The 121,896-nt window shown below is 37.0% G+C and overlaps 12 protein-coding genes across 18 annotated transcripts; 7 read left to right on the top strand and 5 right to left on the bottom strand.

Moving 5' to 3' along the window:
• Positions 1–403: 403 nt before the first annotated feature.
• Positions 404–2,027, bottom strand: eIF3i (eukaryotic translation initiation factor 3 subunit I). Its single transcript, XM_014355062.2, has 5 exons — positions 1,890–2,027; positions 1,434–1,680; positions 1,042–1,322; positions 768–968; positions 404–691 (listed from the first exon to the last, which is right to left on the bottom strand). Exons 1-5 carry the CDS (start codon positions 1,890–1,892, stop codon positions 443–445), a joined length of 981 nt encoding a protein of 326 aa, XP_014210548.2. The 5' UTR covers positions 1,893–2,027; the 3' UTR covers positions 404–442.
• Positions 2,028–2,649: 622 nt separating this feature from the next.
• Positions 2,650–24,413, top strand: LOC111643466 (uncharacterized). Its single transcript, XM_089598824.1, has 16 exons — positions 2,650–2,671; positions 3,040–3,071; positions 12,339–12,716; positions 12,806–13,148; positions 13,220–13,485; positions 13,560–15,246; positions 15,329–16,195; positions 16,333–16,505; positions 16,606–16,796; positions 16,871–17,081; positions 17,182–20,680; positions 22,527–22,578; positions 22,639–22,703; positions 22,779–24,062; positions 24,148–24,199; positions 24,266–24,413. Exons 2-16 carry the CDS (start codon positions 3,042–3,044, stop codon positions 24,411–24,413), a joined length of 9,246 nt encoding a protein of 3,081 aa, XP_089454950.1. The 5' UTR covers positions 2,650–2,671; positions 3,040–3,041.
• A 1,030-nt stretch (positions 24,414–25,443) lies between these two features.
• Positions 25,444–29,559, bottom strand: LOC149375608 (uncharacterized). The gene is made up of 9 exons (XM_089598422.1): positions 29,409–29,559; positions 29,120–29,238; positions 27,656–27,787; positions 26,847–27,017; positions 26,478–26,740; positions 26,165–26,387; positions 25,928–26,051; positions 25,708–25,851; positions 25,444–25,556 (listed from the first exon to the last, which is right to left on the bottom strand). The coding sequence occupies exons 2-9, from the start codon at positions 29,220–29,222 to the stop codon at positions 25,460–25,462; spliced, it is 1,257 nt and encodes a 418-aa protein (XP_089454548.1). The 5' UTR covers positions 29,223–29,238; positions 29,409–29,559; the 3' UTR covers positions 25,444–25,459.
• Positions 29,560–32,734: 3,175 nt separating this feature from the next.
• LOC106640279 (Poly(A) binding protein interacting protein 1) lies at positions 32,735–35,883 on the bottom strand. The gene is made up of 9 exons (XM_014354259.2): positions 35,563–35,883; positions 35,077–35,473; positions 34,702–34,778; positions 34,342–34,617; positions 34,075–34,251; positions 33,881–33,996; positions 33,578–33,806; positions 33,190–33,503; positions 32,735–33,109 (listed from the first exon to the last, which is right to left on the bottom strand). The coding sequence occupies exons 2-9, from the start codon at positions 35,216–35,218 to the stop codon at positions 32,992–32,994; spliced, it is 1,449 nt and encodes a 482-aa protein (XP_014209745.2). The 5' UTR covers positions 35,219–35,473; positions 35,563–35,883; the 3' UTR covers positions 32,735–32,991.
• A 7,727-nt stretch (positions 35,884–43,610) lies between these two features.
• On the top strand, positions 43,611–49,524 carry LOC106640270 (b(0,+)-type amino acid transporter 1). Its single transcript, XM_014354245.2, has 6 exons — positions 43,611–44,012; positions 46,985–47,334; positions 47,421–47,677; positions 47,765–48,040; positions 48,202–48,617; positions 48,966–49,524. The coding sequence occupies exons 1-6, from the start codon at positions 43,910–43,912 to the stop codon at positions 49,070–49,072; spliced, it is 1,509 nt and encodes a 502-aa protein (XP_014209731.2). The 5' UTR covers positions 43,611–43,909; the 3' UTR covers positions 49,073–49,524.
• Positions 49,525–49,532: 8 nt separating this feature from the next.
• Snx16 (sorting nexin 16) lies at positions 49,533–51,545 on the bottom strand. The gene is made up of 4 exons (XM_014354266.2): positions 50,850–51,545; positions 50,456–50,764; positions 50,213–50,340; positions 49,533–50,139 (listed from the first exon to the last, which is right to left on the bottom strand). Exons 1-4 carry the CDS (start codon positions 51,168–51,170, stop codon positions 50,043–50,045), a joined length of 855 nt encoding a protein of 284 aa, XP_014209752.2. The 5' UTR covers positions 51,171–51,545; the 3' UTR covers positions 49,533–50,042.
• A 2-nt stretch (positions 51,546–51,547) lies between these two features.
• ida (anaphase promoting complex subunit 5 ida) lies at positions 51,548–55,092 on the top strand. Its single transcript, XM_014354263.2, has 10 exons — positions 51,548–52,107; positions 52,195–52,244; positions 52,322–52,701; positions 52,778–52,928; positions 53,016–53,197; positions 53,263–53,379; positions 53,466–53,595; positions 53,679–54,103; positions 54,173–54,440; positions 54,522–55,092. The coding sequence occupies exons 1-10, from the start codon at positions 51,984–51,986 to the stop codon at positions 54,891–54,893; spliced, it is 2,199 nt and encodes a 732-aa protein (XP_014209749.2). The 5' UTR covers positions 51,548–51,983; the 3' UTR covers positions 54,894–55,092.
• A 920-nt stretch (positions 55,093–56,012) lies between these two features.
• roq (RING finger and CCCH-type zinc finger domain-containing protein roquin) lies at positions 56,013–62,677 on the top strand. 5 transcript variants are annotated; one of them, XM_014354229.2, is made up of 14 exons: positions 56,013–56,086; positions 57,425–57,587; positions 57,713–57,926; positions 57,999–58,217; positions 58,289–58,464; positions 58,543–58,876; positions 58,967–59,377; positions 59,455–59,843; positions 59,961–60,175; positions 60,249–60,367; positions 60,445–60,577; positions 60,658–60,727; positions 60,811–61,002; positions 61,089–62,677. In XM_014354229.2, exons 1-14 carry the CDS (start codon positions 56,082–56,084, stop codon positions 61,206–61,208), a joined length of 2,760 nt encoding a protein of 919 aa, XP_014209715.2. In that variant the 5' UTR covers positions 56,013–56,081; the 3' UTR covers positions 61,209–62,677. The 5 variants fall into 5 exon arrangements, with proteins under 5 accessions (XP_014209715.2, XP_014209712.2, XP_014209711.2 ...); XM_014354226.2 differs by having other exon boundaries at positions 59,455–59,876; positions 60,252–60,367; XM_014354225.2 differs by having other exon boundaries at positions 59,455–59,876.
• A 4,215-nt stretch (positions 62,678–66,892) lies between these two features.
• Positions 66,893–88,150, top strand: SCaMC (Short Calcium-binding Mitochondrial Carrier). 3 transcript variants are annotated; one of them, XM_089598142.1, is made up of 10 exons: positions 66,893–67,339; positions 69,220–69,650; positions 70,288–70,414; positions 70,537–70,624; positions 70,712–70,823; positions 85,246–85,404; positions 85,482–85,739; positions 85,814–85,981; positions 86,254–86,508; positions 86,601–88,150. In XM_089598142.1, exons 2-10 carry the CDS (start codon positions 69,420–69,422, stop codon positions 86,673–86,675), a joined length of 1,473 nt encoding a protein of 490 aa, XP_089454268.1. In that variant the 5' UTR covers positions 66,893–67,339; positions 69,220–69,419; the 3' UTR covers positions 86,676–88,150. The 3 variants fall into 3 exon arrangements, with proteins under 3 accessions (XP_089454268.1, XP_014209801.1, XP_089454269.1); XM_014354315.3 differs by having other exon boundaries at positions 69,215–69,650; XM_089598143.1 differs by lacking the exons at positions 66,893–67,339; positions 69,220–69,650; positions 70,288–70,414; positions 70,537–70,624; positions 70,712–70,823 and adding an exon at positions 76,870–77,535.
• A 148-nt stretch (positions 88,151–88,298) lies between these two features.
• On the bottom strand, positions 88,299–90,748 carry Pgls (6-phosphogluconolactonase). Its single transcript, XM_014354241.2, has 4 exons — positions 90,303–90,748; positions 89,830–90,030; positions 89,424–89,707; positions 88,299–89,241 (listed from the first exon to the last, which is right to left on the bottom strand). Exons 1-4 carry the CDS (start codon positions 90,436–90,438, stop codon positions 89,137–89,139), a joined length of 726 nt encoding a protein of 241 aa, XP_014209727.2. The 5' UTR covers positions 90,439–90,748; the 3' UTR covers positions 88,299–89,136.
• A 623-nt stretch (positions 90,749–91,371) lies between these two features.
• Positions 91,372–96,045, top strand: LOC149375606 (uncharacterized). Its single transcript, XM_089598295.1, has 4 exons — positions 91,372–91,439; positions 93,965–94,192; positions 94,353–94,495; positions 94,562–96,045. Exons 2-4 carry the CDS (start codon positions 94,002–94,004, stop codon positions 95,608–95,610), a joined length of 1,383 nt encoding a protein of 460 aa, XP_089454421.1. The 5' UTR covers positions 91,372–91,439; positions 93,965–94,001; the 3' UTR covers positions 95,611–96,045.
• LOC149375607 (uncharacterized) lies at positions 91,548–92,388 on the top strand. Its single transcript, XM_089598823.1, has 3 exons — positions 91,548–91,738; positions 91,899–92,041; positions 92,108–92,388. The coding sequence occupies exons 1-3, from the start codon at positions 91,548–91,550 to the stop codon at positions 92,386–92,388; spliced, it is 615 nt and encodes a 204-aa protein (XP_089454949.1).
• Positions 96,046–121,896: the final 25,851 nt, after the last annotated feature.

The following is a 121,896-nucleotide window of genomic DNA, read 5'->3' as shown; positions in this document are numbered from 1 at the left end:
CTTGATTAAAAACCACAACAAACCAACGTATTTCACGCTAAAAATTGAGTCAGTTATTTGTGTACTTATTTCAAAGTAACATATGGCTACACCAAATTGTTCAGATTCAATTTTTTAGCCAATCAACAATCATGTTGGTAATTCATGGACACGAAAAAATATAAAAATTACAGGTATATACTTGACTGTAATGATTTGTACATTATATGATAATTAGATAATGCAAAAATAAAGTACACCAACATTGTACAAGAAATTTTTTCCTACAGCCTGCCAATAACCAAAGTCTAGTGGTATGGATTACAAAGTAATTTAGAATTTTACGTCACAAACTTAATGTAGGAAATACTGAAAATTTGTAAAAACAAAACTACTTGAAAAGAAAGGAATAAAGAGGACATCATTGAAGATGTTAAAAATAGTGTTTATTTTTATAAAATTTTCAACATTCGAAATTGAAATCGAAATAAACTTGATCAAATGTGTTAATACGAATATAACCATCCTCTCCTCCAGAAGAGAAACTTCGTCCATTTGGATGGAATGCTAAGGAGTTGATAGGACCAAAATGACCCTTTAAGCGTGCAAATTCTTCTTCAAAGACAAGATGGAAGAAACGAGCGTCGAATTTTCCTTGCTTAGTGGATGTCGTTGTGACATCCATAGCATCTTGACCACCTCCCAGCACAACCTTTCAATAAAATCAGTATACCGCTGAAGTAAAAATATTCAAGACTATTTTATTTTCTTAGAAGGTGCCAACTTACATGATCAAAAATGGGAGAAATCGTAGCTGAGTTCACATGTCTTTCAGTTTTGTAGCACTTGAGAGGCATCAAAGTATCGCTGTCAAACAATTTAGCCGTATTATCTTTAGAAGCTGTTACAAACATTGTGCTATCTTTGTTGAATTGCATGTCATTGATTTGAAGATTATGACCTTGAGCATCCATCGATTTTTTTCCAGTCTAGAAACATTTTTATTGATAGAGTAAAATAAAATAAATAGATGAATCATGTAAAAAGTTGACAAATATTTACTCTGCAATCCCAAATATTCAATTCACCATTTTCATGACCAGTAATAATTGTCTCATCTAAAGCTCCCCACAGTAGAGATGAGATCCTGCTAACAGCAGATGAGATTTTGCAAATATTATCATTTTGAGAAATGATGGCCTCAGGACTTCTAATGTCAATGATATTCATCTCGCACACATTACCCAGAGTTTTATCTGTGGCATAAACAGCAAGATCACCAGAATAACTGAAAGCACAAGTTCTCACAGAACTTTTTGTTTCCAACTTGCTAATTTCTTTTCCTGAAAATCAATCAATTATTACAAATTTGTAGTTATTCACACTTAACCAATAAATATACAATATGTACATCATACTATAATGTGAAAAACGCGACTCAAAAAAGTACAAACCTGTTTGACAATCCCATATTCTCAGAGAGTTGTCACCACTACCAGACATAAAGCGTGTAGTATTCCAATTGACGTCGATGCACCAAACTGAACCATTATGACCATTAAAGGTACCCAATCTTTCTCCGTTCAAGGCATACCACACATTTGGTTGCTTATCCTTACTCGCTGAAAAAAGTAAGTCTCCTTCTCTGTTGTACTTGATTTGTGTGATGGCACGCTCATGCCCATGCAACATAAGCGGTTTCTGTAATAAACATTAAGAATAATGCTAGTAAGCTTATATTCTGAGTAAAAGCGTATACGGTCATCAAGATAAAATACGCACTTAGTAGTAAAATGAAAACAAAGTAAAAAATAGGTTATGTTCACCATGTGCTTTAAATAAAATTACTGGTACAAGTTTACGTTAAAAAAAACAAGTCTTACGTGAAAGCTTATTAAAGATGTACTTACCATCTTTTCACTTTGTTTTTTCCAAGATAATTACTATCCCGGCTGTGCAGCTCGATTTCGAACCTATAACTAAATTTTGAAGACTTCTCTGCTCTCCTCTAATTAGCAGAACAACTATATATAGGAGATAACGGAATAGAGCTATAGGCTATACAGAGCGCCAGTAAATTAAAGGTATATATAGTTGACTTTCCGATCTGACGGTAATGTAGAGCGCAACTTACCGAAAATTACTTGCTCTGGTAACGATTGCGGAAAACACCTCATCACACGCATGATGCACGTAGTATATTATACCACGTGTGATTGTCTTCCCCTGTGTGATAATGATTTGACAACAAATAGATAGACGGACAGCTCAACATACCGCTATCTCTTTTGCACTTGGTATAACGCTCGCCGCTCTCGCCGCCCTCGCTGGTGAAGTATTTAAAAACAATAAAACATATTTAATAAAGTAATGCATTGGAAATACCTAACTGGAAAAATGTTGAAGAAAAGCTATGATTGAATGCATTTTATTTTTTTTTTTACTAAAAAAATATTATTCAGTAGTGTGCGCAAATATCACGTTGTATACTAAAATAATAAAGGTATTGGATACATATACTTTTCGTCTTTACCGCCACTAATATGGTAGTCGAGCGTTGTGTAACAAATCCAGCTATTTGTTGTCACATCATTATCAACACATTATCAGGATAAGCTTTAATGATGTGACAGCAAATAGATGAACGACAACTTGCACACTTGTTGTCAAGTCATTATCACACATTGTCAGAGTAAGCACAAGCACACATAATATAATAGTATATCGCGTGAAGTTGTGAAGAAAGTTATAGCATTCAGTTTTCATCAGCTTAAGTATAACGTTCGTTAGCAGTGTGATTCTACGTGGCAGTAAATCGTAATTGTTGAGTCGTGATCAAAGTTTAGAACTGTTTTTTTATCAACTAGTAAATTTGCCTTTTTTTTATTAACACTCGTAAAATTTTTCAATAACATTTTCAAAACACGTTTGTGTAACTGTATTTCCGTCGCTTATTTCAAATTAGCCCTATTTCATTTTCGCGGGAAGCAACGTTTGTACCCTCGAAACTTGTTTAAAAATATTGACATTGACAAGTTATAAGGTTTTTTTGTGGTATAGAAATGAATCAACTTACAGAAACCAGCTGCGAGGTAAGTCGACTTCCATTCAAATGTTCGAGCATATTCCGGAAAAAACCGGCCGCATGATTTTTAACTTGAGAAGTAAAAGAAAGAAGCATTTTCTATCAGTTTTGAGGTAAAGAAATATTTACATATTGCAAAATAGATTAATTTTCGAACGCAACTTTATGTAGCTGTAGCTACTAGCTAATACCATGATGTAAAAATACGCGGTGCGGCGTTCCGACGTCTCATTTTCGTGCCGTTTTGCGCCTTCCATTGCGACGCCATATTTGAGGGAGACGTGGCTATATACTACTGCGGCGAAGAGCTTGTACAATGAAACGAAGCCGCTTAAGTTGAAACTAAAACTTATCCCATGCACGCATCTCACCTCGAATTGAGATATATATATTTATATATTTGTGCATATATACGTAAACTGATCATCGTTTACCTGTTTGTTCAGTTTTTTATGTGCACATATTGCCGAATTGGGTGTTTGGTCACTATAATAACTGGAATGAAAGTATTGAAGCAAAAAATATACATTGTTTCACGAGTTTCTTGATGCTAATATATGTTTTATATTTTAAAAACTTTTGAAATCCGCAGACAGACATGGCGGCGCGGTGGAAGCCATGATGTAAGAAATATAATGTGTGGCGTTGCACATCCATTTTGATTGACCAATCAGGAACGCTTCCATCGCACCGCCATGTCTGTCTGCGAATTTCAATAGCTTTTAAAATATAAAGCGTATTAACATCAAGAAACTCGTGAAACAATGTATATTTTTTACTTCAATATTTTCATTTAAGTTATTTTAGTGACCAAACGCCCAATTTGGCAATATTTGCACAGAAAAAACTGAATAAACAGGTAAACGATCATCAGTTTACGTATATATACACAAATATATAAATATATATATATCTCAATTCGCGGTGAGATGCGTGCATGGGATAAGTTTTAGTTTCAACTTTAGCGGCTTCGTTTCATTGTACAAACTCTTCGCCGCTGTAGTAGTCACATCTCCCTCCAATATGGCGTCGTGTTGAAAGGCGCAGAACGGCACGAAAATGAGACTTTGGAACGCCACACCTTATATTCTTACATCATGGTGGAAGCATTGATCAATCAAAATGGATGCGCAACGCCGCGCGGGCCGCGCCTTGTATTTTTACATCGTGGCTAATACCATGTGTTTTTATATATATACATGTGCTTACACTGACATCGAATAGAAAGATGTTAAAGGAAATGGATGATTGTGTTCGCAATTTTGGATCCATAATGGGTCCATTTGGTATAAAGTACTGGATGATGACATCACATGAATACGTGAAACGCATATACCCGTTACATCTATATATGTGTTTATAGTAACATCGAATAGAAAGATGTTAAAGGAAATGGATGATTGTGTTCTCAGTTTTGGATACATATTGGATCCATTTGGTATAAAGCACTGCTGCACTGGACAGTGGTAGGTTTCCGACGCAACTCGGAGGTTAATGACACATACCTGTCAGAAATGTCAGAAACGTCAGTAATTAAAATACGCACTTAAATCTGAACCTAGTTATTTTGTTTACATTTTTATTCAGGATATAGTCTTTGCACAAAAGGTTTATTTCGTAAAATTAAATATTTTTCCACTTTTACTTTTTTAACGACGTAAACTACGAGTTGGTTGTAAGCTTAAGGAGCTACGAATTACTAAAATGGTTAGAATACCCGGATTTTCGCCCGAAAACTACTGTAATTGAAAAATTTTAAATAACAGAAACATCTTGAGGTATCTGAGATACCTGAGGTAACATACCTTAGGTAAGATACCTACCCACCACTGGTACTGGATGATGGCATCACGTGAATACGTGATACGCATACACACACTATATCTATATCTACATGTGTGTTTAAACTGACATCGAATAGAAAGATGTTAAAGGGAATGGATGATTGAATCCAGACTTGATTCATTGTATTTATCAAGCCTGGATCCATTGTATTCGCAGTTTTGAATACATAATGGGTCCATTTGGTATAAAGTACTAGATGATGACATCACGTGAATACGTGATACGCATCACACACTGACACACACTACATAGGCTCCGTGCACAAAGACACCAGCGCCAACTTGTGGCTGGATGGAGAGTCCACGTGGTTACAAGAAAAAATAAAATCACTAAGTAGCATGGTTGCCTAAAGTCAATAATTTTTTTCATTAATATCAAGATCTTTTCTTACAATCCGATTATCTCAATTAGAATCTTTAACTCCTCAACTTTGCGATATTTTTTACAGCATGAGATTTTGCTTTAATAAGTTGTAAAAAATATTTATATCCCTTTGTTGCTTTTGCATGTGAGCTACATTGCGTGATTAGTAACTTAGTACTATTAAGTATGCTCTATATCTCTCACACACTTAACTGACACAGGCTGTTCAGCAAGCTGCAAACCAACTTTCAAAAATTTTGAAACGCTTTTCCTCCATTCGGAAATCAGCTGATTAATCAGCCTAATTTAATAAATTGGAATTTCTTGTAATTGTATTATTTGTTTGTACTTCGTATGTACCTAAATGTAAAAAGTTTTAGTATCTAGTAAAAATAATTTAAGAAAAAATTCAGTAATAGAACGTCGTACACTTGTACTAAATAAAAACAAAGAATATGTGAAAGACAGTTATTTACATTTTTCTTTATCACTGATGACCAATATCAATAGGTAAATTTACGTGCTTAAAGGCAGTCCAGAGAAAATTGAAGTTTCCTACCGTATCGATAAGATTGACTTAATTTTTTAGCTTTATATTATTTATTAAATAACTAGCTATTTCATGAAAAAAAGTGAGATTGACGCACATGTTTGGCATCCTTAAGAATAATTCTGACTCAGACTTGTTAAGATTGATTTAAAATTAGATGAGAAAGATTTGTAATCAGATGTTAAACGAACGACGAATAGTTGTCTTTTATTTCGAAGTCATGATTAATCTCACTTAAGTCAGGCCTCATATTTATTTAAAAAAAAAAAATGCATGATACTTCTTCTTTCGTCAATTAATTGCATTGATAAAAGTTGATTATACAAATATCACCACATATCGCTTTAATATTTCCGATTAGTTTACAATAGTTTTACTCGTTTAACCATACCGTTCTATGGATAACTTATTGCACTTACAATAAATAATTTATCCTACTAATTTTTTTAGGAACGAAAGGATTGACAGACAGTCGACAAGGAAAGAACTTAAATTTTTTCCGGACTGTCCTTAAACACTTGTATACACTAAATTATTTTCTAGTTGAAATTTACTTGTTTGTTTGTTTTATTTATATCTGAACGATAATTATATCAATAGAACTATCTTGTAGACACACACTCACCTATGAATATATCTGTACTTGGTTTGGTTCTCAACTTCGAATTCAAAATCTTGTGATAGGATTCAAATTTATTATTGGTTCTATCTACCATATTAAATATTCTAAATACTTCAGGAGTAACTTTAACCATCCATTCATTTTGAAAGTAAACATCCCAAAATCTTTTCCATTTGGCTAATTTCTTCTGATCATTTTTAAAACTTTTTTTTATAAGTTTTCTTATTATTTTAAATGCTTTTTCAGCTTTATCAGCTGGAAAAAGTGGTATTAACAAAATTTTCTTCATAATTTCATAGCCAATAATATTGTTCTCCTTATTATTTTGTCTCAAATATATCCTATATTTTTTTTACTTAGCTTTTCGTATTACAGCCTAAAATAAAAATATGCTAAATTTCAATAGTTTAACTTGCATATATGTAAAATTCATGAAAAATAGTGATCAGGAATTAAAAAATTTAAAATTATATAAGACGTAATCGATTTTTTTTTACAATATTTATTACACTGGACATGATTGGTAGGTTAAAACTTATTTATAATAATATATTACTTGGCAGTTTAAACATTAAAGAGTTAAAAACTTATTAATAATTAAAAATTAATTACGAATATTAAAAAGATTTAGGAATTTAATGTATCTATGCAATTTAACACTTAAAACTGTAAAAATGATAAGTTATGAGTTTTGTCAATTTTTTATTTGCTTACAACTTCTACTACCGATCTAGTTATGAATGGTTAAAAACAGCATCAACAAGTTTCGAATGGCTTAGAGCTTTTTTCCAACCAATTATAACATTTGTTAATGCGTGAGTGCAAGAGAAATGGTATACATTCAAAACATAAATAATGTATATAAATTATTTAATTATGATTGATGATTAAAATTTTTTTTTTTTTTTTTTTATGTGTGAGGATATCGTTGTTACACGGATGCTATTAGGCATTGTATGATTATTTTTTAATTTCTTTTTTAACTTGGCATTTTTCAATGTTTTTTGATATTATAAATCTAATTATTTTTCACAAGGCTCATGATGTCGTTAGTCAGAATGCGTGATTTTTCCAAAAATCGAACGAAATATATACTACATTTTTGCGATTTATAAATGTATCGTCCTAACTAAGTTTTTTAACCTACTAAGTTTCTTTCTCTATGTTAGCAAGCCTGTAATGGGGCACTTTCCAAAGATATTTGCCGAGAAAGACGTAAAAATTGGCTTCATGGTTATAAATGACAGACGGTATCAGAATACCAACGCTGATGTACGTAAATGGGTCATTCTTTTAAAAACCGAGCACTTTTTGACCAACACATCTCAGAATTGGCTGAATTTTTTTTTACAGACTCTACTTTTAGCAAAAAACATAAAAGTTCGAGGTATCTTTCAATACAAATATATACATACGATTTGCGAACGCGTCCATAGATAATTATATAGATTTAAGGTGGCTCATCATGCTTGTCCTATCCATTTGTGTGACATTATAGACTATCACACTTGAAAATATTGAGTAGCAGGCTCAATATATATACCTATATAGATACGAATCCGCTTGTTTACGTACTGAGGTTAGCCCCGAGTTTCGGACTTTCTTAGAAAAAAGATTAATCAAACAACCTGCTCCTAGTTTTTTTTGTAACATATGGCTCGACTTTTAGCCAAAAAAAGCTAAAAATTTGGGTGAAATAATCAAAATGCCTTATAAGACTAACTCTAGAATTTAAAATTTGAATGCATTTTTTCGACTTTGGTCGGCAACATGCTTTGAAATTCAAATAGTAGATCCGTTGAGTAATACTTTACCATGAATTTTAATTTAGGTGCAATAGCTGCTCAACTTTCATAAAGGTAATAATTCACCTCAAGAATTAACACAATAAAATATGGTGATAAAAAATAGCTTCTTTACCGAATTATATTTCTTGCTCATAATGGTTAAAATTTGGTGCACTCCATTAATATTTGGACTCGTCTTAAATGTAGCGTCTACAAATATACTATTTTCTTCATTAAACTTATTCAGAAAATCCTTGTCATAGAGAATAACGTGGTATCCATGAGATAAAGAGTTTAACAACTCTGCAGAGAGGGAAGTTTTATTGCCTTTTTTATCAATAAACTTTAAGAGCGATGGATTTTCCTGCATCTGCTTGCCGAATTCTTTAATTGAATCGTAGCGATTGCAAATAGATGTATGTTTCACTTTATGTTGGGCTCGCTGCATAGTTATATGAACATTTTCATAAGCAAAGTATTTGTCTAATCCATCGAGCCTATGAAGTATTAGATTTATAAATAATTAAACAAATAAATCAATATGTGTCTGTGTGTCTGTCTATGCAAATGTATATGGGTCATTAAAAAAAAATTGATAAATACGAATTGATAGATGCGATACTTTCACGCCCTAGTTGAGATTTTTTAACTTAAACATTAAGAATTTTAAATTATTTTTTTCAAGTTGTTTGTCATAACAACGGATAAACATGTGTGTATACTAATGTACATGGGACTTTTTGCGTAAAATATCATATGCTATATAGTTTTAATGTTCAATAAACTAAACATTATTTAAATTAAATACTTTAGATAATGACAGTTTTTTTCAAACATCATATGATATGATACAGTATTGCAAATACCATGATATCTCATTTGCTGCTCTTATTTTAATACCATGATTTACAAAATAAATGCATACCTCCATTTTCTTTATAATTCTCATACCAAACGATCTAGCTAAGGAACTAAAAAGAAAAAATTAAAAAAGCTTTCATTTTGTTTTGTAAACATCTAAAAAGTTCAGCATTAAAATTTATGACTTCTCGAGTATAGTTAGCTTGATACATTTATCGACTGATAACGGTATTTTGTACTTGGAAATATTGGCGGTAATTCTGTCTGTGAAAATTTTTTCCATGACCCAATACTTATTCTATAAAGTATATATACTCACCCCGATAGCATTGTGATAGCACGACCGCGACTGTGGAGCACGGCCTGGAGCACACGTGAAAGAACCGTGATGTCCACCTGTCGTAATTTCTGAGCGCACACTGCAAGCATGGTGTGGAAAGTGCATGTCATGCTATCAGACTGCATGCATTGTGTGTATACCAGGGCTGTTGCATACGCTCATGCAAGGTGGTATGCATGCAGTGCCCATTACCCCTAACCTCTTCTATATACTTTTATCATTATTTTAATTTATAATAATAAGAATGTTATTACAAACAATTTATTTATTTTTATTTTAATGATTTTAAATTTATTTTAAGTGCCCCTCGATAATGGATACTTGGATAAGGTTTGTGTTTGGAGATAAAAAGTCGACGTTATTCTCTATGGGTAGTAAGACGTCATTGGCAGTGATACCGCAGAAGTTTGCCATTTGTAGAGGAGTTTTTGTGAGCTAAAGTCGAGCTGTGATGCTGTGTATTAGGAGTGAGGTTTTAGGTGGGAAATGTTGTGGACGTGAATTTTGATTGTCCATTTGGGCAAATAAGGGCGTCTTTATGTTGTTGTTTTAATTGGGTTAGCTTTCGAGAAGTTGTAAAAGGAGGCCTGGTGGGTGAGCTGCTTTTCTTTGGGCGTGTTAATATCTTTTTAGGAGTATTCGAAGCGTTGGAGCACTTTTGCTGTGAAGTTCATCAGTTGCTTTGATAAGATCTTGCATATTGTCTCCCCCTCCTCTAGTCCAGGGAAATCGGAGAATCTTGGTCTCTTGTTTCTGCTATTTAGGTCATTGTAATCATGTCAGGCTTCTTCGACTGTAACAGATTTTTTAATTACGTATGTTAATAGTATGCCTTGCTTGTAATTCTGTTAGTGTTTTTTCTTCTCTTAGTTTTTTCGGTAGGATCGTGATAGTTTTACCTTCTAAAAGTAACACTGGTGCAAAACCGGTAACTGTATGTTCTGTTTAATTGCATTTCTTTACGCATTCATGTGCTATGGTTGTCCATGGCCGCTTTCCTTGTTTTTCATTTATCTTACACCTTATTTTATTTTTTTTTACCCAGTTTACCTCGATAGTTCTTAGGCCAAGTCGCCGGGGCTACCCGCTCACCACCTATGTGTAGGGATGTATTGCCGCACCCATTTTCCAACCCTTTTACTGATGTTACACCTAATCCATGGGCACAGTGTGAGTATCTTCGGTGAGACACCTTGCCAGTTAATCTGACACTCTTTGCACCAACGTTGCATCGGGTCTACTCGCCACTGTGTAGCCTTTCCCCGGGGAGGACTCCATATTTCAGGACGTTCACTCCTCACCAGTGAAGCCGGCGAACTCTGCCGAAGCATCGGATCCAGGTTATTTAGCATTCCCGGAGAAGTCTCATGTTTCAGGAACCACTCCTCGTCGGTTAGGCCGGCGATCCCTGCCTGGTGCATCGGATCCGCTAATCCCCAGCAAGCCAGGGAAAACTCTAGAGGGAATCTAACGTGGAGAAACATTTGCAGTCTCTTGTTTTTATTATTAGATCTTGAATCAATGGGAATGCTTGTGATTGAGGTATAACTATTTTATTTAGTTCTCGAAAGTCCATACATAATCTAGATTTTTTTCCATCGTCTGTTTAAATGCTAAAGTTACTGAGGCAGCAAAAGGATTAAGATTCTCCTATTAACTAGTATTTTAATAACATTGAGATTTGTTTTTTTATTTCCTTTTTATCTTCAATCGTGCACCTATATAAGGACTTTTACTGCAATATTTATCTACAGTAATAACTCTATGCGAGCTTCGTGTTCTTTAACTGAGCCAACATCATATTTATCTTTTGCAAAAATTGATTTATATTTATCTTGTGAATTCATAAATTTTAGTTTTTTGATGGAAGTTTAGAGCATGTAGTAAGATTTCAAACTTATTTGTGTCTATGTTTTTATTAAAATTTATTTTTTTAGTATAAATACATTCAGAATTTTTTTCTTTTTCCTTCTTTCATAATATTTGTAAATTTTCATTTTGGATTAATTTAAATTCTTTCATCATATTTAATCCGATTAAGAAATCAAACTTGATTTCCTCACTTTCTACTACGAACATATCAAATTGACTTTTCTATATAATAAATTTTTACTCTTATATTTATCATTCCATTCGCTTTCGTTGCACCATTAATCGCCATCAAACTAGCTTTTTCTGTTTTAAGTTTATCATTTTCGTTTTTTAATTTTATCAATTTATAATTTATTAAGGATACATTTGATCCTGAATCATAAATCCCGATTACTTCTACTGAATTGTTTATAAGTAATTTGATGTTAATCAATGGTGGAACTACAAGTTTTTTTGAGCTGCGCATCATTTAATTCGACTTCTAACTGAGAGTTGTTTATTAAATTAATTTTATTCTTTTCCTCTTTATCATCGTCAGCTGAAATTTCTTTTGATTTAAACCAACAATTTGATTCGAGAGTGAAATCGAGTGCCTTTATTTAATTTTTCGCATATTTTATATGTACTGTAAAATTTCTTTTTTTCTGAAGTTTTCTTTCTAACTAAATATTAATTTTTATGGATTTCTCTGTAAAGGTCCTCGACTTCTTTTAAACTTTCTTTATTGTTTTGTTGTTACCATACGCATCAAACCAAAACCCCATAAGCAATTCTAAGTGGAATTCCAAATGTATTATAAGTGTGTTTATAGGTGGAGTTACAAATACACAAAATATGTGTATACGAAAATAGATTAACTAATTTATTTATTTTGCAATTATGTAAATATTTCCTCACTTCAAGCCTTATAGGGAATGCTGATACAACACAACTTCTCTCTTTTACTTGAAACCTTTATAAAGTTAAAAATCGTACGGCCAGATAGTAAACCTGAGCCCGAGTAGGTCCTTAATATCATTCAACCTTTCTCGTAGATTCGCAAAACTATAAGCCTTAAGCTACCTTTATGGGAGTCGTCGGATTTTCAAGTTCCGGATGAGACTGTACAAAACAACTCCTGGAATGAGCCACGCTCCGAACAAAGATCAGGTGGCTTTTTAAACAGCGACTGCAGCTATGCCTGGATAAGCTGCGACAAAAGTTTATTTGTAGTGAATGTCACGTCTGGTGAGTACGTAACATCATGGACCTTCACATATAAGATAACCACTGTGTCAGCCTTTCCTGCTCGTCCAGGATGTTTGCCCTTACTGCTTGTTGGGCTTGATAGCAATGCTATTAGAATTCAAGATTCCGTTGGGCAATTGTGTGTTTTTGATTGTTGCATTTCCAAAATTTTATGTACTATTCTAGTGAGTATTATTTGTTTTTAGTGCCATGTACTAGTTTTATCTCATAGTAGATGGTTTTAGCTTTAATGAGATACTAATTATTTTTAAAGGTACCAGCTGGTGTTGAACAGGCGTGTGTGATGTACGGTGGGGCCGACTGGGAAAATTTTAATGAAGAAAATCGAGACTTAGTTTTACCAGAAAATAGTGGATTAATCTTTGTATCACTCAGAAACTTCCAGCACTTGATAGTTGATCTTAATAGAGATTTATGGTCTAAGTCATCTTACAGTGATAAGCCTATTGTAGCCTGTTTAGAATTTGTTAATTCTTCACCTGCAGTACAACCTCCAAAAAGTAATGAAGTAGAACCTTCAGAAAGTAATGAGCTAGAACCTTCAACAAGTAATGAAGTAGAATTATTCTTTTCAGCATACAATTTGATAAGTGAAGGTAAATTTGTAACTATTTTTCTCGCATATAACTGTATTGGTGATTGACAAAATGAAATGTTGTGATTTTAGAAACTGAACATTATATGAAGTTCAATAGAAAAGAATTTGAGGCTACTGCACTGTTCAACGAAAAACTATGCACTGTCTTGCAGTGCTCTTCCAAAATTGGCTGTTTGATCAGTGGTTGCTTAGGTCGTATTATGATCTGGGAGTTTAATGGATTTCTCACATGGGTGAGTCCAATTTTGGATAAGTACGCATTTATCACTCATGCAGTACTTCTTGAACCCACCGACGACCCCAAGCCCTTTTGTTTTTTATGGGCCGCTTATCAGGTAAACATCTTTTTTTTCTCCTTCAATTATGTAACTCGATATTCACAAATCAATTTTAAAATACATGTTTTTAGGGTAGTACACCAGATTCAGTAACAGTGCTACGCATGTACATGTTAATTTTTAAAAACAAGATACACGATGAATTTGGTGAAAACCCCACTTTATATTTTAATTTGAAGCCAGACCCAAGTCTTAGATTCGAGATCGAATTAGAAAATAATGAAAAAGTCCACAGTCTCGTTATAATTGAACGAGTCAATCGCGACGCGTCGGATTTACGGTCCCGCCGAGGCGAGGAGTCTCTATTACTCATCGGGACTCGAAAGAGATCTCTACTTTTTGATTTGAATCGATGGTACGAAGAACAAATGCCATCTACAGTTGCTGGATGCCGAAACCCCAACAACATTTTGGCTTGTTACAACACACGACAAGAGGAACATTCACGAGACGAAATATTATGTTGTTCTTACAAGCCTAAGACGTTGCAAGAGTTTGCAAAAAAATTTCCACACTCCCCAGAGGAAATTTTTTGCCCTAGTTCTTTGAGGTTGGAGTGGATCGATTTATCGGAGAAAAATTTAGTGTTCTGGCTCACCCGAGGGGTGCAGTCAGAGCTACTACGAGAGATCACCACAGCTGGACCCATTGTACTAATCATGCCTAATGAAATCTACCGCAGGTGTCTCCTTGCAGGCCTTATACCTTTTGATTATGTCATCCCAGATTATAGTGTAAAAGTAGAACAAAAAGTAGCTCGAGAAATGCTGCTGTCGTTATGCCTAGATCAACGGTGTGCCAATTTCTTACTGCGCTGTGCCATAGAGTGGTCAGATGGCAGTGCAGAGTATCTATACTTAAAGTTTCTGAGGTGGAGTATCCAACGTGGATCTGAAATCAAGTTGATGGCCGATAGTTTGTGCAAGCCGTTGTTTGATCAGTCGGGTGTCAATATGGACGAGTCTGAGTTGAAAACGTTACATAACTGTGTTCAGCAACTCGAATGTTTGAAGACCGTTATATCAAAATTACCCAATACTGAAATTGATTTAACTAAACATAAAAGGGCCCTTAAAAAAATAGCAGCCTATTTTCAAGTTGTGTTGTGGTTTTATGATGTCGGTCTGTTGCCGGAAATGCAAAACATCGACGAAAGTGATGACGTGCAAATTTTAGCGCTTACGAAAATTCAGTATCCAAGAAATAAGCTTGTAGAGTCTTACAAGAAAAAAAGACGAGACGCTTGTACGAAGGACAATAAGGAAAATGATGTTTTATTCATTGATCAATTGATTGCCAGAAATTGTTCACCACTCAAAGTGCAATGGAAAGAAGAGTCAGACAGTGAGTGTCCTAATCAAGATGGTCTTTATCCTCCTCCATCGCTGCAATCTTTGCTTAGGAGTTTTTTAACTGACTGCTATTGCGAAGAAAAAAGTGACGAAGAGGAGGATAAAGATGGTCAATTACCTGAAACGTACACTAAACACTGCATCATCTTCTACTTGCTCATGGACCTGTGCATGATTCTCAAAGACTCAAATTCAGCAGTCGATCAACTTATGAAGTATCCCGCAGCTTTTAAGTTGAGTCCTAGTATTATTGAACTCATCCGAGCTTTTTGGCTTCTCGATCACGAGGATTACGATGGCTTTTTCAACATCATGACAAGCCAAATTGTTTCCAGCAATGACATCGAAGACTGGCAGCATGAACTCGCTATAAATTCACTTTTAAAAAACAATCAACACAAATTAGGTACGTTTTCAAATTTTAAAAATATGTAACATACATTCGCAAACTGTCAATTAATTTTTTTTCATCATTTCTTTTTTAACAGCTCTAAATTATCTGCTCATTATTAAACCACCAGTGATATCGTCCGATCATCGGCGCATAATGATCGATCTGGCGGTGGAACAGGGTCATCTACTGTTAGCATTCCATGCACGACCGCCATCGGATTGCGGACCGTTACTCACGAGTTTCTTCCGCTCATGTGAAAAACATGGAAAGCTCAGAAAAATTTTGCAACTTCCCTTAAACCCGGAAGAAGAGAAAGCCTTTGACAATTATCTCAAAGAAAATTATAATGACAAAACTAGATTGATCCACTACTTGCTGACGAACCGCCACGTAGAAGCCAGCCACATTTTTTCTGTAAAAAAAAACTTTAACCCACATCAATCAATTGATGAGGAAATAAACTTTAACTCAACCGCTTGGAATTTACTAAATTTGGTTCACAAAAATGTACCCGAAATCTCAAAACGTTTTGCAAACAGCTGGAGAAAAAATACCTCGAAATCGGCCAAGGGACGACGATTTTCACCATATCCCATTATAAGTAACAACAATGAGTCACGTAGATTTCACCATAAACCAATGTCTCAATCTTGGGACATTGATGGTGATGTTTACAACTTGGCAGTAGAAAAGACACTTGAGACGTGTCGCAAGCCCGATCGAGATGGGCTTGGACCATTAAATTATACGCCTTTTCTAACTGCGCCATGCGCAACAATAAATGCTCAACCAAAATTTGTTACTCAAATAAATAACAAGAGTGATACACATTATGTTGTATACCCAAAACGGAAGATCTTCATGAGAAAGACGGCTTTAAAAATGGTAATTGAGCCTGTTGATGAAATAGTCAAAAAGCGGCGAAAACTTAACAACCAATCCAGGGACTCAACATTGAATGGTTGTATACTTTATCTACACACACACATACACACACACATATATATATATATATATATATATATATATATATATATATATATTTGTGAACCTCGTTTTATTATAATTTTAATGTATTCGTTCAATTTCTTGTTTTAGATTTGGATCAATCGGGATCATCTGACTGTAGGCTTAGCATGACTAAAATATGTAGCACACCACTTGTGCAACGGAAAAAGAATGAAAAAATAAACAACTTGGATACTCAAACGCCGCAATCAATCCTCAGAATTCAGTGCAAGTCTCGTGCGCCTAGTTACGATTTTACTGAGGTGAGCTAAATGTATAAGGTCAAAAAATATGTAAAAGGATTTATAAGGCCGCATATGTATATAAAATGATTTAATAAATTAACTTATAAATTAATTAAAGGATAATGTGAACGATGAAGCAGATACCCCAAAAAAACATTTGGTAGCTAGTGGTTTTAAGTCATTACGACGAATCCATTTTAACGTGGACAGATTGAGCGAAAGTGATGATTCGAACTCATTTGCTAATGATGAAAATTGTAACAAAGAGGAAACTATGGGTGATATTCAAGATGTTAGTGAAGAATCCAAGTAAGTTATTAACAACTATATAAACATCTATATAAAATAAACTCATTTTTACGGAGTATATAAAAAATTTTCAGGCTAGAAGAAACTTGCTGTATTCCAAGGTTGACTAAAAAGTCATTTAGAGACAAAACAATTTTAACGGACTCGAGTATGGTCGACTTCGCTGAATCTCGGCCGGGACCAAGTTTACAAATGAGTAATAGTAATCACTCTCGTGAATGTAGTGAAGAATCGTCCAACAAAAGTGATTTGTGTAGCGAATCAACCACAAACGTGTGTGAACAGGTACTTTAACATACTTGCAATCTCAATCCAGACAATAACTTTCAATTACTAATTTTTTTTTTTTTTTTTTTTTTTTTTTTTTTTTTTTTTTTTTTTGTAGGAAACTTCTAAAGTGGATATAAAAATGTCGCCCGCTTCACTAACTCGTAAATCCAAATCTTTTTATATATCTTCAATTCTTTCTTCTGATACGAGCATGGAAACTTCACAATTAAAAGTACTATCTACGTTGCACAATGTTGAACATGATAAAAGTGAAAGTGAAAAATCAGTAGAACAGTCTGAAGAAGATACACAAGTTAACACGAAGTTTACTGAAAATGAGTTTGATGAAGAATGTTTTTTAGATATGGATCAAGAAGAAGAAGAAAAATATCAAGAAGATTATAATGTAGAGGGTGGTCTACAGGAGGACTATGAAAAACTGAGTTCTTCAAATACATTCTTCAATACGGATGCACACCAAGACAATCAGCAGCTAGAAAATTTGGAAAAAGAGCTGGATGACAGCGAAGAGAATTTCGATGAAGAATCGTTTTACAGTTTTTCAAGTTCCTTCACTGAGAAAGATGAAAATAAAGACAATCGCGCTCAGCTGAGAGATAGCCTGGTGATAATCCACAGCGAAGAACAACAAACAGATCATTCTTTTAATGAAAAGTGCTTAACTGAAAATTTGAGTCCAGTTAAAGTGAACGACAGTATTGGTTTTAGTCACACAAAACTAACTTTTATTAATAGCCAGGGTATCGCTGGCTTTCAAGAATACGAAATAACCGACGATGAGTCGAAAGATGGGCAAGAAAGTGAGTCCCAGTTTATTGTAGAAGTGATGCCAGAAACTGGAGTAGCACGAAAAAATGATCTTGTCCTGAGTTTTTTGAATTCTAATACTTCTGGCGAAGGAACGATACAAGCCGAAAACGTACGATCGAGATCAAGGATAGAAGAATCCGGACAGCACCAAAGCATTGAAGTAGAATATGCAAATCCATTAAGAAATTACTTATATAAATTCGTATCGGAGGAACTAGAGATGTCACCCGAATCTAATGTAAGTAGAACTCATCAGGCCATTTTGGAACCACCGAAAAAAGCGTCTCCTCGACCTCCAATTAGGAGCATCTCAACAAGCTTTGATTCTAAGGCTTGGGAGGAAAAGTCCGAAAATATTACAGACAGAAAAAAACAAAGTACATCATTGCCAGAGGAAATGGAAAAAATATTGGAACATGCAAAAAAAACATCCGTTCCACTTAAAATGAACGACAGTATTGGTTATAGTCACCCAAAACCAACTTTTATTAATAGCCAGGGTATCGCTGGCTTTCAAGAATACGAAATAACCGACGATGAGTCGAAAGATGGGCAAGAAAGTGAGTCCCAGTTTATTGTAGAAATGATGCCAGAAACTGGAGTAGCACGAAAAGATGATCTTGTCCTGAGTTTTTTGAATTCTAATACTTCTGGCGAAGGAACAATACAAGCCGAAAACGTACGATCGAGATCAAGGATAGAAGAATCCGGACAGCACCTAAGCATTGAAGAAGAATATGCAAACCCATTAAGAAATTACTTATATAAATTCGTATCGGAGGAACTAGAGATGTCACCCGAATCTAATGTAAGTAGAACACATCAGGCCATTTTGGAACCACCGAAAAAAGCGTCTCCTCGACCTCCAATTAGGAGCATCTCAACAAGCTTTGATTCTAAGGCTTGGGAGGAAAAGTCCGAAAGTATTACAGACCGAAAAAAACAAAGTACATCATTGCCAGAGGAAATGGAAAAAATGTTGGAACATGCAAAAAAAACATCCGTTCCAGTTAAAATGAACGACAGTATTGGTTATAGTCACCCAAAACCAACTTTTATTAATAGCCAGGGTATCGCTGGCTTCCAAGAATACGAAATAACCGACGATGAGTCGAAAGATGGGCAAGAAAGTGAGTCCCAGTTTATTGTAGAAATGATGCCAGAAACTGGAGTAGCACGAAAAGATGATCTTGTCCTGAGTTTTTTGAATTCTAATACTTCTGGCGAAGGAACGATACAAGCCGAAAACGTACGATCGAGATCAAGGATAGAAGAATCCGGACAGCACCAAAGCATTGAAGAAAAATATGCAAACCCATTAAGAAATAACTTATATAAATTCGTATCGGAGGAACTAGAGATGTTACCCGAATCTAATGTAAGTAGAACACATCAGGCCATTTTGGAACCACCGAAAAAAGCGTCTCCTCGACCTCCAATTAGGAGCATCTCAACAAGCTTTGATTCTAAGGCTTGGGAGGAAAAGTCCGAAAATATTACAGACCGAAAAAAACAAAGTACGTCATTGCCAGAGGAAATGGAAAAAATATCGGAACATGTAAAAAAAACATCTGATGTTCCAAACGTATTCATCGAAAAAGTCTCATCATCGTCTGATGTTGAACCTGAGGAAGATAGCAACATGTTGACTTTACCAAACAACCCACTTATAGAGCCGACGGATGATTGTGAGGAAGAGTATTTTAGCAAATCCACTCTTACAAAACGAACTCGAGGACGACCCAAAAAAGTAATTAAATTATCAGAGTCATCAAAATCAACTACAACAATACGCACGAGGAGAGCTGGATCTTCTACCAAGGATGTAGCCCCTACAGTGAAACCCACTAGGAAAACTAGAGCTGCATCTGTTGCTAAAGAAAATGTTGATTTGAAAACTGACGAAATGGCTGAAGAACAACAAGTATCTACAGTGCGGTCGTCGAGAGCATCTAAATTAAAAAAAAATACTTCGATAGTTGCTGACAAACGCTCAAAGGCCGGATGGATATCCAAGGATGACGAACAAATCACATCTACTGAATTGGTACCTGCCAACGATGATCTGCCAATGTCTCACACTCGAAGTAGAATAGCTGAGTCCGTAGACAATGATAAAAAAGGATTGTCAAAAATAAGACCAACCAGAGCCAGGACCGTATCGAAAAATGAACAACAATCAACCACCACTAGAAAAAAAAGAGCAGGTGCGGTAGTCCAGGAAAATGATCAGGCTACACCCATAGCGAAAGAAGATAATAAACGATGTTTGAGGAAGACGCGAGCCTCGTCACTGGCAAAGGAAACCAGTAACAATATCATCAATTTGAGTAACCCACCAGCCAGGGCAGAAATTATACGAGCAATCCAGACTACGAGACCTTCCAGTTCAGAGCCCACAATTCGCAGGCGTAAGTGCTCTGTCCAGTCAGAACCGGGAGACATCGAAAAAATTTTAATTGACACAAGAACTGTAAAGTCAAAGAGTAAAGCGGAAAAAAGGAATACGACAGGTCGAGGTCGCAGAGCGACTAGCGTCGATTCAATCGTGAGTGTGCCTGAAGGTAGGCGTGTAATACGCAGTTTACTCACTAAAACGATCATCAAGGAAGTCATCCCCGAAGAGCCAATATCCATGAAACAAACAAGAAAGAGAAAATATGATTCTTCTGTTACTGGTAATGAAGCTAAGAAAGTACGTGATAAACTCGAGTATACTGATAGTAAAGACTATAGATTTTTGTTACCTAAAACAGTTGAAGATGTTCCGGTTATCTCTGAAGGTTTGTGATCAAAAAAGACATATTTACCGTAACATTTAAGGTAGTTGTTTCCCAATGTATAGGTTAATCGTATGTTTAAATATACAATAATAAGGTTATGTTCAACTATCATCCCGTATTTGTTTTCGTTATGTTAACCCACAAATGGCGCATCTAGCGCATTTTTGGTAGATCTAAAACATGACAGGTATCAGTTTAAATGTAGCTCGGTAAAATAATACACATTACTTATTTAATTGGTTTTATTGATATGGGAGGCTTGTTCGTTACCCCCTATGAACTTGATATCGCCATAACTCAGAGGAAAAATGATAAACGATTGGATTGTACATGTATGGATTGGATTGTAGTTGTAAGGCTGAGCAAGTGTAAGTATATGTAATAGGTGAACTTGTATATTCAACAAAGTACATTTAGAGGTTATTAAAATGAAAGCAAACAATAAGAAAAATTTCTTATGACATCTTTACCAACATAGGCACGAGAAGTTATCGATTGATAATGCAATTTCCACTGACATAGCACCAAAATGGGGGAAAAAAAGCTAAACATAATGTGAAACATGTATACGAGCAATTCGGTATTCGGTACACTGCAATAAAAATATTGCTTCTTCGGTGTAAATTTACTGATTGTTTATTTTCTGCATGTCGTCTGCTTGGCACGATTGTGATTACGATTTCCCTGGCACCACTTAATTCTAAACTTCAAAATAGTGTCAGGTTTTAGTTCTACTGAAATATGCTAAATGCGGCCCTTATGGGTTAACATGACGAATTTAAAATATCAGAGAGAAATGTGAATACCTCTCCGTACGTAGGTACATAAACATATGCATCTACCTTTTTGTAACTTGTGCTCATGTGACAATGTGGTGTTGCTCCTTACGTGATACTCTTGGTTATACTGTAAAAACTATCAATATTATAAATACTGCGACGGACATTGAAAATAAAAAGACCTACTCTGGACTTGATATATTAACAATAAGAATAGTAAATTTACTACAGTAATTATAATGCCTGCCATGATGGAGTATTTTACTTTTGCAAGATACTTAATACTCAAACAACAAATAGTGTGAACATGACTGTTATTTCTATTAATGAAGTTTTAGACTAATATAAAGAAATAATTTATGCATGTTTATTTTCTGTATTGAAGTTGTAAATAATCGTTTCGTAAATATAAAATCCTACATAAACTTTACAATCAACATGGTAATGTTACTACGAGATTTATAAAACTGAACAATACAAGTAGTAAATTTATTATGATAAACTTAGTAAAGTTACTATGACGGGCGTTGGAAATAAAAAGACCTACGTACAACGTAGTACAATTGCATTGGTTGGTATCTACTACTCTTTAGTTGGTATTTTGACTATTTCGACTGTAATTTTATGAACAATGTGGTACATATACACAAGACTTTTTTTACAGTGTATCTTCCAAAATCAAACGAAGAGCACTATTTTGATTACTATTACTTTAAAACTATGTGGTAAAAAATTCTCAAAAAAATGTATGTGTTTCTTTACTGCCTAAGATAGTTTTCAGTAGTTTTCAATAATTTATAAATAGGCGGTAAGTTACAATTTTTTAAATAATGAGACTATGTAGTGTTTGTACCATTGCTCTAATATTAAAAGAGTGATTTTTTGACGAGGATATTGTAATAACGACGTGGTTAATCGGTCTCAAATTTTTTATACATATTTCTCGACGCTTAGATTAGTTTTGCTGAAAATTTCGTACCTTTTTAAATACTTTTGATTTAGGAAACAACTAGCTTAAGTAACTGAAAATCGAATTTTGAGAGAATGAACGCAAATTTTATTTTCAGATGTTTGTCAAACGACCACTTTCAAATTTGCACATCCAACTGGATTACAGAAGTAAGTTCCTTCAAGTAAAAAAAAAAATTTCAATGTATTAAATTTGTATGAATTTTTCAGATTTCTTACGCCAATTCGCTTCGATGGGGATGAGATAATGAGTGTCTTGGAACTAGATCATACTGGTAATGTAGAAAACCCCGTGGGAACAACTTCACGGCAACCTCAAACCTATTTTATAATGCCTTCAATATTTACAGACCGAATAAACCAAAGTACGTCATTGCCAGAGGAAATGGAAAAAATATCGGAACATGTAAAAAAAACATCTGATGTTCCAAACGTATTCATCGAAAAAGTCTCATCATCGTCTGATGTTGAAGAACCTGAGGAAGATAGCAACATGTTGACTTTACCAAACAACCCACTTATAGAGCCGACGGATGATTGTGAGGAAGAGTATTTTAGCAAATCCACTCTTACAAAACGAACTCGAGGACGACCCAAAAAAGTAATTAAATTATCAGAGTCATCAAAATCAACTACAACAATACGCACGAGGAGAGCTGGATCTTCTACCAAGGATGTAGCCCCTACAGTGAAACCCACTAGGAAAACTAGAGCTGCATCTGTTGCTAAAGAAAATGTTGATTTGAAAACTGACGAAATGGCTGAAGAACAACAAGTATCTACAGTGCGGTCGTCGAGAGCATCTAAATTAAAAAAAAATACTTCGATAGTTGCTGACAAACGCTCAAAGGCCGGATGGATATCCAAGGATGACGAACAAATCACATCTACTGAATTGGTACCTGCCAACGATGATCTGCCAATGTCTCACACTCGAAGTAGAATAGCTGAGTCCGTAGACAATGATAAAAAAGGATTGTCAAAAATAAGACCAACCAGAGCCAGGACCGTATCGAAAAATGAACAACAATCAACCACCACTAGAAAAAAAAGAGCAGGTGCGGTAGTCCAGGAAAATGATCAGGCTACACCCATAGCGAAAGAAGATAATAAACGATGTTTGAGGAAGACGCGAGCCTCGTCACTGGCAAAGGAAACCAGTAACAATATCATCAATTTGAGTAACCCACCAGCCAGGGCAGAAATTATACGAGCAATCCAGACTACGAGACCTTCCAGTTCAGAGCCCACAATTCGCAGGCGTAAGTGCTCTGTCCAGTCAGAACCGGGAGACATCGAAAAAATTTTAATTGACACAAGAACTGTAAAGTCAAAGAGTAAAGCGGAAAAAAGGAATACGACAGGTCGAGGTCGCAGAGCGACTAGCGTCGATTCAATCGTGAGTGTGCCTGAAGGTAGGCGTGTAATACGCAGTTTACTCACTAAAACGATCATCAAGGAAGTCATCCCCGAAGAGCCAATATCCATGAAACAAACAAGAAAGAGAAAATATGATTCTTCTGTTACTGGTAATGAAGCTAAGAAAGTACGTGATAAACTCGAGTATACTGATAGTAAAGACTATAGATTTTCGTTACCTAAAACAGTTGAAGATGTTCCGGTTATCTCTGAAGGTTTGTGATCAAAAAAGATATATTTACCGCAACATTTAAAGTGAATAAGAATCGAATTTTGAGAAAATGAAACTTTTATTTTCAGATGTTTGTCAAACGACCACTTTCAAATTTGCACATCCGACTGGATTACAGAAGTAAGTTCCTTCAAAAAAAAAAAAAAAAAGAATGTTCGATGTGTAAAATTCATATGAATTTTACAGATTTCTAACGCCCATTCACATCGATGGGGTTGAAACAACGAGTATCTTAGAGGTAGTTGATACTGGCAATGTAAAAAAACCTTGGGCCAAAATTCAACCGCGAAGCTGTTTTATAATGCCTAAAAAAGCGAAAAACAAAGAACAATGATGTGTCAATTAAATGTTTTTCATTTAATCTGTTGATATTTTGTCGTTTTTAGTTTTTTTTTTTTATTTTTTTCCAAACGAGAAAGCAGATTGTAATATACTTTTGTAAATAATTGATTAATACATCATCATAGTTTTATAAAGGTTTGAGTCTAGTAATTTTTAAGCAAGTCCTAAATTCCCTTTCATACATACCTCATAGATCATATCAAGCAAACAAAACATGTTAAGATCATGGAATTTAATACATATCAATCAATTGTCGTCACATGTTAAATAAATTTTTTTGACACTCAACATTCAAAGCCACTGATAATACCAGTACTCTACTTTTTTCAGGCTACAAAATACGATATTTAGTATTATTGGAATTAAGCATTCCTTGAACGCTACTTTTCAAATTCGGTATAAGAAAATAAAAATAACGTCAGCATTTCAGATCTTATCAATTAGTTCATGTAGAAATTTACCATACAATTTTATCAAAAAAGGCATATGCTACAGATTCTTTTGTCTCTTTCGTTGTTTTTTTGAACATGAAGTCTATGAAATCCGAAATAGTCATCCCATGTAATATAAATAGACAGTCACAAGAAAATAAAACAATAGCTATTGTATTAAAATTTCTCGTACTTATCGTTTTATTTTTCATCTACAATTTATGTGATAAATTAGGCAAATTCGTTATACATATCAGTTGGCGTGCAAAATAAATAACGTTTAATCGTCGATTCGACATTTCGACTAGAATGGCACAAATGTTAAACGCTCAATACATACGTGTGTATATGTATATATCAAACAATGAGAATAGTTATAAAAGCGGTTGTATACAAAAAAAAGGTCAATTACCTCCATAAGCTGAGAGAAATAACTTAAAAATACTGCAACAGGTGGAAAACAGGGAGGAATCGAACACGTTATTTATGTACAACATAAGTAGATAGTGGGAACTACCCTAATATCAAAATTAAAAATTAAAAAAAAAAAAAAAAAAAAAAAAAAAAAAAAAAAAAAAAAAACAGTTGCTCGGAATAAAAATAAGAATCAGTAGCGCGCGTAGCGACCGTAGTAGTTGGCTGCACGGCCACCCTCGATGGGATTGCAGGAGAAGAGTGCGTCCCCTCGGTAACTCTCGGCGCACCTGAAAAATAAGTGATAATTTTTTGTTTTATCGATTCATCGATACCCACGTATTGAATAATTTACATAAATTTTATCACTCTTAATGTATTTTTTTTATACCTCCTTGATACTTGGCGTGTATTTCTTTTAGTATGATTAATAATACTTACTGGCACACTGCAATGTGTCTTCTAGGTGTACAATTGGCATTTAAACCGCACTCACGGCCCGTGCACGGGTTCTGACAGGCAAAGTTGATGCACGCCTGATTGTCCGGGCACTCGTTGTTGGACAAGCACTCGCCCCTCTTACAACTGATAACATAATATGTCATACATCACTTAAATCAGATCAAATTGCATACAATGCAATATATATACACGCGTGTACCTGATTAGCGCGTTTCCAACATAGCCGTGGGGACACCTGCACACCGGGCGCTTCTTACCCGTGTTGTCATGGCCCGGTCGGCACTCGGCGTTGGCACCGCACGGATTCCTGCTGCACAGGTCCTCTGCAAGTCAATGAACATTGTAGCCCCAAAGAGTTATTGTTGTTATCGGGGGCATTTTGCATAATGTACGCGCTAATATTAATTTAATACACGTATGTATGTATATATTATACCATCGGTGAAGGGCCGACAGAAAACGAAGGGGTCACCAGTTTTGTCCTTGGGACAACTGCAGACGGGCGTTACGTCGCGGAGCTCGCAATTGGCGTTGGTGCCGCAGGTGCCCTCGCAAGGATCAACGCATTTCTGATAGAGGCAGGCAGGCTTGCCGGCAGGACAGTCGGAGTGCTGGGTGCACTCGGGCTGGCAGGATATGAGCGGGTTACCCAGCCAATTCTGCAAGAATGAGAAAAAAAAATTTAATGGTTATGTATTTTACGTATGTAATGTATATGTGGTTTAAAAGATGTGTATGATGATGATGACCTTGGGACAGGCGCAGTTGGCTCGGTGGTTGATGACGTTGCACTCGGCGCTCTCGGCGCATACGGAGGCGCACGGGCTCTCGCAGCGAAAGTCCTTCGAGCAGTGCTGGTGCTGGGGACAGTCAAAGTCGGACTCGCACTCGTGACGGCAGCCCTCGAGAGGACGCCCTCGGTATCCCGACAAACAAGAGCACACCGCCACGCCGTTCTTGACTTCGCACTTGGTGTTGGCCCCACAAGGATTTGGGCTCTTGCACGGTGCCTCTGTTTGGGATATCATCATGAAATTTACTTTTACGCCAGGGAGTAAATGTATGTAGTTGTTCATAACATTGAGAAAAAAAGAAAAAAAAAGAAAAAATGTACTTGCCAGGGTCGTAGACGCAATTGTGCAGAGGATTGCCCGTGTGACCTGGAGGACAGTTGCACACCGGTATGTGGTTGACCGTCTGGCAGAGCGCGTTTGTGCCGCAGGCGTAGGTACACGGATCGATGCATCGGTTCCCGCTGCAGGTGCGGCTTCCAATGCAATCCTCGTTTACTGCAATTTCGGGGACAAAACAGATATATTATTTCTTTTATTTGCAGGATTTTTCATCCCCATTGATTCCCGTTAAAAATTTTAAAATTATATTTTAGTATTGGTAATTTAAAAAACATATACGCGCTCGGTTAATGATTGTTGATCAAAGTGACCATGCACACCTTTTATTAAATTGCACTATTTTTCTTTTTAACTCGCATTTATTTTATTTTCAGAAAAGAAACGAGTTAATCGGTATAGTAGTTGTTCGAATTGTAATAGAAGAAGATAAAAAAAATAAAATATATTGTGAGAACTAGTCAATAACGCGATCCAGAAATGTGTGATGAAAAGATTACGAAATAAGGCTCGATGAGAAACCAAAAAAGGGGCTACGTGACCTTGCGCGTTCACCGCGCGTGATAATATAATCGTTTGCCATGCAATTATGGTATATACAAGTGAGCTTGATACTCCACTTGTATGTACTATATTTCCGTAAATATATATACACGCGCACACCTTTTTATGGTGACGTAAGTGCTCGATGATAGATTAGGCATTGCCAATTAAGTATGTTGCAAGTATACGAAACGTAAAAACTGACATTGTGGCTGATGATGATGATGATGATTATAATAATAATAAATACTTACTGATGCATTCGACACGCTCGCACCTCGTAAGAGGATCGCCATCGTACAGATTCAAGCACGAACAAACCGGCCGGCCCTCGCTCATCGTACACCTGGCGTTATGGCCGCAAGTGTGGCTATCACAACTGGTTGCTGTGTGTTTGTTGAAAAACATGTATGTTCATTTTTTTTTCTTTGCAATTTTTGTTCCCAACCCACGACATATTTCGCTTCAATTACAGAAAAAAATTTCACTTTCGTAAAAATGGTAAAAAATGGTAAAAAACGTCTTTCCCCACCTTATGATCAATAGAAAATGGCTCGAAACCATAAAAAAATTTAAAGATCCAAATTGGGGTGGAGCACCACTTCTGCGTAATTACCGCATTTTCTAATTTTAAAATAGCAACAATTTTTTAAATTTATTTTAAGAGAAAAATATTTTTTCCTTATAACCGGCCAAGAGATTTCAAACCATTTCTATGATCCTCGAAAAAAAATTCCCCTTTTTCCGGGATTAGCGCAACGAAATACTTAGTGTGTCCCAAGTCTTGTAAAATTGTTTCTCATCGATTCAAGGTTGATAAATAAATCGGAGGTATAACAAAGGTGCACTTCATAAAAAAATTTAAGTCATCGAGTAAAAACCTGTATTAAATGTATACCTCCACGTGCAAAAAATGAACCTTGTATGGGTATACACAAGTATAGTTTGAAACCAGTTGACCTTCGCCATAGAATGATGATACGTCAGAGGCCCATATATTTATACAAATAATATTACTTTGTCCTTGAAATATCTCAAAAACGAATCGGCTTGCGGGTTTTTTTTTTTATTTTCGATCTTTAAATATAATCTTCGCTCTTCTACGCGTGTAGGGATACACTTTACTCGTAAGATTGTTTTTATTTTATTAGTTAATGCTATAGTATACATCAAAGAAAATTTTTTAACGACTGTTCCAATGAACAGATGTAAAAAATAAAATAAAATAAAATTCAGAGTTGCCGGAAAAACACAAGGTATAATGATAAAATCGATTTAAAGCTTCTCCCACTAGTGTTTCTGAATTGCTACGTGTAAGAAAAACCTCCAGTCTTCGTTCGCATACGCGGCGAATAATCGTTTCCTATAACTGTGAGACTTACTCTGCCAAGTACGCGATTGAATAAGGGGTATCATAAAAATTCTTCGCTCCACTTGCTTATATATACAGTGCACACCTATTATTGCGTAATAATTAAAATGATGGACAATTACCTCGAGCACCCGATTGGTTGGGTCTTTTGCGCATCAACAGAACATCAAAAATAATAACCGCGAAAAATAAGTAATTATTTAACCGATCTATATCAATTATCGTTTGAGCGAAGATTTCAATCGCACGAGTTTCAATAGCTGAATTTTCGTGAAAAAAAATTAATTTCCTTATTAGTTGAATGTATAGTGTTGGGGAAAATAAAAACAACAACAAGGGCACTTACCTCCACTGAGTACCATCGAGCCGTAAAATACGTTGGGCAGCATCGCCACCGCCGAAGTGGCACACAGCGCGACCAGCAGAACTGTAGTCTGCATTGGCTTCATTTTGCTAGCTGTAGACCTTTTCAAAAAGCGGAGAAAATAAAGTTGTATCGTTTATCGGTTTATAAAATCGGTTTAAAATATCGGTTTTGAAAATTGAGAGATCAATAATTTATATTTTGAAGGCTCGCAATGGAAAAAGCGAATTATCGTTTTCCGCGAGGCAAACAAGATTGATCAAGTATGTACCCAGGAAAAAAAAGGCTTGGAAGCTCACTTGAAGCCGACGACTGATTTGAATGAAAAATCGGCAAGGTAAGTGTATACACAGATGTAACGATCGAAGAGCGGAGAGTACGTATAAAAGAGTATACGCGACGGTTAAACGATCCGCGCTTGGCTGGACCGCGAGGCGAACTGACTCTGAAATCGTCAAAAGCAAGTCACTATATAATCCCATGGCTATAACGTTTAAGTTAAAAGCGATGTGTGTATATATATATATATATATGCACATGTGAGTACACCGATGGATATCGCGATTTTCGCTCATTGACTATATATACACAAGAGCGCGCGGTGGCTCGGTCGGCTAGGTCGTGGATTGGCACGCGGGAGACCGTGGTTCAATTCCCGGCCAGTGCGACTTTTATGGGCAAAGTACCTCTGTGTCTTTCACATGTGCTTTTTCACCACGCAATGCTCCTCGAGGAGGGTTTAGGCGACCTTCTCGCAGCAAATTTGCCTAATTCCCCCTACCCCCCTCCCAGTGATGGGGAGGCCTCCCATCCCTTTCCTTGTCCCTTTCCCAAGTGCTAAGTGCCCATAGTATTGCCCTTATTAAAAAGGAGCCGGACGTAGAGCACCATAATATAAAAAAAAAAAAAAAGACTATATATACACCGCTGCCGCGTGTGACACAAAAACAGCATTTAACACGTATACAGAGCGCCGTGGGCCTTTCCCCGCTTCGCTGATCCTTTTTTTTTTTTTTTTTTTTTTTTTTTTTTTTTTTTTTTTTTCTTACTTTTGTTATTCGTCACTTCCCATTTTACCTATCACGTTACACTTTGAGCTCGTTATACTTTTGCTATTTTTTTTTTGTTCTTTTCAGACGTTGTCGTGATGGATATGCTAATAATGTCTTTCGGCGTACACGTACGTGCTGCTTACGCCCACGCGCCATTGTTCGGATGCGTGTGCAGTCTGATGGCTCTTGGGTTTTGTTTTTCCATTTGGCACCTCCGATGATATACTTGGATATTACGTAAGCAAAATATTTATTCGTTGGGTTCTGCGTTCGGGAGCTGTCGGAAAAACAGCAGAGATCCTATAACGCTGTATAATTATTATCATTACCATTATTGCTGTTCGTTGTGTTTTGGTAACTGTTTGGGACTCTTTGTACGTATATACCTATGTACAGTTTTACATTTTGGTCGGATGATGGGAAAAAAAAGAATACACTTTTTATAGCGAGTTAAATCAATGCAGTTTATGAATAAACGTGATATATATATTTTTATCACGATATACCTGTACATTATTATTATTATGAGTCGTCGCTCGTGAGGAATCGTATGTATTTCTCAGACACATTTTGTAGTACTGGGGCCATTCTACAACAGCAAGTCATTTACATATTATTAATGTTATTATTATCATTATTACTGTTAACTTTTTGTGTGCGTGTGTGTGTTGCCAGAAATCTTTCCGTATTTACTACCACGCTTATATAGACACATAACAGAGTCTCGAAAGAAGTACGAAAAAGAAATCCGTTATACTGATCGCAGTCGCTATATTTTTGGTACGACCCTATTATTATTATTATTATTTTCCAATAAATGATCAAATACATTCATAAAAAAAATCTCAGAAGTAATTATTCATTGAGCTCCTGCACTATATAAATAATTCCTAAAATTATTGGCCACAATTGAAAACTAATTGTTTTATTAATTTTCACAGTGATGTATAATTTCTATCTGGGATATTTATTATTATTAGTATCGCTTAAACAAAATTGAATAACATTTTCATAAAGAACTCGTACATAATATTTATACGCAGCCTTTAAAAATCTATTTCCGTATACTAATCTTCAATTAAAACGTGGTCTTTTCAAAGTACGCGAATATAAATTTATGTTCATATGCAAACACCCATCGATCTTACTTTTAATATAAAAAAAGGTACCTTACGTTCTTAAAGCTCGAAAAAAATTTATTTTTCTTAACATATGGTGTATTTTCTTTTTTCTCAGCTTTTACGGTACTTATAGTAGACATTTGAAATTCAGAAGAGAGTTATACCCAAAAGTAATTATATATACCGATCTCTTGACCATGAAACGATTTATCCCTTTCCATGGTGTACACACAGATACATGTATATTTAACACGTGTGTCATTATTATATATACGCGATGAGAGTTTCTTGGCTTGCGACAGAATGTTATTTTCTGCCACGCACTTAAAGGTCGGAGTTGAGGTCGGCCGTGTAATGTCATTCCCATGTACGGAGACTCGCTCGCTGATAGGTACAGTCCGAATATTCGAGACAAACATTTTTATGTAAGAATCCCGAGAGATAAGCCGACGCTGTCGCGATGCCGCAGATTTACCATTTGTGATGAATCCGTCCACTTCACGACATACAGTAATACTTCTTGTAAAGGCTTAATCTCGATGTTTTTCGATTTTCAATCAAACTATAATTACGAAAATAAACTTTTAAATTAAAATACGAAATATCAATGAATTTTGTTAATATTATCGACTGGTATTTTTAATCGTCCGAGGATGTTTAGTGCGATATGGGTATTTGCATGACAATTCCAGTAGGTATTGAATTTAAGCGACCACGCAAATCCTTGATCGCTAAAAGTACTTTACGATACCGGACAGCCTTATTCGCGTTTGTCCCTGGGGAATATGACGTAATGCGATGCGATTTTTCGTAGTTCAAGTGTTAGTGTGCATTGGAAGGAAAAAAAAATTCAACGCATTTTTTTCGTCTTTAGTACTATCATATGTGTATGTATATATATAAAAAAGCATCTATGTTTTTTCTTTCTTTTTTTTTTTTATAAAATCATAACTTTTACAAAATTAAGATTAAACTAATGTTGTGTTTGAGTGATGTACATACGAGAAGATCCTTTTTTTTTCATTTTCGAAAATATACATAAGTGATGATTATTAATGGGTATACAAATACACGGAGAAATAAGTTTTTAAATAAAAATGCATTTAATATAGCAAAAGCAAATCAAATAAAAAAAAAAAAAAAAAAAATTTTCATTTTAATCTTTACGATTGTCTACAACTCTGTAATTAAACAAAATCACTTCAATTATTTTGGCAAGTTATTTTTTACTTTCGACCAAAATTTAAAATAAATACATGGTTATCCCTTACAGTCTTCTTTATATAAAAAGAAAAAAAAATCGCAGAAAATATTTCATCTATAAAATAACTCTTGAGTTAAAACGCGTTAAAACTATAATTGCAAAAAGTTACGTATTTACATTACTTATATTTCCATGCATATCAAGTACTTGCACTCATAAATATACTTTATTCTCCGTGTTTTATATAGATAACTTTAAATCTTACTCTAAGATAAAATTATATTACGTGATTTATCTATAATATTTCAATCGTAGTTTTTCTGTACACATTAGATTTCATTGATCTTGATTTACATAAAAATAAGGTAGAAATAATCTAACACAAGTAAAGCAAATTTGGTTTAGATACAAAGTAGTTCAATTCTATTATAAGCGATCGAGAAAAATTTCTTCAATCATGTAATTTTCAAACTCCTTTTAGTGGTTTGTCTGTACATTTTTCTGATTCTGTTTGTTATTGTTGAAAGACATTCTCAAAAATTCTTCATAAGCCTCTGCTACCTTATCTGCCTCTTCGTCATTTTCCCAAGGGCCTCTGCAATAGATTTGAAAATTAACAATAGGACTTTTGAAATTGCTAATTATTTTAATACCTAACTAAAATTGAATACTTACGCGAGCTCTTCTTCCAAATTTCCTTCTTCAAGAAACCTGCTTTCTTCTTCCGTTATTTCTTGGCCATCAGGACCATAAAATACTGGCTCGTCACTTACTTGTGAGCTAGACGGTTGCTTAGTTTCAATATCCCGCGATGTATGAGACAAACTTACACCCCAATTTCCACTCCTTAATTCACTCACGCTCGTTACCATTCGCCCAACGTGTGAATCTACCCTCCCTTGTATGACTAGATCCGATAATGTGCGCATCACTTGTTCCATTTCGTTTCGATTTCCACTGTTATCTCTTTCCAAAGTTTGGCCAGCCAACTAAAATTATTTTTCATTACATCATGAGTAGAGCTCGATATATTAGGATACTGATGCTATGAACATTTCTTTACCTTTAGAGCTTGACAAATATTTTTAGCTGATGTAGGAGCTGGATTTAGTAAGACAGTATTAATCAATCGAATAAGGAGTTTTCCTAATTCTGAAGCTGGAGTAGGTTCCATTTGTGTAACCAATTCAGCTAAAAAGAATATTAATCCATGACATTTTTTTTCAACGTCGTCAGTGTGTTTTGTTATTTGTTTCCAAGTCTCAGCCTGCTCTTCTGTTTTTTGTTTACACCTGTGAGTGATTGAGAATTTTATAAATACATAAATCTGAAATTGCTGAAATTTTGTTTAAAGTAAAATGCTTACTGGTTAAGTAATGTTTCTCTGAATGTTGACGTGGACTTATCTCCTGCTAGTGCTACTGTATCAAGGTGAGTGCAAAGCCGTGCTCCACTGTATCGAAAGTTACCTTCATTGAGCGACTGGAATAAAAAAAAATTATTTTTAAAAATTATCAAATTTTAATAAAATTATTATTTTACAATAATAAAGTACGCTACCTGCTGAATGATCATCTGAAAAATTTGTTCGCATTGGTTTGGTTGATCAAGAAAAGGATTGACAGTATCTACCAAATGGGCCACCAAGGAGTCGAATTTTCCAGGACTCAGTGTCAAAGTTCTCATTGCACTTTCCAATTGCATCAAACATGTAGGTAGATCAACAGGTCCAGTGTCCTGTCAAATTTTTCAATTATTAACACAAATATTACATCCAAACACCAAACTTTGATTCTATATAATATATGTTTTAACACTACACCATACCAAACGTTTGTCTATGTAGTCTCCAGAACCTCCATCATATTGACCATAATCTTGATTATTAGAATACTGGTTGTAGTGCTGTTGATAGGACTGTCCCCGATACCCCGCATCTGAATATTGATGGTGATGGTAGTTTTGAGAAGAACCAGATTGCTGCCAGTGGCTCTGGTTTCTTTGCATGTTCATAGTTTGATGAACGTTTTGATCCTGGCGCGCTAGTTGGATACGATTTTGCACAGAAGATATAGGCCCGAATCCAGTACTCATCTGGGATGGCTAGGGTATTTTCATGCAAAGAATTAAAATTTTCTCTAGATACCAGATACATAAAGGCAAGTGAGAAATTGTTTAGTCACTTACAGGGGTGAATGCTTTTGGAACAAATTCAGCAGCATCAGCAGAGAGAACAGAGTTTCTGACGATGTCGCTCAAATTTCCTAAAATATTTCAATTCAGTCAAATAAAAAATTAGTTCAGAGTAATCAACCACCCTACACTCGGCATCAATCTGGTCTCAAATAAACAACATTTCAACATGTGAAATCGCACATGTATGCATCTACATGCGAGCGTATGCATGTTATACGTGCATTGTGATATTAAAAAAAAGGACCTATCAATAGAGTCAATGACTTTGGGAGCTGGTTGGCCAGCCCGCGAGGGGGTAAGTAGGTACAAGTAACACCCATACCATTAAGGTGACCAAGATGGAAAGCACACTTAATGATATCGTACCTTGAGGCTGCTGAACTTGGGGTCGGAAGGATTGCTCGTTGGAGGCTGGCCGGGCACCACGACCGCGTCCCCGGCCCACGCACCGTTCGAGCTCGGCGTCTCCTGGGCCACCTCCGTCTGGGTTGCCGTGCTGATGCTGCATGGCCGCGGAGCGTACTGCTGGGCCTCAGACGTATGTTTTCCCACAAAGACTATATATATATAACGCTCCGGGATATGCGACCCTAATATATAGTCACCCTAGGACCGAGGCTGTCGCACAACGAAGATGAGGTTAGTTGTCGATGCGAATCTGCATCTGCACAGAGCGCTCCGAAATTGACGGCACATGCACATGCACACTCTATGCTGGCTGTGTACCTGTGTATATTTAGGTATACCTGTATCTGCTGCCCTGCTGCAGGGAAATAAAATATTGTGGTTTTTAAAGGTTAAGTACTTACTTTTATAATAACAAAGTAAAAACACTAGCGAGCTACCACCTACCAGGTCAGACATCAACCGAGGATGCTGGGCCAGACTGGGCTGAAGTGCCAGACTCGAAAAATTTAATCGAAGCGCTTTTACGTGGACATGATGTAAGTAAGTCTAAACACCTATAAAAATATGTATCCCCCAAATCCTAATCCCCATCAGAAGGTAATAATAGGTACAACTTAAGGGAGCCTGATGGTAACCCTACATTGTTATAAAAACACAAAACTTTGAAAGCTAGCGATTTAAAAAGATAATTTTGCTAATTAAGTATGTGCTCCTAAATGTATTAATGTATAATAATGAAAATAATTGTGAAAGTACAAATATACTTATTAGTTATCATTTGACGTTTTCATTTTTTAATTTTATTTATATGTCCTCTACTATTATTTTAACAACAAAATATCGTTTAATTGTATACCGTTTTTTGTGAATGAGGGAAAAACACCTATTTTTATACAGAGGTGTGCATCGTTGAAAAAAAATTTTAAAGTACGTGTCTATAAGTGGTGTGTTTTTTCATTTTAATTGAACCTTTATACCTTTTTATTCTTTTTATTTTTTAATTTTAGTCCCGTTAAATGGCGCTGATGCTGGTCTCAAACAAACAAAGCAGACGACCGTAGTGTCACACTACTACCAATGTACATACACTGTAGTGTGTAGGTGTGTACTACCACCACCACCATAGCCATGGCTTATATATCTCTATGATCTATGACCACCACAGTGTAGTAGTGTACTGTTTTCGACATAGAGGTATAAGTTATACCTCTATGGTTTTCGAAATAAACAAAACATATATTATATAAATTGCGTGGTGAAAAAGCACATATATATATCCATATATATCCACGTATATATAGATATACACTCACAGCAGTTTTTTTTTTTTTTTTTTTTTTTTTTATATTATAGTGCTCTACGTCCGGCTCCTTTTTTAATAAGGGCACTACTATGGGCACTTAGCACTTGGGAAAGGGACAAGGAAAGGGATGGGAGGCCTCCCATCACTGGGAGGGGGGTAGGGGGAATTAGGCAAATTTGCTGCGAGAAGGTCGCCTAAACCCTCCTCGAGGAGCATTGCGTGGTGAAAAAGCACATGTGAAAGACACAGAGGTACTTTGCCCGTAAAAAGTCGCACTGGCCGGGAATTGAACCACGGTCTCCCGCGTGTCAATCCACGACCTAGCCGACCGAGCCACCGCGCGCTCACTCACAGCAGTGATACCAACTAACCGAATAGTTTTCGGGTTGGTACCAGTTACCAGTGCTCGCTTTTCCCCTCTATTCTTATACCTCTATATAGGAGGCCTGGAGCCAGCGATGGGATATAGTTCCGGCCAGATTTGGGAATTCTCTAGGACCCAACCTCTCTGACGTGGGAAATCACTAGATCAAAAAAAAAATAGTACCGAAGGTGACGCGCGAGATTCAAATAAGGTCCAATAACACAAGCATCCATCACCTGATGACCCGGGGCGCTTACTGGCAACTCTGTTACATAAATAATTATTAATAACACAAGCGCCTATCACCCAATAACCCGGGGCGCTTACTGGCCACTCTGTTAAATAAATAATTATTAATAAATTACACAAGCGCCTATCACCTGATGACCCACGGCGCTTACTGGCCACTCTTTTAAATAAATAATTATTAATAACACAAGCGCCTATCACCTGATGACCCGGGGCGCTTACTGGCCACTCTGTTAAATAAATAATTATTAATAACACAAGCGCCTATCACCTATTGACCCGGGGCGCTTACTGGCAACTCTGTTAAATAAATAATTATTAGTAAATTACACAAGCGCCTATCACCTGATGACCCACGGCGCTTACTGGCCACTCTTTTAAATAAATAATTATTAATAACACAAGCGCCTATCACCTGATGACCCGGGGCGCTTACTGGCCACTCTGTTAAATAAATAATTATTAATAACACAAGCGCCTATCACCTAATAACCCGGGGCGCTTACTGGCCACTGTTTAAATAAACAATTATTAATAAATAACACAAGCGCCTATCACCTGATGACCCGGGGCGCTTACTGGCCACTCTGTTCAATAAATAATTATTAATAAATAACACAAGCGCCTATCACCTAATGACCCGGGGCGCTTACTGGCCACTCTTTTAAATAAATAATTATTAATAACACAAGCGCCTATCACCTAATGACCCGGGGTACTTACTGGCTACTATTAAATAATAAGTTATCAAGTAATTACAAGAGCGCCAATTAAAAAGATCTTTGTTGTACTAGATAGGCAATCAAAATAAATTGTGATATGTTTAATATGTTATCGATCAACTTTTTATCATTTAATAGTGTTGCAAACAAGTGTCCTGGATCATCAGGAAGAAGGTGCTTGACATACTTATGAATAGTTATTTATTCACTAGATTTGCAATTAGCGCCCCAGGTAATACGGTGATAGGCGCTTGTGTTATTTATTAATAATTATTTATTTAAAAGAGTGGCCAGTAAGCGCCCGGGGTCATCAGGTGATAGGCGCTTGTGTTATTTATTAATAATTATTTATTTAAAAGAGTGGCCAGTAAGCGCCGTGGGTCATCAGGTGATAGGCGCTTGTGTTATTATTAATTGATTATTTAACAGAGTGGCCAGTAGGTGCCCCGGGTCAATAGGTGATAAGCGCTTGTGTTATAAATAATTATTTATTTAAAAGAGTGGCCAGTAAGCGCCCCGGGTCATCAGGTGATAGGCGCTTGTGTTATTTATTAATAATTGTTTATTTAAAAGAGTGGCCAGTAAGCGCCCCGGGTCATTAGGTGATAGGCGCTTGTGTTATTATTAATTGATTATTTAACAGAGTGGCCAGTAGGTGCCCCGGGTCATTAGGTGATAGGCGCTTGTGTTATTTATTAATAATTGTTTATTTAAAAGAGTGGCCAGTAAGCGCCCCGGGTCATTAGGTGATAGGCGCTTGTGTTATTATTAATTGATTATTTAACAGAGTGGCCAGTAGGTGCCCCGGGTCAATAGGTGATAAGCGCTTGTGTTATAAATAATTATTTATTTAAAAGAGTGGCCAGTAAGCGCCCCGGGTCATCAGGTGATAGGCGCTTGTGTTATTTATTAATAATTGTTTATTTAAAAGAGTGGCCAGTAAGCGCCCCGGGTCATTAGGTGATAGGCGCTTGTGTTATTATTAATTGATTATTTAACAGAGTGGCCAGTAGGTGCCCCGGGTCAATAGGTGATAAGCGCTTGTGTTATAAATAATTATTTATTTAAAAGAGTGGCCAGTAAGCGCCCGGGGTCATCAGGTGATAGGCGCTTGTGTTATTTATTAATAATTATTTATTTAAAAGAGTGGCCAGTAAGCGCCGTGGGTCATCAGGTGATAGGCGCTTGTGTTATTATTAATTGATTATTTAACAGAGTGGCCAGTAGGTGCCCCGGGTCAATAGGTGATAAGCGCTTGTGTTATAAATAATTATTTATTTAAAAGAGTGGCCAGTAAGCGCCCCGGGTCATCAGGTGATAGGCGCTTGTGTTATTTATTAATAATTGTTTATTTAAAAGAGTGGCCAGTAAGCGCCCCGGGTCATTAGGTGATAGGCGCTTGTGTTATTATTAATTGATTATTTAACAGAGTGGCCAGTAGGTGCCCCGGGTCAATAGGTGATAGGCGCTTGTGTTATTTATTAATAATTATTTATTTAAAAGAGTGGCCAGTAAGCGCCCCGGGTCATCAGGTGATGGATGCTTGTGTTATTGGACCTTATTTGAATCTCGCGCGTCACCTTTGGTACTAATTTTTTTTTGATCTAGTGATTTCCCACGTCAGAGAGGTTGGGTCCTAGAGAATTCCCAAATCTGGCCGGAACTATATCCCATCGCTGCCTGGAGCCCCCTTAAGATAAAGATATGTGCACTGCGCATGCTCAGCTAGCTCTCAACTCCTCTGGCGACCGACAGAGGGCCAGAGACGTGAAATCATGAAGCGGGAAATTTTAAATAAAATCGTCTGAGTAATATAACTTTATGCACTTCTACTGTCTGACTTTGTAAAAATATTTTGTATAAATTTACCTTACTTGCCTCGAAAAATCGTTTATACGTAGACACATAGTAAAGACTCAGGTAATACACTGATATCCCTGCTATTAAAATATGAAAAATTAATTTCACAGTGAACATGACACACGGGTGTCTCAGTTTAGAGACTATCGAGCATTACTTGCCTGTATACCTCTTATATCTACCCGCAAATAGTTTTTAATTTTTTGTACAATACTGAGACATGTGAAGTTTTAATCATTCACATAAGAACACGTTGCCCAGTATTTTTTTTCAATGCATAATAAGGTTGGTATTTTGTGGACTGACTTCAGATAGCGTAAAATAATATTTAATTTTGCATCTTTTTGAATTTACTTAACACTTAAATGAGTGATGGATTTTCTTGGTGTATAATATTTTTTGACGAATTAAATATAATATCGATTTTGTCAAATCGAGTGATGTACAATGGACAAAGCTAAATATATAAAATATTATTATCATAGAAAAAAAAGCAACATACACTTTTCAAAGGTAACACAAACTTTCTTTGCCACACGTATTTTATGTTTTAAGTTTGAATAAAAATTGTAACTTTGAATTCTTATTTTGTCAAGAGACTTTGTAGATTGAAATAATAATCAGTGCCAATAAACGTCTATAATGATGATAGAAATGAGATTGATTAATTTGATTGGTTGATTTGTTTATTAAAATTTTAGGGGCTACGGGGCAGAATCTCTCAACTGTCCAGTTACACAGAAGAGCTACAAAATAAAAATAAAATAAATTAAATAAGTATGAAATAAAACAAAATATAAAGTAAAGTAAACAAAAATTAAAGAAATATCGTGATAAAAAGTAAGGTAAACAAGTAAGGGAGAAAATTAAACCAATACAAAAACAACAACAACGAGCAATTAAAGGCATAAGAATAGAAACACTGATAATGTGGTGCATAATAAGATAGAGACATTACTTACTCATGATTATCCGTAGGAAAACATTTTTGAAACCATAATTTTGTTGAAGGCAAAGATAATTCTCAGTTAAAAAAATTTTTTCAAGGTATCACAAAATATTTCGGTCTTCCCGACATAATTTTTCCGAAAATCAAGATAAGAAAAAATTGTTTGTCTCGCGCACACGAACCTACAGCTTTTATATGAAACATTATGTAACAAAAAATTGTTGGGAACGAAAAACTAAATGTACACGACAAAAATTCGCCGTATAGGTATTTACATACGTACATCATACATATTTATACATAAGTATGTATTATGTGTGCAAGTGCAACAACAATTTAGCAATAAGCGTTTCTAATCACCTTAGCCCTAATTTTCTTTGAAATAGCGAGTGTGTGTGGAGTAAACAAGCCATACTGCATCGCCTAACTTACGAAGGAAGAAAAGAAAAAAAGAAAGAAACCGGCGTTGTTCCATTTGGCCGTCGAGAAAAAACCGGTACGTCGGAATACATGACAGAGTCCAAAAGAGATCGGATAGGCACATAATTAGATTACGCGGAGTAATAGCCGCTCCAGTCCATTATCTACTCGGGACTGCGATAATTCGATTTTGCGAAACTGCTTGTTGAATCATCATTTTCATTCATCATTCTTTTCGTTTCGTAATTCACAATTTTTTACTTTCTCTCTTCGTTGATTATCGTACATGATTTCCAAATTTTTTAAATGTAATTTTTTGCTAATAACATAATGCATTATTTATTATTAAAAAGAAAACTTATTTGTTATTAAAAAAAAAAGAAGAAATTACTAAAAGTATTAAAATATTTTAATTTAATTCCTATTAAATGAACTTGATATATCTGAATGCGAAAATTTTTTTTCTCAATACTGTATTGCAAACAGTAACAAATATAATAAATAAGTATTTACCAAAAAACGCACTTTATTGAGAAAAAAAAAAAAAAATTCTTTCAAAATGTTCAAAAATCTCTAAAATAATTGTACTCAGGTCTGATTTTACAAAAAATTCACAATGTAGGTTTTTAAATTTAAAAATCAGTATCCTAAATATTACAAAATTATACTTTTTCAATAAACCAAGTGAATATTAAATCACGTATGCATCAAAGTTACTAGGAATTTTTTAATAGAGCTACTGTGGGCTTTCATGGATAATTGGAATGTGCTTGTATTCATATCCATTCGAATCGAGTAAACCCATTGTCTGGAAAATTTATTGCAGTAAAATGTTGTCAATGGAAATGGTTTTTTTTCTTCTTTTACCTCATAAGTATCGCGTCTAATACAATAGGCTCAATTGTTATTTATCGCAAACGCGACTGCGTACATAGCAATTATCACGTTGTAACCCGTGATGCAAGAGATTTTGCATTTTTAAAATATACATCTATACTTGAACGGTATACCACTGATGTGCGTAAATCGCGAATAAATCCAATAAAATCGATTTGAACACACACATACTGTAATATATATATCAAACGTTTCAGGATTTCAGATCATCGTCGCGACTATCATGGTCGATCTTGTATACGAACCATGAAACGTTTGATTGTGAATAAACGTTTAGGTCGCTGCAAGTAACAAATTCAATTGAATCGTATGAACCCTGCCTGTACACATATTTTTCATTATTAAAAATATTTCCATCATCGCACACACGTTATACAATAACCTGCGCGTGCTAAATGACATTATGAAACTTTGATTATAATCTTTAATTAAATACGTAAAAAAAAAAAACAAGTTGACATTTTATTGATTTGGACACGGATTGGATTTTTTTTTTTTTTTGAATGTTTAATTACTTAGTATTTATAACAAATTTTTTTTCAAGCAAAAATAATGCGTTTCGCAACTTGAAAGAAAAATAATTCATATTTAGAAAAAAATAGTCAGAGCATTTAAATATTTTATTTCAAATACCGTACAACTAAATTTCAATACATAAAATTGATCATCTTTTATCAATGGGGAAAGAAAAAAATCTTTTTTAGCATTTTATTCTAAATAGTAACGAGTAAAAAATTTTGTCACCAAAAATAACGACTTACTTCTTTCAAAGTGAGGTGTAAAAATCCATGAAAAAAATCATGCCCAAGTCTGTGTGTACCTTGTACGTAAACGATATCAAAACCATCAATCCAAAATCTTACATGCAGAGCTGTAGCGAAACAATGCATGTATCATAATATACACTGTACATGTTTGCAGTGTACACGCACTGATCTCTCGATACATCGTATATAATTGTAAGGATCGTGTGCAACGCGATAAGTATTAAAACAGAAAATCGTACAGCATTCGTCGCTCATCACATCAACACTTTCGATATCGTACGTGATATGTGATTGTGATACGCGAAGCTCGGCCGGTTGTTTGAAATTACTTTTGTATCTGCGCGATAGTCAAAATTTGGCCTGGAAACAAAATGACTCGGTGGTGAAACAAAAATACATGTTCTTCGTTTGTTGCATAACGGTAAAAATAATAATTTAACCGGTGTCGACTAAGCACGACGCGGCACTCGGCCGTTTATGGAAAACAACTTTCACCAAACGTTTCACGATATGCACTCAGCGTTAACATTTAATCGTCATATGGTTTATTAAAGTCGCAACGACTGCGCGATGCAATTTGCTCCAAGAGGAAGTGCAAAAGTATACGCGCATAAAATTTTCTCCATTTCGATACATTTTCGACAAAATTTTCCAAATGTGACGACACATTGTTATCCCTTGGAAGAAAAAAAAAAAAAAAAAAAAAAAAAAAAAAAAAAAAAAAAAAAAAAGAATTGCGACAATACAGCGCATACAAATCGACGCGTATGAAAAAAAAAAAAAAAAAAAAAAAAAAACCTTAAAATTGATCCCCAATTTGTAGACGAATAGCGGCAAAGTTGGACACACATGCACGTGCGCGGGACGAACGACGCTAGCCGGCTGGCGTCTTTATCAATCGGCCACAAGCGAGCGGCTGTACATGCCTTATACCCGCTCGATCATTATCCCAACAGTCAGAGCCGAGCGCGCGAGCGGAGAGTGCAGTGCAACAACTGTTACACCGGTAATATATATCACACCTGCATACACACGCGTGTCTTCGTGAACGTTCTTAATTATTTATACCCGGTGATAAGGGAGTGAGTGAAAAAAAAAAAAAAAAAAAAAAAAAATGCCGATGGTGAGGAACGGCGGTTAGTTTGTAACCGGCAACCAGTGCCCCGAGACCCGAGTGATCAATAATATACAGTGCGCGTCGCAAGTTATCGCCCTGTGTGCCTTTTTGGAGCGAAGGGTTTTTGTAGTTTGGTTGAAACGATGACGGAGAGGATGGACAAGGAGGGCGGCTCACCGGCCCAGGGCTTGAAAAGGGAGCTCGGGCTTTTCAGCGCCATCAGCATGATCGTAGCCGTCATGATCGGTAATCCTATATGTACCTTCCGTTTTAGTGCCTTTTTTTTTTTTTTTTTTTTACTTTTCAAAAGAACAATCGAGCGATAAATGCTCCCGTGGCGTGTATTTATAACTCAAGGGGCGCACGCACGAATTTCTGTTGCTATCTGCGGGCCAACGCACAATCGTTGCACGAGCTTTCGTGTGTTACGTATGTGTATACGTACAGTTACATTTTTTATTGCGATTAAATTTTGTTTGACCGAAAGTGCGATAATACACCCGAGGCGCACTTTATCTGGTCGGGGTATTTTGACGTGTCGAGTGACAGAGGCTCTTTTCCATATAAAATATCACCTACATTGTACTACGTCACCGATTGTACAAAGTCATGCCATGGGTTGGGTATAGTAACGATAACGATGAAAAACTTATTTTCACGCTTGTGCATGTACATGCGTGGGATTCCGTTTCAAAATGATTGATATTTTTTTTTTATAGATACAGTGATTTTATATTCTTTCGATAACAAAAAGTAGGGCACGCAGCTGCTCTCGCCCCCAAGCTGCGCGATTATGAAAGATGATTTGCGCGTGAATTCAGAATTTTCAGCACGTGTCTAAAATATTTGCCTAAAAATCTATAAATGATTTGGGGAGACTACCTCCCTCCCGATGATCGGTATCAAATAAATGAGGGGGGAGAAAAGAAGAATATTTAATTAAAGAGTACATTTCCCGGAACGTTGCATACATGCTCACGTTGCGTGTGTTGCCCAATGCGACACTCAATTACTTACGTAATTTTGTAGACGAGCAGTAGCCAATTGAATAATCCCGAGTAATAAAAAAGACAAATGATGCAGTACATGTACTTTTAAAGACGTACGAGCTTGTGCGGGTAATCGGTGTAAGTTTCCGACGATTCAATGAGCGAATTGCTTTTATCATCGCCAGATTTGCCGGTCGTTCGAACACGTACTATTTTAACCGGGACGTTTATCATCACTCGAAACGATACAACGCATCGTTCGTTTCAATAAAAACAGAATTTCCATTCTTTTTTCTTTCTTTTAGATCAATTTATTTTTTGTTTCCTATGGCGTGCAGTAATGTCTAAACCTATTACTGATAATATATATATATTATTGCATAATTGGCTGTGGGTCTCTCGGAGAAATTTTAACGAGGTGTATGTACGTATAGCCTCACAGTGCGCTTGGAAAGTCAACATCGTAATTTGGGCGTCGTTCGGCTACTACATACTCCAACATCATTAGGCTCAATTGACGAACGGTCGGTTAACTTTTATTTGGCCTTGTCATATTTATTTCCCCGAAAAACATCACCACGTGACACGAAACATCCACTATGTATAATACCCATCGAAATTTTCTGATGGATGATCGGTTGCGTCGCGTGTGGATCGAAAAACAAATTTTATCGTGCAACGAATTCGTGATTCCTTCAATTTTTCCTCGAAATCCAAACTGAGCCTCGTCTATGCTCAATTTTTTATATTTATTTCATCGCTTACGAATTATCATACATTTACATTTTGCCATTTCATGCTATAAATGCGTATGACGTGTAATTTTATATTAAATAAGTACACACATTTTGCCACAGTACACAATAAAAAAGGGGATAAGAAATTCTAGATAATTAAGCATCTTGGCGATTAAATTTAATTAAAAATATCTGTACAGGCGCGTATGTATATATTTTTTCTTATGAAAGCAAAAGTGTTATATATTCACGTACTTGATGGTTTTCGTTTGATATACATTTTTTTTTCGCTCGACTACTGATATAATTGTAGCCTCTGGCAAGAAGTTTCAAAACTAGCACTATAAAACTCCTTGTCTACATATATGTTTCGAGAAATACTTGGGAATTTAATCTAAATGACTAATGCTTTTTTTTTTTTTTTAACACTTTCAAGAGTGTATACGTAAAGTAAATATTTCGCCAAATATAGAGTGGTGGTATTTAATCATCTTGAACCACAAAATAAATCAAAGAGACATCAGATTCTAAGTGAGTTGAATGTTCTCTAGATGATAAAAAAAAAAAAAAAGGAAAGCTCGATCTTTATCTTGAAAAAATGGGTGAGTAGAGTATAAGAGTAATCTTTGTTAGTAAGCCACGAAAGTGTGCGTACACAAAGATAAACTAACGAATTTACGCAGCTCTCGATCGAGATGCAGCTATATATACTTTACGTAATTGGGAAAGAAAAGAAGGAGTGGCGTCGTGGGATTGTTATAATTCATTCAGAAAAGTCGCTTAGAATATCGGGACACGCATATCATAAAGAATTATACGGTACCAGCCTTTCCAAACCATAAATTATTAAGAATTTCTTTATCGAATAATACCATCGAAAGGACAAATAAATTTACGAGCTCAATGTATAGACCTCTGTTCGCCAGCAATTAATTTTCATTTTACTCGTACGCGTTTAATAATTCTTTTCTTTTTGTTCGACAAAGAAAAAATACAACGAAAATTTACGTTCAATTCATTCAGATGTCAAGTTGATATGGGCTGCGATTTAATACCATTTCGCTATATGTATCTGAGCCGAATGACCGTTTTGTTGAGCGACGTGTATAAATTTTCCCTCAATGTTGTATCTTAAAGTCGTATCTCTTGTAAAATGCACGATAAACGTATTAAACAAGAAAAACGACATCATTGCGAATAACAACAGTGGCTGATGAAATCAACAAGTGGCGATAATCCGTTCGATTGATCAGCCTATATTATGTTTAGATATAGACGGAGAAAAGTACCATTTGCATGAAAGTTGTTTTTTACCCGCACAATTGAAAAAAAAAAAAAAAAAAATGGCACAAGCGCTCTTAACTGATTGCAAAACGCTCCCGTATCGGTACTACGCTCGTGATGTGAATTATATATTTTTCTGGGGGGAAAAAAAAACGTTATATATACAAAACCAACTAAAAAAAAAAAAAAAACAATCTGATCCTCGCAGGCTCCGGCATCTTCGTGTCACCCTCGAGTGCCTTGGAGCACTCGGGCTCGATCGGCCTGAGCCTGATAGTATGGATGGTATGTGGCATTCTGTCCCTACTGGGCGCCTTGGCGTTCGCGGAACTGAGCGCGGTTGTGCCAAAATCGGGCGCCGAGTACGCTTACTTTCTCGACGCCTTCGGCCCCCTCCACCGCTACTTTGGCGAACTACCGGCCTTCCTTTACTCCTGGGTCTTCGTGTTCGTGCTCAGGCCCGCCGAGGTCGCCGTCATCGTCCTCACGTTCGCCGAGTACTTTGTCCAACCCCTCGTTCCTCTCGTCGGTGAACTAGACGCCCACAACTGGACTCTGGTACGTAACAATCCCTGCACCCGCACCCTTATCAAAGTCAAGACAAAAATTAAAAAAAAAAAAAACTCTGCATCCACCCAACGCAGTTGAAGAAGCTTGTAGGAAGCCTGGCTCTTGGTCTGATGGTCTACATCAACATAACGAGCGTGAAGCTCTACGTGAAGGTGCAAAACACCTTCGGGGTGTTCAAGATCCTCGCCTGCATCCTCGTGATCGCGGGTGGCTGCTGGTGGCTCGCCACCGGACACACCGACCTCCTGAGCGAGCCGTTCAAAGGCACGACCAGCTCCCCCGGCCAGATAGCCTTGGCGTTCTACAGCGGACTCTGGGCCTACGACGGCTGGTACTGTTTGGAAATCCACATATTTGTATTGTAACGTGTATTTTAATTTTAATTTTTTTTTTTTTTCCAACTCGTGGTGTTTGCCAGGACGGCCGCTGCGATAGTCACCGAGGAGGTCAAGAGGCCCGAGGTCAACATACTCCGGTCCATATTGGTCGCGGTGCCCGTTGTCACTGTGCTCTACGTCTCCATGAATCTCATGTACATGTCCGCCCTGACGACGACCGAGATGATAGGGGCGCCCGCGGTCGCCGTACTCTGGGCCGAGAGGATTCTTCCCTCCTGGATGGGCTTTGCCATACCCCTCGGCGTCGCCCTCTCCACATTCGGCTGTGGACTCAGCGTGCAATTCGGCGTCACGAGGTAACCATTATTTTTTTTCTTCCCTCGGCCGAATATCGCGTTAATCGTCTTGAAAGTTCATTGTTGAGCCAAGGACTTGAGGAAAAAAAAACCATTAGTGCCATTTTTGACATTTACAAATTCCTCGATCGGAAAGTAATGGGTTGTTGTTTTCTTTGCAGGCTGTGTTACGTAGCTGGTAGGGAGGGTCACGTGCCGCGTTTCTTTAGCTGGGTGCACCACGAGCGCCTGACCCCGGCCGCCGCGGTGGCGTTGCAGGGCGCCCTGACGCTGCTCTACATGATGCTGGGCAACATCGTCGAGCTCATCGAGTTCGCCAGCTTCCTCATATGGGTGTCCTACGGTCTGGCCATGCTCGCCCTGATCGTCATGCGGTACACCAAGCCCGACGTCCAGCGGCCGTATCGCGTACCGACCTTCGTGCCCTGGCTCGTCCTCTTGATATCCGTCTACCTGTCGCTCATGCCCATTTACGAGGATCCCTCGCTCAAGTACATGTTCGTTCTCGTCTTTGTCCTCCTTGGCTGGGCCGTCTACCACTTTTACGTCCATCAGAAGAAAAAGAGCGACTTCACCAGTGAGTATAATCATATATTTGGGTCTAATAATATGTTAATTGGTGGCTTTTTCAAAGCCAACGAGGATCAATCGACATTATCGACTGGTTTTAATTTTTCGTAAGGATTAACGAGGCTTGAAAAATATCGAGTGATGTAGTTTTACGAAACATTTTTTATATGTACTTGTATACATTTTCAAGTGGATCGTCAAATTAAGGCCAACGGTTATACAAATGAATTGACGATTACCGTTTTAAACATAAAAAAATGCTAAAACATCCTAAAGTAATTTAGTACGATGTCGTTAATATTTTTATTTATATAATAACAACAACAACAAAAAATGGTTCTTTGTAACGTTTCAGGAAAGCTCACGTATTTAGTCCAAATGTTGTTCATGGTCGTCGCACCCGATGAGGTTGAGGACAAGAGCGACGAGGCTTTGAACGATAAATCGAACCAAGTCAAGTAGGTGAGCCATCTGACACACAAGTGAGAGGCTATATCATCGTATAAGTATATATCCTCCTGCAGCGAAGATGGAGATAAACATACAAGTTACAAAAGACTCACAGTCGACGATTTTCCGCGACTCAAACGCATCAGGCTGTGAAATGAGAAATGTGCCAGGCGCAAATAGTGTGCAAGACGTTATGCATAAGCTTAAGTGGTTGACACTGTGATTCGAATAGACGAACTAACGCCATCTATTTCACTAAGTTTATGCCTTTTTTTATACTCTTATAAATAATTGTCGATAGATTTGACACAAATGAGATTTTTACAATAAAAAATATACATATATTTTTGTCTCTTTTTTCATAAATACATACACAAGTTATACTTTTTATAAATCTAATGGAAGATGAGTGAAAAGATGCTAAATGTTTGTGAACGTGTTTCTTTTTTTTTTTTTTTTTTTTTTTTTGAGAACTCGCGTAATCGAGTCGTAATATTATTACAATTTTGGAAAACATGACTTTCTTTGTTCACCATCTTTCCTTATTTGAGGCTCCATATTATAATTTCTGGTAAACATTTTACTAAAATACACTTGTATAAAAATATACAATCGCTAGTTTTAATGTTATCATTTAAAAGTAACAATCACCATATGAAAAATAGGTAACAGAATGGTAAATTATTTATGCAGTTCTAAACAGAACTTAAAATGTCTCTTACACAACCTTTTTCTAATATCTTGCACTTTATACTTATAATAAGAATATTTTACAATAATAACATTGTAATTTTAAATAAATTGGTGCATTATACTTAACTAATATCAACGCAGCTTGACGCACTACATGTGCTAATACATTTCAAGAGGTACCTCACGAGTTTTAAGGCACATTGTTAAGGTCCCAAGTCCACAGGCAGTATTTATAACAGTTACATCAACAGTTTCTTGAGTGAAATTTCTTTGACAAACAATTCAGTCTTTAATTAATTAACCTTTCATTACCTAAACTACAGTTTTCATCACCTAAATTAGAGTAATTGTTGTTTGCACCACATTTTGCACACTTTTGAGATTCACTAAAATTAAAATTAAAAAATTTATTGCATGTTGGTAATTATAAAAAATTTAACATTAGTATAAAGTACTTACGTTAAGACTGTATGGAGTTTTTTCCTTAATTCATTGCAAAGGTTTGCTTCAACAGAAAGAGCTGCTTCTTTTTCTCTCAACTGCTGTCTTAATTGATAAATTGTGTCTTCAAGAGCTTCAAATATAGCCTGAAAAATGGGAAAATATATATAGATATTTGATTAGTCATTCAGTATACTTTGAAAAATCAAGTTGTGAGAAAGTACTTATTAATGAAAAAAAATCGCACATTCAACTACTTACTCTCGACTCTTCTACAGTATCTGATAGTGCAGGTGGTTCATCAAGGCAAAAAAATTCTCGGACACAAGGCAAAGTTATCAAAGTTGGACTGTTCAACAATCCATTGACAAATGCTTGAAGGCCCCGTATTCGCTCTTCTAAAAAACTTGGAGCAAAGTTATCACCCAGCCATTTTTTTCTAGGCAGTGATAAGTGTGAGATAGAAGCTTTCTGCCTCTTTAATTGAGTATACAAGCGTACAAAATCTGTATATCTTCGGAAGACAAACCAGCAGTCTCCATTTTGAAACTCGACTCTCAACTTGTAAACCTGTAAAATAAAAAATAAAGATAATAGTATTACTAAAAAAATAAAAAATAAAAAAAGAGTACTATAATGAACAAAATAAACTTACTGTAAATCTGGCTCTCTCCTCCATGACTTCATAGCCAATGATGGGTATTCTGAGATCTGAGTTAAGTGGCTCCTGGAACTCTGTATTCCCATTCTGGCTGTCATCGTCCGTTGACTCAAAAGGTTGAACAGTAAACGAATTCGAGTTCCCTGAGCCTATAGAATCTGGACTATCAAGATCTCTCTCCTCGGTACTGCTGCACACCTGCTGTTGCTGCTGATTTTGTTGTGATCTTGCTCTAGCCCTACCGATCGCCAGGGTAACTTCACTGACACAACCACTAACAATACCAACGACACTGCTGGTCTCGGAACTTGACATTGTTGCGCTCCAGATCGGAACTGATCGACTGCTCGTTGAATTTTAAGTTTTTCTTTGAAACCTTCGAGAGCTTTTTCTTCAGCGTATGTATATACATAACCTAATCCTCATATATTATGCTGCTGATGATGATGATCTCATTAAATTATTAATAACCGTTGGCCCATGTAATTGGCTTGAATCACATTTGCCCAAGGATTTTATGAGCCTGTATAATCACTTAATCGCATTTAAATTGAGTTCACGGGACGGTTTCTGTGCAAATTTTTCCACTCCACTAAGTATACCTATTGATGAAACATTTGATTCTTTGTTGCGCTTCTGAAAAGTAAAAATAAAAACTGTTGTTTACATTTTTAACACTAAAAACACACGTATGCATGCATGTACGCTGCCTGCAGTCACAATTATGCATGTGGTGCGTATATATATATGATGGAGTGATTGGACTAGGAAATTGGAGCAGAAAGTTTTGTAGATAAGGAGAAATTCTGTATTAACAGTTTGATTTAAAGGAGAGGTTAGGTTCGATTTCTACACAGATTTTCAAGTGACACTCACAAACGTGCCGGTTTATTTTTGTAAATAAATAGTATAATACGAGATGTGGGTGTAAAATGTTTTTAGCAATGCAAAATACAATTTGTTGTGATAAGCGATAAAATAAAAGTATGAACTATGCAGTATGTTTCATATGCCAGTGCATAAAAGTTACCAGTGCGGATGTAAATAATTGTTTTTAATTATGGATACTACGTCAAGAAGAAGTTAACGTAAATAATAATTAACTACTAATAAGTAGAAAGTGTAAAAATGAATAAAGATTTCCCAAGCCTTGATGGGCAAGTTAAAAAACATCAACGGGAGACTGTAACTCCTTACAAAGTTGCTGTTGTGATGTTTATCAAAATTTATTGTTCAGATACAACAAATAAAGGTAAAAATTATTGAATTATTTTTTTCTTATCTTAACGTGTCTTTTAGGAAATAAATAATGATATTATTGTTATTTTTTTTTGTTCAGCTGTTGTTGAGAAGAGGGATTTTTGTATAGCAGCTTTGAAATTAATCCAGGTAATTTCGTTTGAATTAAAATTTTTTGTTTATACATGCCTAAGCTCTATGTGATTCGTATTTTTTTCTTATTTCAGTCACCAGATTTAGACAAAAGAGATATATTATACCTAATAAATTCAAATGAATTTGAGTTGGCTCGTTTGAGTTCACAACTTAATGATGACTTGGAAAAGTTATGCTCAGGAGGCATTACAGAATTATTAGATCTATTTGACAGTCTTGGGAACTTGATGAAACCTATTATAGATAATCCACTTGTTGCCTTACTGAACAAACATTCTGTGCTTGGCCTTTATGTGAGAAGAACCATTATGTTATTTGAAAAATTATCATTTTCTAGAGTTGTTACACTTTATGAAGATTTAAAGGCTTACATGAAGGAAGATGATGATGATGATATATTAAATATGTTTATGGCAGCTGGTTTTAGAAGTGAACAAACGTTTCCTAAAAGGTTTAGTAACAATATTTACTATAAAAATTGTGAAACTTTTGTTAAAATATATAAACTTTATTTTGAAACTATTCAGCCATAATGTTTGGGGTGGAAGGCAAGCCGAGCTACTTGTTGCTCAACAAGCCCGTGCACTACTTACAGATGAGCACAAAGCTTTACCTCCGGCAGAACTTCAAGCTCTTGTCAAAGATCTCTTAAGATGTAGTCCCTATTACGCAGAAGCAGTGAGTAATTTATGCTGAATCTCATTACAAGAATAACGTACTCTCATTGGCTCAAATTAAGTTGAATAAAAAAAAATTTCTTTTTAGCATTATTTGAGTTATCTCAATTACTTGCGAGTAAGAGAATTCTGTGGGGCAATGGACAGTTTATATCATTGTTTTGATAGACTGACGCCTTTGGAAAGTCGACCTACATCAGATGATAAACTGAGAACTTTTAGATATGCAGCTCTAAATCTTTCTGCATTTTATGCACAATTTGGTTACAAGTAAATTCAATACAAATTTTGGTCATTATTTTGTATTAATTTCACTTTTTCCTTGCTTTTCATAGAACAATGGCCCATTCAGCTCTTAAAGAAGCTATAATGCTGGCCCAGGAAGCTGGTGATAATGTTTGTCTACAGTTAGCTCATTCATGGATGTATTATTTGACGGATGATGACAATAAGTATACTATATTTATAAGCATAGTGTATTTTCTGGAAAAAAAATCATTACTTAAACATTTTAATTTTCTTATAACTTTTTTTATAGGGGACCATTAATCGAAAGATCTGTTACCAAGGCAACTTCATTAAATATGCATCACACAGCTAGTTTGGCACTCATTGCATCTGCTCATAATTCCGCAATGGAGGGTAATAATCCTCAAGTAGTGTTTGAGGTGATTTCGTTTATATTTGAAGTAAAAAAAGAAACAAAGCAAAGGTAGCCATGAATGAGACCATCATTTTTTTTGCTCTACAGACCCTCACAAAATCAGACATGTTGAATAGCCAACATGCAATGGTTGACTTGATGTCAATGATTTACGCGGAAAAGACCGCTATTTGGGCGTACTATGGTAAAACGGAAATGGCATCTGTATGCGCGCAATTACTGTTGCTCTTCAACTCGGGTGAAAAGAAACAGTTGATGTTTAATGGCCCATCTACTTGTCAGGCCGTTGCTACAGTTGCCAATATCCTTCACGATATGGGCGAGTATAATTTAGCAACTACTGTTATCGAACACGCCAAAGAACGGTTTCCCAATCAGCCGAGCAGCAGAGTATGGGCTCTGAGCGAACAACTGCACGAATTCTTCAAGCTTATGAGAAACGAAAAATGGTCTGCTGCCGAGCAGATTGCTTGGGACATTTACGGTTTGGATCCTATCGAGAGCAAATTTAGGTGAGATAATCTATATTTTATTCTCACTTTAGATTAACAATACCAAGACCTGCAATTGTTTTTCAACAGACTGATGGAAGTCCTATTTGCGATGCACGACTTTCCGGGTGCCATGAAAATAGCTTACGAACTTGACGAAAATGAGAGCATCACGGCTCAGCAGAAGGTCAGAGCAAAGCTTTGGATGAGCCAAATAAAGTGTGGTTCCGTTCATGCCGGCACTCCTGTATCGGCTTCAGATTCAGTATTACTGTTAAGTTCCGCCTTGGACATAGCTAAGAGTAATCATTTGTCGTACTACGAAGCGCTTGTCAATATGCACATGGTCACTTGTCAGGTAAACATTTTATTCCAAAGTTCAGGTTTCGATTAGGTAAAAAAAAAAAAAAAAAAAAAAATTATCGATTTGCATTTACAGTTACTGTTACAAATGCCCTTTCAAGCGCTGCGTAACGTTAAAGACGCTATGATACACATCTTAGCTCACGGCGGATTGTACGACCAGGCTCGAGCTTACGTCACGTACGCCAAGGTGCTATCGGCCAACACGCAAAATCAGACTGCCGACACGAAAAAGTACATGATGATGGAGGCCATAAAACATTTGCAAAAGGCCAAAAAAATACTAGAAAAGCTAGAAGCTAACGACAGATTAAAGAGCACACTGTATCTCTTGAGTGTTTTTTATAACGAGATCGGTATGCACGACGAGCGCAACAAGTGTGCCTTTGAATTCAAACAGCTAGACCAGCAGTTCCCTATGGATAGAAATCATGTTATTTTGTTTTGAATATGGACTCTTTTACTTACAGAGATGAAATCAATTTTCTCATCATAATTTAAGTGGTGAGGTGCGAAAAATAGTTTTTGCATTTTTCTTTTTTTTTCCTTCTTTAATTGATCAAAAAGGGAAAGGCTATAAATAAAAATGTTTTCTTCGCAAAATGTACATAGTTAAAATCAAAATGCCAACTTTTTCGTAACTATACTTGTGGAATTTTTTTTTTATCTATTGAACAGATAAGAATAAATTTTACGTTATGGCGTTGTAAAATATCACAGAACCATAGAGATTTTCATTATTTACGTCCTAATCCGCATCCATTTTTTGCAATCAATAAAAGTGAAAAGATACGTCACTGTCAAACACTAATTTTTTTAAATTACAAACTTCTAATCTAGATATTTTGTTAATAAGATATTAAAATGTTTGAAAACCTGAAAAACAAAGGTGAATTTCGGCGAAAAAGTACATCAGATAAATCAAGTTGAGGATTATCATTATCAAGTAGAGAAATTTATTTATCTATTACTTATAATACAACAGTTTAAAAGCACCACGTAGCTAGAGACAATGACAATATTTCATCAAGGACGGCGATAACTGACAAATTGCTCCCAAAATTAAAGACCCTTTCATGAGAATTGAAACTAAAGTTGTAAATAGTTTTTGTATTTCTAACTAATAACATATTTTCAGGGATTTTAATTGTTCGCGTTTTGCAGTTAAGTATCTTGTCGGTTGAAAGATACATAATTTCAAAAAGAATTATACCTGTCGCACGCTTCTTTAAATGTTTACTTATTCATAAAATAAGGAAAATTTGTTTTTTAGATTTTTACGCAAAGTAAAGAGGTATAGGTAATAAATATATGGGATTGTCGAGTTGACTACATTGCAGTTGACTGAGGGAGAGACAGTCTTGCTCTAGTAAACTAAGCAAACTTCCCCACATTCTGACAGTCCTGACTCAAACAACAACCTCCTAACTCATCCTTCCACCTCCAACGTCAGCAGCTAACGTCGCAATAAATGTGTATATATTATATATATACATATTACATGCTCACACTAAAGCTCGCAGCCCGCACGGTCGCAGTGACAACGACAACTCGCGATTCTCGCGAATCAGTTACGTGCGAACCACGACACAGAGCGATTTACTTAATTCATGTGTAATGTTTTCAGTGGGCATAAATGAGGTAAGCTCTGTCGCAATTCTTACGTATTTTTTTACGATTCGTGTGTCCAATTAATAATATCACAGGGCTGCCAATCCACATAATAAGTACAATATTGTACTCGACAAAAATATGCATGGTAATGGTTGTACAACGTTAGATTGGCCAGCTTCGAGCTCTTCCACAGTACCTATACAAGTGAACTTAATTGTCTTGCTTCGATCTCGCGATTCGCAAGAATCATGGGTTTGTGAAGTTATGTGTTCCCCCGGATGATTCCAAGCTAGTGTTCCCAGTGCTGTGTGTGTGTGGCGTTTCGACTCCGACTACTCCGAGGCTTGGTCTTGATTACTTATTGTTAAGTCGATTTGTGTTCGTACCTTACATAAACATCATTTCAGGGCTATATTGTTGTATTTTTTTTTACTTCAAGACTTGGTGGAAAGGTAGAAGGGGGGGGGGTATCAACGAGGAAAATGCTTTTGATATTCTTCGGTATTACCTTAAAATCCATCTGTATAAGTACCCGATGTAGAGAGAAAAATCGAGAGCGCTGATGATGTGTATAGATGTACGTCTATATATAGCTGTAGGAGCTCTCCTTTCTCGGCAATCTCGGTGCACCTACAGTTGTCATGTTGCAAGTAATCCGTTGACGGTGATGATGATGATGATGGTGCTCGACGTCGAAAACTAGGTAGTCCAGGCCATCGTACGCGTTATTAAGTTATTTTACGTTTGTCCCTAAGGTTCCTGCTTTTACGATTTTCCGAAGGAAAACTACGTTTTCCCAGGGTAAGGGTGGTCTGATAGATTGTTCCAGATGTGCAATGTGCGTATTTTTGTTGAAAAAAGAGGAGCTGGGAGCTGGAGGAGGATGAATAGCATTTGATTGGGCGTACTACGCGTTTTGGAGAAAAATTTATATATACACACACACCCACATTCATCTTTTGACGTATGTCGTATACACCAACTGCAAATCGCAACGATAAACAACGTTTTGATTTTTCGGGCGGTTCTCAAATGACAACTTTTTTTGCGGTGATGTGCGCGCTTACCCTTGTTTTTTTGTCGACGTGGGGATTGTAAATTGTCATCAATGTTTTGTTGTAGGAGTACTCAATAACTTTTTAATCGTAAAATAGTTTTTTCATTTCGTTGACACGCAATTTAGTTTCGTAATGGATGGGAGTCTGTTATTATTCAACATTTTTGTTTAAAAGTAGGTTTTTCTCAGTAATACTTTCATCAACTGTATGTTGTTTCTAAATGAATCTGCTATATCTATAAAGTTGGACATATTTTTTTTTGTATTTTGTATAATGGTTATAAAAAAAAAATGTATTGTTTCTACAGAATGCCAATTCAGGCACCACAGTGGACTGAATTTCTTTCTTGTCCTGTATGCTGCCATGACTTTGATGTGGCTATTCGTGGACCCATATCTTTAGGATGTGGACACACGATATGCCGCACCTGCTTGGCCAATCTCCATCGAAAACAGTGCCCTTTTGATCAGGTAGATTGAATTATTGTCACATTATTTTTGTCTCGATTAAATTATGAATACTCCTTGTTTTCAATTTATCGACTTTATTTTTTCTTAATCATTGTATCAATAAAAACCTTATTTTCAATCTTTAGAGCACCATAAACACAGATATTGAAAAGTTACCAGTAAATGAAGCGTTATTGCAGCTTGTGGGAAACTCAGTGCCAAGTAACAATGCAGTTGCAAAGACATTTCAATCATACTTATCTCCTGAAGACTTTAACAACTATCTGGTGGCCAAGAGTTGTATTGAGGAACTTGCTCTCTACCTCAAACCATGTCAAGCCACAATTAATAATACAGCTGGTGTGTACATCTTTTAACATGATTGTTATAAAATCGTTAACATTACAATATGCCATTTAATTTTACAACTAGGTATTGGATTAGTATCTAGACCAATGCAAAGGAAATTAGTAACGCTAGTAGGATGTCAGCTTATGGAACCAGAAGGAAGAGCAAGAGCTGTGAGGGCGGCAAGGAGTCTCGGAGAAAGATCAGTGACAGAATTAATTTTGCAACACCAAAATCCTCAACAACTCAGTGCCAATCTTTGGGCTGCTGTAAGAGCCAGAGGCTGTCAGTTTCTTGGACCTGGTACGTTTACGTTTTTAAGGCAATCCGTTTTTTTAATGATAATTTAATCATAACAATACGTTTATTTTAAGGAATGCAAGAAGAAGTTTTAAAACTTGTTCTGCTTGCACTTGAAGATGGTTCGGCTTTATCTCGGAAAGTATTAGTAATGTTTGTAGTACAACGCCTAGAACCTCATTTTCCTCAAGCCTCTAAAACGAGTATTGGACACGTTGTGCAACTCCTCTACAGAGCTAGTTGTTTTAAGGTAAAAAAATTTAAACAGCGAATCGTTTGTAGTTTGAAACGTATTTTAAGACGTTATTGAACAAAATAAATGTTTCAGGTATCCAAACGTGAAGGTGATTCGTCTTTGATGCAGCTTAAGGAAGAGTTTCGGACATACGAAGCGTTGCGCCGTGAACACGATGCACAGATCGTCCAGATAGCCACTGAAGCGGGTCTTCGTATTGCACCAGACCAGTGGTCAGCACTACTTTACGGTGACACCAGTCACAAATCGCACATGCAAAGTATCATCGATAAGCTGCAGACACCTCAATCGTTTGCCCAAAGTGTCCAAGAACTCGTCATTGCCTTGCAGCGCACTCCAGATCCTGGACATCTTAGCAGTTTGCGACTACACCTCGAGCTACTTGCTTCTATTGACCCCAGTCCAGGTAAACGTGATTGAATATTCAACTGGAGACGTAAAAAAAAAAAAAACTTGTAAGGAAGCCATTTTCAACTTTGTTTATTTACTTTTTTAGAATCAGAACCACCAAAGTGGGCTGAATGTCGCGCAGCACTCGAATCTATTAAGATCGTCGTGAGTGCTTTAGTTGAGTTTATACAGCATCATGGCAATCGTAAATCTCAAGATGGTGCCTTCAACACGGGCCAGTCCAAGTATAAAGTGAGCATGTGTCGTGACTTGGCGCTTCGCGGCTCCTGCCCTCGTGCGACAAGCTGCACCTTTGCTCACAGCGATCACGAACTCGACCTTTATCGATCGAAAAACCGGAAACTTGCGGTGCGACCAAATTTGGGTGTAAACGTCGATTCAAAGAATGAGAAGACCCTTATTGTGTCGCCTAATAGTGCAAACAAGAGTTTCAAGCAATGCAAGGACATGACTAATCACTACAACAAAAATCATGACAAGCATCCGCACAGAGACAGTGAGTACTGTAAAACTACATAATGGTAAATCTACAGTGTTGGAAGAGAGCCAATGTTCATAGGTGAATTTTTTCAGACCTCAACCATTTTAGCAAAAACAACTCGGCATCGCAACCAATGCTAAACAACGAGAATAACTTGATTGGTACCCTTGCGAATTACGTGATGCCGGGAACGCAGAATGTTACTCGTATTATTCCCCAAAAAGAGTTGCAGTGCGGCCCATACATCATGCCTGCTGGTACTGCAACTTTCGACTACAACCTTGCGAATCTCCACCTCTGGGATCCAGGGCAGATTACTCCAGCTATGCAAAATGGTTTTTCAAACAATATAAACAACAACAACAACAATAATAATAACAACAACAACACCAACAATAACAAAAAACAAAGGACTGCAGCCAAGACTCTTGCAGCTCTGCTACAGCGAAGGCTCGAAATCATCAATCAGCTGGAAAACATTGTCAGTAAACAAACCCCCCCTCCAATGAAAGCGGTTGGTTTTCATTTCTAACAAATGACCCATAAACTTATCAGGTGGCAAAAATCTTTCAATTTTTACGAAAATTACATTTTTCAGAACTATTACGAAATTCAAAATGATTCTTTGTATCCAAACTACTCAATTTGGACGAATGCTCCTGCAAATCAGTCGACTTCAACTGCAAATATCAATTTCACGAACAATTTCATTTGTGGCGATTCTATACTGTTTGATGATGAGTTTATACCTTTTGATGCATCGTCGGCAAATAAATACGGTCCCATATCACGATTGTCAAAAACGATTTTAGGGTAAGAAAACAACGCAAGGAATAAATTTTAGTTTGTGTTAGAAAAATTCTTACCAAAGCATTCGTATTTTTAGTAGACCAACGAACGGTGTACAGCAAAATGTTCTTTACAATGATGGAATCGCTAATTCGTTTTCTACTCTCCGACCCGTACCTACATCTAGTCCTGTTGCTACTCGATTTTATAATCAACGTAAGTAATTATTTTCAACTTTATTTGCACGTATCTTGAAAAATGAATTTTTTCTATAAAAATGAATTTAATTTCAGCTTACCCTACAAACGGAGGAATCCAACAGATCCTAAACTCAAATTTTAACGACTCTTACATTACTCTCAGTCGCAATGTAGCAGATACAGCCTCTCAAATGCAAATTTCCCGACAAGATCATACACCTAAAGAGTACATATAAAAATTTACTTTTTAAAGTTTTTTATTTTTTGAGCTGAGATATATAATACTAAAAAATTCTCGTTTCACAGCTTTATCATTGAATCCCAAAAAGTTAAGCAACAGTTGAAGAACTTGGAAAAAAAAATCAATGATTTAAAGGTAAATTTATTAATCTTACAAACGTTTTAAAAAGTGTATAATTACCGTTGAGTTTAATGCTTCCATTTATTTTAACTCACTAGCTAGCTACTCAAGAAGCGTCTTTTACCGAAGGTGAGAGATTGGCGCAAGAATTACAGATGATCGAGGCAGGGATCAGAGAAAAAGAAAAAGATGTGTGCAATTGGAGCCCATACAGCAACACGGCTTGGATTCAACCTTCTGCTAACCTGATGTCTAATCCAAATACAAATAAGGATTTCAAACCTCAAGACGTAAGTTTAAAATGCTTCAAAAATAAGAGTTGTTACAGTGAGATTCAGATAATTAAACATCGCGCAAATGTTATTTTTAATTAAAGGAGGATTCGTATGAAACTGATATCGCGAACGACATGCGGGAATTTGAGTTACGATGGGAGTCAGAGTTGCAGGAACAGGAGAAACATTGGTCTCGTGAGGATGAGGTCAATAAGTGTTGAAATAATCCATCATTTCACTGTGAAACCACTTGCTAACCCTTAAGCGAGTCTAAGTCAACCATAATGCTGTTGTAATCTGTGTTGCTATTGTTATTTTCGGCAAAATTTTTTAATTATTCTCTAAGGGTGGGCTTAAGAAGTTTTAAACATCTTTTAGGTCAAATTTTTTTATCAACTTCGTTTGTACATAATGTTGAAAAATCCCGTAGAATTTTTACATAATGCTATGCATATAAGTTTTGATTTGCTTCAATTCTCTATTTGATTTCTTTTCAAAAAATGTCTCCATGTCGCTTTTACATTGGAGTATGAATTTTGTGAAGTTTCAATGCAACCTCAATGAGGTTAAATAATAGTAATTTCCGGAAATTCGTACTTGCAAGCCTCGATTCGAGATAAAACTCTGTGGTAGATGTGGCAATCAGGAATTTTGATAATTATTACATTCTCAAAAGGATACTTATCTATAGTCATTCAAAAAGTGATAGTTTATAGAGTTCGAACGAGGAATTCAGATGCTTTACTAAAAAACTAAAATCTGCACGAGAATGGTATAAAAAAATATGTAAGATTTGTTAAAATTTAACAGAAATTAATCGTCAATGTTTTATAAACATGACAAGAGTGTAGTATATTTATTTATATATCTTTATGTATATATCTATGCAAAGTTTAGCAAAATTTACTGAATATCGTTAAGATGTTGGTAATCAGGATGATTAAAAAATATGCAATGACCAACCGAATCAAAAGGGTTGCATTGAAGTAAAGATTATGTTTTAGTAAGTAGAAGAGACTTATTGGTAAAAATATTAATGCTCAAAGTAAAGATCTTGAAATTTAAGATGAGTTAAGAATTGTTTCGTACTTGTAGGCGGACAAATCTATTTTAAGCCCAATTTTAAATTATGAAAATTTCGTAAAATTTCGTATTTCCTTAATTATTTGTTTATTTCATTATTTTACAAACCAAAATTTATATTACGTTTTTATGCTCCAGCTAAATATTTATCTGGCATAGTACATTTATATCATGAATTTCAAGGTCCCAATTGCATTAATTCTATATTACTTCAACTACAATACAATTTCTTATGGACAGATTTGCATACTTGACGTAGTTTATAAAAACAAAACGTTTTAAATAATGTAATTTTCTACATGCATTAGTTATAATAATGCTCGTGCACTCGCGATATCCTTCAAATGCATAGTTTTAAAAATCTTGCTACAAAAATTCGTAATTTAAGTTGTACAATTATGAAGTAAACATTTCCTCCAAAATTATTTTTCAGTTCTATGGCGTTACAAAAATATGTCCACGTCAAATTAAATTTCATATTATTGTATGCAATTATAATAATCAATTAAGTGCAATACTAGTTTAACATCGGCATGTTAAAATTGTGTATTTTCTAGTTTTCGTGGACAGATTACATACATTTCCAATATGTTATCACAAGACTCTTTTTACTCAGAATAAAATCTTTTCTTAATTCTTAATTAATAATAATAAAAAAAAAATAAAATAATAAAAAATAAAAACAGCATAGCTGACAAAAAAAACATTTTATCGTTATAAAAACGTATAAACTAAAGAAAGAACATTGCTTATTGTGCCTAGAAAGGAGCAAAGCATTTCTCTGTATATTAGAAAGAAAAAAAAAATTTTTTAAATTATACATCTAAAGTTGGTGAAATATTAAGACTGGTAATCACTATATTTCTAAAAGAAAAAAATAATTACAATTGTCTGTATTAACCACAAGAAAGATCCAACACGTAAGTTTTTACAGATTTTCCAGGGTTTTTTTTTTTTTTTTTTTTTTTATATTTAAAACGAGTTCGATTATGCGGACTTTGCTTTTGAGCAAAATATATTTAGTCACATTGGCTTCCTGCGCGTTTACATAGGACAAAAATAATTGGAAAATTATTTTATACTTGTGTCATTCGGCTCTGCATTTTTCTTTCTTACTTTCAGACAATTCGATAAGAAACAAAATAGTTTGTCTTTCTGTCGATTGTCAATTTATTGTATACTCGCTTTTTTGTATCTATTTTGTTTATTATACTCTGTTGCTACATACATTGTTTCTAAATATCATGTTATAATATTTTCTTATTATGTTTTCAAGTTTACGCAGTTTGTAAATTAATCGTTCATTTACATTAATTTTTTTTTTCTTTTCAACAAGAGACAGCTGGATATACCTGTTTGCTTGGTGATGAGAGAAGAAAAAAAATATTGATAACATGTTAGAATTATGTGTTTTTGTTTGTCTCTAGGTTTTCCCTTTTTTTCGCAATGTACAGCAATTCCAGTTTTATTGGAAGTGTCGATAGACTTTTTACGAGTACATCAAGATATTCGGAAATAAATGGTTGAATATTTAAATAAACGTATAATTATTTTTGTACGATTTCAAGCAAGAACAGCTGTTTTTTGGTACGATATTTTTATTTATTTTTTTTTTAAGTAGTGTCTACCAAATTATTGTTTGTAAATTTAAATTATTGAATCTTTACACTTAATTTTTTTTTGGGTAAAAAAAAATATATGTACACAAATAAAAAAAATAGGAGTCAAAAAATATTATAGTCGAATGTAAATGTTTTTCTGCAACACAAAAGTAACAGTGCAATATCTCTACTTAATTGTGCAACTTGGAAAACATTTTATTACAAATATCAATTAGTAGCTGATATTCATTTCGGTGGTTAAAAAGCTCAATTTTCTAGAAAACAATTAAAATTTAAAATACCAATAATTGTTTTAAAGCAAAAACGTAATTTTATTATAAAGCTTGTTATCATCCAATTTATGTTTTCTGAATTTTTAAATATTTTTAATACTAATAATATCTACGTTAAACCTTTATTTAATTTGCTGACACTCTTAACATGGCAAGTACTTGTTCGCTTCACTCGCACGTTTATTTTTCTCATTCCTGGCAGTTGAATTTTTTCCAGTTGTAAATTTTTATCAACTTGTTGCAATACTCATCATTAATTTTTGAGTATTACTTCTTTCGTTATAAATTTTATAATATTTTAACACCAAATAAAATTTTTTATGTAAATTTATATTAAAAAAAAAAAAAAAAAAAAAAAAAAAGTATAATTGTTTAACAAAAAGTGAAGTTCCCACCAGGGAAATATTTGTGCATACGCCGAGTAAGTAGACTGAAAATAGAGAAAAAAATTTTTTATAAAAATAAAATAAAATAGTAAAAAAGTAAGGAGGGCTGTGTTAACAAAAAAATGCAGAACAAATATTGTTTATGCAAGCTTCAGATTAATTGCATGTTAAACATGTCACTTTATATATATATATATATATTATATTACGTACTATTACGAATGATACGGGCGTATCTGTGTTGATGGTCATAAAAAAATTAACAAATAAATAAATTAAAAAAACAAACAATAAATAGAAAATATAAAAAAAAAACAGCAAAATAATTTTGAAAAATATAGACTAAGTAATGCAAAAAAAATCGAAATAATTATAACGAATAAAATAAAATGTGCCGCAAGTGTATGTGACTACAAAATACAGAGATTCGCTCGACGAAAGATTTAACATCGGATATGACGGAAATCATGTGGAACCATTTTACTTTATTTTTGACAAAAAAACATGTACTGTTGGATTTTATGTAAACAATTATATGTCTACCTGGTGATTCGTTCGAATTTTTTTATGTTAGCCACTGATAAAGAAATTTTTTTACCATTCAGCAAAACATTTTTAATGCGTGTTGCATTATGTATTAATTAAATACATCATAAGTTGTATATTTTTCTCAGAAAATAATTGTGATGCTTGAAAGATGCTGAGAACCGTGATGGTTGAAAAATTTCTTTGTAAACATAATCTTTAGATTGTATTAATGTATTCTAGTTTTTGAGACAAATTTCAAATAAAATAAATTATATAACCTATTTATATAATACGTAAATATTAATGTATGTTTAATATTTGTGTATTAACGCAAGTAGGAAATAAAAGAAATGAAAAAATACTATCCTCATTTTAAATGTACGAGATTTTTCTGTTTCTATAATTTTAAGATAAATCATAAAAATTGTTTACTGTTGGTCAAAAAAATTTAACGCTTGTTTAATGACTGATGAAATTCGTTCAATTTTTTTTTATCTAATTTTTGTTTCTTCTAATATTTAACCTTTAAAAAAAATATTTTTTTTTTTACATTGAAGCATGTCTTTCAATATATTTTATTTGAATATTGTTGATAATAGAAGTGATAAAAATAACTAATAATTTTTTTCCAAATCAATTGCACCAAAAATTTGAACGAATCATACACGATAAAATTTTTAAAACAAAAAAAATAAATATTGTAATATAAACGAACAATGTGTTTGCTCTTACAACTGCCTAATAAAAAAAAAGTAGAAGGTAGAAACAGATTTTAAACGTTTTAGCGTTGAAATACCTTTCCTGTTTTTTCCATAATAGTCAATAAAATGCGATTTACGTATAGCAGCTTTAATATTCGAAAGTAAAATTTAACGCCACTGGTTCAAAAAATACTAAACGATTCAGCGAAATTTTAAAATTTTTATGTAACACGCTGTTTCGAAATTTTTTATAACTGCATTTCTTACAAAAATAATCTTATTGTTTTGACACGTTTTATTATTATATATATACCATGTTTTTATCCATTAAAAGTATCAGCTGTTTCTCATTGTGCTCTCTTATTAGTATTTATAACTATTTTTTCTTAAATATAAATCTGAACCATCGATTTTAAGTTTTATTTGAGAAGTGATTTGGGAAAAAATGGTTTGAGCCACGAAAATTTATTGACTACGTTAAATCCAATTGATATGATGGGAAAAAAAAAAAAATGCGTATGGCAGTAAAATTAAAAACTCTTTTTATGTTTCTTTCGTTGGTTGATTTGTTTTCTGAAATCTTTATGTACAATCCATTTCCTCCGTCTCACAACAACAAATGTAGTGCGGTCGAAAGTGTAATATATTTATATACTCAATACAAGATGTCTGTAAACGTTTATTTTAAATCCCTTCGAAAAATATTACCATTAAAAAAATAATTTCAGTTTTATTCTTAATTACTTACTATTTTAGTGCATGGACAGAGAGGCACTTATAATTGGCAACATTATTAGTTCACTAAACTGTCACGTCAGTGACTCAGTGCTCAAGTAACAAAAGTAACTTATATTTTTATCATGTCATTCACACACAATATCAGTAGACAGTTGGTCTACTCTTGCTTGATAAACATACAGCAGATCTTGATACTGCAATAACGGTATGTAAGTATATGCTGAATGATAAGATAATTTATATTAAAATACAAGCAAAGGTGCCGCATTGCACTCCTTCCAGATCATATTATACTGCCTGAAAATATACGTACGTGCCTACATATTTTGCTGGTGAATGATTTTTAGATAAATTTTTTTTTCTGCAACGAATTCTATGATTAATTTGAAGAAAACGTTTTCCCGCGCATTAAGGCATTGGTGCCCCGTGTGCAGATGTCGCTGTCGTCGCTCACGATTTCCAAATCCAAATTTCCATAAGCGAACCGAACACAACATTCACGCAAATTGGGGTTCTTAGTTCTTACTGAAAAAAAAACTTGTTGAGACTCGACAGTCGAGATTCGAGACTAAAAAGTGTACTATTCACGAGCGCGCGCATATTATACCATGCAGAAGTTGCGAGTCAACGATCGTTGCGTGGTGCTTCCCCTTATTTATAATTTATAATGTAATATATAAATCAGGTGTGTACAAATTATACTTGGCGTAGCAAAATACTAGATCCATTGCTACGACTGTCTTCAACAGTTCAACGTGGTGAGTGGGTCTGTAACGGCAGTGCGCGTTCCGTTCTTTTTTAAGGTTTTAGTAGAAGAGCAGAAAAAAAAAATACACGTCAGTGTCAATGAGCTGCAGTATTTCAGTTTATAGAACGTGATGCATGTTCTGCTCCAACGCTCGCGTGTGTCGTGCATTGAGGTTTTGTGATGCAGGAGCATATTTTATTTGTCATCAAAAACGATCTTAACGTCAAGCCTAGCTGACTGGCGTTAATTTAATCTGCTGACTGTCGAAGAAAAGGTGAGTACCCATATAAGTATACGTAATTAAATTCAGGTATAACACGTCAAGCCCACGCTACGCGATCCCCTTCTTTAATGCGTCTTTGATCCTGATGGAGTCTGCACTCTGTAACATTGTACTTATACTTACCTATATACATATACAGCGAGAACCACGCGTACGCGTTTAATACATGTGTTTGTACTTATATTACAAATTGTTAAGCATACGTGATGGGTGTGTTGATGAGTGAGAACGAGCAAATACTTTACGAAGGAAGTTCAGAGTTCACGAGTTGTCTGCAGTGCGTGTGGCCCCGTCAAGCCGGCATGTATATTGTTTCATTACATTTGTGTGCAAGAATTTCTACAGCTATATTTTTCGTTTCGAAATAAAATCCAAGAACATCAACTTAGGATTTCGTATTTTGTCTTCTGCTGGACTTAGGTATAAATATAATTGGAATGAAAGTGTACATATACACAAATGAATGACTTCCTTTTGTCAAACGGTGATGTGAATATTACGAGGAAGGCTGACACGATGACTCCTCGGATTGGCATGATCCCTCTCCCAACTTTTTCTTCCTCTCCATGCTTGTTGTATAGTTGATTGTCCATTATGGTTTTAATTGGGCCATGCGCGATTTCGGTTAAAATTTTTGTACTAATAATAACACAACCGTATAATTGTTGTGTTTGTACTCGTAATATATTTGTCGGAAAAGTGACTAGCGGTCAGTGTGTGCGCGCGGAGAAAGAAAGTAGGGCAAGGTGGTCGTCGTCGTCTGCGTGTAGTCGTGCATATTTTACTATACTACTACGTAGGTACTGTAGTGTCGGTACTCGGTGTAAAATATTTCAACGTGTTTTATTAAATTATTCATCAATTTTGTCAAGAAAAAAAAAATTGTTTTTGTTTACCGCACTCTCATTTCTAGTCTGTTTACCTTTGTTACAGAATTATAATACTTACCATCATTGTAGTTGACATATGTATGCAAGTCTGAATAGTTGAATGTTTCAACAATATTTACGTAGACAAGTCTGAAGTATTGATCTTAGATGACGCGACTTGTTAGTAATTAAAAGAAAAATTTGACTTTTGAAAAATTATATTTGCACAAGTGGAGACGATGATAACAAGTTCGCAAACGTAATACTTGTACAATTATTTCATCGGAATGTGTTTTTCTCTTTATAGTTATGTAAGTATTAACGTTTCTAACGATGGAAATCTCGATTATTTCTTTAACTTGTGAGTCTAAACAGTTCTGCGATCACTTACATTGGCATTGACGAAATTGTTTGATTTTTTTTGTGCCGAGAAAAAATCAATAGAAAATCTTTAATGTTATGTTAACATTAATCTCACTTTTGTTGCCAATAACAAGAATATTAATCTAAAAAATCTTACTATAAGTACGCCCTATGAGATAAAAATCTTTTATTTGCTGACTACAAATAGGTTGATACCACTTGACACTCCCTTTGATGGAAAACATTTTCGGCGCTAAAATTAACGTTGTGAATAGATTTTTGTAGATTATACTGGAAAAATTTAAAAATAACTCGACCTTTTTCGTGTAACATAGTATAATAAATATTTATACTTGATCAATGTAATGTCATTGGTGAAAGACGTAATAAATATAAATAGATGCTGGTTCATCGTATCCATAAAAAGCGCGGTGATCGACTTTGTACATGTACGACTTTTGGCAAATTTTAAGCAATTTTAGAGTACCATAGGACATTTTCGTGTTCCAGCAACAACTCCAATCCTCTGTTACCCTCTGCTCGATCATATAGATGAATAATCTCTCACTCTCGAACGTATAATCCAACAAATAAAAACAAAAGCACCCCTATTTCTTTCTTGCTACCTTTGCAGAGCAGTGAGGGAAAAGCGTACATAACTTTTGAATACACGCCGTCTCACCCAAGAGCCAAACAGCCACCGGGTAGTCTCAAAATGCCCGCAGGCACAACGAGTCAAGCTCGCCAGTGTAGCGGCCTCGGTCCGTGGCAGTACCGTTACGCCTGAAAGCTCCACGGCCGGCAGTACTGTCCGACCGATCCTAGAGGAAAAAACAACGATGCCGACGAGCGGCCTAGCCGTCAGGGGTGGCCAGGGGGTGGGCGGGGCGGTTGCGACCCAGGCGCCCTCGGCCCATTACCTCCACGAGGTCCACGAGTTGCCGGCTCAAGACGAGGAGCGGCTTGGAAAGCTCTTCCAAAAGCTCGATCTCGACGGCAATGGACGCATCGATGTTCACGATTTGTCCAAGGCGCTGCACGAGGTTGGCGTGCACGAGCGCTACGCCCAGGTGAGAATATTAATTTTTTTTTTTTTATATTTATCCAATGAGGACTTTTTTTTTTATACGTTTGGGTGCTTGTCCTACAACTGTTATCAGTAGGCATTGGTACAAGACATATACATTGTTCCAATTATAATTTCAAGTGCGAGTTACTATTTCGATCGAGACTACTTAGTACTGTCGCAGTATTGGATTTATGATTACGGCTTGGAATCCACTCGGTTCCTGTACCTAATTAATAGAGCAAACGGAAATTATTGAATACGTTGAAATATACGTGGTTCAAAATTACGCAATTGATTTTACTTTGCGCAATTCGCTGGTGAGCTGGTTTTTTTACAAACGTTTTTGTGCCTCGATTCCTTACAAAAAGTCGCGCCGTTACTCGATGTACTCTGTATATATTATACTGTTTTGTACGGTTTCACAGGTTTCACTGGCGGCAATGAGCTTTCCGTTGCGCTGCTAGTATTAGATATAGTCTTTATATAGCCTATTGATCTATTACTTAATGCTTACAGACTAGTTTTACGTATTGTAAATTCACTTTTTACATTTTTATCTTGCAATAATCATTTCAACTTGAACTGCATTTTAAATTGAAATTGATAAAAAAGAATAAAAAAAATTATTCATTTTTCAGAAATTTTTGGCTCGCTCCGATAAAACGCAAAGCGGTGACATTAGTTTAGCAGAATTTGTTCAGTATGTACGAGAACACGAAAAAAACTTACGTCTACAATTTACTGACCTCGACAAAAACAAGGATGGTAAGTTAGCTCAGATAACTTGACTTACTATTGCAGTTTTCACGTTACTTATAAACATTATTTCACGGATAAATTGTTCAGCTTTCACACTCTAGTTAATTGTATTATGTCACCTTTTACAGGTAAAATCGATTTGGAAGAGTTGATAAAAGCATTCAAAGAACTTGGAATTGAAATGGAGCGAGCTGAAGCTAAAAAGTTACTCCAAAGGTACGTGTGAAATCTCTAACACATTCTTTTACAAACTTTTATCAAATTCGAACATCGTAAATATCATTAATACGAAATTTTTTTCAGAATGGACAAGGATGGCAGTCTCAACATCAGTTACAACGAATGGAGAGATTTTCTACTTTATGCTCCCACGACGGATATTCATGAGCTCATTCAATATTGGCGGCATTCAACGGTAAGATAAATTTTTTTATTTTAACACAAACAAATTCAGCTATAAAGCATCCCAGTATCATTAAAAGAACATTAGACGTAAGCTTGCGATGAACTAAATATTCCTCCCCAAGAAAGGAAATAAGATGGCTCATAATGTAATGCGGATACGCTTTTTTAACATGATCGAACGTATTACATTTTTGTGCCACAAATGTCGCGTCGATCGCACTCTGTTGAGCGGTGGAACTTAAAAAAATGTATATCGTCGGCATGCGTGTGTATCTAATAAGTGCAAAGCTTACGAAGCTCGGTGATTCGTCGAGAACGGTGGGCTCGACGAGTTCCCCTTCTCTTGGCTTCTCGAATAAATTCCGTGACGTTTCTCGCACGCGCGTTAACAGTCATGCACGACTGACCTTCATTCTTCCAGCTGTTCGTCTCGGAGTCGAGACACGCGCGCACTCTCTTTTCCTCTATACACACACAAACTGCTACACATATGCTTGCTGTTCAAAAACCTCCTTTTTTCATTTTTTAAATATCGAATCAAAAATGCTGATGATGAATGCGATGGTCTATTGAAAGAATTTTATTTAAGCGTTATTTTATTAATCCAAAAATCTGGAGCGCATACAAATTATTTTTCACTAATTTCGTGGGTATTAGGAGACGAATTTTAATATTTTAATCGTTTTAAACGGAAATTCCTACTCGCGTCAATCGATGTTTGATTAAAAAGACTAAAAATTTAAATTTTCCAGACAGCTTCTATCGAATTCCTAGATATTACTTTTGATTACTTTTCTATGCAAACTTAAGGTAAGGTAAGATATCAATGAAATTTGCTTGGAATTTAAAACTTTTCGAGCGTATTTTTTTGAAGGGACTGCATTTCGCCTCTACCAAGCTCGAATATATTTAAGATAAGTAAAAGTGAGACTTAAATCCGGGGTCATTGGATTACAAATCCGCCATCCATCTCTTGAACACAAACAGATAAACTGGCTGACTTCGAAAAAAAAGAATGCCAAGCAAATCACATTATTCCATCACATTTCAACACTTCTTGACATCTACTCTCTTCCAATGATTGTTGAAAAGAATCAATTATATAATGATGAAAGGAACCAAGACCACTTTATAGATTTCAGGGTAACATTATCTGTCGCAAGTAATATCTCTCGGTAATTTATTTTTTTGTTAACGCGTTCACTTGCGCCCATCAGCCGCCTACAACCCGAGAAAACACTACACGTTAAAATAAACAGTAAACAATGTATGAAATATACGCGCGTGTGAAACGCTACTGACGTAAATACGTTTTGAGTCAACACAATAAATATATCCTGGAAACTGGGGAAAATTTTGTTTTTCAATGATTTATCAGAAAATTTTGTACAGAAACAAGAATACTGTAAAAAAAAAAAAACGTCAGGGATCGAGTAAAATTTTTTTTCTCGATTACGTTCCAGAGTTAACACGTTTGTCCGATATGAATACAACTATGACCTTGTCTCAGAATTGACGGCGATTTAATAGTTCACGACACACGTAATTGTTAATTTCATTTTTTTAAAAAAAGCATAGTACTTTTATGAGCGACTTCATAGATACTGTGTCATCATTAACCGAGAATACATCAAACTGATTAAGTATTTTTCTACCAAACAATTTTTTTTTTTTTTTTTTTCAAACCTGTGTAGCGTTTTCAGGAAAATACGTAGAGTCAACATGTCAAGTGGTGGACTCATGTGACCGTTGAAAAATGTAAAATAGTTTGACAGAAAGTCAAATAAACAGTGTAGAGAAACCCCCCGCGTTATCAAGAGGGAAAGTCGTAACTTGATATACAACAGTCTGTCATAGAACAGGTAACGGCGATTCCCAAGGAATCATTTTACGACCCGACAATCGCTGGCACGCCAAAAGGCCAGAGACACAAGATATACTTATAGGTACTGTTTTAAAATACCTCCGAAATTTTTCCACCGACGCGCAAGGAAATCCCCCGTCTCGTTGTAATTCACAGCTGTTGTTCGACGCCTCCGCGTCCCGCAAACAAAACTTGAGGATAATCGTAATAATGAAGTACAAGGTATACACCGAATATTTTCCTTCCATCTGATTATTATCGATTGTCAGGTGGCTGTGGCCTTTTTACTTTCGTTGTTATATGAATAGTAAAGTGACTTATTGGGCAATTTTTTTTTTAATTTTAAAAACAACTAGATAAAAAATGGTACTTGATAAAAAATAATGTGTACATAATTTTATATCCCCGAAACACTATGCGTACATTTTTATTGCAAAAAAAGCTTCATCATCATTTATTTTCCAACACTTGGTCATTGAAAGTAAAAGTACTCTAAAAAATATTTCCTCAATCAGGTGAGATGTAGCAGCGAGTCAGTTGTAAGTTGTCAACAATTTTACTTACTTTTTTTTTCTTTTAGCAACGTAGCATGCTTGCAAACCAATGAGATACGAAAACTTTTTATAAGTGACCATAAAAATCATCGCAACGGTGAGCAGCACCAGAAAAAGTACTTCGGACCACTTCGAACCAGTTCACTCGGCCGGGTGCTAGATCTCGGTGGGCGCCGATGATTTTTCCCTCCGTGCCCCCCACCTCTCGAGTTTGCGATTATTATCTCGCGGTGACGTCGGTCGTACGCCTCGGTTGTTGCACTCTTTTAATTAGAAAATTCGAGACGAGTATAGCGAGAGACGGGCCACGGCGCGAGCGTTCAATGTCTCGCGGGATTCCGTTGACCTTCAGTGGAAAATTATCGCCGAGTCATGCGGCTCGAATTCATTTCGCGCACTCAAATACAGCATTGCGAAATGAACGAAACAAGAGCAAGTTTGGAAATAACAGCGGGGGACCGAGTTTATTGATGCTCACGAATGTTAAGTTGTTCAAGAGATAATACCCACTGCAATGTGGGGAATCGTTGATGGGATCTCGAGCCATACGAGGACCAACTACTCCTTTTTTCAAGCTTTATGATTTTCCTTCATTTTGTTTTTACTTGAGCTATACTTATAGGTTGATTCGTCGAAACATTCGAGTGAAATTTCATCATCCCCAAGCAATTTGATACATAATAGCTCGCAACGCACTGTACACGCGTTATAAATATATGCATTTACCAAATATATACATGAGTGATGGTGTGGACTGTGAGGCCATCGGAGTACCGCCATCTGTATCAAGAGAGATGCGAGATGCTTTTTTTTTCCCTCGCCTAGTTTCGCTCCATGTCGTATACGAATGAAACGCAAATTCAATTGTGTTTTATGTTGGAGAGTTAATAAGAGCACGAATTTATTTCTGCGAGTAAGATTACGATATTCGGTGCAATAGGCTTCTACTTTCTGACAGTCCCGAGGATGACAATGATTATACCATTCGTAGAACAGGACCGATTCTTCGAACAAAAATATTTTGGAACCCGTGACTCGACACCCGGCCTTTTTAATCACCTTCCAAATCACGAGTAAAATTCTTTACACTCACACACATGTACGAGTTCGCGTCTCTCGATGATTTGATTTTCATTTTACGTAATCAGTGGAACGGTCATGATGCACTTCTGATGGATTTATCAGAAAAAAAGAGAGGGAGAGAGATACGGTGCAATGAACAGCACGCGCCTTGAGTCACTTGGAGCATGACTGCGTACTTCCATCTAGTAGATATCTCTCTGCGCAAACACAAAAATACTGGGGTCTCGGTAATTCGCCTCGCTTTCTGTTGTACTTGGAAATATTATTCACTCGACGATTTTACGGATCGATATGAAAAAAAAAAAAACTTGCTTTTTTTTCTTTCTAGTCGCATGATTGGCAAAACGATGCTCTAATAGTAAATTTATTTATTTTTTTTTTTCTTTCGCAAGTTTACGAGAAAACTTTCGACTTCGTTTCGTCTAATACTGTACGCGATGTTCGCTCATTCTTATCGGCGATCGATGGTGTTGACGTTACATTTGCCGATAAGACCGTCGAGATATCCGTTACGCCACTCCATCAGACACCGCCGATGTGCGTTACGCAAGGCACACCACATCCCCCCTTTGTTTTGTTTTATTTTGTCACTTGTTAATCTATTACTTTGTTTAATTATCGGCCGAAAAAATAGAAAACCAACACCCACACCATAATACACGTTCGCAGTGACAAACACAACTTATTAGTAATATAACGATATTCCTTGAACGTGGGTTGAACAAACTTTCTAGCTGTCGATTCAATCACTTTTGTACTTGATGCATCGAGCGTATACGTGTATACATTTTAATCAAACAGCAATTAAGTGTCCCTGCATTTAACGTTGATGTGATGACTTAATCACGACAAACATTCCGACTATACCAATAATTTATAACAATTACGCGTGAGGATATCGATCGGTAGAAAAATTCGTCCAATTTGTATGCGTAGGTATACTTATGAATATAAAATACCAACACGATACGACTCTGGGACAAACAAAGCTCGGCCAACACGAGTAGAGTAATCGTATTACTTCATAACTCTTGGCTCGCTGTACCTACCTATTATTTTTGGCGCACGCGAATGCATGGCCGATTCTTGGTATGTGCCTCTTTTCCCTGGCGCCTCTTCGCAGGCGTTTCATTGTGAATTCGTTCAATTAAAATTTTTAACTATTCAAATAATTTTTTTGCATAAAAAATAGAAAATCTCAAAGTACTGATGTGTGCAATACGAGCTATATACTTTTATCGTACATATGGCTCTCTCTTTCTCTGCACAAAAATGTGCTCGTCTTTCATCGAGACGTACACCTTTTTTTTGTTTTGCATCACCCGCTTTGGTTGTTTTAAATTTAGATGTCGAGCAACTGTTCTCTCGTTGAGTCTTATCGTGCGAGATGCCTGCGAGAGACCTATCTGATTTTAAAAAATTGCCCGAACGGAGTTAACTTTTTATCGCTGGTAGGTATTAACTGCAGGAAATGATTTTTTGAAATACAAGGGTTTACCGGGTTTCTTTAGCGATTGCACGTACGAGGGATTTAGGAACGAGGAAACATTCTTTCAAACATGTTTTCTTTTTTTTCTTTTTTTTTTCATTGTAAAAAGTGTTAAAATATATTCATCCATATTATGGTTTAATTGTCCATTGATCTATTGTCAAGTATACATACCGAGGAATTGATTTTCGACGGTAAAAAAAAGAGTTATCATGATGCAGTCCAGCACGTGAGAAGACAGACAGATTAGTTTTGATAACTTAGATTAGTCACGATTCATTGGAAAAAAATTTGAGTGTACTAATTTTAACTTTTTTACAAGAATATTGAATTTAATAAAAATTAACTGCATAAAAAAAATAACCCAGAGCAACGCTTTTTGATTTCTTTGCTCTCTTGAAAAAAAAAAAAAAAAAAATTGGATGAAAAACTATTTGATTAAAGGAAATAAGGAATAGAATCATACGTAATAATTTATTTATGTGGCAGATATTGTACAAAAAGTTATTTAAAAAAAAAATAACACGTAATCATTAAAAATAAGATAAAGTTGAGGTGTACAATGGAAGTTTGCCAAGATTAAATTGCGAAAAAAAATTTCAAACAGAGCGATTCTCTCCAGGTACAGTGTCGTCTCAAAAATAGTTGTAATAATTATAAAAAAAAAATAGCTACAAGAGGAGTAAAATAATCGCGCAAAGCATGTTTAATATAACCAGTTTTAAATAAACTAATGATCGAATTTGAATGACCTTTACGTATGTATTATTACAAGTTGTACCATCAGATAAGTGCACAGCTATTTGAAAGTCAAGTGCACGAGGAGATACATCCGCGACGCGTGTGACTTTCATTTGAAAGAGGAAAAAAAAAAAAAAAAAAAAACCGAACTTTTGCACAAACGTACAGAAAAATGAACACTCGCACACCCACGCCTTCCAATTCCAACCAATCTGATTCACCAATGTAAATGTGTGGACGTTATCTCAACGTATACCTACACACACGCATCGGTTCCGTTTTCTCTTCCCCTACTAGGCTTTCATTGACGGCACTCTTTTACGCACACATACTCCCTCGCAAGTAAGGATAAGTAAGTATATTCCTCACGAGAGTCACGAGTGTGTTCATCGTCGTCGTCGTCGTCGTGACGTCAGTCGAGCCCCTACATATACGTATCACCACCACACACGACTACCATCACCAACGAACTTCCACACAATTTCAGACCGCGGCAGTCTGGTATGCCTCGCACCGGCTCTCCGTGCCTCAGTTAGCTGTCGACGGTCTTCTTGGCGTGTAACACTTACAACAGTATACGGACAATTCGTGCTAGTCATGGTACCGATTCCCATGCTCGGCTCGGCTCTCGTGAAATAAACCACTATACTTACTTTTCATACTGTTTTTTTGTCTCGAAGTTATTATAATCATTATAATATAAAGAAAGTGAAAGTCCTTGGTGCCTTTTGACAAAACACGAGTACACGTTACTCGTTGCCAGTGCGCGGCCTTGGGGACTTTTTTGTTACATTTTTTTGTAACAATCAACGTGCGTACATTGACGAAGGAACGTTGATTTTCGTGAAGGACAGTCGTGCACACATTTTGTTCGAATAGTTCGAAATTCACACAGCCAGTAAAAATGATGCGACAGGAGGAAGTTATCGTCACCTGTGGTTGTCAACTGTGCGTCGATTTTCTCAACCGATACCATGATCTTCTTCAACGGGTATGGCCCTTTTTGTTCCTATACTTGCATCTTCTCAGCGCACTTTTCTTTCGATACTTACTTTATGCAGGGAACGTGTACGTATATACATATATGTGATGGAACGCCTCGCCTGTCTTGAAATACATTTAGGGCGACGGCCTGATTTGGACAGATGCGAGTTTAGCGCGCGCGATGCCGTTGACCCTTATTTTAGAACTTGGTCGGTTCGGTCCTCTCGATGTGTTAAATGGTACCTATATAGATGCTACAGTCCCTTCCTTGCATTTTTTTTTTTAAACAGCTTGCACTCGATTAACTATTGGATTGGAAACTTGTCTGCGGATTTCGGGGGCGGTGCATTTCCCCCCCCCCCCTGCAGTCGCGACGAGAGACGTACAACAAATATTTATGTACTTACTCATCGTGAAATGCTTCGAGAGTACCGTTCAATTGGAAAATAAGGACAATTAAACGATGTTTGCTCAAAGTTACGAAAAAACATTTCCTCGTTAATTATACAAGTACACGAACTTTACCTGCAAGAAAAAAAAAAAAATTTCCATCGCCATCAACGACCTTTTTTATCTTTACTGCAGACGCGCCGCTTTAGTTAGTGTTAACGATAAGAGTACAGGGCGTTATTTAAAAAAAAAAAAGCATTTGAACATTGAGTTACCACATCAGCCAAAAAAGTTAATAGGGAAGTATAATAGACGAGTATAGGTAACGTGCAAGTATACTATACATTGGTTAATCGGCTCTCGTTTCCATGTTTCCATCCACGTGCTGCTTTTGGAGCAGAAACGCGCGGTTGAAACTCAATAGATACATATAGGTATAGACGGCGGTGCGAAAAATTCCAAGATATAGTTACACTGTCGGACATAACCTCTCGAATGTCTTTACTTACATATGGGTTTGCTTTCGATATGTATAGTACGAGGTTCAAGCTGATAGATTATTAATTGAGACCGAGCGCCCTTGATAATAAAAACTTGTAAGGTGTAATATTTTCTCTCTTCGGGGGATAATGGTGCGTTCGGTTGGTTGTTGTATGTACGATATTTTTCAGCAGATTTGATTTTCATGTACGTATAATATAGGCCTTGGGTAAATTGATTAACTTATAAAATGCACCTTAAGTTTGATTCGAGTATATTTACAACTGCGAGCACTGACTAAACAAATTAATGATTCATTGTCTGGAAAGCGGGAAAATTTCCTACCTTTTTTTCAATAAAACAAAAAAAACACGTCTCAAGATAAGATTTCCTGCCTTTATCTGTTTCTTTATACCGTCGGCATCAGCGGCTTAATATTGCATTACGAAAATTACGCAATGATATAAGATGAAATCAGATTTTTTTTCAACGAAAAACATTTGTATAAAATACAACAATGACCGTTAAGACATTATAAGTATATATTGCAATTGGTCGCATCTGTAAAAGAGCCAATCACAGAGCTCTGCTTGAAAAAGAGATACCTTAAGTATACATGTTTCTTTTACTCCAATACCAACTCACACTCGTTAATAATCTCTGCAACGTACTTTCCAGCATAAATAAATCACGTATTGCATTTTTTAAACATAATGTGCCATTTTTTTTTACTCTAACAAAATGCATGTATAATAATATATGTATATTCCCAACGAGGCCATGTGGAGTTTGCAAAAATTACGAAGCAGTGAAACGGAATTCGCCTTCCTTGAAGTTCAATCGGAACTCAAACATTATTATCAACGTCCCTTATGCCACAAATCTAAGTCAAGGCTGCCACTAAACATTGAAAGTCATTGAGTACCTTGTGCTTGAGGTGGTTGATTATTGTTATTTTTTTGTTTTTTATTTTTTTTTCATCTGGGATTCCCACAACGAAATTCGATTTCAAAAATCTAGTTATAAATAGCTCTGTATACCTCTCTAAAATTGGTAAATATATGTATACGCGTATATATATAGCTTCGTGAAAGTGACTTGTTGTATATACAGGTATATATACGTACTTGTAGCATGTAAATTTTCCGCTGCAACTGTGTATTAACAGCAGATACTGACTTTTTCAACTGTTTTCTAAAGACATAATTCATTATTTTATGACAGGAAAGTAGCGTTATTCCGACATTTATTGAAATAAGTACTTGAATATCGACATTATTTCTTATCTAAAAAATATACATTTTACTATTTTTACTTAAGAATTTTTGGTTGTTATTTTGTTCTATATTATAAATGGTTACGAGAATCAAAACATTTTCATAAAAAATGAAGCATCACGACAAAACACAAATTTTTTTTCTTCAATTGAAATTAAATTATCTAAATGGTCATGTAAGCCACAGGCATGTATAGTTTAGGGACATAGTTGTTTTTATGACTTCTTTTGTAAACTGGTATAAAACTAAACAAACATAACATAAGGAAGACAATATAAACCATGATTTAAAAAAATTAAAAGTCACGCTCTAAAATTCTTTTGTCTCGGGAATGTATTTTTCGTTACGAGTTTATCCGTAAAATCATAAGTATGTGTGTTTAAGTAGATATAGATTGGAAACCACTAGAGAGATAATGACTACTCGAAAGAGAAAAATCCCGTGCATAGTCGAGAGTGCAGTATAGGTGTGCGTCATTACGTGTAAGACGCCAATAATTGGGCGATTCGATTATGCAAGAACTCCCGCGCGAGCGCGTAATAGTTCTGAGAAACAGTTAACTTTAAAAATTGAGGAATGTATAAAATAGATGTATTGTACGCATGTATAAAATACAGTTGCAGAAGTCAACCTTGCGATGTTTTTCTTTCCTCTCTCCGTACGACGTCGACATTGAGCGCTTATCTCAGAGCTCGACAGGTGGCTTGCCTTTCACTTCATTAGTCACCAGCGGAATCGCACATCCTATCATTTTACGCGCTTTTTTCCTCCATCCCTTTGCCACGTGAAAAATCTATTTTTTTTTTCAAAGTCTGCCTCGGGGGTTTCCTTTTTTTTTTTTTTTTTTTTTCATCGTCGATGACTTTTGTCACAATAATCAAGAAAAAAAAAAACAAAATTAATTTACGTCTGTTCAGAGACTTGAAAAACAATAATGAGCGTGATGCAGAGAGAGTCTCGAGATAAAAGTGACGACAGCAGCTGCGGTTGACGGTATCGCTTGTTTCGCGAGACGCTTTTCGGAAAGATTCAATGTCCCAAGCTATCGCGGGCCTCGCTATTTTTTTTCCCTCCTCTTAAATAATGACATCTATAGATGGTGCATTGCATTGTAAAGGGCAATGACATTATATGAAAGATTGGTTTTTTCGAATGTGCTAAAAAGCTTGCCAAGAGCGTGATAACACATTTACATTTGTTGATTAAGTGTATTGACAAAACTCTGGCAAACGATATATTGGAAGAAAAATGGTGCAATGATTTTTTCCAGCCTTATTTTTCACAAAATTTAATGCCACGAGAATAAGTTTTTCAATTATGATATCAAACCTGCAACTTATAACAATAGAACTATAGGCAGCAAGCTCTCGTTACTCACTTGTTTGTTAACACTCGCATGCAGTGATCAAAAGTAAATCACCATTGCGTGCGCACGGAGGTCGACAAACCTTAGTCAGCGGAATATCGTTTATCTACGGCTTAATCTTGATTTTCAACTCTTTTGTACACTATAGCTCTCTGTTAATCCCACCAATCGACAAAACAACCATTATTCATTCGTTAAAATTAACGTTTGTGAATTTTTCGCTTTACGAACAATGTGTCACTACGTCGTGCAAACGCGCGCGTGATTCTCACGTAATTTGGCAGCTCGAAAAACTTTCGTCTCCCTGTGAATTTGCCAAAATCATCCGAGTAAAGATAGAGAGAGAGAGAGAGTAACGCTCGTTTGTTTGCCAGTGCGATAAATCGAGGAAATCAAAGATTGCTGGGACCTCGACCGCGTGAGCCCCCATTCATTCCTCGTAACTACTTCATTGATTATCCGGAAAAATCGAGATGAATATCAATCTGTCAAAAGCGGAAAAAGACGGGCAAAACCTGTTGATCCTCACTCCCAATCGAGTCTTGTCTCTTGTGTCACCTCTGTACAACGCGGAGTCAGCAGGTGGAGACGTCCAGAAAACAAGTACCTAAACCCCTTTTCCTATAACGTGTGCATAGCGAGCCTCGAGGGAGCGATTCGCCCCGCGTCTTCTGGTTATGAGATACCGTGCCCGCCACACTCGATCCAAGCCGGAAGTACCGAAATTGCGGACACATTGTCCACACTCGCTCCCTCGACGATTCTCGTTCTGCGCGATACCACCGAATTCTCTTGACATTGGCCATCTCTCGTCTTATACACGTGGTATAAGTAAACACAACGGCTTCTCGCGTCAAACTCCGGCAATCCAACTTTCTTTTCAATTCATCCCCGTGATGCTTCTCTCCGTATATCGGCACCAGCTATCAATGTTTGCGCGAATTAATGCATGAATCGCCGTTCGCAAGCTCGTCCCTGGCGGCAATCAGCCACAACCCTCACCCATTTCTCCAGCCCCGGTATCCCCTCGTTTTTTGCTCTGATAAGTATTGAAAATAATCTCGCGAGGACGGAACAATCGTGTATAAAAATTTAATAAAAATTAAACATAGTGTCATTTCGGTGTGGGTTCAAGAACGCGAGATCCCACCCGTTGTACTTATATTATGTAGATTATCCTGGCAGACAGCCGGATTTCTGGCTCTATACGTGCATAGTTCTCTCGGCTCGTGGTGATACATACATACATACATATATGTGATGTATACATCATACCGCTGCACACACGCGTATATATGTATATAATTATGTATATAGGTGTACACGGTACAACAATATAAATATAATGTGTTTGGATGGGTATATGTGTGTAGGATGCCCAGTTACCTCTATATACTGCCAAGTGTTGGCAGTCGGAAGAAGAAGGGCCAACGGGGCAGTAGTGTGTGTCTACGTATACCTACTTGTCAGCCTGGCCAGTAGCTCTCTGGTGCATGTGCAGTCAAAGTCACGAGCTCGCCTAATTTGCGCGCTTGCTCGTTAACGCGCGTGTGGTGCTTTTTTTCTTCATCAATTTTTAAATAAATACAGTTTTGTAATTAAATACTTACTGCCTTTTGAACAATGGATACCGCCGACAACATCGAGAGCGATCTGTGGCTCGAGATTTACCTCAAGTTAAGTACTCCCCCCCCCCTCGGTTATCTGCCCTTAACTCTGAACTTGAAGCTACCGGCTGATAATAAGTACAACTGTGCACGCAGATGTGCTTAAAATAAGCACACGTACCTATGCATGGTTAAAACACACAATATAACCGCAGATGCAGGTTTTTCAACGTCACGGTGCAGTGCAGAACCATCAGATCTCGCGTGCTTAGGGACACAGCTGCTTTTGATCGTTCGAATGACGTGTGCACCGAGAGCTTGCAGTGTCGCAGGGACGATTACGTAAACTCGTTCTGCACTAGCATCTTCTTGCCTTTTTTTATTTTTTTATTTTTTATTTTTTTTCACTCTACACGCATGTAACTCGTCGTGTATACATACAACTGACCCTCATTGGTTTCCTTTTGGTTTGATTTCGGCCAAGCATCAAGATTCGCGTGATTCGACCGTAAGACGTATACAGTTCTTCATTGACAGCGCGCTCGTGCCGAGCGGGAAAACTATGTGACGCCGCGCTACTGCGGTTATAATATAATATTATATTGCAAGATCGTTCATTTGAAATCACGCGCAATCGCGTATATCATAACCATATGTATATGTACATACGTCGGAGCGGTAATTCGCTCTAAATCGGCGGCGGTGATTTGTGGGATGGACGTGCATGTATACTAGTGTGCTTGAGTATACGTATTTTACAGCTTCCAATAAATTGAAGCGTTTTGCTGTCTGAAATTTCGAAATCCGATAGCGTCCAACGAATTGAATAATTGAAATTCCTACCACACCTTTTGGTGTTTCTCCTTGAAAAAGTGCCCCGTTTTATTGTGAAAAAAAGAAAATAAAACTAGTGGCAATTTCGACAACGTGCCTTGGACGTGTAATTCGACTCACTTGGATACTTACCCGTTGTCTCAATTTGCTGGAACAAACGATCGCGCATGTATAGTTGGATGTGAATCACCGACGTTGAATTTTTACTTACTTGATCTCTTATCAAATCTACGTTATTCGACGATTCGCCCAGTTAAATGCCGCGTACAGTCACGCGTTTTCAAATAGCTCCAAAGTCAGATTTCACGCTCAGTGGGAGTGATCGATTTAAATGGAGATTTTTCGAAGCAAAGTCACCAAAAACGTTCATAATATAATACGTGATTGAAACTGTATGGATTCATCTACATGTATATCGTGTCCCAAAAATGACTTGTACCTATAAAAATTCAGATGATCCACGTGAGTATTTTTCATTACTCTTTGTTGAGGACACTCGCGCGTGATAAGTGTACCTACGAGTAGTTTTTTCTACGATCATCCACCAAAGAACCATACTCTTGTATTATATGTGCAAAAAGCGTATCGTCGGTAAACTCGAGACACTTTGTGACTTGCGTTTTCCGTATCTTCCAAATAATAGTGATGATAACAATAAATGTTCGTACGTAGGGATCTTTTTGATTCGTCGAATGGATATACAGGAAGAATTTTACAAGACATTTTATACGACGATTCGATAAACTGCAGCTTACGTAAGCTTATCCGGCGATCGTTGATTTTTATATAGGCATACGTTGCAAGTTGACAATAACAGTCAACTCCGCGCGTAAGCTCCAAATCAGCCGATGCTTTGGTCTTTAAATTAAAAAGAAAGAAAAAAAATCTCCCTTCCGAGGACGACGTAAAACGTAAAATGTGACGTCAGCGACTTCAACACCAGCGTCGAGCTTATAAAATTCGCTGATCGGTAATTTACGGCGCACGCGTGCGTGAAGAAAGGACCCTACAAATAGCCGGTTGCGCAAGCCCCGATACATATTTTCTTTGATGCAATCCCCGGTGCAGGTGGCGCTTGATTGCCCGACAGTACAATATTATCATTGAGCAATATAACAATATATCTTTGACGGAATATAAATTACGAGAAGGTTGGCTGTGATTAGTGTGTCGTTTACTCATCATGCAAATTCATTGGGTCATTATGGCTTCTTTTTGAGTTTTATCGATCGTTTTAATTTTATTATTTGTTTAAATATTATCTGAAATGCTGTTTTTGGCAGTTGCGCGTATACGTTACGAGGAAAGGAAAAAAAAAAATGTTTATACGGCAATCAAATTGGCAGCACTTTTTCCTCGTGTGTCAAACAGACGCGCGGAAAAAAAATGAAAAATAACAGACTCCTGTTTACTTTTTTTTTTTTTTTTTTTTTTTTTTTTTACTAAGTTTGATTAAAACAAAACAAAAAATGGCAGTCATTACCACCAAAACGCGCATGAAGGTGCTTGGGGAGAAAAAAAAAAAAGACGATTACGGAAAAATGTCACTCACACGCAAAAGTGCCGAACCCGTCGATGAATCGGCGTAGGTTATTTCCTGCAGTTAACCCCGCAAACTCGCAAGGCTCGACATCTACTATAGAGATTATGCCGAAAATTCGGCTGAAAACTGTCCCGTACGATATACAAAAGAATTAAATAACAATTGAAAAATAATAATGAATAAATAAATAAACAATATTTTTCTTAATTTTACCTTACAGTACATGGACATTGGCGAGGACATTGGCGTTCCGGACGACTTCACCAACAGCGAAATGGTCACGGGCATGTGGTGGCGACATTTGCTCGCCGGTGGAGTTGCGGGTGCCGTTTCCCGAACGTGTACGGCGCCACTCGATCGCGTCAAAGTTTATCTTCAGGTGAAAAATCTAACTTATTCGACGCAATAACAATTTACTTGAGAGAATTAATTTTTTTGTTCTTCTTTGGACAACAGGTGCACGGCTCGCGGCAGTGTAAAATCGTCAGCTGCGTCAAGTACATGTGGCGGGAAGGCGGGCTGAGCAGTTACTGGCGCGGCAACGGCATCAACGTACTTAAAATCGGCCCCGAGACGGCCCTCAAGTTCATGGCTTACGAGCAAGTCAAACGAGCCATCAAAGGACGCGACAATCGAGAGCTGTGTATCTACGAAAGGTTCGTCGCCGGCTCGATCGCTGGTGGCGTCAGCCAATCCGTCATCTACCCACTAGAGGTAAATTATTATTATTTTTTCATTTGGCTCAATGTACCGATCAATACAAATAACCATTCGTCTCGATTGAACAGGTACTAAAGACACGATTAGCGCTTCGACGGACGGGAGAGTTCAAGGGGGTTATCGACGCGGCGCAAAAGATTCACAAGCAAGCGGGCTTGAAAAGCTTTTACAGAGGCTACATTCCCAATCTCATTGGTATCCTGCCGTATGCGGGAATCGATTTGGCTGTTTACGAGGTTCGTGTCACACAATTTTATTTACAATTCATCGTTCTCTTATACTCATTTTACGATTCTGAGAACAAAAAAAAAAAAACAATACCCACACATTATTACCATTGTCGAGGTGTTCCTCTATTATTCTGTATAAGTATAACTTTGGTGAAGAACGATTGCAACTCAGAGGCATAATCTGGCTGTACGATCGTTTACAATACAATAATAAGTCAAAACATTTATTACAAAAACTACGTGCATCTGTATAAATAATTGTTATCATTTAATTGTAGACGCTAAAAAACCACTACTTACGAACACACGCTAAGGATGAGCAGCCGTCGATCGGGCTATTGATATTCTGTGGCTCGGCGTCGAGCACCGCTGGCCAGGTTTGCTCTTATCCGTTGGCTCTAGTCAGGACGCGGCTGCAGGCCCAAGTCACCCCAGCCAACGGCCAGAACAACATGGTCGGCATTTTCAAAGACATCCTTGATCGCGAAGGCCTCCGCGGTCTCTACCGAGGGCTATTGCCTAATTTCATCAAGGCAAGTGTCAATTCGTTTTTTTTTTCCCCCATGTGTAATTTGTCCATGAATTTTTGTTTTTATAATAAAAATTATATTTTTCTCGTTTATAGGTCGTGCCAGCAGTATCAATAAGTTATGTTGTATACGAGCATGTACGGTCGGCACTTGGTGTCAACATGACGTGATGAAGACAAAACTTAGGATGATCAATTTTTATTAAATTATTGCGTATTATTACGGTAGGAACTCGCAAGACGCTAGTGCGTGAACCGTGTCGTGCCGTTCATGAATGGACATTATGGCGACATCTCTTTTATATCTCTCTTTATCTCTCGTCCTAGTTAATCTTATACATAACTGAATTTATTTGTTGTTACACAAAGTTTAAAAAAGCAAAAGAATTATCCTGTAATTCTTTGCGGCTTCTCTTCATCGATTTAGGGGGACTAAATATTGTTCAGAGAACGCATGTATGTATATAGGAATTAATTATTGACTATGACGATAATGTTGTCGTCTACAAACAATGGGATGGGCAGAAGAAGTAACAAAATGTGCTTTGAAATAGCTCTGGAACGCTATCTCGTGCACACGCCAGGTTTTTAATTTCTTGTGAAACTTTTTTTTATATAAACTAAAGTTGCTAAAGGTAAAAACTCTTGGCGTTTTTGTTGATAAGCACCCACGCTCCTGGCTACTTCGAAAAGTTCGAACGATAGTAAAATAGAATATCGAATATCCCGTACAGCAGGTTTGGAAGGGATCGACTGATTTTTTTCTCGACGACCAGGCATTGTAATTAAAAAAAAAAAAAAAAAAAAAAAAAAAAAAGACAAAAAGAAAGAAATAAGAAAAAAAATAGTAAGATCGAGTTATACTTACTCTGTGATAAGTATGATTATAAGATTTAAGAAAAATAATTTAAAAATCGCCCACAGTCGGTGTGCACTTTAACGACTAATAATGTATGCACGCCGCACATCCTAACTGAAACTGTTTAAATTGTATCGTTAGGTACTATTTTGAATTGCATATAAATTTATAAAGTTATAAAGTTTAAGAAATCTTTTGTCTGGTCTTAATAGAAATGAAAAAATGGTTAAAGAATAACTAAACAATTATCTGACCTCGTTCAAAACGCTCGCCTCAATGCAACGCCATTCATTCCTTGTAAGTTTATTGTACATTGTAGCTAGAAAGTTATATTTATATAAAATATTCACGCGTCTTCGAATCTCGCTTGTTAAGCTTTTTTGATAACGCGAAACTCAGCGTCACATTATTACAATCAAAATAAAACAAAGAAAACTTTTAAATGGTTACTCTATATATTAATTTACAATACTAAAGATCGTGACCGCTGATAAAAATGCTATAAGAAAAGAAGCTCTTCGACATACTTAATCATTTAAGACATAATTAAATTCATTTAAATAATAACTAGTTGCATGTTTCAAATTTTGAAAAATAGTATGGTTTCTGTTTAAGCAAATCTCAGTTTTGATGAAAAAAACCGTATTGATTTGTTGTATCGAAGAGTTATTGTACTAATAAAAATTACAGCAAAACCGAGTCGATGACTTTTTCTAGTTCTTTTTTACGGCTCCATGTCTCAATGTATATTGGTAGTTTTTTTCTATGAATAAACATAATTTATTGACTCGCCTGAATTATTTTCTTATTCCAGTGGCCTTTAAGATCTCTTTTACATTCGCTCTATATTGACATGAAAGGAGAATGAAATCAATAGACATTTAATGTAATGCAAATAATTTATATTAAATGTGAAACAATAATAATTTCTTACATAAAATGTTTCGTTTACTTTCAATAACGAAATTTGCTTATAATTTCAAGTAATCCGCAACGTGTATGCAATGAATTTAACATTTCAAATTATTTTAGTCGTTATCTTATATATGTTGATCAAACTTTACTAAAAAACATAAACGCAATAAATTTGGGATGAAAATAATCTTTTATAAAAATTAACGATAACTTTTGATGAGACTCAGTAAGTATTCAAGACTGTTCTACGACTCTACAGTAATAATTTTTACAGGTTCTACTATTAAAAATCGAGTTATCCAAAGTATCGAAATATTTCTTCAAATCACCGTTCGCGTATTTACAAGCCTTTAGTAAGATACAGAGTTATGCGATTTAACCTTAACAGTAACAGATCTAAGTAAATTCGCGCATCATAATAACAATTGATAAACATCCTGTATAATTTTTGCATAATTATCTTTGAAGCTTGTAAAGTTAGCACAGAGCATCTGCATTCACATATCTCCACTGCAATAAAAAATAAAGCCCTGATGTATAAATCGCCCCAACAGTTGTTAAGTACTTATACATTCTTTAAAAAAAAAAAAATAACAATTAGGCCATAAAAACAGATGATACATCGCGTACGTGAAAACGACACGCTTAACTTTCTTTTTTATCAGTAGCTATTTCATTTAACATATAACATGTAAATATACGACTCGTCTATTTATCTCCGTTTTTTTTTTTTTTTTTCCTCTATATCATACAAAAATTATCGTTTACACAGACATAAATTTGTCAGCCTGACGTGTGTAGAGAAAATAAGTTACAAAGTGGAATGCAATATCACGTTTTTTTAGTAATGTGAATAGACTATAAGTCCACCGCTGCATCTTTGTCCAAAATCCAGAAAAGAGTCCCATTTGTCGGCTGCACTCTGGCTGCAGGTAAGCTTCTGTCTTTATCTTTTAATACACGCTGAAAAACGAAAGTCTCGTGAAAAACATTGAATATTACTAGTATCACCAATATATATTAAAAAGGCGAACTTGAAATTTGCAAAGTTCAAAATATAAATATATTAGACAACAAATTAATCAGATCTTTTATTGTAGAATCCAAATTAAAAAAAAAATTTCTATTATGGGTCAAAAACTTACTTTGATCATCTCCTTTTTACCAGAACCAGTAGCTGCAAAGATACATGCTCTTGCATTATTGATAACGGGAAATGTAAGAGTTATCCTAGACGTTGGTGGCTTAGGGGAGTCATTAATTGGTGAAACCCACAAGCTAGTCTCATCTAATAATCGGTGATTGGGAAATAGAGAACAAGTATGTCCATCCGGACCCATGCCAAGCAACAAAACATCAAATCTAGGTATGCTGTCAGGGGGAAAGAACACTGACATTTTTTGTATATAATCCTTGGCTGCTGCCTCAGCTGCAAAAACACCCAAAGATCATAATTCACTAAAATAAAGTGAAAAATCCTTGCTCATGATTAACTTTTAAAAAGCTACAGAGCATTGAAATATTGATGTTATATTGTAAGCCTTTTTCTACCTGAAAGATCAGGGTTGATCTTGATAAACTGACTTTCAGAAATAGGAATTTTTTTTATAAGTTGGCTCCTGTAGAGGCCAAAAGTCGAATCCTGATTGTCAAAGGTAACGACCCTTTCGTCACAAAAGAAGAACCGCCACTTGCTCCAGTCCATCTTGATCATAGGCAAACCTTCTGCAAGGAATTTTACCATCGAGCCACCTGCATTTTAGATAGAGAAATAGAAAATGCAGGTACATACAATAGAACTCCAAAATGAAAAGCTGTATGTAAACGTCAAAGGGTCATTATCACATGCGAAGCTCTCCCGGAAACTTGAATCTGCTGTTTCATAACCTCAAATTTTCCCTTTCTTAAGAAATAGCTCTTTCTTCTACAATCGCCGCGAAAAAACTTCGCTTCATAATCTGATTTTATACGGAAGCACTACTTAATTGTTGCTATAAAATGTAGAAAATTTAAATATTACTAACCAGAAAGTCCAATCTTGAAAACGTCCTTGTCGTCGATAGCCTCCTTTGCGTACTCCTCTATCGTACTCACAAGCTGCTGCACGACGCCGGCTTCGTCTGGCTCGATCAGTATTTTCGGCTCCATGTCCAAACTCATCGCCTCTTGACTCCAGAAGGATAAGGTATCAACGAAGCACCAGGAAGTCGAAGTATTTTAATATATATTATACTGCCTCTGAATTTACCGGATACATACAATCTTCTCTGTCTCTCTCTCTTTATGTTAAAAAAAATATGCGCCATGACCAACTTAACTTGACTTGCAGCGCGGGAGGCACAAATTAACGCAAATTAACGCAAATAGCATTTTACCGTTCATGTAAGTATGTATTTAATTGATTTTTGTCAACAGTCACTTGCTACGGTGTCGAAAATTTTCAAACATCTTCAAATCCATCCTGAGCATTAATTATATTTTTGTTTTCACACACACACACATGCTCACACCAGCATTTTTAGAAATACAAAATATAAACATTATATAGTTTGATAAGTATTGTTGAGTTGTGTACTTAATATGATATTTTTGTTTTTAGAGTTGTTTTTATGAAATAACTTATAATTGAAAGCTTTATCGAACAGATAGATATTGGTAAATCATTAATGGTTGTTGATTTGGTGTTAAGAGTTTTAACAATGAAATATAAAACTTTTTTTCATTAATAATTAAAAACAAATTTATACTTAGTTTTTAATCAAATTCTGAGATTCACCATTTCACTAATTTGGTAGAAAAAAATTCACTAGGTTGACACTGACACACTAGGGTCCCTAGCTAGTGTATTTTAGAATCAGCGCCTACCCTTGAAGGGGCTTACTCACTCAAAATCAGCCACGCGAGATGGCGCTGACTGTAAACTGAACGCGTGTCGGTACTGTAGTTAATATAATATTTATATATGCAATATGCATACCGCATAGTATCTAGTATGCGGCGCATACCCTGTAAACTACATACCGACACGCGTATATATATACATATAATATATCTCTCACGTACTCATGTGTATGTGCGATACTTTCTTTTTACCGCTACCACGTGTGAAAGACTTGAAATTTATTTTTACTTACAAGTAGAGCTTAAAAGTTCAATTAAAAGTAAGCATCGCATTAGTTAGGTGTACATAAGTAACTTGCTTCGAGTGAAAGTTATATATTTTTTCTCTTAGCTATTTATTTTGTAGTTGTCATCCTTAAGCTGTGACAATGAGACCAAAACCAACTTTGGGCATCACCTGGACGAATATCGAGCTGTCGGGGCTGCTCGAGGATGAGGACTCGCACGTCCACCAGGAGCGTGTCACGAAACACCTGGCCCTTTTACCCTGTCACCTTAGCGATGTAAATGCCGCTATACGCCAATATTTTGATGAGAACATCAATATTTATGATCCTGAGTAAGTTTTTATCTACTGATACATTTCATTTCATTTTCTCCTTAAAATGTCGCTCAATCTTCAGTCGTACTGTATTTTTTGTACTTTATTGTTTGGTAGGTTATACTTAGGCTAAAAATTGCATAAACATTTTGAAAGCATGTTGTACACATTTTTTTAGATTGAAGGGTCTGGTACTAGCTTACCAAAATCCTAAGGTTCTGACGCCAATGGGTACCATTATGTATGATACATATTACGTACACATTGACATTGAAGCAGATTTTTACGTTTTCAGGCCAGAAATAGGCCAGAGTTTAAGAGGTTTGTAGCTAGTAGTTATATACTTTTTATTCCCATGGTATAATATTTGATTTTCCATTGTTTTAGGATTTGTAAATAAAAAAGGAACCAATCACGATGGTCTCTTAGTACATAAAGCTTTTAATGTATCGGTACCAAAGCCAGACAGCTTAGAAAACTGGCCTGATACAGAGGATGATTTTGAATGCCCTGGCCATAAATTAAAAGTTGGGCAAGAAGTTAGGTTTACCCTTGATGTGGTGGATTTCAAGTCAAGACTGCCATACATGCGTGGCTCTTTAAATGAAGATTACACGAGAGGTTGTAAACTCTTCATTGAAGAGATTGACAGTCAGGCATTGTCATAAAAAAAAAAAAAAAAAAAAAAATAGACCAAAAGAATGAAATAAGATAAAAAATAGTAAGATCGAGTTGTACTTACTCTGTGATAAGAATAATTATAAGATTTAACAAAAATAATTTAAAAATCGCCAATAGTCGGTGTGCACTTTAACGACTAATAATGTATGCACGCCGCACATCCTAACTGAAACTGTTTAAATTGTATCGTTAGGTACTATTTTGAATTGCATGTAAATTTATAAAGTTATAAAGTTTAAGAAATCTTTTGTCTAGTCTTAATAGAAATGAAAAAATGGTTAAAGAATAACTAAACGATTATCTGACCTCGTTCAAAACTCTCGCCTCAATGCAACGCCATTCATTCCTTGTAAGATTATTGTACATTGTAGCTAGAAAGTTATATTTATATAAAATATTCACGCGTCTTCGAATCTCGCTTGTTAAGCTTTTTTGATAACGCGAAACTCAGCGTCACATTATTACAATCAAAATAAAACAAAGAAAACTTTTAAATGGTTACTCTATATATTAATTTACAATACTAAAGATCGTGACCGCTGATAAAAATGCTATAAGAAAAGAAGCTCTTCGACATACTTAATCATTTAAGACATAATTAAATTCATTTAAATAATAACTAGTTGCATGTTTCAAATTTTGAAAAATAGTATGGTTTCTGTTTAAGCAAATCTCAGTTTTGATGAGAAAAACCGTATTGATTTGTTGTATCGAAGAGTTATTGTACTAATAAAAATTACAGCAAAACCGAGTCGATGACTTTTTCTAGTTCTTTTTTACGGTTCCATGTCTCAATGTATATTGGTAGTTTTTTTCTATGAATAAACATAATTTATTGACTCGCCTGAATTATTTTCTTATTCCAGTGGCCTTTAAGATCTCTTTTACATTCGCTCTATATTGACATGAAAGGAGAATGAAATCAATAGACATTTAATGTAATGCAAATAATTTATATTAAATGTGAAACAATAATAATTTCTTACATAAAATGTTTCGTTTACTTTCAATAACGAAATTTGCTTATAATTTCAAGTAATCCGCAACGTGTATGCAATGAATTTAATATTTCAAATTATTTTAGTCGTTATCTTATATATGTTGATCAAACTTTACTAAAAAACATAAACGCAATAAATTTGGGATGAAAATAATCTTTTATAAAAATTAACGATAACTTTTGATGAGACTCAGTAAGTATTCAAGACTGTTCTACGACTCTACAGTAATAATTTTTACAGGTTCTACTATTAAAAATCGAGTTATCCAAAGTATCGAAATATTTCTTCAAATCACCGTTCGCGTATTTACAAGCCTTTAGTAAGATACAGAGTTATGCGATTTAACCTTAACAGTAACAGATCTAAGTAAATTCGCGCATCATAATAACAATTGATAAACATCCTGTATAATTTTTGCATAATTATCTTTGAAGCTTGTAAAGTTAGCACAGAGCATCTGCATTCACATATCTCCACTGCAATAAAAAATAAATCACTTTCCCTAGGGTGTACTACATAAGTAACCTGCTTCGAGTGAAAGTTTTATATTTTTTGCCCTTAGCTATTTATTTTGGAGTTGTCATCCTTAAACTGTGACAATGAGACCAAAACCAACTTTGGGCATCACCTGGACGAATATCGAGCTGTCGGGGCTGCTCGAGGATGAGGACTCGCACGTCCACCAGGAGCGTGTCACGAAACACCTGGCCCTTTTACCCTGTCACCTTAGCGATGTAAATGCCGCTATACGCCAATATTTTGATGAGAACATCAATATTTATGATCCTGAGTAAGTTTTTATCCACTGATACATTTCATTTCATTTTCTCCTTAAAATGTCGCTCAATCTTCAGTCGTACTGTATTTTTTGTACTTTATTGTTTGGTAGGTTATACTTAGGCTAAAAATTGCATAAACATTTTGAAAGCATGTTGTACACATTTTTTTAGATTGAAGGGTCTGGTACTAGCTTACAAAAATCCTAAGGTTCTGACGCCAATGGGTACCATTATGTATGATACATATTACATACACATTGACATTGAAGCAGATTTTTACGTTTTCAGGCCAGAAGTAGGCCAGAGTTTAAGAGGTTTGTAGCTAGTAGTTATATACTTTTTATTCCTATGGTATAATATTTGATTTTCCATTGTTTTAGGATTTGTCAATAAAAAAGGAACCAATCACGTTGGTCTCTTAGTGCATAAAGCTTTTAATGTATCGGTACCAAAGCCAGACAGCTTAGAAAACTGGCCTGATACAGAGGATGATTTTGAATGGCCTGGCCATAAATTAAAAGTTGGGCAAGAAGTTAGGTTTACCCTTGATGTGGTGGATTTCAAATCAAGACTGCCATACGTGCGTGGCTCTTTAAATGAAGATTACACGAGAGGTTGTAAACTCTTCAATGAAGAGATTGCAGCAACATTTAATAACGAAAGCTATGGATCTGAGATGCAAAACTTCACTGAATATAGCCATGAGGACCAAAAGGAAGTTTCAATTAAGCTCCAGAGAAAGCGCATTGTTTTTTCTAGTGACTCTGAAAATGAAGTTGATCAAGTAGATGAAGAAAAAGAAAGATCCAAAGAGGAAGATGTAGCCAAAAAAATATCAAAGAAGAAAAGAAAAAGAATCTCTACATCACCTGAACTAGAAAGTGAAACTGAAATTCATGCTAGCAAAAAATCTAAAATAGGGATTAGGAAGGAAAAATTATTTGACAGTTCGAATGACTCTAGTTTTGAAGTACCAGAAACATCATCGAAGAAAAAGAAAAGAAAACTGAAAATGAATGGTTCAGAACTGTTAGACGAATCGGAAGTTATTGATAAAGAAGTGCCATTAAAAATTACAGACTGCGGAGATTTAATAAATACAGATGATGAAAGGAGTTACAAAAAAGCGTTAAAAAAAATGAAAGTGACTGTTGAAAATGGTCAGTCCGAAAAAGCTAACGATTTTCAATTTGCTGTGCCAAAACTTAAAACAAAAAAAAAGAAGAAAGTCTCTGTAGAGGATCCGTCTCTGATGGACACAGAAGATGAAAGGGAATACAAATTATCCCTGAAACCTCTAGTTGAAGGTATAAAGGAAGAAACTTCAAGAAAAAAACACAAAAAGTTGAAAAAGCACAAAGGTGACTGTTCAGAAAGTGAAACCGAACTAAAGGACCGTAAAGTGAACCAAATCGGTTTTGATGAATGAAACATTAATCGTGATGTAAATACTGCTAAGAATAATAAATAGTAAGGTCCACACTGAAAATTGATAATAAAAATCGATTAGAACTTGATTATCATAAATAATTGATTCATTTGAACAAATGAAAGAATTTGAGCTCTAAAACTCGTGAAATAATTGTAACTGATTTTGTAACTATGTAAATACACATAATATAATCTTAAGAATGTTTGCGTTACATTCGCAGTCAAACACCTCATTAATGTTGATTGAGTGTTTGCTTCTTTATTGTACTGTTTTAGAGTCAGAAGTTCCTTCTGTATGCATTTAACATACTGTTGTTATTTGCTCACAAAGGATCTGTTATTTGGACCTAAATGTTTAAGTATGAAGGACAAAGGAATGAAAGGAATTAATATTTGCTCAATAGGAATTTAGTGTTGTATTTTATGAGTCCGAAGTAGGTATAGAGTTTTTGTAGAAATTATTATATTGTCGAATAATTGACGAATTAATACTTGAGAAAAATTTATTTTACATTTTTACATTTGTATGTAATGTACATTGCGTGTACTCGTAAATATATTTTGAACATAAAAAAAACTTATTTCTCCATAGTTGTAATGACATGTAATTATTTCACATTTGATGTAATGGATTTCCGTAATTCCTGCATGTATTTTATGTTGTACAGAAAGATTATGAGATGGTTTTAAAAATATGTGTGTTTTCCGCAATCGTCACCAGCAAGTATAATTTAAGGTTGCGCTCTACGTTACCGTCAGGTCAGTAAGTCAACTACCTTGAATTAAACTGGCGCTCTATTATTCCGTAATCTGGCCAGTAAAAACAGCAGACGACAGTCAATAGCGATAAAATCTTTACTTTTTTCTCGACTTTGACGTCGTCTGCTGTTTTTACTGGCCAGATTACGGAATAATAGAGCGCCAGTTTAATTCAAGGTAGTTGACTTACCGACCTGACGGTAACGAAGAGCGCAGCGTTAAATTACTTGTTGGTGACGCTTGCGGAAAACACCCAACTACGACATTTCGTCACGTTAACGAATGTCAGTAACATCGGTGACTTTCTTACCAACAGTCAACTGACTGTTTTTAATGACTGTGCGGGCCGGGGACCCCGGTCCCCGGTCAAGGGTGTATTCCGCAAATGCTGCCAGCAGTTAAGTTACGTAGGTCGTGGTAACGCCGCATGGTCGGGTAGCGCTAGCGTCAACCTGTACTAACTGTCGGTGGGTTCCGCATGTCAACAAACTTTGATATTTTTTACTGTTTTCGCTCCCATGCCATCTGATATTTCGGAGTTTGTTGACATGCGGAACCCACCGACAGTTAGTACAGGTTGACGCTAGCGCTACCCGACCATGCGGCGTTACCACGACCTACGTAACTTAACTGCTGGCAGCATTTGCGGAATACAGGCTAAGTATACGTCCTTAACCGCCTTTTTCACTAACGTTTAGAATAATGATTGAGACAATCAATGATTGTATCATGAGTTTTTGTATAAAGTTCAATTTATACAAATAAGTTGGTAAATATAGGCACACATGATTAATATTTAAACATTTTAAGCTGTATAAATATATAACATAGATTCCAAATATGCATTATTACCGCTGGAATATGCTAACAAAACCAAATATCCGTCTTTCTCACCCAGCAAAATAATAGGTATCTGTATAATCCTGTATCAATTTATTGCACACATGCGAAATGTTCAATGACAGTAAACAATGACATAATTTCAAACTTTACTTTTAACTCTTCATTTCACACGTAATTTTACAATGCAATTGATAAATTATTATTCATACAAAAGTATCAATATTCTTATAGGAGGTCGATTTTCAGGCAAAAGATTATTTGTAAACTTGCCGTAAACAGCACAGCCAATGTCAACTTTTTATTTTCTATCTACACAACTAGTTGCGGCTGGTTTTAGCGTTTCAGATTTCTAAACTAAAAAGTGGCCCTAAAATTCTGAAGGAAAGCTTTAGATATTTTAGGCCCTATAGCCATGTTGTCAATTATAAACCAGCCGCAACTTACTTGACAGATACAAAATAAAAATTCAACATTTTCTGTGCTGTTTGCGGCAAGTTTACAATTTATCTATTACTCGAAAGTATAAATATATAGGAGGTCAATATTCGTATAAAACATCCACTGCAAACTTGCCGCAAGTAGCACAAAAATCGTTAATTATTTATTTTGTATCTATTTCAAGAGTTGCGGCTGGTTTATAAGTGACTAAATGGCTCTAGGGCTAAGCTGCCTAAAGCTCTCCTTCAGAATTTCAGAAGCAATTTTTGGCCAAAAAAATCACGACCGCTAGATGGCGCTGATCCTAATGATTATAACTACTTATAGCAGAGCCATTTAATCAATTATAAACCAGCCGCAACTAATTTCGTAAATACAAAATAAATAGTTAAAGATAATTGTGCTACTTGCGGCAAGTTTGCAGTGTATGTTTTATACGAATATCAACCTCATATATATTTATACTTTTGGGTAATAGATGAATTGTAAACTTGACGCAAACAATGCAAACAACGTTAACTTTTTATTTTATATTTATGAAATTAGTTGCGGCTGGTTTATAAGTAATTAAATGGCTCTAGGGCTAAGCTGCCTAAAGCTCTCCATCAGAATTTCAGAAGCAATTTTTGGCCAAAAAAATCACTACCGCTAGATGGCGCTGATCCAAATGATTATTACTATACTTATACTAGAGCCATTTAATTATTTTTAAACCAGCCGCAACTGATTTTGTAAATACAAAATGAAAAGTTAACATTGTTTGTGCTGTTTGCGGCAAGTTTACAATGCATTTTTTACACGAATATTGACTTCCTATATATTTATACTTTCGGGTAAAAGATAAATTGTAAACTTGCCGCCAATAGTGCGAACAATGTTCACTTTTTATTTTGTATTTATCAAATCAGTTGCGGCTGGTTTATAAATAATTAAATGGCTCTAGTATAAGTATAGTAATAATCATTTGGATCAGCGCCATCTAGCGGTAATGATTTTTTTGGCCAAAAATTGCTTCTGAAATTCTGATGGAGAGCTTTAGGCAGCTTAGCCCTGGAGCCGTTTAATCACTTATAAACCAGCCGCAACTATGGAAATAGATACAAAATAAATAATTAACGATGTTTGAGCTACTTGCGGCAAGTTTGCAGTGTATGTTTTATACGAATATCAACCTCATATATATTTATACTTTTGGGTAATAGATGAATTGTAAACTTGACGCAAACAATGCAAACAACGTTAACTTTTCATTTTGTATTTACAAAATCAGTTGCGGCTGGTTTAAAAATAATTAAATGGCTCTAGTATAAGTATAGTAATAATCATTTGGATCAGCGCCATCTAGCGGTAGTGATTTTTTTGGCCAAAAATTGCTTCTGAAATTCTGATGGAGAGCTTTAGGCAGCTTAGCCCTAGAGCCATTTAATTACTTATAAACCAGCCGCAACTAATTTCATAAATATAAAATAAAAAGTTAACGTTGTTTGCATTGTTTGCGTCAAGTTTACAATTCATCTATTACCCAAAAGTATAAATATATATGAGGTTGATATTCGTATAAAACATACACTGCAAACTTGCCGCAAGTAGCACAATTATCTTTAACTATTTATTTTGTATTTACGAAATTAGTTGCGGCTGGTTTATAATTGATTAAATGGCTCTGCTATAAGTAGTTATAATCATTAGGATCAGCGCCATCTAGCGGTCGTGATTTTTTTGGCCAAAAATTGCTTCTGAAATTCTGAAGGAGAGCTTTAGGCAGCTTAGCCCTAGAGCCATTTAGTCACTTATAAACCAGCCGCAACTCTTGAAATAGATACAAAATAAATAATTAACGATTTTTGTGCTACTTGCGGCAAGTTTGCAGTGGATGTTTTATACGAATATTGACCTCCTATATATTTATACTTTCGAGTAATAGATAAATTGTAAACTTGCCGCAAACAGCACAGAAAATGTTGAATTTTTATTTTGTATCTGTCAAGTAAGTTGCGGCTGGTTTATAATTGACAACATGGCTATAGGGCCTAAAATATCTAAAGCTTTCCTTCAGAATTTTAGGGCCACTTTTTAGTTTAGAAATCTGAAACGCTAAAACCAGCCGCAACTAGTTGTGTAGATAGAAAATAAAAAGTTGACATTGGCTGTGCTGTTTACGGCAAGTTTACAAATAATCTTTTGCCTGAAAATCGACCTCCTATAAGAATATTGATACTTTTGTATGAATAATAATTTATCAATTGCATTGTAAAATTACGTGTGAAATGAAGAGTTAAAAGTAAAGTTTGAAATTATGTCATTGTTTACTGTCATTGAACATTTCGCATGTGTGCAATAAATTGATACAGGATTATACAGATACCTATTATTTTGCTGGGTGAGAAAGACGGATATTTGGTTTTGTTAGCATATTCCAGCGGTAATAATGCATATTTGGAATCTATGTTATATATTTATACAGCTTAAAATGTTTAAATATTAATCATGTGTGCCTATATTTACCAACTTATTTGTATAAATTGAACTTTATACAAAAACTCATGATACAATCATTGATTGTCTCAATCATTATTCTAAACGTTAGTGAAAAAGGCGGTTAAGGACGTATACTTAGCCTGTATTCCGCAAATGCTGCCAGCAGTTAAGTTACGTAGGTCGTGGTAACGCCGCATGGTCGGGTAGCGCTAGCGTCAACCTGTACTAACTGTCGGTGGGTTCCGCATGTCAACAAACTCCGAAATATCAGATGGCATGGGAGCGAAAACAGTAAAAAATATCAAAGTTTGTTGACATGCGGAACCCACCGACAGTTAGTACAGGTTGACGCTAGCGCTGCCCGACCATGCGGCGTTACCACGACCTACGTAACTTAACTGCTGGCAGCATTTGCGGAATACACCCTAAAATTTCGAACATTGACAGTAAACAAATAGGCAATCAGTGAAGTTTATAAGTATTGCAATACTGTTTACTTATCGGTTGCATAAATAAGTATTGAATCAAAGTACTACTGTGCTGCAGTTATAAGTGCCAAAATCCATTGAAAAATCATTTACATCTCCATAGCATAAGTAATATTGACTAATTTTCCTGTTTCTAATTGCTTGTGAGTCGAAATCATGCAGAACTGTTCTAAGGTTATGTTAGCCAACACAATACCTTACTATTCTTTCGTTCATTATTTTTTTTATATGCACATAATAAATGTGCGAGTACGATTATCTCTATAATTCAGGATAAGTTTAACGTGTAACCAATACGGCACATAGAACACGGAAATCAGTGTATGAATGAAATCTCTGTACTTTACTGCTTCAAACTACTATCAAAACCTCATCAACCTTTTTGCTTTTGGATTTCTGTGGAAAGTGCGATTGCAGATACTCCAGTACAGTTTGGTAAGATAATTTAATGTACTAACAAGTTCATTTGATTAATAAATGATTTTTGTGTATAAATTTAAGGGTTTTTTAAAGTAAATATTACTGCGATTTTTGTCGATCCATTGTGATTATATAGATGAACTAGAAGAGGAATGCTTTTTTTTTTACATTGATTCAAATTTAAACTAGAATTTCAAGTATAAGTGGCAGCAAAATTTAAACGTGTAATGGACACCAATGACCAGAACCAGTGATTTTGCCCAGGATTCCCCTTACTTGTATTGCACAAACAAGCTCCACACTAAGGAAGAGAGTATAAGGATAGGAGTCACTCCTCACCTCGGGCTATCTTCTTCCGCGTTTCGCATTATTGGAAAAATTTCTGCGGCCCTCGTCTTCTCATGTTTTTTTTTTTTTTTTTTTTTTTTTTTTTCATACTACAGCTTATACCCATTATGTGTATGCATGTGTGGGCAGTAGGTATGTACACAGAGAGAAGTAAACCTATATACTCTTCTCTCTTTCCTCGGTAAAATATATAATACCTACCTGTACTGTAATGTATAACCGCATCAGAGCAGGACGAGCACCAATAATGCAAGGTTTTGCTATAAGCCTCGAGTGCAGCGTAGATCTTTTTTCTCAAACTCCACTGGCTATTGTTTGCCAATGTATAGATGAAAAATTCGCCCATCTCTTTCTGGCTTTTCAATTTTCAGATCAAAACATTTCATGGTTTAATCACGTTACAGTAGTACATTGTGAAAATAAAAGTATGTAAAAAATCGCCAATTAGTAAGAGTCTGCAAATCGAACAACGAGTTAATACATATCCACGCTGTCAATAAAAAACGTGATGAATATAAGTCCACGCGTTGCATACGTGCGTGCATCCGTGAATGCACAAATTTTTTTTTTTTTTTTCGCTCGATCGACCCGATTGGCCGGCGATAAAGTCCCCCCCGAGCAACAAGCAATGAACAATGACAGCTTTCATGCGTACCTACACTGAAAGAAGCTGGTAGATGCACCTAAACATCAGGTAGGTATACAGATTTACAATACGCACAGCAGCAGTATAACGGCTCTTTGCGCGAGATTCTTATCCATCCCTAGCCGGATGTTTTCACGAGAGTGCAGACCTGTATAGTTACACCGCACCTATCAATCATGTCGATAAATATTTATTTTCGAGATCGCGACCAACTGTATGCTTTTTTTAAAAATCTTTTTTAATGTTAAAGGTTGGTACTCGATGAACTGATCATTCGTTATGATCGCAGAAAAATCGAAAGTCCCAAGTAAGCACATTTTTTCGGAGAGTATAATATACCTATATATAATCGACGCGGATCCAAGGCAGAGAGGGCCAACGAACGTGTGTTTCCCGGAGCGCGCATAAATGACGGCTGTTGGCCCCGTGATGGATGAGATCGTTGCGTTATCCGGTAAACATCTCGCATCGACGAGAGAGACAGAGCTATAACCAGCGGCAGTCGCTTATCAAACCCTTCGACTAAAATCCCCTCGGCCGGTGTGTGTCCCTCGTTTACACGCGTCGCGTTGGCGAAAAAGATCGATGACGAGTGGCCGAAAAACTTTTTAACGAGCCCACCTCGAGCTCGTCACGTGCATATACTTATATACTCTGGCTACCGGTCCGTTTTCACTTTTGCCAGTGCGGACGGCGATCGAAAGGAAATCCGAAATGTCGTGACTGGCTGTCCTCGAAACGAAGACACCCGCGAGATATCGCATCATATAACGCGGTGGGACGTATCGTTTGTCATTTATATGCGCATTAACCGTCGTCGCGATGAGGCAGTAAACCGTCCGCGTGATTTATTGCGCGGAATCAAAACTCGTTTCGCGAAGCCTTACCTCCCCCGATTTTTCAAATGTCCGGTGTTCGTATCATAATTATCCTTTGGAAATTACTTTTGCCGTGTCCGTGAACTGCAAAGTTTTCTAGCTTGTGGTTTTTAACGGTATACCCCCGTGCATCCACCGTACAAATGCAAGCACGAGGGTGAAGAAAAAAAAAGAAAAAAAATTGCTTCTTATTCCCCTACAGCCCGTAGCGCGAGCTGCAGCACCATTACATCCGAAATTGCGCTCGAAACTGGCCTGCGCTTCATAATATTTTCTCGTTTGTTTTGTGTAACGTGACTCGATAGATTACTTTCAAGTGCACCAGCTACACACGCGTACACCCTACACACCTACCGGTATCATCGTCATCATCATCATCATCATTATTGTTGTTGTTTCCACCTGTTATCAAATTAGATATTGGCTTAGCGAGGGTTCAAGTGGCCAGGCATTTCCTCGTTCTCGTGCGATCGAGCTCTCCTCTCCTCCTTCTAGCTCCTTGCTGCTGTTACCGCGCGCGCACACAATAAAAGAGGATCGATTTTCTACAAATTCCTCGGGAATCCAAAAAAAGGCTGTTGTTATCTTCTACTCCTTCAAGTTGTTTTAACAACAAATTACTTTCAAAACCATTTTCCTCGCTACGAGCGATGTACACCTTCTTTCACGGCGAACCTGCATTCAACTTTGTCATAGTCACTTTTGGAAACTCCAAAGCTGGACTGTACCATTTTTCCTCCACGGAATGGATCAGCGTAGCATTGAGCTATCGTTGCACATGTATAGTTACCCTGAAGGGAATCAACCACTTTTTCAAACAAATTTATTTTCCCTGACTTGGAAAATCGATTTGGGTGCTCGAAAGCACAACTTGTCCGGAAGTAGGTACAAGTGAGAGTAGGATCAAAATCACAAAAATGAAATGACTCGACTTTTTTTGTCCCTGTACCTAATTTACTTGTTTTTCAGAACAAAACATTAGACATAAATCCATTTGTCCATCTGCAAAAAACAAACAAGAGGGATGAACGAAAGTTGTCCCGATTTGAGAGTTGCCGGCGTCTAAACAACGAGCTCTCAAGCGCTGGCACTTTGGCAACTACTTTGACGACACGTTTCGATTACGGATAATATATGTACACGCAACGAGCGAGCTATGCCCGTTATTATCGTAATAGTAACGATCGGCTCGAAGGGGAGAGCTGAGGAAGGACGGGGAGTTTTATTCCAAAATCGGGCAAATGTACATTTGTCGGGGATACACCTCACGCGCTTATTTTCAAAACTGCCCATTATCGTGATCACCGGAACTCGCGAAAAAATCCACACACCCATGTGTGTATACACGTATGCGATCAAGTGCGGAAAGCAATCAAAGTTGTTATTCCTCGACCAAATCGTACTGTTAACTCGGGAAATGTCGCGTGTATTAACCATACGATCGCCAGGGTGGTCTCGTATTTACAAATAACAGAATCAAGTTGTTGGGCGTGAATTTGCCTTTTTTTCATCACCGCGAATACCCGCCGTAAATTAGAGTAAAGTAGGCGAAGCGCCAAAGTGTGCTCTCTCGAAGGAAAAAAGAGGGGGGGGGGAGAAAAGTAGCCGATGAGAACGAAGTAACGATATCGAGTCCGCGAAGGATAGTAATTACAGAAGCGGTACTCGAAGCTCCGACTCCTCTTTTTTTTTTTGTATTTTTTTTTTCCTTCTCGTTCTCCCCTCCTTCTTTTCTCTCTTTCGTCAAGAGCTAGCTGCGAGGCACGATCCTCTCTCGATAAGTATATAGCTGTTTCGCGGATCTTCCACGTGTATATATATACCCTCGCCTTTTTTCCCTCTCGGCTCGATCCGCGCTCGTATATGTGTACGTATATGCAAGGACTGCCGATGCGCCGCTATCTCATTTTATTGGAGTCCCCTCCCGCTCTTTGAAAAACATATTGCTCGGACACGCGCTCTATACGCTCGTTTATATATAATATTATAACCGAGCGCTTCGCTGTTGATCTTGTGCCATCGCACCACGGAAATGCACAGCAGTTCGAGGCACTAATCAGCCCTGTCCTCTTTTTCCTTTTTTTTTTTTATTCTATTACATTTCAGCTCATCAAACAACTGTTGTTAGACCTACGAGCATAAAATAGTCATTTGTCCGAGATGTCCTTCGAGCTTTTCGTTGATGCTATTATATATGTATAGCTGACACACACCGGTGTTGAAATATTAAAAAGATATAATGCACGGGTTTATGGGATCAATATAATGTATTATCGACCCGATGGGCGGCGCAGGGCGGAGTGTGGATGTTATGGCCATATCTTCCCGGATTTGTCATTGATTCGACGCGGTTGTCGGAACAGGGTAGCAGGAAGTGGCCGGGAATAATAGAGACTCCTCTCTATCTCTCTTTTGCTCTGTATACCGTATAGCAGGACATCAATACTTGCTCGTTCGATTTTCCGTTTAGGCACACGTATATATGGCACCTTGTTTCTTCGAGTGATTATTTTCTACCTATAGACAGTTCTTACATTTTGTTTACCTTGCTGTAAATGTGGTATAGCATCGCACGTGTATGGATTATGTATAGCTCGTGATGATGGCAGGCCTCTTAGATTCATTCGAGCCTGTAGTTTCCACAAAATCCTGACAGTTGGAATAATTACCGTCTCCCCTGTCTTCTCTGCGGTCTTTTGTTCGCAACTTTACGAGTACTCGGTTAATACACGAATTTACGCGATTTTTCTTCACAGTACAAAAAAAATAGTTTCATCAGTATTATTATTTTCACGCTTTCTAACTTTCATTCGAAGATAATCAGCAGATATTGACCAAAAATTATTGAACTTGATGCGGGGAGTCAGAGTTCCGAGTCCCTGCAACAGATGCCGCAACTGGTATACTCGGAGCCCCAACCGTTGGGTGTTGAAATTTTTTTTTTTTTTTTAACTTTTCTTTAAAAGAAAAAATAAAAAAAACGTTGTACTAGACGTTGTGTTTCTATTCGAGTACAGCGTACAATGACTTCACCTCAACAAGTAATTGAAGCCGTGTCGTGATAACAATTTCCAATCCTCATGGATTTTAGTGGAGTGCCAAGGAGCTCCAGAACACCACCAATCCATCCTTTAATAAATAATTTATTTCAATCTACGGAGAAAACAGTTTTTAGCATTTGAATGATAAAAATTGTTGAAAATACTTCAATTTTAGTGCTTTCACAAGGCTTTTTTCGTGCTTTTCAGTAGTTCTTGTCAATTAAGTGATAAAAATAATCGATAAACTAAAAGTAGCTACGATAAAACAGCTCGACGTCACAAATATTCATTTTGGACGGTTCTTGTGAGAAACGTATCGCTATCATTAATTTTACAGTGAACGCACGGATGGTTGCACAAAAAAAGAATATCCCCTTTTGTTCCCGGATGGATTATCGAGAGATGTTTTGAGGGAACGCGAACTACGGACAAAATTGAAACGATGAATTTTTCATAAACCCATCATAGTTACGTGTACACATACATGCGCACGCGTACGATAGTAATAATTTCCAAATCTCGACGAACAATGGGTATAGGTACGCGCGAGTAGCTCGAAATAGCTCAACAGCCAGTGCTTGCTCGGACGATATGCAATCGGAAAAAGGGGGAAAGGAGCCGGAGAAAACGGCGAGGAGGGAGAAAGGGTTAAACTGTTGCGCGAAGGAAGAAATAGGCGTGGAAGATCACGACTCATAAATCGGCGATGGAAGTAGCAGCCCGCGTTTTTTGTTCTCCCCCTCTCTCGTTTTCCATCTCCTCCGTATTATTTATATACATACACGTGGTTACGCTTACATCGATATCGCTGTTGCCGCTGCAGTCTGGGGAGATTTTTTAATCGAGCGTAAACGAATCGTGATAGCTGCACACTAGAGGTACCCCGAGAGGTCCGAGAGCGCGATATGCCCAACGCGATAAATCCATGCAGCGGAGAAAGCCGCTGATTTTCAGAAAAATACATCCTATCCCCTCGTCTTTTCTCTCTCGGACTTTTTTTTTTTTTTTTTTTTTTTTTTATATATGTAGGCTTGCTCGGCGAGTCCAAGTGCACGCGCATACTCATACGAAAACCAAAGCTCTAAAATTTATTCTCATTTTTTTTTTCTTCCTCCATTTTTATGCGCATTCGTATGTATTTTGTTTCTCAAGATAATAAAATCCAAGATCTCCCGATTGGACATTTGAAATGTAGATGTTATTGTACGTGTTAGCAATAATATTGGTCGATTGCTCGTCCGAACAAGAGAGATATCATTGAAAACGTACATCGGTTCAGGTATTTGCTGATGAAGCTGTAATTGGTCATTATTTTGGGTATTTAAAATACGCTCCTGTGAAATGAATCAAACGAAAAATGGACTTTCCTATTTTATTTACGTTTACTCTATACCGACTCGGAAGAATTATAAAACTGATAATCAATTAAGGCCTTTTTGAAAAAAGTTTTATATTATTTAGTATTCTTTTCCACAGTTCCACTTTCAGACGAATATTGTGTTGCAGGCATCGTTAAATGTTTATCAGTATCAGAAAAAAATTGTTGTATCGTAGAATTGGCAATTTAAAAAAAAGCACAAGACCCTAATTAAGAGTCGAAATATGGATTGATACTATGGTAGAATTGTTGAAGTTATTCGGCACGTGTACAGAAACGATCTAAACACTTTTAAAACATTTGTATTATGAGTAATAACCAGTTCTGGTTTCGTCACTGTTGTTGGGTATAAACGGACCAGATACTGGTAATTTGTTAGCTCAAGCACATTATGAAAAAGTACAACCTCCCATGTATGAGTTACACATCGGTTGATAAATTACTGACATAAATTAATATCGAACGCATTATATCCGTTATAAATATCCATAATTACCGGCTTGGATATGTTGTTTTATTATTAATTAATACTCGAATAGTAAATACACCTTCAAAACAACATAAGGTACAGAAAATAATCGTCAACCCGAAAACCAAAGGATTCCTGTCGCGCAGCGACGCACGAGGTATTTAACGAGCCGATGAGCATGCAGGTATTGGGAGGGGGGATAAAAAAAACATCTATAAGATGAAAAAAGAAAAGAAAAGAAACAAAAACAGCTTGAAAGAGGGAAGGAAACGATGGGAACGTTAAAAGGTTAAATTGGCGCGTCGGCGTTGCGCGCCTCGTGAGAAGGAGATGAGGATCATCGCGGGAGGTCGGGAGCCCGGGATTGATGGATATGCATCGGCAACCCGAACGCACAGTTCGACGACAGCGACTGCCGCGACCCAATCTGTTAAATATAATGAGTACACCCCGCTCCCTTCGGCCGCTCGTTAACGCCTATACTTACATTCCTTCATCTTTACACGCACTTTGGTCTGCAAAATACGACGTAATGTTAATTAAGATCATTTTTTCAGCTGTGAGAAATTTATAGCGCCAGACTTTTCCCCTTCAAAGTATTTTATAATTTAATTACATTAACTAATGATTCATCCACACTTGTAAGGGATGAATAATCAATATTAATCGCATTGTTGGAACAACTCTTTCAACATTCACTAAATTAATTCATATTCGTACAATACACATCGTATTATAAATTGTCTCGAGTATTTGACGATTTCGTATACTCGTGTACCTATTGGTGCTGTTGTTTTGCGTTACGAGACCATGTATCCCAGCGGAGGTGATTGCCCTTTCAATTATTGTGCGCTGCTGCTCGTCGATGATTGATAGCCGTGTGCTATATAGTCTCATATTACGGTATTGTACACACGCACAGTATATGAGTATCACATACCATAAATTGTTTCGAACGAGAATTCGAGTGAAAGCGATGAGTCTTCGATACTTTGATTTTTTTTTCCCCCAATGTACTTCCAAAATGATTGAAAAGATTTTACGAGCAAGTTCTATGGATTTTAGTCCATTAAACTGTGAATGTAATCCATTTTTATCACTCATATTTTATTTCGACAATTGTAGAGAAGAACAAAAATGTAAAGTCATATTATCGGTTGTGCTTAGGTGTATCTTCTCAAGTTTTCTTTTAGTTTTTACCATCTAGGATCAGCCTCATAACCTAAGAGATCCAAAGGATCGTGAGTTGAATCCGTCAAAAATTTCAATAGAAAAAGCGAAACCTAGAAACACTTGTTAAGCTATTATCTACTTTTTAAGATGAATTGTAGATTTTTTCGAATTCTACTTATTATATAGTGTATTCTGTGAATTAAAAAAAAAAAAAAAAAAAAACGTAATACTTTGTCCAACGTGAAGTAATTTTTCTTTGTTTCCTCTTCTGTCAAAGTAAGAACTTTATGGCCAATTAAGTAATCAATTTTACATTTAACAATGAGTTATGCCATTTAAAGCGTTACAACTGCTTTGTAAAGTAAAATTTTTATCAAAAAAAATTGCAATATTTCAAGATACACAATTTTTTGTTTGAAATTTAGTTACAAACAATACTATCACAGTGCTATGGTAAAATGTCAATTTTTCCGCTGTTTTCATTTAATCATGGTCGATTAAGCGCATTTATTATTATAGACATCTGTAACTCTTTCACACCGAGCACACTTGTGAATATCCATTTGCCAAGTTGCTATGTACAAGATGGAAAAATTTTTTTTCAAAGATCAGTAGTAGAAATGCTTGGAATGTTTTCTTCTCAACGCAGACTCCGTGAATGTAAACCATCCGGGTTCTAGTATGAAAATAAAGGTATACTTATTAGACACAAGCTCGGTCGAAGGTAAATTATACCAGTCCTCAATGAGTTTGGAAACTCGATTACGTACGTACACATTATTTAAATACCTCGGACCAACCTTGCATTAAGTTGGAAATTTTTTTCATCCCGCGATCAATAGTCTTTTAGGTATATATAATTACACTTTATGCTCGTTAAAAATCTTTTAAAAAAATAGAGAGACACGACATATTTAATTCCAAGCGTTGATATTTAGCATTCACAAAGCACCCCCCCAAAGTACAATTATTTTTGTAAGGTGTTTTTACATACACCCCCTTCTAATAAACTAAAGAAAGTTGTACCCCATCGTAAAAGGCATTTTGTCAAATTAGCTGCTGGGGGCATTTATTTGTTTCCCTCCATTCCCACGTACTCCCGAGATTCGATAAATATTCTGGGACGACGATGTCGACGTATCGAAAATTTGCCATCATCAAGCTAGACGCATCTCTCGAACAACAATAATAATAGAAGTATATATCGTTGAGTCTGAGTAACAGGTTGCGTCATCGTCACGTGTACATCATCGCCAATGAAGAAAAAAAAAAAAAAAAAAGACGTAGACGAAGGGGGACAATTGACATCGCGACGTGGCAAAATCGTTATGCTAATCATCTCGCGGAGCTCGTCCGTACGGCGAACGAGCGAGCGAGCGAGAGAATCCCGAGAGTTACAGGCCGCGAGGTGCTCACGTATATATATTTTTTTTTTCTCGGAGGAATCGTGAGAACGATACACACACCGTCGTCGTCGCAGCTTCTCTCGCTCTCCCGGATGATTTTATTTCGTTGTCAAGAAGTAAAGGCTCTCTCTCTCTCTCTGTTTCGCTCGCGACTCTGTTCCCCAGCCGAGCAGCTCGCCCAAGAGAGAGAGAGAGAGAAAGACGTGGCAGGTAAAGTCGCCTTCTCCCCGAGCTCTAGGCCTTTCTCCCTCTCGCTCTGGCTCACAGCAGCTACGGCAGCGCAGCAGCAGACACGAGGGGGAGAGTTAGAGTCATATATTAGAGAACTCTTGGGGACACCTAACAAGCTGCCAGGACACGTTTCCTGGAATCAGACTACGACGACGCGCTCCTCGTTCTCTCCCTCCCTCGACTCTTCTCAGCTGCAAGCACAACACACGTGTATTATGTGTATATACATACCTATGCAGGTACACGTGTGTGTGCGCGTACAGCAAGCAACCCCTCGGAGAAAGAGGAGGAGGAGGAGGAGGCCCGTCCTTTGCCCCTTCCCTTTGTTCTTGCGAGCGCGAACGAGAAGAGGAAAAAAAGAAAGAGAGAGAGAAACAGAGGCGAGGCTGCAGTATTTCGCATTATGCTGGCGCGAATCTGCGGATTTTTAGGAATCTCGCCCCCTTCCACCCCCTGGCCCCGTGTGCCCATACATATGTATATGTATATATAATATACAGCGTCGTGGCTTTTACGGCTCGGCATTCCGCTTTTATCGCGCCCCACCCCCCTACCCCGAGCAATTTTACGTATTCCTCTTAGCCAGGGTTTTGATTTTTTTGGCTCTTCGATGCTTGCACGGCTTCGCCCTCGCGATCATTTTTTTTTTTTTTTTTTTTTCGATTTTTCCTTTTGCCGCTGACCAAACGACAACGAGGAAGAAGATGTATGCGCAAAACCCCGCTCTCGAGGGTTTCACCCACACGTGCACACACACACACACACGTACACGCCAGTAGAGCGTACACTCAATTTGTCAAACTATCAAGATCGCCTTGTTCGTGCTGCGGCGAAAGTCCGATCTTTGGCTATTTTTAAGCTTAATTAGATTCCGGTGCTGCCGTCGCCTCGACGCAAAACAGTATATATTTTATCGCACAACAAGTTAAAATTCAGGGGAACGAAAGAAATAATAAAAAATAAGAAGGAAATATACATGTATGTCCCAAGTTTGGTGGCGCGCGAGCCGAACAAGGAGTATATATATATATATATATATTTCCAAGTACATTATTCTCCGTAGCACCGGCGAGCAAATAGATTTTACACTTGTCCCGATTTTTGCCTAATTAAGAGCCTGCACTTAAATCCTACAGCAAGTAGACTCGTCGTCCTTTTGACTCTATTTTCTCTCTCCCTCGATCTGTATACAAACGTATACGTGCAGTGTATAGGAAAGTTGCTGCCGTAATTTATGGGACCGCTCTGCTCTCTCCCGCTCGCGAGATTAGTTTCCCAAGATGCAGCGGGTAACGTGTTACGTGTCGCTTAGTCTTGCCCAAAAGTGTAAGACGATCGTTTAAGGGTTGCCAAAGAGGAAGAAAATACATACGAGCAACGAGGTTTTTTTTTTTCTCTCGAGCTCCCTTTTGCGCTCAACGAATGTGGACATGATCGACAAACACACACTTTACTTTGTGCTTCTCAACTCTCCCGCGGAGAAACCCAATAAAAAAAGATTTTGCTCCGTCACGCCATGCTTTGCGAAATCGCTGCTCGGTCCCCCTAATTACGGAGCATTTTAATTTATATTTCATTTTTTCCCAAAACAAACCGAATCATGAGAGAGCCGATCGTCAAACAAGCCTATATACTTGACTCCTGGACGCGTCAAAGAGGGGAATCACCTTCCGAAATAATCCGTAAGGGACAGGCGTGCGACTTTTGTATTCTTTAATTATCCGCGTTTTTTTCTGACTCCGTGTACGAGGAATTTCCGACGGCGCGGTTACACGAGAGTCAAACTGCGCGAGTGGGTGGAGGTGGGAGAGGTGGGGTGGGTAATAGTGTTATCAGGAGCGGCTCGTGTAGGACACGATGTGTTTCTGATAGGCCGCCGTCGTCCCGGGGCTACCTGTTCCTCGCTCCCCCTTCCTCGGGGCGGCGAGAGCGAGGGGTGGGGGGGAGAGACGGTGAGCATTTGAACTTCCAGCTCTCGGGCGGAATGCGCCGCGACATCTTTGCACTTTGTACGTAATTTGCGTTCACGAGGACTCGCGTTTACATCTTGTATTGATTATTCTGTTAACGAACGCACTTGGAATTTCAACTGATCAATAGATAATGAATTCTTTTTTTTTTTCCTTACGCAACACTATGAACCCACAGTTAGGAGTTGAGCATGTAAATTTTCAAGTTTTAAGAATTGATTTTCAAATCTATTTAGTTAAACCGTCAGTCCTTGTTGATTAAATAAAGACATCATTACAGGTGTGGTTATTGTTACACTGCTCAAGTTAGGTATAGGTTAATCAATTACTTGGAAAATTTCATTTTTGTCAAACGTTACTTTAAATCAGATTTCACTGAATGCTTAATCATTAAAAATCACTAATCAATTGCCTGTCCATTGCACTGAATTTTCAAACTTTATCAAGTAATATCATCGAATTAAGCTGAAATGTAATTTTAAATTCTAATACGATACTGATATGGAAAAAAAATATGGTTTTTGTTTTATAATTTGTAATACTTTGCAATGCTATCCAACGTGGCAATAATTTTGCGCTCCCAGTATATAGAGAAAATTGCCATTACACCACAAATAAGTAATGAATCTACATAGGTAAGTTGTAAAATTCAAAAATTGTATTTTCCACTCGTACACGAATGTCATTTCGAGTTTCGATATGGATCCAAAAAAGGATGATTATACAGAATATCCTCGGTTGGATTGGCGAATCCTCCCCGGCGTCAGTAAGTCTCGCGCGGCTGGCTGGTTCGCGTGGGCCCAGCACAGCTCCCAGCGTCTCTCTCGCTCTTCCCCCGAGCCAATCTCGAGTGGCCGAAGGCCCTCCCCCTCCCCAACCCTTTGCTCCTCTCTTACACACGAGGCGGACTTTCCCCCTCGAGGGCCAGGAGTCGGGGTGCAGGGCAAAAGAGAGGGAACGACGCTCAAGGAGGAGGAGGAGGAGAGCCAAGCGAAACAGGAGGGACACTAATTAGTGATTCCAGGAACCGAGAACACGGCCAGCGAGCGATCGGACCCCGCCAAATACATATATACGTACATAAAAGTACACCCGAAGAGAGATAGGGAGAGATGACATGTGTACACGTATTCACACACACACACACAGAGCCGTAGCGAAGAGGAGAGAGCCGGACAGTTTTAAATGTCGAATTTAAATTCGTTACCCTTGACCCAGCCATACGACATTCCCCCGTGAGCGCGCGCGGGTCCTCTCTCTCTCTCTCTCCACTCTTTTTTTTTTTTTTTTTTCTTCGTTCCCTCTTATTTTATTTTACATTTTATTTTTTGTTTTCCGTGTACCTCCCCGCGGTGGATTCCCTCGCCCGCCGCTTCTTTTTCCTTTTGGAGCTTATTTTATTCACTCGCCCCTCTTATACATACACCGCGAAGGATTGCCGTTGCCCCTCTCGTTTTTTTTTTTTTTTTTTTTTTTCTCTTCTTCATACGGACGTACTCGCTACGTGCGAGCGTATCATATGTGCATACGGCAGCCCTCGAAAAATTGCTAGATAACTCTCGTGTCTCCCCCTTTCACCCCGTCTTCTTTTTGCTTCTTTTCTTCGGTGTGTGTACACGTGGTGGTACACGCGTATACCCGTGCGTGCAAGCTTCCCCGGGGAATTCGCTAAACCTTCGATTGCCGGTTTTACACTCGATACCCATGGCATACACCGGAGATTGGGTATACACGCATATATGCCGTTTTGCCAAGATTCGCGAATTTAATTAATTTACACTCACCCGCCAGATGCTGTGTATTTACAAGTACCCACGTATCTTTGTTGTTGGAGTATGCATGTGTGCTCGCAAAGTTTTGTTCTCTCGTGTTAACGAATTTTCAATGGCTCCGCGACACGCGATCTTTTTTTCCTTTCCGAAAAAACAACATTTCCCCGTGTAACTGTGCCATTATGACGTCCGCGACATATCGCATATCGCGTAAATGCGTTCATTTACATGTTAATTAATTTAACGTTAAAAAGAAATTTTTTTTCTTTTGGTTTCTTTAGGTGATCAATCGTTAATAGCTTGATCGAGACGGATAGTTTTCCAAGGGTGTGTACATATACCCCGGAAAGTCGCATGCAGCGATGCCACACACGTTGGATGTACGAGGAGAGGAGACTATATACTTGGCCGGTTATCCTCTAGGCCTGCCTCTTCTCGCGCTCTTTTCTCATGTCCAATGACTAATGACTGGCCTCTCGCTGCTGCTCATCTTTTATTATATACATATACCCCTCTCTCTCTCTCTCTCTCTCTACCATCGGCTTCTCGTAATATGCTCACACACGCGCTCGCGTGTACCTCACGCCACGTCTATGCGTGTATATATATATACCGACGCAGATTCCGTCTCCAATTAATTATTTATTCCTGAACGCTGGCGCATATATATTTATATATTGTCGAAAGACGACACACGGCGCCAAGTTTCTCACGGTTTCACTATAGGCACTCCGCGTGTATATCATTATTACCCATGTCATTTTCGTCTCTGTACAAGAGTTGTTTTTGAACGCCTTTTTTTTTTTTTCTTTCGCAAAATTTTTACATGCCAAGATTTGAGGCGTGTCGTAACACGGAAACTCGTGGATCGTAGTCATTTTTCTTGCCCCTATACGTGCACTTGTTCGTGCCAAAGGAAGAATTAAAAAACAAAAAAAAAAAAAAAATCACCCTATAGAGGTAAATCTTTGAACTCGGCGAAAAACGAGGAGGAGAGGGGGAACGGTCTCTGCTCGATCGCCGAAGGAAAAAGAAGCGCATGCACAAGTATAGAGTTGCCCCTGTATACACCGGAGGTCGGCTCCCAAGAGAGGAGAAGAAGAAGCGATCGAGAAGCGAGGAAGACGAGGGGGTTGACAGTCGCGGAATGCGCGCCCCTGACGTCGTTCCACTCTTTCGCGAGAGGTATACGTGTGTGTATGTGTATATGCACACGCCGCGGCTTCGTGGCAAAGAGAGGGTGGAGGGGGTGGGGGGAGAGACGTGACTGGCGCGCGAGCAATTTACGTGGCTCGTCGCAATTTACGTCAAACGCCGGCGCGTGAATCGATCGGTCGCGCGCGCGAGCTCACCCGTGCGCGGCTTCCTTAGCCCCTCCGGCGCGCTATATCGAATAAATTACGATTATTCGCACGCCTGCCGTATATACCGGGCTACCGTGCGCGCTGCGTCTCAAAAATAATTGTCAGCGTGCAGGTTCTTTGTCATCGGGATAATTGCTGCCGCTTCTCTCTCCCTTTCGTCCCGGTACATGTCTTGGGTGTGTACTTGAGCGCGTTTTCCACGGTCAGGTGCGCCTTTTCCGTCGTCGCTTATTCCCTTGGCTCTACCTTTTTTTTCTGTTTAAATATTACTGCGTGTTTTTGATTTGTAAACCAACATTCGTGCCGTAGAAAACAATCGAGCCAATGGCAAAAAAAGAGATGTCCATCCAAATAAATCTTTATTCGAATGCAAGCAAATAAATACCTTTTTTTTTTTTTTATTTAGTTTATTTAGATTGACAAAATTTAGAAATTCGATTGAATTAAAATTGAATTAACGCTTTTGAGATTTTTTTTTTTTTTGCGTTAATAATGTGGACAGTGTGAAGAAAAGTCTGTGATGTATTTGTCAGATACACCTAAATACTAACATAGAAAAAATTTTCTGTTTTTAATTTTTCTCTTTCCATTATTTTTCATTTAATGTCGTTTTACGGTGATAATATTATTGAGACTGTTACATGTTTTCTCTGTCATACCATCCAACCTACAATTGGACATGATCAAAAAAATTATCTTAACTACTTTAGTGTTGATTTTACTGCAGTGAGGTCATTATCCAACCCTATTTGAAAATCTAATAATTCTAACATGAAAATTGGCACGTGTAACTATTGTTTCTGCTTGCAAAATTCGTAAGTCGTTAATCACAAAATATCATAGATAAAGGAATCCCGCGTTTGAAAGACCAATGAAGAATTCACCATAGTCTTTATTGTTGTTTTTTTTTTTTACTTATCGTCTAATATATACCAGCAGCAAAGAGGGCTCCTTTGACCCCCCGCGCACAAACGAGTAATAGTCTTCGGAGGAATAGAAAAAGAGAGTAAGAAAAAAAAAAAGTCAAAATGGGTCCGTAAATAAACAACGGACGTCTTTGTCAAAGTAATTGAAGACACCCAACACTGTTTCTTTGCGCCGGCCGATCGATCTACAGCAGCGAGCCGAAGCTCCCTTATATATACGATTGTGTGTATAACGAGCCGGCGGCGCTGCCGTATCTCGGGGACTCTCTCTTCCGCGGCCGCGGAAACAAGAAGAGCCAGAAAAACGAAGAAGGAGACAAGAGAGAGCCGCGGTACTCACTTGATGTGTATACTTTTGCCGAAAAGGAAGAAACGCGCGTGCGCGCACAATACAAGCGCGGGGTGGGTGCACAAGGAGGCGCTTTTTTTGCCCAATTGAATTGAATGTAAAACAAGGCCTTACATCAATCTGAGCCGCGAGACTGAGTGACTGTGCCGATTCGGGTATTGCGGCTCTTATGCTTATTTTTCCCCCCTCTGCGACGGTGCGGTAGCTCTCGTCTCTCTGCACGGTCTCTACTACTCCTTTTCGGTGACTTTTAAGGGCCTGAGAGAAATGCCCACCGAATTTTTTTTTTCTTTCCCTCCTAAAAGCTGTACGGGCTTTTATATACTTACAATACAGCCAAGAAAGCACGGAGGGAGACACTCGCTGATCTCGTATATACTTATACGCCTGGCGTTAAAGTGCCTCTTTCTACTTTCGAGTCGCGTACACGGTCCCTTTATTTTTTTTTACAAGCTCCATTGCGTTTGGTTTATGGCGCACCGCCGCAGCCGAGGCAGTGCTTTATCGACTATCCCCGGTATTTTTGTCCCTTCGCTGATCAAACCCATCAATTATACCAACATTGTTTTTTACGCCCCAAACCACCCTCCCCACATCATCACCCGTGCAACATTACACGGCAAATAAAGCCTCTATTGAAATTTTCTACGGGCATCAACAGCTAATCCCAGCTAATGTCCATATATGAGGTGTACTCGCGTTGTTTTTTCACTTCGTACACCTAATACACAACCGGAGAAGAGAGTCGAGGGAGCACCGCGCGCGACTCATATAAATATACAGCTGAGGACTTTTTACTCCCTCCCGTGGGCCGCGAGCTTTGTCGTGACCGCGGCAGACGTCCCGGCTCCTTCTACGGGGTAGATCCCGACCTCGCTCCGGAAAGAAGGAGAGAGAGGCGAGTTTCTCGCGTTTCGATTCGATTACCGTCCTTCCCCGGGGGGTGGGGAGGAAAAGCTCCTCCGTATAACAGCGGCGGGTTTATTTACGACTCCCCGGAGATTGATTGCACTCGCGCAAAAACACGCGATCCCGGGCGCGCGCGGATTTGCATGAACTACTCGGCTTGTACTGCTGCCGCCTTTCAAGTGCACCTATATGTGTATATATACACACACCACTCGATTCCTGATGCGGTTCACCGTCAGCCTGTCCGTCTCCGTGTACTTATTCTTCTGCTCCCTTTTTTTTTTTTTCCTTTATGTGCGCGCGTACACGAACTCGGAGCTTGAGAAAGAGACTGCGCCCGGAATCTCGTCACAATTTTTGCATCGGACCGCATCGCCTGGGAATAATCGCGAGGCGTTGGAACGTACACTTTGCCGTATCCACAAACGTATATATACGTAAACACACCGACTATCTTTGCCTCCAGCCCCTCCCTCCCTTTTTTTTCTCCTTCATTTGTTTCATCATGCAACTGTATATTTATGTACGAACACGAGAGAGAAAAATCTCCGATCTCGAAACAAATGAATTGCATTACGTGATGCTTTTTGCCTCCTCCCGACCTTTGCTTTTGTCGTTTAAGCGCGACTATTGATTGAATGTTCGCTTGTCGGTGAAGCTTTTCATGCTTGGTCAAAGAGGCTTGCATGAAAAATGTATTCTTCGCACGGCCCCTGTACTGCAATCCTTAATTTCATACTTACGATGAAAAAACAGCTCACCCATCCCCAAGTTTCCTTTTCACTTGGATGGCTTTTGTAAAATCTTGTAAAAAAAAAAAATGTTGCAGGAACTGCCAATAACAACAGGTATTAAAAGCCCACCCTCGCCCATAAAGCAGTTGGAAAGAAAAGCTCTGGAGACGCGAGGTGCGTGCACGTATGTAATATACGACCCACACGGGCAGGAAGAAAAATAATGAAAAAGGGGAGAGAAAAGGACTGGAACCGTATTATATGTCCTGTACTAGGCACGTTATGCAATCCATACCGATGGCAGGGGTTGGGGTACAGCAAGCCACGCGAGATCCGACCGGTTGTACGTATATTTATATATAAGATGCCTATAGCATAACGGTACGGAAGCTGTCGCGTATTCACAACGCGCCCGTAAACCACCGCGTTATATCCTTGGACCGTTGTTATTGTCGTCGTCTCCACGCTGTACCTGTACGCAATGCACTCACCTTCTGGCCCCTGCCCGATCTATCGAATGACGCGTATACTCGCACGAGTGGCAAATGTTTGGGATTATCGTATTATTTTACGGGGAACTGTGGAGGTGCAAATGCCATACGCCATATACATAAGTGTACACCACGTGTCAGTGGTCCCTTGGAATACACACGCGAGTAGTACACCAGCGAAAGAGAGAACAGCTCGAGTCTTCTCAGTCCGTGTTTTCGCCTTGTCCCGCTGCTCTCCCTTCCTTATTCTTTCGAGAGATTTCGCGCAACCACCACCTCCACCTCCTTGTCGTCGCCGCTGTTGCCTGCCCGATTGTAAGTATGCATCCGTGCGATTGTGTATGTACGTGGTTTTTTTTTTTTTTGTTCCCGTCGACGCGCGCGTAGAACAAACGCTTTCCCGTGTAAGTAATAATTTAATGACGCGGGGGAACCCCCTGGCGAAGGGAGCGACTTCTCCGAACTTCTCTCTGTTGCTGCTGCGAGGGATTGTTTTTTTGTTTGTTTTTCTTCGTCGCGGATTTTATTTTCGGGCCATTGTTTTGTAAACCGATGGGGTAACCTGAATACGGTCGCTAGTGATACCGAGGGAATCAATTAAAATGATGTTTGAAATGAAATTCATTCAAGACGAGACGTGAGGTTTTTCATTGGGCAAATACTAACTTGTGATAATCGATGTGCTAAGAAATATGAAAAAAATATGGTAAAATGCAATAAATGGTTCATCAGCACTCTATTATTCCTACGAAATAAACAAAGTCTAACGTGTAGGGTGGGCACCCAATTTCTTATCTTTTCAACAACGAGGTATACAAGGAAAAAAACACAAAGTCCACTCCGCTCGATGTATACTTTGAAAAAATTACTCGAGTAACTCGGAGTCGAATCGAGGCACACAAATCCATATTTATGAATTCGGCGAATAAAAACACGCAATACATATTTATCACGCGAACAAACAGCATTGCACGTAAAAATACATATATATAAATATATATAGTGTACTGCTAAGAAGAAGATAGAGGAAAAAAAAAAAAAAAAAAGATAAAGGGTCGGTGGGGTCCCGCTCAACACAGCATCACTCCGCATATAAGCTCCGATAGCTCAGCGCGCGCGCGTGTACATATAAAGCCGAGAGAGGTGCATAAAGAGCCGCTGATAGCCTTTGACCATGGGCGTCCCAGAGTCCAATTCCCACATTATGCATATAAAAAAAAAAAAAAAAAAAAAAAAAAGGAGCAGCAGAGTCAGAGGAGATATTATATAAGGGGGGGGAGGCCCGGCAGCGGCTCGGATAAATTTTACTCGGTGGAACCCCCCCCCCAATAAAATTAGCGTTCGCCGTCTCCCCCACTTATACCCATAACGTATAGGAATAATACAGTGAGGCTCGCGAGCGGAGGGGGGCAGGGGGTGCATATCGCAATAAAAGAATCTCTCTGCTGCTTTCAGGGTCCCGCGAAGGAGCGTCGGTATCGGGCGTATGATCGGGCGCTTCTCCTCTCGCTTGCTCCTCTGTCTTTCGCACTCTCTCGCGCATAAGTATGTACACACACGCGCTCCTCTTCCCCCGTGGGGGTCCGCAACAGCTAGACTGCATGGCCTGGCCGACCCGCTGGGCGTCCCAACACACCCTATCGGCCGCGGATCAGCCTCGGGAGCTACCGAGCGCGCGAAACCTCGTCCTCCTGCACCACCTGGGATGCCCCGGCCCGCGTGTTCTCCCCCTGTATATGTTATATGTATACTTATATGTATATACATGTATTCCATAGAGGCCCAGGGGAAGGGGGTTGGGCACAAACTCTTGAACCGCGGGTGCCTATTTTATCACGTCGAGTTTCCACTGCTGTGGCTTATCGAAAGGTTATTTCCATATACGTACTACTTATGGATACAGTGTAATGTATACGCGGCAGAGAGAGGGAGAGTACATTATGTTTATTGTATCGGTTATAGGTACACGGGTCTCGGTAAAGGTGATGTTTTTTTTTTTTACTCGTATATATACGTACAATAAGAGTACATCTCGCACGGACGGACAATTTTATAATGAGATTTCATCGTCGTGTTATGTAATAATTTTGTACGCAAAACTGCACCGTGTAAACAATGATGCGGATTTTATTAATGTGCATAAATTTCTGCGCTCGCAAGGAAAATAAAAAAAAGAAAGTACAAAGGAGGGGTTCAAAAACATTTAAATCGTGCACGTTCACGTATATGTATACAAATGACAATAATTATTATACGCTCTCGAAAAAGGGGGGTCGAGGGGGGCCCATAGATTTCGGGGAAACCAAGCGTTTGGCCTCGCTTCTCTCTCTAGAGTCGGAGGAGGTGGGGGGGGGGAGGCGAGTGTGCGCGTGCGCGGGATCGTAAATAACACCGGGGACCTATAAACAACAGCTACGGGTACCGCGGCATTGATTCTACGCGCGCAGCTCGCGCTCCGGACTCCCTTCTTCTTTTTTTTCCGTGGGGGGCCATTTATCATACAGGAAACAATAGGAACTGGCAAAACACGTGCCTCGCGCCGCTTAAGTAAGCGACGCCGGTCAGGAATTACGAGCGAGGAGTAGCTGACAAAATGAAGGAAAAAGGCCCCGGAGGGACGTTGATTTCGCTGCCGAGTCGACACGACAGAGGAGAGAAAGAGGGGGTGGGGAATGCGTCGAAGGGTACTGGCCTCGCTCTTTTTTTTTTCCTTTTTTTTGCGGAGGACCTTTTTTGGCATGCATTTTGCTCTTTCTCTCCCCGTTGTTGCTTA

This window comes from Copidosoma floridanum, unplaced genomic scaffold (genome assembly GCF_036245765.1).
Source record: "Copidosoma floridanum isolate Cflo_tuat_1 unplaced genomic scaffold, Cflo_Japanese_pri ptg000006l, whole genome shotgun sequence".
NCBI classification, from domain to species: Eukaryota; Metazoa; Arthropoda; class Insecta; order Hymenoptera; family Encyrtidae; genus Copidosoma; species Copidosoma floridanum.
The sequence above is the reverse complement of the archived record's forward strand: the minus strand, read 5'-3'. Positions and strand labels throughout refer to the sequence as shown.

Coding starts and splice junctions, on each gene's coding strand:
- ida (XM_014354263.2), top strand. CDS start 51,984: ATGAATAAAGATTTCCCAAGCCTTGATGGGCAAGTTAAAAAACATCAA. Junction 52,245..52,321: donor CAGCTTTGAAATTAATCCAG/GTAATTTCGTTT, acceptor TTCTTATTTCAG/TCACCAGATTTAGACAAAAG. Junction 54,441..54,521: donor TGCACATGGTCACTTGTCAG/GTAAACATTTTA, acceptor TTGCATTTACAG/TTACTGTTACAAATGCCCTT.
- Snx16 (XM_014354266.2), bottom strand. CDS start 51,170: ATGTCAAGTTCCGAGACCAGCAGTGTCGTTGGTATTGTTAGTGGTTGT. Junction 50,765..50,849: donor AGGAGAGAGCCAGATTTACA/GTAAGTTTATTT, acceptor TTTATTTTACAG/GTTTACAAGTTGAGAGTCGA. Junction 50,140..50,212: donor AAACTCCATACAGTCTTAAC/GTAAGTACTTTA, acceptor TTTTAATTTTAG/TGAATCTCAAAAGTGTGCAA.
- roq (XM_014354225.2), top strand. Junction 58,218..58,288: donor CTGTCAGTTTCTTGGACCTG/GTACGTTTACGT, acceptor GTTTATTTTAAG/GAATGCAAGAAGAAGTTTTA. Junction 60,176..60,248: donor TTGTCAAAAACGATTTTAGG/GTAAGAAAACAA, acceptor TCGTATTTTTAG/TAGACCAACGAACGGTGTAC.
- SCaMC (XM_089598142.1), top strand. CDS start 69,420: ATGCCGACGAGCGGCCTAGCCGTCAGGGGTGGCCAGGGGGTGGGCGGG. Junction 69,651..70,287: donor TGCACGAGCGCTACGCCCAG/GTGAGAATATTA, acceptor TTCATTTTTCAG/AAATTTTTGGCTCGCTCCGA. Junction 86,509..86,600: donor TATTGCCTAATTTCATCAAG/GCAAGTGTCAAT, acceptor TCTCGTTTATAG/GTCGTGCCAGCAGTATCAAT.
- LOC149375606 (XM_089598295.1), top strand. CDS start 94,002: ATGAGACCAAAACCAACTTTGGGCATCACCTGGACGAATATCGAGCTG. Junction 94,193..94,352: donor ATCAATATTTATGATCCTGA/GTAAGTTTTTAT, acceptor ACATTTTTTTAG/ATTGAAGGGTCTGGTACTAG. Junction 94,496..94,561: donor AGTAGGCCAGAGTTTAAGAG/GTTTGTAGCTAG, acceptor CCATTGTTTTAG/GATTTGTCAATAAAAAAGGA.
- LOC106640270 (XM_014354245.2), top strand. CDS start 43,910: ATGACGGAGAGGATGGACAAGGAGGGCGGCTCACCGGCCCAGGGCTTG. Junction 47,335..47,420: donor ACGCCCACAACTGGACTCTG/GTACGTAACAAT, acceptor CACCCAACGCAG/TTGAAGAAGCTTGTAGGAAG. Junction 48,041..48,201: donor GTGCAATTCGGCGTCACGAG/GTAACCATTATT, acceptor TTTTCTTTGCAG/GCTGTGTTACGTAGCTGGTA.
- LOC149375607 (XM_089598823.1), top strand. CDS start 91,548: ATGAGACCAAAACCAACTTTGGGCATCACCTGGACGAATATCGAGCTG. Junction 91,739..91,898: donor ATCAATATTTATGATCCTGA/GTAAGTTTTTAT, acceptor ACATTTTTTTAG/ATTGAAGGGTCTGGTACTAG. Junction 92,042..92,107: donor AATAGGCCAGAGTTTAAGAG/GTTTGTAGCTAG, acceptor CCATTGTTTTAG/GATTTGTAAATAAAAAAGGA.
- LOC111643466 (XM_089598824.1), top strand. CDS start 3,042: ATGAATCAACTTACAGAAACCAGCTGCGAG. Junction 16,196..16,332: donor CAGGGACTCAACATTGAATG/GTTGTATACTTT, acceptor TTCTTGTTTTAG/ATTTGGATCAATCGGGATCA. Junction 22,579..22,638: donor CATCCAACTGGATTACAGAA/GTAAGTTCCTTC, acceptor TGAATTTTTCAG/ATTTCTTACGCCAATTCGCT.
- LOC149375608 (XM_089598422.1), bottom strand. CDS start 29,222: ATGAAGCCAATGCAGACTACAGTTCTGCTGGTCGCGCTGTGTGCCACT. Junction 27,788..29,119: donor CTCGATGGTACTCAGTGGAG/GTAAGTGCCCTT, acceptor ACAAACACACAG/CAACCAGTTGTGATAGCCAC. Junction 26,052..26,164: donor CTGTCGGCCCTTCACCGATG/GTATAATATATA, acceptor ATTGACTTGCAG/AGGACCTGTGCAGCAGGAAT.
- LOC106640279 (XM_014354259.2), bottom strand. CDS start 35,218: ATGCAGCATCAGCACGGCAACCCAGACGGAGGTGGCCCAGGAGACGCC. Junction 34,779..35,076: donor CCAAGTTCAGCAGCCTCAAG/GTACGATATCAT, acceptor GAAATATTTTAG/GAAATTTGAGCGACATCGTC. Junction 33,807..33,880: donor AGAGAAACATTACTTAACCA/GTAAGCATTTTA, acceptor AATCACTCACAG/GTGTAAACAAAAAACAGAAG.
- Pgls (XM_014354241.2), bottom strand. CDS start 90,438: ATGAGTTTGGACATGGAGCCGAAAATACTGATCGAGCCAGACGAAGCC. Junction 89,708..89,829: donor GATCAACCCTGATCTTTCAG/GTAGAAAAAGGC, acceptor GTGTTTTTGCAG/CTGAGGCAGCAGCCAAGGAT. Junction 89,242..89,423: donor GTAAAAAGGAGATGATCAAA/GTAAGTTTTTGA, acceptor TTCGTTTTTCAG/CGTGTATTAAAAGATAAAGA.
- eIF3i (XM_014355062.2), bottom strand. Junction 1,323..1,433: donor AATATGGGATTGTCAAACAG/GTTTGTACTTTT, acceptor ATTGATTTTCAG/GAAAAGAAATTAGCAAGTTG. Junction 969..1,041: donor TGAATATTTGGGATTGCAGA/GTAAATATTTGT, acceptor AAATGTTTCTAG/ACTGGAAAAAAATCGATGGA.